This window comes from Eucyclogobius newberryi, unplaced genomic scaffold (genome assembly GCF_026437365.1).
Source record: "Eucyclogobius newberryi isolate DKJ021-1_F unplaced genomic scaffold, fEucNew1.0.hap1 SCAF_7, whole genome shotgun sequence".
NCBI lineage: Eukaryota > Metazoa > Chordata > Actinopteri > Gobiiformes > Gobiidae > Eucyclogobius > Eucyclogobius newberryi.
In genome coordinates this window covers 13,483,625-13,627,803 of record NW_027316389.1, presented here as the reverse complement: position 1 = coordinate 13,627,803, position 144,179 = coordinate 13,483,625, and the positions used below count along the sequence as shown (strand labels likewise).

Genomic DNA, 144,179 nt, shown 5'->3' with positions numbered 1-144,179 from the left:
TTTCAATCAACCATACAGTTTCAAAATGTTGACTAATTGGTCGGCATCTAACTATGCCCTGATATAAAAATATCTTTAACTGTCAAATTCCAAGAGAAACAAGAATAACATTACATTTTACTATCAATTCCGTAATCAAAGGCACACACAAAATTCTGCACAATATTTATCAGTTTGTGTTATGGAAGATGTGTTACAGAAGCATGGTAATCAAACCCACATTCTCTACTTTGTCCAGTAAAAATAGATTTTTGAACGTTAAGCAGTGTTACAGTAGACCTGCACAGAGGGTCATCGAGGAATACTGCGTCCTAAAGCCAAAGGCTACTTCATCTAGGTAGTTAGAAGAGGAACAGGAGACTAGTGTCTACTGTTGCACTAATGTACACCATAGCACTAGATCACTCACAGCAGCTGAGCCAAACACAATTAAATCCAACTTGAACCAACACTGTCGCATGACAATTTCCAGTTAGACAGTGCAGTACTGGACACCTTGTGTATACAGACGCCAGAGATTAATAATGGCCTCTGCGAGAGTGATTCACAAAAACAACAAAGACTTGAGATTGAAGTCAACAAAGCGCTAAGTCTTGTTAAACAAGTCTTTTTGTTGGCAGCAGTGTGCGAGTGTGTGAGCCCAGCGTCTGCTGGACACGTTTCCGCAGTCAGAGAAAGTGCGGCCTCAATGCATTCATACTTTTGGTGGAATATACACATATGAGATGGGAGCAGCAGCCAGTGTCTATGCTCCGGTCCAACCTTCATGTTGGCGTGACTGCTGAGCGATTTGGGAGAAGAGCAATAAGATAAGATAAGCCTTTATTTGTCAAACAATGGGGACATTCCACTGTTGCAACACAAAGTAGGTACAGAAGTAAATAATAAAAGACAGATAACTTATAGAAAACACTCTTATAGAAAAGCGCTTTTAAAAAATCCTCTTATACTCTTGATAAAAAGTAAAGAATAATAATAACAATAGTAACACTCTTATTTACAGCTGTTATATGGACAGAGAATATTGCACCAAGATGATTGACATTATGTTAAAGTATTGCACATGAATATGATAGTGTTGCACATACTTATGTCAGTATTGCACATGGGTATGACAATATTGCACATGATTATGAAAATGAGTGACACACAATAGTCTCCTCACTGGTCATATAATTACATGTCTCACGTTCTAATGTAAATGACTTGTTGAACTAGTGTTTTGAATGTTCTGGACGCCATTGCCTCAATTTTTAAAAAATAAGCAGAAGGCGCCATTGAGAAATGATGATTCGTCAGGGCATAGAAAAGGGAGTGCCGCCGGGCTGAACAGGAAATCAAAGCTCCAGGTTCAAACAGAGATTTACAGAGATAAGTTGTACATGTACAACCTCATTTCATGTAGAACTAGGGAAATATATTTTTCTGAAATAATTGGAAGCTACAGTAACAACTCGTGTGTCCGGTTTGCCACAGTAAACAGATTAACAAACCCTCCAGATCAGCTGCCGTTAGAACTCATTTCCACATCCAAGTGTAATGAGTTTGCATTATTCTTTAATGACAAAATTCAAGGCATTGAAAATGCTATAAATCCCACAATGCAAATAATAACCCTAAAACCACCTAGACACTTAGAGCTAACTCATTTTGCACCTGTAACTGACAAAACTGTCCAGGAGATCACCAGTCTGAGTTCATCTACATGCTGCCTCGATGTGTCACCAACCAGATTTCTAAAATCTGTGCTGAACAGTTTGTTAGGACCGCTCACTTACATAGTTAACGTGTCACTTCAATTTGGAATCTTCGGTCAAACTATGCCCTGATATTAAAAATATCTTGAACTGCCAAATGCCAAGAGAAACAGGAAAAACATTACATTTTACTATCAATTCCGTAATCAAAGGCACACACAAAATTCTGCACAATATTTATCAGTTTATGTGTTATGGAATAAAGCATGGTAATCAAACCCACATTCTCTACTTTGTCCAGTAAAAATAGTTTTTTGAATGTTAAGCAGTGCTACAGTAGACCTGCACAGAGGGTCATCGAGGAATACTGTGTCCTAAAGACAAAGCCCTGTTGATCATGGGATCCTCTTACAGAGACTAGAGGACTAGGTGGGTGTCACTGGCACTCCCCTAAACTGGTTAAAGTCCTATCTGGAAGACAGGAAGTACTTTGTTGAAATTGGTAACTATGTCTCAGTCCACATGCCCCTGACCTGTGGGGTGTCCCAAGGGTCAGTCCTGGGTCCCCTTCTGTTCAACCTCTACATGCTGCCGTTAGGTCAGTTGATAAGCAGGAAAAAAGTGTCCTATCACAATTATGCAGACGACACTCAGATCTATGTTTCACTGTCGGCAGGTGAATATGGACCAGTGGATTCACTCTGTCACTGCATCCAACAGATCAGTTTGTGGATGCAAAACAACTTTCTCCAGCTGAACTCAGACAAGACTGAAAGCATCGTCTTTGGCCACAGAAACAAAGAGAAGGTGTCAGCAGTCACCTCCAGAGTCTCGCTCTAAAACCTACAAACCAAGTTAGAACCCTGGGGGTAATAATGGACTCAGACTTGAACTTTAACAGCCACATCAAATCAATAACATCAGCAACTTTATACCATGTAAAAAACATTGCCAAATTCAAAAATATAATGTCTAAACCAGATTTAGAGAGACTTATCCATGCGTTTGTCTCCAGTAGATTAGACTACTGTAACGGCCTGCTCACTGGTCTCTCCAAACGAGCTGTAAAACAGCTGCAGTACATCCAGAACGCTGCTGCTCGGGTCCTGACTAGAACCAGGAAGTATGAGCACATTAGTCCTGTTCTCAGGTCTCTGCTCTGGCTCCTGTGGCTCAGAGAATAGACTTTAAAGCAGCTCTGCTTGTGTACAAGTCTCTCCATGGCCTAGCACCAAAGTACATCTCAGACATGTTAGTGCCATATGAACCATCTCGGACTCTGAGGACCTCAGGGACCGGCCTCCTGCTGGTGCCAGAGTCAGGCCTAAACATGGACCGGCCTCCTGCTGGTGCCAGAGTCAGGACTAAGCATGGACCAGCCTCCTGCTGGTGCCAGAGTCAGGACTAAACATGGACCGGCCTCCTGCTGGTGCCAGAGTCAGGACTAAACATGGACCGGCCTCCTGCTGGTGCCAGAGTCAGGACTAAACATGGACCGGCCTCCTGCTGGTGCCAGAGTCAGGCCTAAACATGGACCGGCCTCCTGCTGGTGCCAGAGTCAGGACTAAACATGGACCAGCCTCCTGCTGGTGCCAGAGTCAGGACTAAACATGGACCGGCCTCCTGCTGGTGCCAGAGTCAGGACTAAACATGGACCGGCCTCCTGCTGGTGCCAGAGTCAGGACTAAACATGGACCGGCCTCCTGCTGGTGCCAGAGTCAGGACTAAACATGGACCGGCCTCCTGCTGGTGCCAGAGTCAGGACTAAACATGGACCGGCCTCCTGCTGGTGCCAGAGTCAGGACTAAACATGGACCGGCCTCCTGCTGGTGCCAGAGTCAGGACTAAACATGGACCGGCCTCCTGCTGGTGCCAGAGTCAGGACTAAACATGGACCGGCCTCCTGCTGGTGCCAGAGTCAGGACTAAACATGGACCGGCCTCCTGCTGGTGCCAGAGTCAGGACTAAACATGGACCGGCCTCCTGCTGGTGCCAGAGTCAGGACTAAACATGGGGTATCTGCGTTTCAGTTTTATGCAGCTAAAATCTGTCTTCCTGAAGATGTGAGACAGGCTTTTATTTTGACAATGTCCAAATCCAAGCTAAAAACTGTTTTGTTTAGCTGTGCATATGACTGAAATGATTTTCTTTGCACCCTTCTCCTTCATGTCTTAAACCGTTTTGTAATTTCTGTAATTTCTTTGTGATTTTAATGCATTTTTTTCCTGTTGTGAGAAGCACTTTGAATTGTCTAGTGTATGAAATGTGCTCTATAAATAAACTTGCCTCGCCTTGCCTTTACATACAAATTTCTTCACAGAGCAGTGAGGTTTAAGAGTTTGTCCATGGATTTGGAATAGATTGGTTCATAAAACTAAAAAAACGCCCAAAACAGTGACAGTGATTTCCAGAAAAAACAAGGGGAGCCAAATGCCTAGTAGGAACACTGTAACAAGAGTCCACTCTGATTAATGTTTCTGCAATGTGGTCATACCTGCTTCCAAATGGCCGATCTCATCAGCTCTCAGAAGCTAAGCAGGACAGGACCTGGTTAGTATTTAGATGGGAGACCACTAGAACACCAGGTGCCACAGTGGGGTTGCTATAGGAAATGTCATTGTGTCCATAGTCAAGACACTTCACTCACATTGCCTAGTAAAGAGTGCCTTGTAGGTGGAAAAGCGCTATATAAATGCACTGTAAAAATAATATTTTGACACTATAATTTCAGTTATATTGAAAGTAAAACACATACCTTAAAGTCAGACAAATATTACGCATTATTTATATTGTTATTACTGTATTGTGATTATTGAACATTCTCTTGAGTACCTTTAGTTTGGAATTTCATGTTTTAGGACAAAAAAAACTTTTATAACAAACAAAATTACATCTGGAACACGAAACACACAAAAGGTGTATTTCTCCCAGCAGCTCATATTAAGTACATTATAAGTGTCCCTAGGTTAAAATTTCCGAGCTTAAATCATTGAATACTCTGGATTCATCAGTTATAGACAAATTTACAATGGTCATGCAGCATATTATTGGAAATGTTATGTTTCATGTTAATATCATAGGTGTTTAATATATTTAATTACCGCAAATAATATGGAACCTTTTTATATTTTTAAATGAGCCAAAACCAAAATCAAATTGATATTGTGACCCATGATAAAACTATCGTTGCATCCCTATTGTGCACCCCTTTTACTCTAAATAGAAAATTATAGGACCTAGTGGCGAAACCGTGTTCACAAACCATGGCTATAATACACATTTACATGAATGGGATTACAAGAAAGCATGGTCTACATTTTGTGGATCTTTCAAGCTATGGAGTATTTCTCATCATAGTAATATCATATTCAGAACAAGGAAGTCTTTTTTTAGGATTAGGATACATTTTCAACAGTAACATGCAAATACAAGTGTTACACCAGACATCAATCCGGCCTGCAGCCCCACAGGGAAAACTGGAAAGAGGGAAGTGAAAAGGGAGACGATGGAGCAAGATGTGGAAAGACACACAAAAGGATCTCTGTATTCTACCTGATTGACCTTTGCTTGGGATATGTAACCAACTGAGCATGCAGTCGCTGCTCAAAAACAGCATCTGGAAAAAACTTGGAGAGCATTTGTGTAATCATTTCCTCCAAAGAAAGTGGGGAAAAACAACATGCTTGTGAAATGAATACAGGGATATAGCAGCTCAGGGTATCCTTTTATTATTAATTCAAGTATGAAATATGAAAGCCATTGTTGTCCTGCTGGATGTGTTAAAATGTCTTTCATGAAAGGTGCTGCTGCGTGTGGCTTTTCCAACCTGGGCCTGAATAGAACATTAAGGCTCAGTCAAAAACCCGACTCGTCCTCTACGGGACATTACTGCATAGGGACTGACATAAGTTTGGGAACACACTCCGGATAAACTGCAATCATAAATCTTTTAAAAAAAAAAACGAATGCTTCAAATGAATTATTCCCCACCCATTTATAATTCATGTATGCAGTGATAATTATTAGTTTCTCCCCATTACTAGAGCTGAGACCCAACAAAATACAAAAACATTTTACTCCCAAAAAATGCACAAACTATGCATTCTTGTCCTTTTTTTTGGTCAGTCCAGAAACATTTAAAAATATAACCCATAAGGTGAGTGTCCATAAATGTCCCATCTTGTGGCCAAATCCTTTTAACTGACAATGCATTATATAATAGCATCTCATTTTCTAGCTATGAGAAAATAAATTCGCTTTAGTTATTTTCTATGACTGAGAAGACCTATACCCTTATTGCCAAACTGGATCAATCACTTCTTATTGATTGATCGAGTAATTTTAGAAACCATTTCATTAATCGTTGGATTAGGAAGACTCGATATTCCCCTTATTCCGGAGGTTTGCCTGAGCGCCACCATCCAACATAATCCTTCTTCTGGTTGTATTAGTTAACATAGGGCTGCTGACCTCGAAGGAAAATAAGTTCTACATGAACTAAAATCTGTTGGGGCCAATCCATGGGGCAATATGAGGCAAAAGTGGGCGGGGTGGAATACCATGCCAAAAGACATTTTATAAAAAAAGACAGCAGCAGTGTACAGTACAGACAATTGCTTGACAATGTTTGACTAATTAACTCATTTCTGATTAGTAGACAAATAAAATTCACTGTTAGTTGTAGCTATACAGCAGGTCAAAACATCTGCATTAAATACATCTTACCTGCCCTTCACTACACTTTTAAAATATGATATTTTTTTTTTGTTAAGACATCACAGGAAACCATCCTATTGTACTATTTAGTCAGTTATTTTACATGGCTTGCTAAAGTAGTGCCTGTCAGCATTTCATGTGTCCTTTCCAAAATAGCCTCCACAAGCTCTAGTCATCTGAACAGGTGCAAGCACTTTGGTGATCTGTTTCTCTGCTCACACACATACTCACACACCAAGGTGTCTTGGGATGCATTTTTCTTTTTGGTTCATTTAAGTTCACACTGTCTAATTGCAAATGAACCAGGAAACCTTGTAAACTGGAGTCAGGTGGATTCACAAATAGCTTGGTTGCCCTTTTTTGCAATCTAAAATCTGACTATATGACTATCTGACAGTTAGTGAGGGAGGGTAAATTACAGAAGGGCCATCAGATTCCACAGCCTAATGTCCTGTAATGGCATAATATTCAACATTTAAAGATAATGTTTTTTTTCCATATACATTTGTTGATTTTTAACAAGAAGATCAGAGCAAGAGTCAGCACACTTGCCCATCTACTACAGCTGCTTATTGATAGACTTTTACACTTACTGACTGACTGTACTGACATAAATACACACTGGGATCTTAAAAAGATACAGTACATCTAAATTACTGCTCAAGTGTATCCTTTAACAATGTTTTTAAACAAAATACTTTCTGGACTGCAGTTTATGTCAAACTGTAGTCTCACAATTCACATTCAATTCACATTTAGAACATTTCCCCCAAAATGGCATGAAGGCAACAGAGATATAGCTAAATGAGTGTAAACAGCTTGTGCAGCAGGCACTTGGGTGGGCCACACATCCACTCTCACTTTATCTCATTGACACACAATACTCTGCCCAGTTGTGGCTCCATGCAGACTCACTGGTACAAGCCATTCCAGGAACAAGGCAGAGGGTCAGAGATAAAGGAGGCAGAGGTTAAAGGGCTTCTCCGGTCTGTAAGAGATCAGTGAGGTAAGAAAACATTTATTAACCAACATCAATAATTCCCATTCGATAAAATATACATACTTAGTAGAGCTATAGAGAGAAGAGATTTTCTGTGTAAAGCAAAGATAAGTGGCAGTGAGGGGAGACCACTAACCAGCAGCATCCTGCTGTGGGTTTGGTTCAGGGTCACGACCCAGGCCCTCCCTCCAATTACAATGACATCTTCTCCAGAGCCAAGAAAAAGCCACACTGAGTTTGGCTATGAGTGATGTACATTTGTGAGCATGACATGTAAATCAATGGTTCTCATGGTTGAGGCAGAAAGGTTTTAAAATAAGACGGCAGTTACTTTAATGTCGATTCTTGTAAGCATAAACGCACATACAAGTGTACATGGTTTATTTGTTTGGAGAATAACAAGCAAGAAAGCATTTTTCAACACCATCTTAGAAAATGGATACATAATTCACATTCATTTTTGAGCCGACATAAAAAGATTTCCATTTCTTCTACAGCTATACTTTCAATCAATTACAACTAAGCTTTTTAGCTGGACAAAGAGGTATAGAATATGGAAGGTGGGCAAGCAAGTCATCAGATATCAATAAAAAGATTGTGGTCCATTGCAGGGAGAACCGTGTGAAACCCAAGAGTGGACATTTATCTGCCCAGAGACAAACAGAGGAGAGCATGGTCTCTTCATGTCTAGGCATGTCTGCTGTCAGCCTGCTGTGGACACACTCGCCCATGGTAACAGAGACCCCAAGAACAGGTCACTGCATCGAAATACACACAGCGGCAGGCATGACCACTTGGAGTAAGACAAGAAAAACAGAGGGAGTTTTGGATCAATCTTATAGATATGTCAATGTCATTGTCCCAGTATACCATTATGGGTTAGTAACAGGGATGTCCCAAATTGCCAATACTGATTTGATACAAAACTTCTTGATTTATTAGGCTATTGTTAAAATATGAACATACCTTTAGGCCTAACCTGTGCATTTATAAATAGTTGAGTATGTTGAATTGAAGTTGAATTTAGAAATTCATTTATAAAAGGGTTACTTAACTTTTATACGCTATAATAATATTATAGCAATGCAATATCTGACACACGCAATATTATTGCAGAGGAATGGAAAGGCTTTACCCTATTATTAGAGGCCCATTAAAAAACAATAGGCCCATAGCATGTCACAGTCAGAACCTCTCTGCGTCTAGTTTTGTTTCAATTGTATCTGTTTATTTCAAACCTGCACATATAGTTCACATAACAAAACATTACAGACACAGATGCATTGTTCAAAAAGGCTCAACCGAGGTAACACAAACCCTTTGTCTGTTTTTAGATTATGTAGAGCCTCCATAGTCAGTGTTTAAGCCGCTGTAGGAGTTAGCGGGAGCATTAGCACCAACAGTGTTGGAAGGACATGATGAGCGCAATCCCTAAATACAGTTGACACGTCTAATTTTGGATTATTACAAAGTAATTAGGAAGTCAAAGAGCATTTCCCCCCCTCCAGAATCTTGATCCAAGGTTTTTAAACGTAAAATTATTTTCCATAAAAAAATCCCAGGACATTTGTCTACTTCCTGGATTTAAATCCCTATCAACATCCTTCATTACCATTGGGTTTGTGACTTTGTTGAAATACTTCTAGGATGTTCTTTAGCAAAGGTCACCATATCACAAATACTACTACGGTCTGTTGGACCAGACCCACGCTGTATCTTAAGGCAGTTCACACCTAAATGTCACATTTTGAGGGGCCAGTTTCATAGATAAACAGCTGTTCCCCATCATTCCCCCACCCCCACAATGTACCCCATTTCTCATGTAAACAAGTCCACATATACACCCCTCCCCCTTCATTTTCACCATGCACCTATCACCGCCCCCAGTCCTACACCCCATCGTCCAGGCTACAAACACGCCTGCTTTGGGACTCCAGGACCAAACAGCCGACGTGACTGCCTGTTCTACATAAACATCCATCCAGTCATTGCCTCCGCAACCCCCCTTGGCTGCGAGGAATGCTGGGACCAGCTGGTGGGGAAAATAAAAATGAAGAAGCATACCAAAACAGGAAATGCATCAGCAGGGGCCTATCAGAAGGCTTTATCAGGCCAATGGCAGCCCTGCAAAGAACCTGGGTGGCGCTGAGTGCTGATTGGCTGATCAAAGTGGCAGCTGTGTCATTAAAGGTCAAGAGGTCATGGGTAATCAAGAAAGAAAGGTTACGAGGCTGTGCTCACTCAGTTGTGTGTGTGAGAGAGCGAGACAGAGCAAGTGGATGGTGCGGTCTGGGGTCTGTGTGTTTGTTTCGCCATCTAAATAAGGGCAACCTGGAGGAAACAGAAGGGAAGTAGAAGGAAATAGATGCTGCTCAGACAGATAAACTAAAAACAGCTACATTACTCAGGATTTGGATGAGAAGTCTTCTACAATTTATCCATTTTAAGTTATCAAAACAAGCGCATGGCATTCACAAGATAAATTGGCTTAGGTAGTCAGAACTAAAGCCATTCAAGAAAGAAAAAAAAAAGGTTTGCGTGTGAGATTCCAAACGGAATGGTTAAAACCGGCTCTGTTCTCTATAATTCATGTTTGCTCTCCCCTGAGCTCTTATGAAACCTACACACACGTTTTACTTGGCAGTAGATTTTCCAAATCGGGAGACACATAGGAAGATGGAGGGCTTGATTGCGAGGAAAGGCTTGTCCTTTTATTAGGCTCACCACCAGCATACATGTAAACATGCATGTACACATGTCTATCTACTTCTGCAGATGTTATCCAGATATTTATATGTAATGCTTGCGGACAAAAATGTGTGGCCTATTAAAACTCCTGTTGTCTTCAATTATAAATACATATAATCTTTAATAGAAATTGTTTTTTTTATTAATCACCCATGGAGTTTAAACTCCTTTATCTAATTTATCTGACTAAATTACATTTTAATTCAGTGTCATTCTGTATTGCCATGTACACATATTAAATTAGGGTAATCTAAATTATAGTTAGAATAATACTTCCAGTATTCAGTTGCCTATTCTATGTTTTTATGAAATGAATAAGAGACAGTGAGTGCAGAGAGAAGAAAAAAGGCAGATGTTAAAAATGTTAATTGGTGTGATAAGCAAGGGTGAGGCAAAACCGGGAAGGGAAGGAAGCTGAGCTGCAGACAGACAGAAAGACTAGACTCTGTTTGTTTGACAGTTCAAAAAGGAAAAGGGGGGTAAAAAGTTGATCCGAGTGTCATTCCCACACAGAAGTGTGGCCTACATAGAGCTGTCTTGGAACCCCAAGTACCTGGGTTAGCTAGTGTGTCATAAGCGAAATAAACCCTGATGGGGCATCCTGTCTGGTACCATTGTGGACTCCCAGTGACTTACACAGACCTATGAGGTCTATTGTTAGGCAACACAGAGTCAGACACACACACAGGGGCGGCAGGAGAAGACGGGAGTTGTATGGCAAAATGTTGCCATCTAGTGTCCGAAAAGCACGTTATGATGCAATTTTTGGCAGAGTTCACTGCAGCAGTTTGCTGTAACAAACTACTACTTTACAATGTGGAATGTCCTTTTTTATGGTAAAGAGGCCATAAAACATATACCTTATGGAATAATTTATTATCTATTATAATTCAAGCTGTCTAGTTCTGGACCTCTGCTTGAGGAATCACTGGGGATTCGGGTTCTTTGTGCAAGCTTGTCTTGTATGTCTCTTTCATACACCTAATTTTCAGTTAGGAGATCCCCATCAACAGTGCAGGGGGAAAAAAGGAAACTAGAAGACTTGCAGCTAACAGTTACAGCAGCTGGTCCAGCCCAATCTTTTGTTTTCCTTTGTGGTTGTTTTTGGTTTGAGAAGTTGCCCCCCTGTGTTCTAACTCATGCACCTGCATTCTGCCGTGCTATCAAACAAAGGGCCAAAAGGTGTTGAACAGATAAAGAGTGGAATATCAATGTGGTAGCAACTGCATGTCTTGTATGTCAATTCAGGATCTTCCTAAACCACTCATATTAACTAAATCTTAACCTTGTATGCCCATCTAAAGTGTTTGAAAGTTATGAAAGCAAGCACTTGAGCAGCAGCATTATTGTATTTGTAAACTTGCATGACACATCACATTGTGACATCACCAAGGACCATCTGTGTGTCTGCTTTGCCTCCTGCTGCAAACATTTGACTTAGTCGCCTTATGCATGTTGCACTCACTGAAGAAAGTCAGCTTTGTCTACACATAAACGTCATTGTGCATGGAGAGATTATCCTGATCTTGTCACACCCGACACATCGATTTAACAGAAACAAGTATGCACTTTCAGTTAGAAAGTTAAAAGATGTTCTTGCTGATGTGGTCTGGTTGTTTGTCTATGGATGATTACATTAGTTGTCTACAAAATGTCAGATACCAGTTTAAAGTTTACACAACAAATGATTCAACAGCCTACAAGTGCCTGGATGTGCCTAGCACTGCCCAACACGTACTCCAAACTTACACACGATCCCGTCTGACTCAATCTCAAAATAAATGTTTGAAATTCTTAAGTCATTAATGTAAATGTGAAATGGAAATCACTCCAACCAAAAGCAGGACAAGCATTTTTTACAGTACAGTAATTGCTCAATGTTCAAAAAGAAGATAGACAAGGCACTGAACTGTGCTTGTACGATGCAGCAGCATGGATCATTGAGAAATGCTGAGAGCAGTCCAATCTCCCATTCATATATTCAGAGCAGCACCCTCTGGGAGCTTTCAGCATGCACTCGGAGCACTCAGCCTGTGAAGTGCTGCAGCTGGCACCAACCAGTACAGCTCCTGTACACCAACTGCTGCTCCACAAAGAGAATAACTCCTTCTCAGACCAAACCTCACCACAGCCTTTTCAATTACACGCAAAGAGTACCTTATCGTAAATGTTTGACTGACAATAATGATGCTGCACAATAACTATAATTTCAAAGTGCTTTCTCTTTTGTGAAAGCACTACCATGGATTTGCAGAGGTTTTAGAAGTAAGTGATGGTTAAATGGAAATGGGACATGGTGCTCTTCAGCAGTGAAATGGTAGTAATAGTGATTTGAAACAGCAAGCACGGTAAAGCAGTCCGACTCCAAGACCACAGTCACTGAAACAGTGGCAAACACAAAATAACTCTGATAAAGTCAAGAATTTCATTTTGGACCAGTCTTTGTCAGCCCACCGGCAGCACCACTAGGCCGACTCTGGCCCTCCCCTTGATGACTGTTCTGGCATAACTCCACCATGCCCTTAGTCACCTCCCCTTCTCACCCCTGCTAGCCCCTCACACACTTTCCCACACAAATTTGACACATGCAGACGCTATCTCTTCCCCCTGGAACCTGGGTCCCCCTAAGCCCGGGAAAAATGGCCGTCACGGAAGCTCGCAAACGGGAGGCCTCCCATTAACCACAAACCAAGAGAAAGGAATGAACGGGGGGAGAGGGCGCATAAGCACATGTATTACTGTGGCAATATTAGCTTATGCAGGGAAGAGTGTGTGCATGTGTGTGTATGTGTGTGCGTGTGTGTGTTGGGGTGGGGGGGCAGCGTGAGCATCAGCCCACAGAACACTCTCTCACATGTGGAGTCAATTAGGAACAATCTTGTTTTCTACCCACCGCTGCAAAAGAAAAGATCGTTTCCTTTGGCTGTGTGGACGATAGGGTATATTTGTTTCTGCTCGAGGGAAGACTGAGACATGAACGCACACTGACCTATCCAGTATCCGGAAATATACATTTTCTAGTTGTATGAATAGTACAGGTTTATAAACGTCATTGTAACATTTCTGAAAATGCAGCAATAGCCAACAAATTCTACTTAGGCTATAACATTATTAAGAGATGTAATTTACTGTTATTTTGTGTGTGCATGCATGCATGTGCATGAGTGTGTGTGTGTGTGTGTGTCTTCTTTATTTAATATTTCAGCTCACTGTAAAATAAGCAAGTCCTATAAGAAAAATATGATGTACTGGTAATGTAAATATAAGAGCCTGACACAAGAGGAAAGTGTCCCGTCTTCCTTGTGTCACAATCAACACAAACTCTGCACTTATTGGACACGCATTAGAAAGATTATTGGCTGCCTCATTTAGTGCCAATATCACTTTAGTTATTATTTCCTTTTGGGAATTTTTTGGCCAATCACATTTATTAGAGGGGACTCTGTGGCGTGAAATTATAAAATAATATATATATATATATATATAAAATATATATATATATATATATATATATATATATATATATATATAAATAAATAAATGGCATCCATCTCTTGATATGGCTAGCCGCACAGACAGTGTGTACACCTCTAAACAGAGAAGTTAAAATAGCCTGCTGTTGTAAATTGTTGTATTAATAATTTAATTTATGATAGTTATTAACAGGTTAGGACAATACTCTGAACTCTCCATAAAAAGCACTGTCAGCACAAAGGCTGCAACAGAGTGGTGCTGCTTTGCTACTATCAATGGCATCATTGTGCCGTGCCATTATAACAAAGCACTTGTGAACAAACACAAGGGTTTTCAAGATGAAACATGTTAACGTTAGAAGCATTCTGTTGAACAGAACTTATTTTTACTGCTAATGAGTCCTACATAGAGTTGTGGCACCAAGCCACAACTTTTTTACCTGACACTTAGAAGGAATTACAAACAGGAGAACCCAAAATGTATTTTTTTTTGTGCTCCTGTTGAGTCATAAAAAAGACAATGAACAAGATAGGAGAATATTCATGATATATTGATGCTAGCTCTGGTTAGCAACTTACCTTCAAAGTTACATGAAGATAATGTAAATCTTATAGCCCTTTTCCATCTTGTTCTGTGGTGTAGAAACTAAACAGACGCACAATCCGTTGCACAGTATTGATGATTACTTCATGTAGTCAAAATAAATAGTGAAAAATGTCCAAACATTTCTTTGCAAACTCTGAACTCCCTCAACCGGAAGTGTCAACGATCCTTACACCGAACGCGGAAGTGATGCGTGCATAGAGCCCATAGCCTGATTGTCATTCTCATGTCTCTGCTTTTGAAATGGCTTTAACACCACCTGAACAGGGGATTAAACAGGTGTTTTTAGCAGTGTATCACCAGCAAAATAAGAGAGACAATGCACGGCTGAGCAAAGAAAGAAGAGGTAACTGGTTTGAGCAAGTTGGCAGTCTCAATCTCACTCTCTAAAGTTTACAGCGAGTGTTTGTTCTGTCTGTGGACCAGATGCTTGAAGGTTGTTCTCTGCACAAAGAGCTTGGTTTTACAGACGTGATGCAACAAAATGGGTCTGAATAGTGGAGCTTGGTCCAGTTTGTGTGCACTCATTTCACCCTCCAATGAGCAGTGAGCTGAGGAGAAGGGATGTCACAATATCAAATTTTAGTGTTACGATTATTGTGAGAAAAACATCACGATTTAACAATTATTCATGATTATTGAGACTGTGACAAAACAACTGTGAATTTTTTCATTTTCCTTCATTCTAATTGTCTAACACATTACTGTTCCCCAAGTTTGTGACCAGCTTTACAAAATTGAACTCTCTAAAATCGTGACAAACAGTAACACCAAGTTCTTAAAAATGTATGTCTATTTGTGGGCTATATATTGAACAAAAAATACTTGAATTTGCTTCTAAAATTGACACGATTATTATTTTTTGGTTCTTATGATTATATTGTGACCTGAACAATCAAGATTATTGATTAACCTAAGAATCGTGGCATCCCTACTCAGGAGTTCGTGGTGAGCAGGGAAAATAGACCCTACTGTGGTTCAAAGCTTTAAACCAAACTCATGCTGTGGATGTGCAAAGCCGAGCTCACATTGCTGCGTCCAAATTCGCACCAGACGCTCAAGTTTTAGGCCTGTACAAACTCTAAAAAAATAAACTAACCAACAGACGCGTGTCCGAGGCGTCTAGCGCACATGCGCAGTGGAGGAGTTGCTGTGTTTCCCGGTGTTGCTGTCCTCTTGGTGCAATGGCAGAACAGGTGGATGAAAGTGGCTTTGGTGTATTTACTTTGCAAAGTCCAAGAGCTGCTTCTTGAGGATTTCTTGTTATTGTTGCAGGGTTTGTTTTTGGCCTTCTTCTTGGTAGCACAGAGCGTAAATCTGATTGGCTGCAAAAGTTCAGGTTTGTTCAACTTTTTTGCGTCGGCCGCTCTGGCGGACGTCCAAAGCATCAGACGGTCAAACGCCCCCAACGCTACACAAAACGCAGGATTTGCGCCACAAAAAAAACACAAAAACGCTGGATGCCCAAGACGCGCGTCCACATAGACTTTAAATGTAAACTGGACGCTTGAACGGGTCTGAACGGGCCTTTAGGGAACAGAAGACCAAAAACCATAATAGGCCTGTATTGCAATGCATACAATAGCCTAAACGCTTATTAGTGGCTGAGATAAGCATTCATAACTCTTGACTCAAGTGACTAATTTTAATTCTAAGTAAGTTTAAATAGCATTTTTATAAAATATTTTAAATTGATAAAATGTTAATAAGAACAATAATAATAATGATATTATATTAATATAAATAAGAGCAACAATAATAACATAATAAAACAACTATATTATTGTTTAAAATAATAGCTTATTATTATTATTATTATTATTATTATTATTTTAATATGCCAACTACCATTAGTAATTACCATATTTTTACATATGGTCGCATCCCTGGGGAGGTGTTTCGGGCATGTCCCACCAGTAAGGGCACGCTGCAGGGACTACGTTTCTCGGCTGGCCTGGGAACGCCTCGGGATCCCCCCGGAGACTGAGAATCCCTGCTTAGATTGCTGCGCCCGCGACCCGGCCCCGGAAAAGCGGAAGAAGATGGATGGATATTTTTATATATGATAAATCACACCCTCCTGAAATCTTTGAGCATAAATTGCCATTCACCATCCTCTTCTAGACCAAACTCTGTCCCAGTTTCCCCAGTGATTGGAGCGCATATCCTAAAGATGATATTGTGCCAATTTAACCGGACTAAACCAAGACCAGGTCCAGGACAACAATAACTGCATGAGTGCAGCACAGCACCACACCTAAACACCCAGCTGGACCATTTTTACGTAGACTGGGACAAGGATTTTGGGTGAGAGTGATAGGAGTTGTATGGTGATGTGGTGGGTATTTATTTATCCAGTTTCTCAAATAGATGTTCCTTTATAAGCTGAGCACACGAGTCTGCACGGTCCAGTGCAGCGTCCAATGCTGGAGGTGTCCGACAAAGAGCTTTAAGCGTGCTGAGCAGTTAACGTGAGTGGGAGAAAAAATGACCACTTAAAATTGAACTATTCTATAACTTATAATGTGTGTTATTTATTCCCATGAAGATTATGATTTTCTCGTCCATATGGGGATAGTAACACAACCCCAGTGTACTAGTTTTTAAGTTTATTAGTTTTGATTCTGGCCATTCGCAGAATGCACACCACGCCCTCAATTTGCTTTACTCTACCTCATATTTTGGCATAATCACACCTCTTGTTTAGCGTTACACGCCCTGCGCCGTCACAAATTACGCAGACGCAATATGTGACAAAATTAGCTCCGCAACACCCAAGTTAATGCTTAATGTTCGGAGCTCATTTATCGCAGTGGGTTTATAAATGAGAACAGGACAGGTCACTTACCAGCTGAACATAGGCTACTTTGTAGTCTGGCTGCTTGACTCTCTGGTTCAGGTGATTCCTCTTCTTATTGGAGCCTAGAAAGAGAAGACACCATAAGGTAAATAATTTGTTTATAAAAATGAATTAGGTTTAATTTAGTTCACAAATTAAATTTCAATTGATTTTTTTTTTTTTTATGCCCAAATTCCCAAAAGCAGTTGCCTGGAAGGGCGACAGTCAAAAACGGATTAAACAATGTTCATATGAAATTAGCAAATTTCCCAACATCCCCCCCCGTCCTTAGACTCTACTCCTTTATCAAGGGAAAACTACAAAACCCTTTGGAGGAAAGTAGAAACCTCAGGGAGAACTACAGTAAAGGATCCTACTCCCCATGGACAGACTGCAGATTTGCCTCTCAGGAGGAGAGGGCGTGGCTCATCTAGCAAGACACTTCATCCAGGCAGATCCGTTCGGATGACATGATACAGTCATAAGCCACATAGGCATAATTTTATGATTATTGATGATAATTTGAATAACTTTGGACTGTGCAAAACTACTTACAAGACACAACACAAAACATTTTTTAACCATGCATTTAATTTTGTTTACCAATTAGTCTATAATTACATTTTATTAATATTCAAAGTCATTTTATGCTTATATATAGTGTTACAATAGGCTACTGCAATTGTAACCAGGCCTTCGTTTAAAAAAAAAAAAAGGAGCATGGCTCAGTATTAGCTAGTGTTATCTAGCGACCACAAAATTGTTCAGGGGGTCCTTAACCTCAGGTATCTAACTATTAGGCAACATTACACCAACATTTTATCATCAGTGACAGAGTATAAACAATGTATCAGTTTCTTGATTCTAAAATATTTCAACAAGATCCTGGTGGTCGAGTCAACAGGCCCTGAGAGAAACTGCCATTGCCATGGAAACCGTTTATGACATGAAAAACAAGGGAAACATTCCGCTGTAATGAGTCATTTGTGTGCGGGTGCACTGGTGTGTATGAAGATATAGTCTGAGTATTATAGTGTGTATGTGGTACGCTTAGCCAGTAATCACCCGCCAGACAGCCCACTGCCCAGGGAAAGCCCTGAGCAGGGTTGTAAAATGCACCTCTACACCCCTTTGGCAAAATGGAGGCCCCGGTGTGGGTGGGAGCTAGAGTGTATGTGTGTTTGTAATTATTAAGGAATTGCTTGATTCCTAGAAAAATAAGTGAGAACTGAAACTATTAAACTATACTTACGATACAAAAAATAATATACAAACAAGTAATATTTCACCATTGTATCAAGCTGTAGACTTTTATTAGTACAGGAGTAGCTTTTAACATTTGCAAACACAGGCACAATTTCTCTCACTTTGAGATTGTGGTTTGGCAGCTAGCTATCACATTACGAATCCCTGGCCAGAGAGGTAACTATGGCAACACCTTCCAAAATACCCGTGCCGCCCATGGATGGAAGAAAGGGTCGTTTGCTCCCCTTGCAGCTCTGTGCTCGCGTCTTTACACTGCAAGTTAAGTGGAACTTCTGACGCAGACAAGGATACCTTCTCTGACGTACGCCAGGATAACCAGGGGCCCCAGGCTAATCTTTCTTTTCTGCCCTTGTACACAATCCTTTGCTTTCATGTCAAGGGGCTTGTTCCTTAAACCTGGTTTTATACAAACATAACCCTAATACCGGTAAACAGTATAATGGGTCTACTGTAGGTTAGGCCAAGAGAGACGCCTTCTCTTCCCTCTGTACTAGAGCTATGAGGGGATCCTCGTGGGCCCTAGGCACAGCCAAATGCATCACCAACCTCTGCTTATTGACAGCCACATGTCATCATTATTTTGTTGCCTTTTTGTCCCGTACTTTTTGGATTTTAAGCCGCTACTTTTTTCCACTAAAACAGTGCGGTTAAATTTATAGATTTTTAGATTTGACAAAAAAATCTATAAATTGCGCCACAAGCTTTTGACACACTGTAGAAGAAGATGTCAGTGGACAGTGGTCATTGTATTTTAATCTTCAAATCTGTGTGTTTTATCAGACTCATATTCACAGAGAAATTAGTCTATTATGAGGAAGTGAATATAGATGTGGCGAAACACAATGACACACGTGGAGCGCGGAGTGCGATATACGTCTGCAGTTTAAAACCTGCCATATTAAAATTAAACTTTCTTGGCCAGACCTGACCCCTGCATCCCATGGACCATACTTTTGTGTAAATATCTCATGTTACAAAGTAAAACTCACTCAGGAGCAGATGAACCAGATGTGAAGACACGGGTAAATCAGCACAAGGACAGAGGGGACAGTAGGAACAGCTGTGATGTGTTTTCTGTTTGTTAGGCTTCAAAATGCTGTTTGTTTTATTACAATCCAACACATATTCACTTAGAAATTAGTCTAATTAGACCTGCGACACAGCGGATTGCGACGCAGCGAGACCCCCCGGTTCAAAAGACTATTGGCGTGTGTAATATCTCATGTTACAACTTATTGACAGGTGTGTACAATTTCTTGTTTCTTTGTCAATTTCGTTGCAGCGGCTTTTTTTCAGGAGCGCTGTAAAGCCCGAAAAATAAGGTAATAGACAGGCAAAGAGCCCTCAAAAGTCTACAAAAAATAGTCTCCTCTTATTATAAATAACCAACATAATAATTAAGTCAATGACTTAAGAGCAAACTCCCACCATTTTAGTTGCATATGGATCCAAAATTGGTTCACTATGACTTAAAAATACTTTTAGTAGCAGTTTTACCTTCCACAGAAACTATTGACACATATTAATCTTAGGCCAAATAAAATAAATAGTGTGTTTCCGGTAACATTGACAAAAAAATTCAGGTAGCTAGGTCGGATTATTTAAAATATATATATATATATATATATATATATATATATATATATATATATATATATATATATATATATATATATATATATATATATATATATATATATATATATATATATATATATATATATATATATATATATATATATATATATATATATATATATATATATATATATATATATATATATATTTTTTTTTTTTTTTTTTTTTTTTTTTTTTTTTTTTAAATCCTTGCAAAAGGTTTTGCAGACAGTTTTCTTTTCTACATCTATACTAGTCCAACCACAGGAAAAGAGCCATTAGCAGACAACAACAAAGCGGGCAATGCTCTGTTTTTGTCTGCGCGGCGCGGACCCGCTGTTGCCCCGTGCACGTGTTCGACGAGCTGTAGATCCACTCGTCCCAAAAAGTTTTCCAAAGCACCATTGCTTGTAAGTGCCCAGCTGTACTTTGGAGTCTCGTTGACCAAATGGATCACCTGCTAATAGGCATTTCCAGCAGTAGTTGGAACTTTGAAAGTGGCGAACGAACCCGTGACAGGCGCCAGTGTCGGCGTTGCACTATTTTTCTTACCGTCACTACGTGATGTGAGCACTTTTCGACCGTCACGCAAAATATCTTCACCACTGCTACCCCGGCGTGCCTGTCGCCACAGCCAAGGCAGCTAGTGGGTCGGCACTAGATCATACACTCCTAACTGATTCTGACTTCCGTGAGTTAGGAGTGTATGATCTAATGCCGCCCCAGCCGGTCTGCACGCTGAACAATTTGACATTCTCGAAACGTACGGCCAGTAAATATGCGTTTTGAAATTCAGGTCAATCGGGTTCCCGGAAACACACAATTTTCTTTTTTTGGCCTTACAGAGAATAGTTACAGAAACAGCCTTTTGTTTTGTGTTCATGGTACTGAGATATTGAAATGTGGGCTGCAAAAGGAGAAAAAGGAAGATGAATTGATCAGCCAGCTGCTCCCGGCTATGTAATTTGCAGTTGGCAACTTTGCTTTTTAATTGACAGGGTCTATAAGCCAATCTTGTATCTCTCTGGTTCTGTGTATGGAAGGAAGCTTATTAGGAGAAGTTACACTTTATGCACCATCAGCACTTCTCCAGTATCAATATGAGCCTCTGTCATTGCTCGATATTGTACGGAAGCGTAGAGATGTCAGTGGTATTTAAATAAAATCGTCGTATCACATTTTTTAATTATAGTATCAGGTTAAAACATGATATTGGCAAAAAAAGAAAAAGTGAACCAGGAAGATTTTATTCAAACACCATTAGCAGTTCATGGCCATAAAATGGTACCCTCACTGATTTGGCATGTTTTTTCTACACAATGCACAGTGTAGAGCTGAGTGAACTCTAACTCAGATGTAGGGATGTCACGATGTTGAATATTAGAGTAACAATTATTGTGAAGGGAAATTTCACAAATAATCACTATTATTGGCAAAATAAAGGAAATGTTGATAAAGTATTTTTTATGTTCAAGCTAAAAATCCCTGTGAGACAAACATATGTTTTAATAATTATCAACTTGCCTCTCATTTAATACAGCAGATTATTTTGAAAATAAATATAACGGCTCAAACGCCATCAGCAGTGCAGTCCCTCACTCTGCCCCGTGTAAACGCACAAAGCAACAGCATACTCACGCTGACTGTAGCTTGCACAGTTGACTCGCACTAGTGTGGCCGGTCCACACTAGTGCGGCCCGTTACACACGGAGGTCCACAATAGACCTCCGTGTGTAACGGGCCGATTGTTCAGAGCATTAATCCAGTCTTGTTGACATGCTGGGCTCTGTCCAATACATGCAGCGCGCCCGTGACTTGCATTGCGCCAGGACCACATTTTTTTCCGCATTTTAACGTAGGTTCCAACAACCCCACAAATAACCTATTGTAGGCATAAATATTCACAGTAATTGAACAAATTAAAAACGGTTAATCTTGACATCCCTACTTGGATGTAAAACGGCTAACATTAATAGTCATCGAAAAATCTATAACTTTTGTTCAAATTAAACCCAAAACAATCACATTTAATGCCCTATTGAGCAATTACAGCTTCATTGGCCCAGGTGGGAAATCATGACAGGATGCCATTATAACACGTGTCAGTCTCCAACTCCAGACCCAAAAGACCAATACACCATTGTTGTGTGGATACTCACCAAACTGAATCCTGGTACGAACTACGCCCACAGGAACATTATAGATCTTCTCCAGGTAATTCTTCACATCATATTTGGTCATCCTGTTAAAAAGACAGGGGGAATAAGGTGATTTCCAAGGGTCCTAAAAATGTGTGATATTCTTTTTTGACATATCGCTGAGCCCTACACTAACATCATTCAGACCAGCATAGAATGATTAAGTTCACTTTCAAGCATTATAAAATATATTGCCTACTCTAACAGAAAGGAACGTTCCATAAATGTAAACCCATATTTAGCTTTTATTCTCTGAACCATGAAGGCATAAAGGCGAAATGTGAGTGTTCATCCAATTAGTCTACATGTATCGATCCTGTCCAATGAAACCCTACACAGGAAGTGAAGCTAACAGCAGCTGAGGCTAGCTCACAGGGCAGCAGTGGGAGCACATTGCTCCAACCAGAGGAAGAAAGGCTTTTAACTGCTAATCAATCTAGACAATTGGATTAGTCTGGTACAGAGCATTTCCCGAATGCGTCTGACAGAGTGCTTTATAGCGACGCTGGGGACTGGCATGATGCCTTGGATATGGCTGGATCTATCACCCATAAAACTTTTGATAAATAGGACAGATGTATTGTTTCCTTAATTTTTGCTAAATCTACCCAAAAATGTGTCGGCTGTGGACAAAAGATCTGATTGAGAAACTCATATCTGGGAAAATATGGATGCTTTGTATTTGTAAATGATGCTCTATATAAACAATAGCTTTCACAATTGAAAAGGCAAAACTGGACTTCCGGGTATGGCGCAGACCGACTAGTCACACTGCTACGCCCCGCTGCTGATATTTGCCTTTAAAATCTCCTTTTCACCCACAAACCCAGAAGCAAGACGCTGAAAGAGATGAGTAAGGAATGAACTGAAAAAGTTAGTATATTGTGTTGTATTGTATTTTATGTGTTGCAACTGAACAAGGCTAGGAGTTGTTGTGAATACCCCAACGTGTCTTTTAGCGGTATCAGAGTGTGTTTCTTTACGTGTTGCAAATGGACAAGTCTGGGAGTTGTAAATACGCTCATTAACGTTTGAACAATGTTAAGCTGAATGAGTTGAAAGTGTTTAATACAGCTCAACTGACTGACTTCTGTTTTGTTTTGCTTAATGCGCTTTATAGTCCGGTGCGCTTTATATATTAACAATTATCCAAAATAGACCATTTATTGACAGTGCGCTTTATAATCTAGTGCACCTTTTATGCGAAACATACGCTATTCCTTTAAATCAGGGACTACAAATGGAAATTAGTTACTTTGCTAGTCTGGCAGTGTTCTCGCTGAGGGCTTTTGGCATGGCGGCCCACCATGCTGGCGCGGGCACCTGCCATGCCCAAAAGATGCCGCCATGCAGCTGCGGGCCCCCGCCATGCTGAAAAGATACCGCCAGGTATTAAGATTGCCGTGCGCGCGCCGCGGGCATTTTAGGGTGCTGCTGCGCGCACTCACCCGTGCGTTCGGGTGCCGCGGGCGGCGCGGTGCTGTTCGCTCACACCGCCTGCTGCGCGGTGCTGTTCACTCACACCGCCTGCTGCGCGGTGCTGTTCACTCACACCGCCTGCTGCGCTCGGCCGTGCGGGCACCATGGCGCTCGCACGGTACCCAAAAGTATGGAAAGCCAATATGATCACACTCCGGCACTTAGGAGTGCCGCTTGGCGTAAATTACGGCGCTCGTTTACGGCGCACGGCGTAACGTCAGACAGCGCTAAAAGCGCTGCTTTATTTTGTAGCTGGAGGTAAAACATGCCAAGAAGAATGTCAAGTGCTAAAAAGATAAGAGGAGAACCTCACAGGGAATTGTTAAGAAAATGCTCTTTACCAAACAAAGGGATTACAAAAGTGGATCGAAACATTCTAAATTATTAGCCTGGAAACTTAAAAAACAAAAAAAAGCAGAAAGAGCAATTTTCAAAATACAAGACTAGCAGAATAATCAAACAAAACCAAATTCAATCACCATTTGAACCATTCAGTAAAAAAAAAAAAAAAAAAAAAAATCTAAAATCCCAGGAGAGAAAGAAGATGAATACTTTTTTGGACACCATAAATTTGCCTGTTATGACAGAAGAACAATAAAAAAATTGGAGCTGAAATAACAGTTGGAAAGAGATTCAAGAGAGTCATGGTTCACCTAAGAGTGGTATATAGCTGTAAAAGAAACACTTAACGCTCTGCTTTGGGCACTTAAAAAACTCAGATCCCTCCTAGTTGGAAAGAAGCCATCATATCTCCAATACCTAAAGAAGTGAAGGACCGACTCGATTGTGCCTCATATAGACCTATTTCTATTCTAAATGTGGACTATCCACGTCAATTATGTCCAAAAAAAATGGAACAAATACTCTTTAATTTAATCAATGATCAGACAGGATTTATTAACAGGCCACGAACACAAGACAACATAAGACGATCTTAGCAAAGAGCTGAGTGAAGACATTTCCACACCCAATGTGACGCCTTTTCTTAGAAAAACTGGTCCAATGTCTATATACAACTTTACCTCGTCTGAAAATTACATTATCTCCGCTCAAATCAAAGCGTTGTTGTGTGACCCAGAATATGAAGCTCAATGGAAAAATATTGAGAGTAATGTCGTCCTGGGGGTTCTTGTACAGGCCTTACTGGCAGATGAAAAACAGTTGAGTCATTTGGAGGAACAGAGGAAAATCCTTGGGTAAAATCTGTGCTTACAACTTGGACAGAACTAATCAAAACATGCAACCTAAAACCAAGATGTTAAAATCTTAAACTGGTTGGCTTATGATAAATGTTTTGCATCTAACAGCACCAATTTGAGATTTATCTGAGGGTCATTTTATTTTGACAGACAAAGTATGGGGAAATATATGTACTTCCCAGTTGAAAACCACAAAGGTTTGGACAGAATCCAGTTGGAAAAGTGTATCAAATTTTTTCATAACACCGCGTCAAAGTGCTCATTATTCATAGGGAAATTTCAACTGCTGGAGAAACTGTCACAGCCTGGAGGCTAACCATTACCATGCTTTTTGGGACAGTCCTGTTGCTCGGAAATATTGAACTGAGATCAGAAATAATCACATTCTGACTTGATTTAAAAATTGTTTATATTTTCTTTTCTTCCTCATTGGATGTCTACTGGTTTTGATTTTTGTCTACTGTTCTCTCATTGTTCATGTTGCCGTTTCATTGTGTTCTTTTGTATGTGTTTGTTTTCTCCTATATATATTCTTAAAACTGATATCAACTTAGGCCAGTAGTTTTGGACCTTTAACAACAGCCACAGCAGAAGTTCCTCATTTGTCTTTAATTCACGATTTGAGTAGAACACGCAGTGTGGATGGAGTATTACGACCTGTATATAGTCATAGAAATGAGGGTTATCAAAGTATTGGCGGTGTACACACCCATTTGTATCTTTTCAAAGGGGTTTCAGAAACAAGAGGAAGCATTTTCACCGATTTGGCAGAACTTCCAGCTCTGCTCTGGGTTCCAGCGCTCAACCAAACACAATGCATGTCATCAGGGTGTTTGAGATCAAGGCAAGCAAAGAAGAATAATTGCAGAGTGAGCAGAGTTTCCTAGAAAGCAGAGGCAGGGATGAGACCTCACGAGTAAGAGGGGCAGCGGTCATTTCCCTGAATCATTAGCACAGGAAACACTAAGCCTGATAAATGAGGGAAACATTTCTGAAGCTCTACAGCCGTTTTCCGTTGTAATTACAGTTAGCGTAATCCCCCAAATATCATACATCTACACTGCAGAGACAGTTGCAGCTTGCACTTCATGTAAATCGACATAGTAATTTTGTCAGAATATGGTTATGGCTAAACAGTACATTTGGGTGAAAATACACTTCGACACCCCCTCCTGCCATGGAATGTGAAACCAGTCTGAACACAGGCCCTGAGCAGAAACAGAAGAGAAAATGGAGAAAAGGGTGTACATAAACAAGGCGTTGATCTAAAGTTAGCCACAGGGTGTGGTGTTTTCAATAGTGATGGAGGCAACATCTGATCATCATCCCAAGTATAAACTGCTATAGGACAAGCTAACATTTCACTGTGCAGCAAGAGTGAAAATGTGTCTCTGCAAACAGATGGAGTTTAGCGGGATCGTTCCTCAGCAACTGGTGTATAATTATACGCAAATGCATATGCTACCAAGTTTCCTGGAACTAAGACGATGAAAGAACTCCAGACATAAAACCTAGAAGGCATCAAATGACGTAAGGGATAAATTAGATTCAATTATGTTGTGTTGTTGCTGAGCAGGTTTAAAACGGCAATGGCAGCTCTGCGAGTGATCCTGGAATCATACATTTCTTTTCTTCCCTAAAAGGAGTTTCAAGAACTTTCATGCCAGTTTTACAAAAGTTTGAGTTCCCATTTTTTTCAATTTGCCGATATGACTATGGGGGATTCAAAGTTTTGGAAAGAAATCCAATCTTATGACCAACAAACGTACAAATCTTGTCATTATTTACAACGATCGCTGCACAGATTTCCAATTATATAATCAAATGTGGATAGGCAGAAAACAGAAAATATCTTAGTCACATGGGTTGTAAATCAAAAGGTCACAATATTATACAATATAGATTATGTTGCACGCAGCTTTCTAGAGGCTTTTTGTTGGGGTACAGAGAGTTTACATTGAGCTGCATATTAGTAACACAGAGATTTTAGTCATTTTAATCTGCCTGTTGAGTTTTGTCCACATGAGTCACATTTCAAATATGGTGAGTGTATCACACAAAGTGAGTGCCAGCAAGAGTCACTGCTAATTAGTAATCATTACAACCACATTAGATAAACATACTGGGCGTTGTTGCTACTGTTGCGTTCTTGCACCAAGATGAGCATTGGATGAATCAATGGAGAAGTTGTTTAGCAGCTTATCAACACTGTCAGGTTTGTTCTGTACATATTATGTAAAAGGATTAATGGCACTTTTTAACTTAGAAGGATAATTAATTTTGTAAGAAATAATCTAGAACCACACCACAGAGGACTAAGTTCTAAACTATCTTAATTGTAAATGTTGTTAAATTACAGAAGGCCATTTTTAAAACTGAATTTTTGAGATTTTAAATTTAAATTTGGGCTGGAATTATTAATCAGAATAATTAATCAATGTTAATCTACTATTAAATGATAATTAGCCATTTTAATAAATTTATCTGGACTGGAACATGTCAAAAGACTACAAATAAATATTATGTATTATTTGCATTGTATTCTACTGTATTGTATTGCCTTTACAAATACTTTTGAGTACCTTAGGTTTGGCATCTCATGTTTTAGAACGAAAAAAAAGTTTATAATGAACAAAATTACATTTCGATCTCTGCCTTTTCCCCGGCACTACGTGAGATTTTGCACCATCTACTGGCTGCAGAGTGGAATACACATAGTTAAACATCTGAAATATCCTGCAGGATACAGTCCTCAATTTGGAGCGCCCAAGACTGGCCCACCACAGTCTCAACAGAAACAGTTCCAGCCCGTAACCTGGGCTTCCAGGGCGGACAGCAGTCTCCTTAGTCAGCAATAATTACAGCGCATGTTCAGGCTGGCTTCTCACTTCCGCGTCTCAGCACGCAGTTGTACCGATTGTGATTAGACGAGAGAAAATAACAAACTTTCAGCCTTTAAAATTCACTGTTAAGTTAAGTAAGTAATCATTAAGTAATCAAGTTAATGTTTTTTTAATACAATTTAAAACGAATAGAGAACATACATTTTAATAATCAGCTGCCTATAAACTTTTTCTTTTACATTACTAAACATATTGGAAGTTATATCAGCAATCGGAACCTCCAACCTCCTTATACATCGGCCTCGTATCTGCCCCCCCATATCTGCCGGGCCCTCGTTTTGGATGAGGGAACAATGTTAGAACATGGTTAAAAGCTCAAAAAAGTCTATATTACATAAAATGTCCTAAAAAAGTATCCATACACTTTACACTTTTTAAATCCGGGGCGTTCGAGCACAGACTCGTTCGACAGAGAAAAGTTGGACAAAGCTGAATTTTGCTGCAGCCAACGCGCAGCAGCAACAAATCCGAGATTATGCTCCAGTGACCTACCTACGACCCAGAAGAAGGACCAAAACAAACGCACCAATAAAAAATAATCCAGATATTCACTGAACTCTGCTCACCTCTGAAGTATCTGCGGGACCCAGACAAGCCCCCGAGCCAATCGCCTCAATTTATGGACTTTGTAAAGTAAATACAAACCTTCAACCTGTCATAGGACCAGGAGAACAGCAACACCGGGGAACACAACAACTCCTCCACCTCGCATGTGCGCTGGTAGCCTTGGACATCCAGAGCGAATTTAGACGCTGCAGTCTGAATCGCTTTAGCTTCAATTTAAAACATTTTATTAAAATCAATCAAAAGCAATCCCAACAACTAATGAATTAATCAAAATAAATAGTTGTTAGTTCCTGCCCTAGTCCTTAAAATGGATAGACAACTAAAAGCCAGCAACTCATTGAAGTAGTCTTCAATAATTGTATGTTGTATGTTTGCTTACTATTGAATTTCTACAATCAATTGCACATTCAGAGCTTTTTTATTCACGTCACCTTTATAAGTATGTCATAGGGCAAAGTGTTCCAAAAAGGCGACGGGCACCCACGCACACGCCCAACATCAAAGTAAGCTGCGTCAAAAGCGGCTTAGCGGTGAGAATGAAACAAGAGAGCCATTTTCTGCTGCACATGAAAGCCAAAAGAAAACCACTCCTCATTGTCCAGCCTGCGCCATTGTCAGGTTCAGGCCTGAATGTGCGCACTCACCAGCCTTAGCCCTGCCCATCTGTGGACACAATACCAACACTAGAGTTGCTCAGCGCCAAGTTATCAAGATCATAATAGCTGGCATTGTTTAGGGCTAAAGCCTCTGAGGAACCCAAGCCTTAAAGAAGAGACAGTTGAGAAGTTGATTGTACGAGAGCAGCGTGTGAATCATGACTGTGTTTGTTTTTGCTCAGGCAATAACCGAAAAAAATCAAAAGGCAGATCATTTCAAGTCAATGTCTTATTACAGAAACAAGAGACTGTTACTTGATAAGCTCCTAAAATGTCTCCTGAAGGCGATGAGCTTGAAACATTACCTTGTTTTGAGATCTGTTTTCGTTTTGAAAAGAAATGTAGTTTCTGACTAAGGCAAACATATTCTGCAGCGAGTTAGTTGTCACAAAAGGAGCAAGGAGCAATAAAACCACTGTGTCACTATTAATGAGCAGTATTTAATTCTAGGTCTGAAACAAGTTGATTCATTGCAACTAATCATTTATTGAGATAACTGTCAACTAATTCAGAAATGTAGTTAACTAGACAATACATAGACTTCAAAAACATGCCATGGGCTGAGGTTTTATGACTCAACTGTATCGTTTTTTGAATAAAAACCTATTTTGTCTGTAAACATACTCCACCAGGATGTCCTCAAGCTGCATCACCTCAGCGTCAAATGGGAGAAATTATGGAAAAATATTCACAGGCATTTCACGTTCTAAACAACTAATCGATTAATCAACAAGTAAAATAACCCTTAATTTAATTCACATTGAAGTAGTATAGTGCAGGAAGGTAACTCCATTGTTTTGCCATTGGAGTTTTCTTTCCATTGCTAATCTTGTAAATTAATTATATTTAGATACAGTCTCCAGGGCCACAAAGACAAAACATATGTTAAGTAAATGGCTCCAAATTATTTGAGGCATTGGCACCTCTTTTTTACATAACCTTCATCTCTCAATGTAGAGTTATACATTACTATAGAGATTGATTTCAGTTAGGTATGAGAAGAAAGGAGAACTTTCCTTCGTGCATCAAAGGAAAGCCATTATTATCAGTGCTTTGAATTAAATAATGAATTAAATAAGTGAATTGTTATTTCCTGGCCATTTAGCCAAAGACCTTATGCCCCCAACACCTAGAAATCGGATGGCGTTCCTAGAAGAACTATAAGCCTTGCACAAAATGTCTCATAACAATATGAAAACAACCAAATAAATTCCCTCCTCTCACAGGTAGAAAAAGAATTACAAAAGAATACAACCCAGGTGCCTAAAACAACAAGTGCCAGAAGAGGATTGGTCTCTTGGAATCACTGCAAAGGAAAAGCACAATAAACAGTAAAGCCTTGGGTGGGAGGAGGTGAAAAAAAAGAGGATCAAAAAGCAGATAAGTGATACAAGAAAACAAGACCGAGCGTGACAGATGAGCTATGATAACTCTCCGCAAGGTGTTTGAGACAAAAGGTCACTATTTGTTATTACATGCATGTGCACAATACTTGTTCTCACTAGAAACAGTTTACCCACACACTTGACACCGCCTACAAAACAGAACCTCAACTCCACTGGTGTAGTGAGCTCATCTAAAGTGGGAGTCAGATACTACTTGTCTGCGTGCACACACACACACACACACACACACACACACACACACACACACACACACACACACACACACACACACACACACACACACACACACACACACACACACACACACACACACACACACACACACACACACACACACACACACACACACACACACACACACACACACACACACACACACACACACACACACACACACACACACACACACACACACACACACACACACACACACACACACACACACACACACACACACACACACACACACACACACACACACACACACACACACACACACACACACACACACACACACACACACACACACACACACCTTAAAGTTTAGTTCTAGGACTTTCTATATAATATCATTCTTCTCTTTCAGACCTAATATCACTAATGTGAATCATTTCTTTTGCAGTGTTTATGCTGCTTCTAGGGTAGGTCGTCATTGTAAATGAGGTGGCGTTTTCAATTGATCTACCTGGTAAAATATTGAATAAATAAAATGAAAATCAATTGATCAATGTTCATCACTGGTACTGTAAGACTGTAAGGTTAAGTATGTGTTTCAGTGATTTCTGTCCACATAAAAACTTTATAAAATGTATTCCTTAGCCTTGAAAATACTAAATAACCGCTCCTAAAAAGTATTAATGTACAGCCAGCTGTGTTTTAAGCAGAGTTCATCGCTTTGACCTCACCAGCCTCCTGCCTCCTCATGTCAGCTTTTCACCAAGCAAAGCCAATAAAATCAAGACAACCATCAATATCCTGCATTCTCACAAGTTGCACTATAGCTCGGAGCAGGCATGCCATCTTGTGGCCAAATGCAAGAACTGCACCCAAATGCAAACGGGAGGGGTGTAGTGAATGAAATATAGATTTAAATTTGTCTAATGTATATACCGTATTGTTCACATGGCTCAAATTGAAAGGTGCCATGTTTTCTGATAGGGGGTCCACCATCTTCGTTGTTTCCATGGAGACATTATTAGTTTGCCTGGAATGTTCCACAGTATGCCATTAAACGTATCTTGCATTTCATTAATATTTCACTAATTCAATTAAATGTATTTTTGTAACGCCCAAAATCACAACTGCAGTTCCTTCAAGGGGCAACAGTGAAAAACAGATTAAACAATGTTCATAGGGACTTGGTCATGTCCCAGTATCCCAAATGTCTCAAGACCCCCCTTCTCGACCAGGAAAAACTACCAAACCTCTTTGGGAAAAAATAGAAACCTGAAGGAGTTCCGCAGTGAAGGAGAGATCCGACTCCCTCAGACAGACGCGAGACAAGACAGTGGAGCTGGACCCACTCAGGAGGAGAACCAGTTCTTCGAGGCAGATGCAGAACCGTTCATATGGACTAGAGACCGTTTCTCCAGGTAGACCGTTGAATACCGCAGTAGCGTTTTATTGCTCACAAATTTCCTGGGGGTGTGTCTCTCCACAGATCGGACCTGTAACTTGCCTTAGTGGCATCACTTGGTTCTCTACATCGAGATAAATAGGTGCAATTCTGGCCAATGAATAATAAGGAGACGGTGAAACCTCCACCAAAATGCCATCTATTAAAATTAACATATAATTAATATAGTTGTGTAATTTGTGAAAAGAAAATATACATTTATATTCAGCCATTGCATTTTATAATAAATCTGTGCAGTCATGTCCTGTTTCATGTATGATCGTGTGTTATTGTTGCTTGTGGGTGGAATTGGCTCCCATGCTTAGCAAGGGCAAGCATCTACAATAACAAAGCCTACAATCTTCCTGCAATCTGTAGTATGGTAAATACTTGTTACTTTAACATTGATTGGAATTGAATCATTTCCATTACATTATCTTAACTAAGTGTGTCATACTAGTTATAGTTATATTCAGATGAATTCTGGCTAGCCATCTGGTCTGGCTTCGGCAGTTAGCAGCATTAGGCTTGTTAGCTGAAATCTCTCTGTCTGGATTGTTGGCTGGAGCAGAAGCTGAAGCCGAGGCAGGGAGAAACAGTCTGGAATCAACCTGAACGCTCCAAGAGCCAGAGTACAGATCATGCAGCTTCAGAGCGAAAGGACAAATGAAGCCTGCGTAAATTCAGCCTGGAAGACTTAACTCCACCCATCTACGTCAAGGCCACCATGGAAGGACCCCTCTCCCCAGCACCATCATCGCACTCAAGCGGGCGCCCGCCTGTCCGTCTGTGAGAGTCAGATTCCTCACTTCACCATGGACTCTCCCAGGTTTCTGCGCTTATCCCAAAGAGGTTATGCAGTTTTTCCCGGCCAAGAAGGAGGGTGAAAGGTCAGGGGGCGTCTGTACCATGGCCCTCGCACCCGCTCCTCATCCCCAATCAACGCTCTCAAGTTACTCCTCCCCGCTCCCAATCAGCGCCCAGGCGGTCGCATTTAAGCCAGGCTGATGGCTCGGCCGCTCAAACCGTACTGCGACCCACCACCTCCCCAGCTCCTCTACCTTCTCTTCACATCTACCACCACCAGTCTCCAGGCTCCGGGGGGAGACATCTAATACAAATAGATCATGGAGTGCCCATGATTGCAACGTCTTCCGCCGGGGTCTCAGCACCAAATAACTCACGAATAAAGCCTGCTAAACAGTCCATTCTCGTGGTCTCTTTGTCTCTCCAGGGTGAAATCTCACTTTCCTTGTATGGCACTGAATAAAACAGGATAAAACGTTGTGAATGCTCCTGTGTCCCTCACACACCATGTACTACGCACATCACCAGAGCAAAACACAATGAGCTCACAATAAAGTTTTAGTTTAACTGTAGTGAAAATGACTTTTAGCACACCAAGAGTATGTATTACTTATTCTGTCTTGTACAACAGCCTAGGCCTTTTCCGTCTCATTTGGACCATCTGTGATAATATAATATAAGAAAAAGGAAGAAGTGGAACGGTGCAGAACAGCAGGACATTACGTTTCTGATCAAAACAGATCTATCAGGTGTCTTCTCATGTGTTACACACAATACACACACACAGCACTGCACTTTCCATCATACTTTGTAATGCACTACACTACCTTGCAGGCACCTTAAGTTGTTTTGATCTCGCCCTGATTTCCCGGTTGTAACGCTTTAACCAATCAGATTAAAAAATGTGGCATAACATTACACCTTTTTCCAACTGCTTTTGGTAAAAAACTGTCCAGATTGATATGGTGTAGATCTTAATTCAGAGTTATACACAGATCAATCTGGAGTGAGTCACGTCAATTCAGTTCAGCAGCTGACGTTTAATTACAATAAGGATAACATTTTGCTACGGGTTTACTGGGATTATATTACTATTATTGTCAATTAATAATAAAGATTAATGATCTTTAATAAATAGAAGGAACACTTACTCCATTGGGACACGTAATTGGACAGTATCAGAAGGCTGCTCTTTTCCAGGTCTCACAAGTTTCAAAAACCAGTTGGGTCTGAAGATCCTCAGCTGTGGGTTGCCCAGCTGATAGAGTGGGTACCTGAGGACAGACAGAGACAACTGTGATAATACAGTAAAGCAAGTCCATATCATCATCTTCATTTATGATCATGCACAGAGATGGTTAAAGTTAAAGCGCAAATGACAGGCTTTCATTAAAGTCTGGGGTAAACTAGACAAGATTTTTGTAAAAACGAAATTAAAGTATATATATTAAAATTATGTTGACTTAATAAGTATTCTACACACCTGGCAATAAAACTATAGTACAGTGTGAGGACTGCATCCTTTTCAGAAATCAGAACCAGATTTTTTCTTATTCATCACCAAGGGGAAATTTTTGTCAGCGACAAGCAAACCAACCAGGAGAAGAAATTAAGTAATTTGCAATATGAATATTATTTTTCGTATAAAAGCTGCCATACAAATATGTGCGTAAATGTAGTTTCGAGTAAATAACTGGGTATTACAACTCGTCCATCCTGCAAACACTAACAGCCTTGTACTGCTGTGATGTTGACATTCAGAGATACACAAAGCCAATATCGCTCACTGTAAATTGAAGACGTTTTACTTACAGTAATCTGTTAACTGGCATATTTGGAGTAGTTTGATACTTGTTTTACACCATCAATCTTGTTTTGGGTGATTTCAAGGTGGTTGTTGTTGTCAAACGCAGCATGTGAACGAATGTACTTCTGGGTCGTCGTCGTCGTCGTCGTCTTCTTCTTCTTCTTCTTCTTCTTCTTGTACGTGTTCGGCAGGCTGGACCCCTGTACTGCTGCTCTATACAGGTTATTTATGGTACTGCAGTTAGGGATCAGCTCAAATCTTTAGATGCAGTTACCGACCCGTGAAACAGTCCAAAAAACGTGTTTCTATAATAATAAAGATATTCTAGAACTAATAGTCACTGCGTAATACACTCAATGGGGACATGTACAAAGACCACTTCATGTCAGGTTCAAAGCCAGTGGCCCAGACCTGCTGTGCCTCTTCTCCAGCTGGTGTCCTTACCCTTACGAGTATAAGAGTTGTTTCTAAGTTATTTTTTTCTATTATACTTATGTGCCTAGTCTGTGTTGCAACAATGGAATTTCCTCATTGTGGGACAAATAAAGGTTATCTTACAGAAAAGAGAGGATGACATTACTATTCTATTCAAAAGAGAGTTAAGGGCCTTTAAACTATTTTTAAATAGAAAAATTCTATTATATTATTATATAATATTATATATATATATATATTATTATTATGTATTATATGTTCTTTTGAAAAGAATAGTAATGTCTCCCTCTCTTTTCTGTATCCCACTCTCTTCCATTGACCATTGTTCTGAGAGACTACACTATAGAACTCAGAGAACTCTATTGTTGTCATTAGTTACACTGACAAAATCTTGTTTTAGGGCATATTTGGAACTTGTGTCAGCAGCCTCGTTGCCAGGCACCCCAACATCAGCTGGAATCTTACATCCATAGCTGGAATAGGCCTGTTCTTGAGATAGCACAGTGCCCTTCTTTTTAATTTTTCACATTTATTTTGTGTGTCCATGTTGTTGTCCCAATCAGCGCCCAGGCGGTCGCAATAAGCCCTTATCTTGTTACCCGAATACTTTTGTTAAGTAGCAAAACAAATTAATCTTTTGTTCAATATTTTGTCCCTTACATTTAATGGTTGAGTTTCAGAGACACGACTTAGAACTTCAGCAGATTGTGACGTAAATGCTTTTCGTAAAGGTCCACAGAAGGAAGGACCTACAGCAGAGGGAGCTGTCCTCACACCAAGCCGCTCTTTGGCCCATGGATCTGTTTGGCCCTAGAACACATGTGCGCGTGGACCTAAGGTAATAAAGTGGACATGAGGTTCAAACCATTGACTAAACCTATCTGGCAGTTCATTCATTCATTTTCATTCCTTTTATTTATGTATACAGGGAACCCCCAATGAGAAATGAGAAATTCTCTAGGTTGCCGGGAAAGGTATCAGAGAAGTGGATATCAATATAAACTTTCTAGATAGCTTTTTAATTATTGTGATTATTTTTTTTATTTTTTTTATTTTTTTACTATAAACAGATAATCACAAGAAAATAGTAAAAATGCCAACCCTCTCATGGGCAAAGTCAATGCAGATGAAATATTAAATTAGCATTATAAAAGATGTCTTACATTTGTTCTATCTTTTTACTGCTTATTACAAAAAGTAGTTCGAGTTTTTTTACTACAAGAACAACATTGTGTTTCCTTAACAAAATACAATATAGCCAAACCCTTCTTTCCAAATAAATATGGCCAACAAATATATTTTGACATTTTTTTACCCAGTGCAATTTTCATGTTTATTTGTTTTACAAAGACTACACAAAATGCAATAATGCAATAATATTTACGGGAAAGACAGGTGATTTGTTTTCCCCCCCCCAAAAAAACTACAGCACATGAGGGGCTTATTCCCATTCATACATAATAAATTGCATATTTTTTTTGCTACAGCAACGTTCCTAATTTCTTATAATTCTGAAACCAAAAGATAGACCAATTTTACTGTTCAAACTGTCAAAGAAAATGGTTGAATGTTGTTGTTGACAGATAACTGCAGTCTACTTGTAGGACGTCCCACCAAGAGCAGACACTTGAGCCCACGTGGAAACTTTCCCCTTTGATTCTTCTGCAGCCTGAAATCACTGTTTTTTATTACGTTTCTTAAATATATTTAAAAAGAACCACAGAAAAACATTATTTATTTTATATTTAAACAAGGCCAATGCACATTAAAAAATATGTATTCGTGTCTATTGGATAGTGGCTAGGAGTTTCTGGACAAGGTGTAAAAGGCCAGCTATTCTAAACAATAACCATTCAATTTTACTATGTTGGTATGGCAGATATAATAGGTTGTACATGAGGCGTGTTTGGTTAAAAATGTTAAAGTTAAAATTGTATTGATCCTTTAAAAAAACATTTTTTTCCTAGAAGTTTTTTTTTTTTTTACGTTTACCGTGCTCTTCAATCAAAGCTATGGCAGAGCTTGACAACATAAAACATTAGGCTTGCCTCTAATTAGATCCTTGCCCTCTTGCTTTCAACGCCAAACGAGTCTGCAGAGGTAGTGGCCAATACAGGTCAGATTCCGCTGTTGTTTTACATCCTCTCCGAGGGACTATGGATGCCACGCTGCAGTCCTTTGTCTATTAATAGACACAAGGGATGGTGATTGGGGCAATGATGATCGCGTGTAAAATTGGGCCCTCCCCCCTGGATGTCCCGTCAATGTCACAAGTGTGAACCATGACCCAGGAACTTGACTGCCACAAGGCTCATGTCGAGTTTTGTGGCTTGATTTACACATAAAATACCATCATGTACACGTTACTTTACATTATTGTGTTCAATGCAACCCTGATATGTGAACTGCTCTGTTGTAGATGTAAACTAGTTGCAGCACAGTGTAAATGACATATTGAAGTCATGCCAAAATCATTTAGTTGTTCCAAAGACTAAGCAATTACAGGACATTTGGAAACCATGTGCACTCTCAGTAAGGCCATTAGCTCGAAGTCTCTCACAGGTTCCCACAGCCTTATCCAGTTTCTCTGTCCCTGCCAGCTATGCCGTGGTCCGGTGGGGGCTGACATGCATAAACAGGGACAGGAGCAACTGATCTTCAAGGTATGCCAGCCGACACTCCTGGGATATCTGGTGTACAGCACTGCGGAAGACCTTAACCTACAATCATAACAATGTTAGAGTCTCAGTCTTCTCTCATCCTTATGCCTTTTATACATGTATGCCACATGTCTGCGGACTAAAGATATTGAAAGGCAGTGGTATTCAAAACCAGTCAACCCCATATTATCCCAATACATTTACTGCAATATAGGATGTTCTCACTTAAAGCACCGCAGATGCTGATATAGTAAAATGGTAACCCTTGAATTTCACATAAACACCATTCCTGTCTAAGGGCCCCCTAATCTCTTTAGATCCATACGGCAATGGTGCACCTGTGGCCAGTGATAAAATAAAATAATGCTTCGTACGTCCACTTAACCCCATTTGAACACTATGTCTATTGCCTAAATATATTGGTTATTATATTAATGAGAAAAAAGTTCTACCAATTCAAATTAAATTCATATTTGTTAAAGATATTACTAAGAAATGATTTGTTAGAATAGTAAAAACGAGCCTACAGCATTTGTTTGAAAATGAAAAAGAAAAAGATGAATAAAGTCACACACAGTTGCCTATTCTTAAATTCGGGTGAGCTGTTGGGGCAGATGGGCACCTTCATGACACACCGCGTAAATAACAATCGGACATCTATAGAATAATGCAAGGGTTTGAATGAAGAAATGAAATGAACGCGTGCTAACGCTGACGCCGCTGCCCATCAGAGGATGTGCGCACTGTCTTTACGCACGCAGTGCGCTTGGAGAGCTTTCGACTACGCACCGTTTGGATCGCTGTCACTGGTTTGTGGGGTGCCTCTTAGCCCATTGAGGCTTCTACTTTGGACTAACTTAAACACGCCTAATTCCCCTCTTATTTTCCCCACTCTACCTTTCCCTGTGAAGAAACGGCTCGGCGTTACGTCAGAAAGTGCAGGGCAAGCAAGACGCTCTCATAGGAGCTATTTGCAGGCTTTACTGCCAAACCCGGCTTTGGGGCTGCTCACTGCTCTCTGCAGCCAATGCAATATACAAGCCCAATTCATTTCAAACTGCAGCAGTATGTGGTAAGTCACTTATTTATTCATACTCTGTGATTTGACGGCTGAAGCTTTTGGTTATTTCTCACAGCCTTTTTCACATGACAGGTCACTGGCACTATTGCGCAAAAAAACCCAAAAGTTTAAGCGGTATAAAGATAAAGTGTAGGCTGTTTTACCCTACATAGCCTCACAATGAAAAACATCATGGCATGATGATGATGAAGCAACACATGTCTACAGATTTTTTTTAGTGTTTTGTGATTCTTTGCTGATCTCAAAGTCAACATGCCCCACGCTCGAAATAGGAACCCCAGCCCCATCCCAGAGGTAACATGGGACACGGGATTGAAAGAGATGAACGAGACTTGGAAAGGAGCGATTGCCTGCCTTGGGGTGGCCGTCTTCTTTGTGATGACCATAGGGATCATATATTGGCAAGTGGTGGACCTGCCCAACAAGAACTGGATTCTCCGGGGGACTTTTAGCGGACTCATCTGGGAGCGGAGGACCCACTCACTGGTCATTCAAACGCTGACCGAGGACACCACATATGTAGAGATTGACGTGGCCAACGTTGAGAATCCGGATGTAGAGGTTCCGTTCGTGAGGAATCTTTGCTGGCTCAATAAGACAGAGTTCTGCTACACATGGGACTCTGTGGCCGAGGTGAAGATCTCACTGGAAGTCGACGAGGAGACTGAGAGCGAGTGCTACAGCATGAGCTGGACGCCGGTGCACTGCCATGTGCAGTTAAAGGTAAGAATGAAATTGGTCTTTTACTGATGAAAAGCCCATTAAGATTCAAGAGGAAGCAAGACGCAGCATGCACTGAACATTTCCACACAAAAGCGTGCGCCCTGATTAGTTTTCAATGAACATAGAACAATAGGCCTATAGTGTCGAAGTTATATTTACTCTAGTCTAGTTGTTTTATGCTTGAGATGTGCAACAGGCTTCTTGTGGCTGTTGAACACTTTTCAGGATTGTTTTCCATGGATTATGGTTCTATTCAGCACAGTACGTAATGTTCTTTCCCCAGGCCTATTACCAAAGTTATTGAGGTGTTTGGAGGTTAATCTGTGCCTACTGGAACATTCCTTAATTGCCCTAACACCTTGTCACGCGTTGCTCACATCTATGCAGAGGTGCAGAAAATATTTAAACTTTGCCTCCTTTATCAAGCTCTTACCAACCTTCTGTTGCCAAATGGGTTGAATGATTATTGTCCGTAATAAACTGTGCACATAGTGCACAGTAACCTTGTATTTCATAATTAAATTGTAGAATGCAGTATTGTGTGCATGTAAGATTTTATGTTTGGGTGAAATAGACCAATTAACCTTTAAACAAATGCATCCTCGTTTTAATTGTACCATATTATAAGATTGTTTTAATGTATATAAATAGCTTTTGTTTTTGTTTTTTAATAGAAACACAAAAGGATTAATAGGAATAATGTAACTAGTCAGGCATAGTTGTCCTATTTGGTCCAAAGCCTCACAAATGTGTCAATTTTCTAATTTAGTTTGAATGTCAAACTAAATTAGTCAGTCCAGTCCTTAATTGTCCGCTGGGTTTGTGTCACCCAGTTCTTAGTGATAGCCTTTTTAATTTCAGCCAGAACAATGTTCCAAGGTATCCATCCATTGTATCCATGGCTGGAACTTTGAGGCCCACACACATAGTTCTGAAATCAGGATGGTCACGTAAAGGCAGCCTGTAGCACTATGTTGATCTCAGTTCAATATTTCTGAGCAACAGGACAGTCCTACAAAATATAATAATGGTGAGCCTCCTGGCAACCACAGTTTCTTCACCACGTAGCATTTCCTTGTGAATAATGCAGCATATTGACAACGTGATACATTTTTCCAACAAAATTCCCTCCAATGTGATTTTGTGGTTCTCCATTGAAATGTACATATATAGTATACACATATAGACTTTCCCACACCTTGTTCGTCAATAGAATTATATAGATGTTTTTATGAGTAAAATTCCTACTGTAACTGTTTTAAACGATTGGTGTGATTTGCATAGGACTGCTTCTCCATGGCCAATATATCGTGGTACGGTGGAGCCACTGTGAAGGGGAAGACGTGGCCCATCAATGACCAGAATGCAACAATGCAGCCTTTTATTGTGAGTGATTTGAGGAACAATCCATCTGGCTTTGGATCTGTCCTTGAACGCTACTTTCTGGGATCATCAGGTATGATAATATGCGGGAAATAATGCTTTTGTGTGACCAAAATATATGTGACTGGTGATACCAGTGTTGTAGTTTTTTTTATATATATATATATATATATATATATATATATATATATATATATATATATACAAAGTATTGCAAGTATCACAATGAATGAACTTTGTATTAAAATGTTTGAAAACTTCTCACTCAGTATCGATATGTTAGAGTGCAACAAGCCAACTGTTTTTCCGCTATGGATGCAGGTTGGGAGAGCACCATGACAGGAGAAATCTGACCCTATGGGAGCTACACTGTGGCGTAAATGCTGGGGTGTGAGGGAAGCCCTGTGGACACTGGTGTTTTCTTATCCTCTTATCCCCGATCCCTCCCGAGCCTGTTTGTCTGTAATTTAGAGTACAAAAAATTGCCTCTAAAGTGTTAACTTTACCAAACCATGGCTCCACAAATAGCGTGCAATCCAGTCTGTGTTATGCCGGTTTATTAATATGGAGATTAGAGTACAAAGGAAAGCCAGCCACCTTTAGCATCTTAAATTAGCTCTTAGCACTGGATAATTGCCTTTTGTTTCTATTAAAAAGTGCTGGTTAGTTGTGGGCGTCAGGGTCAGTAATATCTCATGCAGTTATGTGTGGAGGGATTTTATGCTGTGGATGGGTCGCCACAGGATCTGAATAGTAAATGTGAGTGATTGGGAAACAGATCCTAACTGGTCTGTCTGTGGTTCTGTGTGGGAATTAGTACTCCACTGATGAGGAGACATTGGCCTTGGTAAGGTGTTAATAATAATAAACATTTATAGTGATATTGATAGTATTTCACTGCTCTGTATTTTGATGGATTAGTCACCATACATGGCGTGTATAGGCAGAGCTCACAGTTCTAGTCCAGTCCATCTTCTGTTCAGCAGTGCTGTGCTCACATGTTCACATATTGTCATGTGTATACTATAGGTGCACACTGCACACTGAGGAACTTATGTAGCACTGGTCAGCTGCAGTTTATAGTCACATGACTTAAATTTAATTCCACCATGTATCACTAATTATCAGGAGCCTGTAATGTTTATGTTTAGCTTTGCACTGAAAAATACATTATGGGATGTCGCCCCCAGAGGCCAACAGTTTGAACGTTGCCAAGTAACCATTTACAGCCACATATTGTGCATAGCAGACTGATGCTCAGCAATGGTGACAATGTTGATTGGAGCCTAAATGATATTTACCATGATCTGTTTGTTTCACGTTTACAGTCCCTGCCTTTACTTCTGGGAGAGCGGATTAAACATTAAATGTATTTATGTAGTTGAGTTTGTGATGGGGTTTATCCCTAAATTATGTTTTAAATGGCTTACTTGAATGGCTAAGTTTTATTTTTTTATCTATTATAATTTTCATATTTAGTACAAAGAAATTAGATAGATTTGGATTTATTTTGGAGTGTGCCCAAGGAAAGGAAATAGTGTTTACTTATCATTAAGTACCAGTTCATTGTTGATAGAATGTTTGTGACTCCCTCCTGTCCCCTTCCCGATAGACAACAACAGCAGCAACAACAACAACAACCACAACAACGTACAATATACAAATCAAGCACAAATGAAGGAGTATAAATAAGGCTGTCGTGACCTGTGCTGTGACATTTGAGTGTAAAGCCAACTGCTGGAACTTGTCAGTGCTCCAGCTGTCTTCATCCATACAGAAATCAGGTACTAAGAACAGATAGAGTATATGACAGAGTATCACCAAGGCAAGTAAAGCTGTAGTAAGTTCAACACATGTTTTATTTGTCGACTGATTGTTTTATTTGGATTATAAGGATTTATGAATTAGCTGGAGTCTTGGCAGTGACTGTTTTTAGTCAGGTCTTTAGTTAACTAACATATCTACAATTTCTTTCCCCAGTTATTTTTCTCTAATTTGACTGCATATTTGATTACAATACATGGTTTGCTCAAGTCATCATGACAGCGCAGTGGAGCTTGATAACCAGTAAAGACAATCTCTTATTTAAATCTGTTTATCATTCCCTAACAATAGATTATTTAAATTTACCTTGACATTTAGGGCAGAATAACATTTAAAAAAACACCTCTGTGGCATCAAAAAACATATATACTCTGAGTAATGAAAATAAAAAAAGAAAGTACATTCTCTTTTGTTTGCAATTATTTTATTCCTGGTTGGTTTAAGACAACATACAAAGTGACAAACAAATTATGAATACACTTAATTGAATGTATAAGCATAATAAGTATTATTATTGTTGTAAGTCTCGGATCATGTTAAATTCAACAAAGTTCTTCAAGGGTATTCAAGGTAGTTCTTCAGTATTGCAAACCGTGTATTATTCAAGTACTAGTACCTTGCCCTGGTGACAACAAATAACTCAATTGCACAGAATCCTGTCACAATAGCTATGCTCTTTTACTGAACATGAAAAAGCACGGACCAGGGAAAGACAAGCTCCACTCGTCTTTACAAATAAGGACACATGGAGCTTTGTTTGTTTTTACAACCGGCTACAGTCATAAGTTATACTATTATCAATATTACCGTACATTAATTCTGTTGGACTACAATGAACTCGTGCAGTAAAACATATTTCACATTGCTCACTGTTATTATTTTCATTTGAAGTTCCACTCATGCAGACTCATTCTTTCCATTTAAGAAAAAAATTATGTTTTATTGCCCGTTTGTTTTTGAATTCTTAAAGAGAAGCGGCCAAGCACACCAGAACGATCACGATAAGAAGTTATATCGTGGCCATACATGAGATGGAACAGATAATAAGCTTATCTGTTTTAATAGGTTGTAACAATATTTAAATTTCACGGTCATTATTTTATGATATGCAAAATTGTGAGGAGGCTAAAATGCTACTTATTCTCTGTTTAATTAAAGGTACACTTTTCTGGTGGAGGGTTGTATCCATAGAGATGTTTTTTCTACCTGGATTTTCCACTGTGTGCTAATAATTATCATGTTATCATTAGCCACAGTCGAATGTGTGATTGTCATGGTACTTTTGAGCAAGAAAAACAATTAAAAAATGCCATACTGTCTAGAGCCGCAGCTAACATTTATTTTAATAGTTTACTGGACAGCAATTATTTTTTCTTTATTTAAAAATGACAAAAATGACGAAAAATCTATATATTCTTCTTTCATGTGGTTTTCAACGTAACCTGTTTTCCTGGTAGTCTGTTTAGGGTCCAGATAACAATGAACAATTATTACGTTATATTATTATAGTAAACGATTGTTTTAGTACTCGATTAGTCATGATTTCTCCAATTGTTTGTTGTAGCCCCAATACTGTGGATCCTTTGAGAAGAAAAGCATCTCCTTTGAGAGAGGCGAGTGAACCTTTAAGTAACAAAAGCCTGATTAATACAATAATCCAAACGTCATTGTCCTGGCAGTGAAATATATAAATAATATGTTCGCACACTATGGTACCTGAAAATAGTAGATGGAAGTTCAGAAAAGGGATGGCAATGTTGACAAAAATGAATAACATAATAACGATGTCTATAAACTTGTTTATAAAACTGTAAACTAGTTCAGGTTCAATTATCAGACTAAAGTGAAATGTTTGTAAAATGAATCACAAAAGTTCAGAAATATTATCTTACCGTATTTTCCGTAAGTCGCACCTTTTTTTTACAATTTTGGCCGGGGTGCGACTTATACATATATTTATACTTATAAACTTGTACTTATACTCCGGAGCTACTTATAAGTGATATTATTTGTTATTTTCACACTTGCAACAGCATTTCATACTCCAGTGTATTCTCTATTTTGCATTTTTTGGCTGGTGCGACTTACTTGCAAAAATACGGTACAGTATATGTTTTTTTGAAAGTTTACAACATAACTTTTAATTTTTAATCAGCATTTTTGTAGCATTTTTTACTATAAACAATGCACTTGATATTCGGATTTCTTCAAAACAACATTCCCGATATTATCTGAATTGAAATAAATTGCCCACCTCTAGTTCAGAGTATTAGAGGTTAAAAAGTCCAAACCCTCACACACCCAATTACTAATGACAGAAGTGTTCTTTTTTATTCAGTTTTTGCAAGATAATGGGTCTTCTGCTCTGTGTACAGGTCAAACAGGCCAAAACATAGGCTTACTCAACAGGTCAGTGCAAGGTCTTCAAGCAGCTGCCGCATCCTCTCAACAAGCGAGAGGTGAAACCTTTGGAGTATGACTCACTTAGCCAAGAGGAGCTTTGTAAAGAGCGTGTTGTCATCTTCCGTATGAAGTTGCTACTGTACAAAAACCATCGCATATGCCATTTTCCACACTCCATTTCCCTCTTTCTCCTCCTCGCACTGGAAACAACAGTAAAAAGCGTTATGGATTCTTAAATTGCCAGGAAAAATACATGACGTGCTCTGTGACGGGACACTTGTAAAGCTCATTCAGAACAAACCGAGCTGCATTGGAAACATTAAAATTGATTTATGGTTCGAATTAAGCAGTGAGAGTTAGCGTTTCATTTCTGGGGATTGGAAATTTACAACTGTGTCAGACCCCGGTTTTGCGGCCATCAATATTTTTGAGGTTGGGCATAGGAAGTAAGTTTCCATTGTTAAGGAAATACACTCGCACAGCACAGCGCTCAGACTGAATGGTGCGTTTTAAAGGCCAATGCGTTCACTGGCGTCTTAAATGAAGCCACCTCCGTAGCCCCTCGGAAGGGACATGGGGTCACCGCCGCTTCCCCCCTGGAACACAGAGGAAGTGCAGATACTTTATACTGCCATAAGTCTGTCACTGTTTTCCTCCCGAGCCAGTACTTCCAATGAACCAAATTGCGGTCATTGGTTACGTACATTTCTGGCGTGATTTGCCTGGCTGTTATCAATCAGATTGGACCAATAAACGTCACAGAAGGTGAGAGCGGCTGTACGGTTCAGCCAGGCGTTGAACTCTTCATTTGGGAGCCGAGTGGAAAATATTCTGGAGAAGCTTGAAGTGCTTAAGGAATTGTTCTAAAAATAGGGTCCCCTTTAGTTTCCCCTTAAACTCCAGATACCCCAGATTGGCTTTGCATAGTCTCCAACCTGTTTGACTACATGGAAACCCATTTTCTTTCTTGCTTTTTGGTTTTATTCTTGCTAAACGACATACGGTTGATTTGATGCTGCATTTAAAGTTATTGTTGTAGATTTGCACGAGAACAACAGCAGATCTGCTTTATCGTTTAAATCAGATCAGGAACTTGACAGAATGCTATTTTGATATGTTTTTATAAGTGTTAGTCAGCTTGTTGGTTTGTAATTAATTGCAATCATTGTAGGTAAAACAGAAACTTTGGTATTTTATAAGAATTGACAAACATTTTTTGATTATTTTTTGGAAAAGAGTTGATTTTGGTTTTAATATTTTAGAACTAGAAGTACATTTTTCATTACAGCATTGCGAGCTGTTGTAAAACTCTGCCACAATTGATTTTTGTTGTTTATATTTGTTTGATATTTTTGTATGTGTTAAAAGTGCATTGTGTAACTTTTCTGGTGGAGCGTGAACACCACCGCAATGTGTTTCTTTCAGTCTTAAGACCCACTTTTGATCTCAGGCGTTTGATTAACACGTTGTGTGGTCCAATTGTATTTTTATTTAACAGGATTAAATAGAACGTTATTTTGTATTGTATGTATTGTGTAACAGTTTTTGAAATGTGCTTTATAAGTAAAGTGGATCTTATTGTATCAGTAGAGAGGTCATTACTTTGCCTGGAATGTTCCACAGTGTAGCATTAAAGTATCATTACGTGTTTTTTATTGCTCAAAAACACCTAAAAAAAACAGGCATTCTTACTGTGAGCGGGGACGCCTCTCCAGAGATCTCACCTGTAACTCCGCTTTTCTCCATATAGATACGTTTAATACCATACTGTGGAACATTCCAGGCAACTCAATAACATCCCCATGAAGATAAACAGGTGGGGCACTCCCCACAAGAAGAGTTACCCAGTGCACCTTTAATATATTTTATAGTGTTGTGCACTGGTTTTGACACAGGGATAGTCATGCTTCCTTGAGTCCTGCAGCGTCACTGACCATAAAGATTAAATATATGAGTGCAGAGCTACACTTTCCGACGCGTGTGCACTTTGACTGTTTGCAGCCAGCTGCACGTCATTCTCCGAGACTCTCCGGTGTCTGGTATACTCAACCCTATTTCCACGCTCTGCATTTCACCCCCACCATCCCCTTAAAATATACCATTTGCTTCTTTTTGCTCTCCTTACATTGCCACAGTGTGAACCAAATCACAGAGCTACTATGAGGCCCTTGCTTTTATATGAACAATCCCTATAATGCTTTTACTTTGAGTGTGAAGCCTAAGAAGAGTAATGAAGGATCCTTAAATAACACCACTTTGTTTTCTAATGCATTTGCTGTCATATATCTACACATTATTCTTAAAACATGTAAACGTTCCTATTATGACACACTCATATAAATTATTTTGATTGGTTTTGGGAAGAGAAGCATTACATTTTTATTTTTTTATTTGAGAAATCAGCACATGAATGGTTGAGTATGTTGGCTGATTGTATCTCCATGCTCAACATATACAGGTCCTGTCCTTGTGAATGCATCTCTGAGTTTAGTGGTGAGTGGTGACCCAATACCTAGCGTGAGGAAGCTGACGTGTTACCAGTATCTCTTTGACATTATCCATTGCGAATTCTCAAGCAGCAAGGACTTTCACTAAGCTTTAAGCAGTATTTAAAGGAAACGATTAAACTGATTATAAAAGGGTGCATGGGTGTCCTGTCCGCTCCTGGTTCTGCCTTGTACAAGCTCATTGAAACCAGAGTGGGTGAAGACCAAAGTGTGCCAAGATCTCAGAGTCTAAGACAGGTCTACCAGCCCTGAGAAAAAAGTCTGTTCTGTTCATTGATTAGATCCAAATCCCAGATTGTATAAAACTTGAGCAACACTCTGTGGTCAGAGTCTGGTGTTGTGGTCACCTGAGAGGAAAGTGTACAGTAAGAGGGAGGTGGGGTTTGGGTGGCCTAGAAGTGACCGGGACAGAGTTTAAGAGTAACTCAAGCCGGACAAGCATTTCTTCACAGGGCATCTGTGAACACAATTCACTGCTTCTAATAATCTTATAGTTTCACAAATGAGAGGTGATGTGAACAGTATTGTAAACTATATAAGAGAAGAGAAGAGTTGAATAAAGCAATCCTGTTGGATGTTCAGAGTACCATAGGGATATGTCCTGGTATAAACTCTTCCAACTTGATGCAGCTGTATCTGATGGCAAACACATCTCAGGCAGAGCACTATTAGCTGACACAGCCTTCAGTGCACACTCATGTCTCAGTATCTCTATGTCATACCAGTGGAATCTGGCTCCTTTACTGTACATGACCAGTCCAAGGCCTACATGTCTCTGTTTGACGCTGTTTTGTTCAACATAATATTGAGTGTTTTCATTGTGTTCGTGGCACAGGTGTTGCCTTGTTGGTGTCTCCTGAGATTCCCATACAGCTGGGCCTGGACAGTGGGGAACAGATCTGCCTGCAGTCCATGCCAAGTATGGAGCGTCTGCCTCTCCAGTACACCGTGTGTGTGGGCCACAACGTGAAGGCAGCTCATCTTGAGGCAATGCAACAACTGTCCCTTCACAGCAGGGAGCTGCCCAACATGAAAACCATGCGGTCAGTTTCATTAGAAAGAGCAATACAAAGCAAAAGTTAACAACACTGGGACTCATTCTGTTTTATGCAAATTTAGTCTCACCTCCAACCACTGAGATACATGGAAGGAAATTTATAGTACAATTTAATACAGGAAATTAAATCAAACTGTCTTCTCTCATTTCAATATGTGAGGGTAATTAAATATTTGTGCAACCCCCACCGTTGCACGATGGCAGAGCGATTAGCGTTCTTGCCTCCCAAAATGGGATCGTGGGTTTGATTCCTGGGCCAGACAAACATCACATGATCTCTCATGTCCTCCATGTGTTACCCGCGTGTCCGGCGTCAAAGACGTGCATTGACAAAACAGACAAAATTGTTAACTCTAAATTGGCCCTAGTGAGTGAATGGTTGTCTGTCTCTGTGTTAACCCTGCAACAAGCTGTGCACCCCACCTAAGGCCCAAAGCCACTGGGAAAGACTCCAGTCAAACAAAATGAACAAATCTATTGTTTTCATTTATCTATTGTGTATCTTGATCGATCAAACTTTATTTATAGAGCCCCTTACAACACTTAAGGAGACCAAAGTTATTTTCAATCAATATAAAATCAAAACAATATAAATAGCATAAAACCATACAACAATACATTCTACAATAAAACATACTGAACTAAAAAAAGTGTTGCTGCAACGCTGAGTGTTAAAAGTCTGTTGTCTCTAGGCTGCCATTTTGGAAGCTGCTGACTACTGTAGACTCAGGGCCGAAGGTGGAGAGGGAGCTAAGGATCTTCTCCAACCGTCTGAAGAGGCACCAGCTGGGGGAGGGCGTCATCAGCCTCAATGAACATTCCACCACCCTCCTCTATGATATGGTGAGCACCACAGACTCGGACTCATCAGGTCAATCGGCCAACAAATAAAGAAAAACAAACTCACAATTAAATAGGTTTGAGTCAATTGTGATAACAGCATAACATCTGTCGAGGCTAGGACAAGGACAATGGTGGTCACACTATCACTTTTTTAACAGAGGGCTCTAAACCAAGCGTTCCAAGTCATGTCTTGTGAAGTTAACATAGACTGTAATATTCAACGGCAAAATCAGAATAAAGCTGGGTTATTTTTCCCTTAATGAGATCACTAAAATCACTAAAAGCTCTGACTTTCCATTTTACTGTAGTTATGATAATCATTATAATAACATTATTAATCAAATGGGTTTCATTGATGTTTTGAAGTATTGGATCATGTGTTCTGATAATTATGTGAAAATTGCATGTGGATTTACAATGACATAACCAGCTTATCTGTACATTTCCCCACCAGTGCCTGACCTCCAGAGGTCAGACCTTGTGTTCTTAAGAGGTCTTGTTCCTCTGTTGTGGAATCTGAAATCTCATTTGGACTCCACTGTGAGGATTATTATATTTTGACAAAAGGTTCTAACAGGGTTCTTTCTGCAGCTTGTGCCACAGAAGGTGTGTTGTATTAGACCTGATGTAGCGTATACATTTTAATTGTATTATATATGTAAAATTGTATTCTGTGTATTTGCAGGACCATGACTACCTCAACAGCAGGAGAAGGGGGATGTCTAAGCGACTGACCAGGGACTTCCCACTTGTCAAGCTTCTTAACATTTCCATCACCCTGTCCCCTTTCCTGGGCGTGGACTCCACGCAATTCCACACTTCCCTCATCGATGGTACTGAAACTTACTGGCTCAGCGTACCCTCAAATCGTCAAGGACAAATGGTGAGTTGGCAGTGCACAATAATTGCTGATGAACTTTGCATTTCAGCATGCTGGTACATATTGTACCTGTACAATTCATGTTGATGTAATGAAAGAAAAAATAATACAGATACAGCTTTTCCTCTAGTGAACATTTTCCACTTCAAGTTCATGTGTTAGCCTCTAGTTTCACCGGTGCAGAAGGGCAGCATATGCACACGCTGTAGACCTATAAACCTTTTTACTCAGGTTCACCTCAGCAATGACATGAGAGAGCTCTAAAAACATAAAAGGCTTGAGAACTCTGAAAGTAAATCTTAAGTCTACTGAGATGGGAAACTGGTTAAGTTGCTTAGTAGGTCTAATATTTGGATTAGAAGGGAACGTCACTCCTGTAATATTTTTGTTCTTCAGGTCCCCATATTAAGTCAGTGGCAAGGGAAGTTCTGTGTTAAGCTGAACCTCACTAACCCAGCAGCCGTCAGCTGGTTCCTGGACAGAGTGGGCTCTCTTCAGGCTCTTCTGGGGATGGAGTACATCCTGCTGGAAGGGGCCGAGGAGAGCACGTTGGAGGAGCAGGCCCTGCAGCCAGAGTCTCTTTCTGGTGACGGATACATCAGCCTGCTGGCTGACCTGGCATCTAGAATAGAAAACACCATTGTGACAGCAGGAACACAGTAAGCTGGAATAACATCATTGCTTATTTTAATGGTAAACCATTTATTTCAGTGTACTTTGGGCTGTCTGATGTCTGATAGGTCGAGCCACAAGCCTCTGTTTGTCAGGATGACCCCGCTGCAGTCAGACTGGAGCGCTATGGGGCTGAAGGGCATCATTCCCTCCTTACTGCACCACACTCTAATGGGATACAACTTCCTCATTCCTGATGCAGTAGGTAATACTACAGCCAATTAAGATTAATCAGTTGAAAAAATCACAAAAATAATATTTTAGATTTACAAGTCTGTTCACAGTATATTCAGAGTTGGAACATAACAACTTACTTTACTTTGCATTGAATATGATATATATTGATCACTTTTATTGACAGTGCAACATGTTGTGTGTGTTTTTGTGTGAGCAGGCGGCACTTTGTCTGAAGACCTGGTCACAGATGAAGAGTTGTTCATCCGATGGCTGGAAATCGTAGCCTTTCTCCCAGTGATCAGCTTCCACACCCCGCCGTGGGTCTGCGGGGAGGACCGGGTACACCTCAGCACACAACACCATGCACACATTAGCAGGGAGACAGGTAGTCCAAGTTTATTGACGCAGAAGCCTGTCCACAGCTCTGCAGGTGAGTGATAAAACCTCTCTCCACGTCACTGAGCTGTTTGCACAGAGATATGGGGTCGGCTTAGCTCCCCTCTGTCCAGGCTCAGAGAGCACTTTCCCCCCAGCAGGAACAGGCAGTAGAAAAACATCTCCCAAAGGCTACAGTAACATATGTTGACACATCAGTTGTTGTGATATAGGTTTGTCTAAAACATGAGAGTTCTATACCTCCTGTGCCTCCTCTCTCCCTCCTAACATCACCAGGGGGTTAAGAATCCATCTGTTCTGAATTACAGTCCTTCATGTAGATTTAAGACTCAATCTCATTCCAACTAATGCACAGAGAGCCACTTTGGCAAGAAGAATAATGAATTTGAGGACAAGTCTTGGAAAAATAGTGGCAATTAAGATTTCCGTGAGTAATTGATAATTGACAGAGGGGAGATCAAATACATTTTTTTCCCAGTGGCTTGTAGGTGGAGCAAAAACATTGGAAATGTTACTTGACAAAGACAAATGTTTTGTGGTTCGGGTCTAGAGCACCTTTATTTCCACAGTGTGTGAGACCGGACAATGAAATCACTGCACTGGAGTCTAATAGCAATAAAACCGCAAACCCACATCCAGGCCTGGATTCTCAATTATACAGGATCAACTCAAAACCAGACTTCAAGCTCATTCCTACAAAAAGTCCTTCATCCGAAGTCATGAAAAACTATTTTTTAAATAAATGTGGTCAAGTTGTTTTCGTCATGGAACACTGCAGAGAATGTGACCCTTATAGGAATGCTATTGAGTCAGTTTGGTCAGAGACAGACAGGAGAGCGTAAACGAGATAATGTTTAAAACTACTTAATGTACGTACTTCGCTCTGGACATGACACGAATGTCTTTTGCAGAGATTTTTCTTTTTGACAATTCCTTAGCTTGAGTTGCAGGACTTGGGTTATTATAGCAATTCCAAACTACTTGAGGCACTAATTATGTTCATTTATGGCTGGAGTTGTACCTGTTACTATCTTTTGTTTTCATTATACGGTGATAGTTAAAGTTAGTTTTGCTTTACATGTTTTCTCTCCCAGATCTTGAACATAACTCGTCGCTACATAGCTCGACACCAGAAGACTGTTGTCCCCCTCATAGAGAAGTACGCAGAAGAGTGGCAGCTGACGGGACATCCTATTTTCCGCCCAATGTGGTGGCTGAGCCCCAGCGATCCCTTGACATTCACCATTGATGATCAGTTCCTTATTGGTGATGAGGTGACTTCAGGACTTTGTGTTCAGGCATTTCTTCCTGCTACATCTGATATGTCCTGTACCTCAGCAGTAACACGATGTGCTGCTAATTGGCCAGAATGTCCTAATAGATGTGTGTGTGTTTGCAGGTCCTGGTAGCACCAGTGGTGGAGAGAGGCGCAGTGCACAGGGATATTTACTTACCTGATGGGGGCTTCCAGTGGCAGGACAGCCTGACGGCTCAGGTGTTCGATGGTGGGACGTTCCTACAGGATTACTCCGTGGCCTTGGAGGAAGTGGCCATTTTCTTAAGAAGAAGCTGAGTCTAATGGCTTGATATGCTGTACTGTATACAAATCCTTTTTGAATACTTGTGCTGTTCTCGGTCTGCACTTTTCCACTTAGGACCCAGTCTCAAGACTGAGACATGTAGAAACTAATTTTTTATACTTGCACTTTATAAATTCAAATAAGTTGTATTTTTTAAAAGACATTTTAATCAATTTTACCTCTGGCTGATTTTGTTTCCCAGTATTTTTTTTGCTTCTTTTGTAAGTCTGATGCATTTCTACAGACATATTTTTTTATGCTGCTGGCTCACTTGACAACAAGCCCCGTGCTTAAAATCTGAATCTTTGAACAAGACCAAATGAAGATGGACAAACAACGGCTAAATCGCTTAAAAGAAAATGAGCTCAAAGACAAATCTATACATAACACATGCCTCACCATATACCAGGCTTTTACTTGAACTTACCAGGCGATTATGGCTGATGATTTTGAATGTACCTCAAGTAACTGTTTCTTACTACTTACAGAGTCTAGCCATGACAATCTTACACCCCATAGCACTTATTCATATGTATAGAGTATAAACTTTATTTTTTAGTACTGTAGGGCCAAAATTGAAGCCCCTGACTAACAATGTAAATCCTGTGCATATTATACAGACTAGACCTAATATCAATGTATTAACCTGCTGTGGTACGGGCTGTGGTACGGGCTATAGTACGGGCTGTGGTACGGGCTGTGGTACGGGCTGTAGTACGGGCAGTGATATGGGCTGTGGTACGGGCTGTGGTACGGGCTGTGGTACGGGCTGTAGTACGGGCAGTGATATGGGCTGTGGTACGGGCTGTGGTACGGGCTGTAGTACGGGCAGTGATATGGGCTGTGGTACAGGCTGTGGTACGGGCTATAGTACGGGCAGTGATATGGGCTGTGGTACGGGCTGTGGTACGGGCTATAGTACGGGCAGTGATATGGGCTGTGGTACGGGCTGTGGTACGGGCTGTGGTACGGGCTATAGTACGGGCAGTGATATGGGCTGTGGTACGGGCTGTGGTACGGGCTGTGGTACGGGCTATAGTACGGGCTGTGGTACGGGCTATAGTACGGGCAGTGATATGGGCTGTGGTACGGGCTGTGGTACGGGCTGTGGTACGGGCTATAGTACGGGCTGTGGTACGGGCTGTAGTACGGGCAGTGATATGGGCTGTGGTACGGGCTGTGGTACGGGCTATAGTACGGGCTGTGGTACGGGCTGTAGTACGGGCAGTGATATGGGCTGTGGTACGGGCTGTGGTACGGGCTATAGTACGGGCTGTGGTACGGGCTATAGTACGGGCTGTGGTACGGGCTATAGTACGGGCAGTGATATGGGCTGTGGTACGGGCTGTGGTACGGGCTGTGGTACGGGCTATAGTACGGGCTGTGGTACGGGCTATAGTACGGGCAGTGATATGGGCTGTGGTACGGGCTGTGGTACGGGCTGTGGTACGGGCTATAGTACGGGCTGTGGTACGGGCTATAGTACGGGCAGTGATATGGGCTGTGGTACGGGCTGTGGTACGGGCTGTGGTACGGGCTATAGTACGGGCTGTGGTACGGGCTATAGTACGGGCAGTGATATGGGCTGTGGTACGGGCTGTGGTACGGGCTGTGGTACGGGCTATAGTACGGGCTGTGGTACGGGCTATAGTACGGGCAGTGATATGGGCTGTGGTACGGGCTGTGGTACGGGCTGTGGTACGGGCTATAGTACGGGCTGTGGTACGGGCTATAGTACGGGCAGTGATATGGGCTGTGGTACGGGCTGTGGTACGGGCTGTGGTACGGGCTATAGTACGGGCTGTGGTACGGGCTATAGTACGGGCAGTGATATGGGCTGTGCTACGGGCTGTGGTACGGGCTGTGGTAAGGGCTGTGGTAAGGGCTGTGGTACTGTTACGGGCCTTGGTACGGCTATAGTTGCTTACTTAGTATTAAGTGCAAATGTACTTATATAGCTGTAAAATTGTACATCATTTCTATTTTAAAACCTTTATGTACGAAAGTCAGCCCAGACTATAGCCAGAACAAAATACAGTGCAACTAGCAACTAACTTTTCATATTTTCTCTTTTAATTTAATTTAACTAACAAAGGTTTATAATATTGAAAGGAATAAATTCAAAATCATCAAGCTTTTGGATAGGACAATCTTAACCAGCACCAATAACACATAAGTATGATGCTCTTTCACCCAGCCAACATGAAGTTTACTGTGTCTTTTCACTCTCAGGTTGATGACACAAATCACTAAATGTCTTAGCATGACACCGTACAAATTGTGAACACCAACGTCTTAATCTGTCTTAGAATATACAATGTTGAATGTACATTGGAAAAACTGTGATTTTGTTTTGCTGTGGTATGTTCAGCAGAAAAAGGCTTTGTTTTATTATTCCTTGAGAAAACCCAGCTCCATATGCCTTAACGTCCCACTTCTGGACAGAGGAAGTGTCGGAATTATTGCAGTGTTAGCAATGTACTACATATTACAATGACTGTGCCATTACAAGTGTTTTTCTCTTCTGTAAATCAGAAATTAGAACAACTAAGATTCAATAAAGTTTACATTTTCTTACTTCATTTTTTAAGTAGATCTTTTGATTGTTCATGACTGGGAAAGTAAGTTGTTTACTAACTGGTATAGCCATAAACTCTGGGTATGAGCAGACAACTAATTAACTTGCTTGTAACTTAATACAAACAAGTGGTTATGTTTGTTTTCCTCTTGTTGTTTTATACCAGGGAGAAAGTTGTGGTTGTAGCACTTAGAACTGGACATGTTTCAGACGACTGTGAATGGGTCTGGTCTGGCTTTAAGTCTATTTTGTCATCTCATATGATCAAGTGTTGAACGGTTCATATGTGAGCCTGCTGACAACTATCTTCTACCTAACTCCACTTAAACCTAATAAAGTTATTTTTAACCTGGGTAAGCATGTCATGGGAGACATTCCCAGGGGAATCGCATTCACTCGTGTGCTTATACCTACGTTGCTTCCTTTATGGTCACCACTTGCTTGGCTCAGCTCCATCTTGGGGCCCCCGAACTCTGCTCCTGTAGCGCTCTTAGACAGGTGCAGCTGGCCACAGACATGCACAGCCCGTCCAAGCCAAGACTACTCTCCGTTTACACCACATGTCTTAATCACTTTTTGTATTGCACTTTCTCTTTTTTACCCAAAATCAGAAACAATTTACAAGGCATATTCTTACATTAGTTTGCAAGGTGTTCAAGTTACAGGACGGGACTGTTGCTTGGATCATACTGCTTGTGATTAAGCGTGTAAGAATAAATCCTAATGTGACCTTGACACTAAACCACATGTGTGCAGTGAGTGCAAACATGCGTTCATTGTTAGACCTTTTTAAGGTCTTTTGAGAATACATTTGTGAGGTCCACTTCCTGCACAATAAACCAAATCTTTCCAGAAAATGTGTGGGCTCAGTATTCCACCCTTAAACAAACATTTATTAGCTGGACACAGAAATCCCAGTTTTCTTTTCCAAATTCCCTTGATCAACATCCATTCCAATTAAACGGAGAAAAAGCTTTACATAAGTTGTAGAGTAGAGCTGGGAAAACAAATTGTCCTACCAAGAGCTCAAATCAAGAATGGCGCGACGTAGACGTAAAAAGAACAATGCTATTCCAAATGGGACTTCTTAGTGTTTTGTGAGTAAGAGGCACATTAATTATACTGATGACAAGTAGAGGTCGCAGATATCGCCCAAAGTCTACTTTTAGAAAGTGCAAGTCAAGGTTTTAAGTTTCAGTGTCTGCTCTTCTTGAGTGAATGGATTTTGCAGCTTGCCAATAAGGTGCACAATTCAAAGTCTTGTTGTCCAAAAGTCTGAAGAAGTTTTATAGTTATTAACATAGACTATAGCCCTCTCCATGAAGCTCAATTTTGTTTTGTTGTTATCAAGTTGCCTCCGTCCTATTTCAATAACCCAATAAACACATGCTGCTTACTCCTCTTCAAAATGTGTCACCCAACGCTTAATTACACTTAAATACATTTTGTAAACGGCTCATTTGATTTACTCAGAACGGAGCTGGCTTTGTGGTGTCACTCAAGTCTGAGCACCTGGCACTGCAGCGAGCCTTTACTTAATTCAATAAACACCAGGCTAAAGAAGGAAGCATCATTTTTACACTTTGAGTGAGTCGAGTTCAGGACGCAGAAATTGCCAGTTCAACAGACAAACCAGTCAAAAGTCTGATAACAAAGTTTGGCATATATAATATAGATGAATATAATATAAAAAATATATAAATAAAACACGTACGGCTGTGTACAGCTGTTTTGACATTCACTTTATTGAGTTTTGGTTTTATCAGCCGCTTGTTCTTTTTAAATATCTGTCAAATTAAAGGCAAACATACAGCGTCATCCGCAAAACCATGCAGCAGTGTAAACATCAGTTCTACCAAAGATAAAAAGTAATCTAAACTACAATGTAGGCCCTACTGTCCAAAAACAAAAACCTTTCCTCCAGAAATGAGAAATGCATTTTTAACCACATTCAAAGGATAAAAATGCAGTTATCAAACAGTTGGAAACGGATATGAAACATGAAAAAATAATAACCATAAATACACATAAAAGAAATTCATTCCTAAACGGTCCCTCTGTGGATTCAACAGAAAATGTTACAGTACTGTAAAGTAGAGAAACATTGTTGAGTTTGTGTACTAGGATTTCACACCAATAGCAAACATATTTAGTTGATAAAGAAATGACACTTCAATGTGACCCAGTGTCGAAATTGGTGGGAACAAAACAAATCATTTTGGAGTGCACACATACATTTTGTATTCCTATAACAAAAATTGGAAATGTCAGTTGAGTATGAAATATTTTAATCCAAGTCTTCAACGGGCTCTGTGCACAGCAGCAGTTGGCTCAGCGAATGCAAACTTCTATTAATATGTAATATATAAAATAAACTAGTTACATGTTATATCTGTTTAGTCTATTTGTTACTTTAATGTGTATTATTTTTAAACGTTTGTATGTCTCAACAGTAGAATTTGCGTTAACACTGAGACACAAACACGTTCCTCACTGTTCATTGCCTGATCTTATAGTATTCATGCACGTTTCACTGACATGTTGATGAGCGAAAACCCCAGAGATTTAATTAGACGGTAAATAGTGACGCTAATACCAGGCGCTGTTGTGCACGGAGCCCTTTTTATTTATTCTTAGAATCACAATTATGATTAAGGTGCACTATGTAATTTTTCTGGTGAGGAGGGTCCACTATTTGCTTGACACCATAAAAATCAATTACTTTGCCTGGAACGTTAATGCCATGCTGTGGAGCATTCCCTGCAAAGCAACCACGCCGAGGAGGCAGCGTACCATCTACAAGAACAGTTACATAGCGCACATTCGATTAAATACAACTTTAAAATAAGCAACAATCTTACAATTCTCGACTGAGCACCTAGCAAAAAGGCCAAGTCACTTTAACCTGAGAATGACAAGACAAGACGACACAACCTCCCTTTGTCACTAAATCAGCAAATTAGCGGTCAACATATTAGCAGCTAAAAGAAACCGTGGACTCACATGCAATTTCACGTCAAACTTTTGTGTTTAATTGACTAAATGAGCAATTTAAATATGTTCCACTTTAAGCATCAGATTTTTGTTTCATACAATTTTAGTATTACTCAGTTTTGATCACCTGGCTATTATCTATTGGCGTTTACACATGATCATGGACTATTAAAACGCTTTCTCAGCCTAAAAAGATAAAAGAAAAAGTGACCAAACGGACCTGCACTTGAAACCTCCAGTTTCAGATTTTACAGCAGCAAATGTTCGGATTCCTCCCTTTCGGCCCTTGATACATTAGTGGGTCATGAAGGCACCGGAGCTTACAGTTTTGGAAAAAAGACAACACATGGATCTGTCCACTGCCTGTTACATACTCGCGAGTCTGATCATCTCATCTATTTACAAATACACCCAAATGATGTGTGTAATAGCAAACAATCTCCAAATGTCATCATTTCTCTTGCAACAATTAACTTAAAATATTCCCAAATTTTGAACCTGTACAAACATATTTATAACATTGTCTCTTCATTAGACATGTGGAAAGGGCTTTCACTTCTCCTTCTTGTCGAGCTGAAACAGATCCAAAATGTCCATCATGGCTTGTTTAATGTGGCCCCCAAAGCGGTGCGAGTCCTAGAAAAAGACATGTTTCATTCAATTTCAGTTCAATGGTAAAGGAGTAGATTTGTACAGTACTGTGAACTTACGGTTTCAGGGCTTGAATGTTTGCTAGAGATGTGGAAGTTGATGAGATTCTCACCAAGAATGATGTAGGAAACACCATATCCATCATCTGCAACCTAAACACAAACAAGCAAATTATAGTTCAATAAGTATCATTTTTCAAGGGCTATTATAACAATTAAATCTATTGACTCACCGGTCCAAATCCTCCTCCTGAGGTGACATACTCTGGGTGTTTGATAAGATCAAACAGCTCCACCTGCTGGAGAGGAGTCTGACTGGTGGACAACCTCCACGGCTCAGAAAGCACCTGAGGAACAGAAACAATATAGAATTTAAACAAATACATCAAATACATGATGTACATGATGGTAAAAGCATGGAATGTCTTTGTTGCATCAAATTTCAAGCAGCTTGATGCAAATGTTCCTACCTCTCTGAGGAAAGCAGATTCCTCTCCCAAGTATTTGGAGACCACATAGAGACAAAATAGGTGACGATCAATGCCGTCTCCTGTCATTGCCAAACGGTACATGTTTTGGTGCTTCTCTGCTGCCACTTTGAGCAACTTCAAACGCTCCTCTCTCTGAAATATGCAGACATGCACATTCATCGTTTTTGTCTAATGGAGCAAATTCAAAGTGAAGAGTTTTTTTGACTTACAGTTTCATCTCTGATCATGGATCGGACAAAGGCACATGTCTCCAACGTGCACGAGCGCACAGTTTCTGTCCTTCCATCACGGAACAGGCGAGTCATAGAGGCTTCATAAGTCAGGCAGAACTTACCCTTGTCCTGTAGAAGGATAAGTATCCACACATAATCTGTGCCGTTCAAATCTCATCCGCAGTAAATCCATTTTAGTAATTTTTTTCTGCGCTCTGCTGGAGACGTTTTTGTCTCACTCAAATCACTTAGTAATACCGACTACAGAAGAATACGGTGAGAAAATGTGTGTATCTACATACTGTGTAGTGACAGGTAAATCATGACTCATGACTCAAGAGGATAACGGCTGTACTCACTCTGTAATGCGCCAGTTGCAGGGCGATCTGTATGAAGGCATCAGGACTGGTGCGGCACTTCTTAATTAGGTATTTTCCAAAGGTGCTGAAGGGGATGATGTGACAGTCCACGTCCTTCGCCAAATTCTTAGCTACGATCAAAGAGCTCTCGATGACTTCCTCACACTAGAGGGAGTCAGAGAGTTATAGATTAGATCTAGGCAAACTAATCAAATCAAATCAAATCAATTTATTTTTGTAAGGCCCAAAATCACAACAACAGTTGCCTCTGAGGGCCACAGGGAGAAATTAATCAACAATGTCTGTGGTGGTGATGAAGTCAGATAATGTCTGTGGTGGCGAGGGACGATGTCCCAGGGTCCTCTGTCCTTAGACTCTCCTTCTCGGCCAGGAAAAACTACAAAAAAACCTCTTTGGGAAAAAAGCGTAGAAACCTGGAGGAGTTCCAGTGAAGGAGAGATCTGACTCTCACAGACGGACAGACGGACACGAGGAGACTGGAGCTGGACCCACTCTTCAGGCAGAAGAGGGACTGACTGAGGCGAACTGGACCCACTCTTAAGGCAGAAGAGGGTCCGACTGAGGCGAACTGGACCCACTCTTCAGGCAGATGAGGGACCGACTGAGGCGAACTGGACCCACTCTTCAGGCAGATGAGGGACCGTCTGAGGCGAGCTGGACCCACTCTTCAGGTAATTAGGCCCGAGCCCCAGCAGGGCGGAGGGCCTATTGCTCCCGCAACGCTGCCGAAGGCTGCCGAAGGCAGCGTTGCAACGCTGCCGAACGCTGCCGAAGGCAGCGTTGCAACTGTCTGACCAAACATGCGGGCGCAGCCCGCATGTTTGGTACCCCGTCGCCCCTGGCAAGTACAGTGAACTAGCCCATGCCGAAGGCATGGATCATGCATACTTACTCCTGCTATGACAGAAATAGTCAACAATTAGTGAATGGGCGTAGCCCGCATGTTTGGTACCCCCGTCGCCCCTGGCAAGTACAGTGAACTAGCCCATGCCGAAGGCATGGATCATGCATACTTACTCCTGCTATGACAGAAATAGTCAACATTTAGTGAATGGGCGTAGCCCATTCACTAATTGTTGACAACAGCAGCGCGAAGCGCTGCATTCCTCCAAAAACCCTCCTGGCATCGTCCCGTACGCGAGAATCCATGCCGCAGGCATGGGCCATGCTTGTATCTGCTCAAATCAATGGAAGTCTATGGGGAGAGGGCGGGGCATCCCGACGGAATAGGGACTGACGAGCGCGTAAGCGCTCGTAATGATGATTCCACCCCATGGCGGCATCGGGAAGGCTTAGAGCTTTGAAACGATGTATAATTTGTTGTTATAGTGAAAACGGCTATATTGTTTTTGCTAAAAATATTATTAGGCCCGAGCGCCACAAGCTGGCGAGAGGCCTATCAATCTTGTAAGGCCGTGCGAAGCACGGCTGCAAAAGTGCGCACGTAGTGCGCACGAAATCGAGCGCGAAGCGCTCGCCCACTTCCAAACACTCACTAACGCACTCCTTCACTCATGCACGCCCCGTGCATACTAATTAGTAGTAGGAAAATGGAACATTACCGTTGTAAACGGGCGAAGCCCGTGCAAAAGTGCGCACTAAACGAGCACTTTACATTGAGATGACGACCGCGAAGCGGTCGTCATCCCCATATAAAGCACTCATTTGCGCTAAGTACCTCACGAATACGTTCCCCATCTCTTGCATGTTCCGTGCATATAAGCATGTAATGCAAAAAATGAACATTATTACTGTATAGAGGGCCAAAAACACAAAGTGGGCGGAGCCAACTCAAAATTAACGAAAGTACCCGTCAGTGACGAGGGACCCACACCATGAGGTAGGAAGGCGCGAGCGCTTTCCGAAAATGTATAGTTTATGATATTTGGAAAATGGGAAACATTGTTTTCGCATCGGAATATTTAGGCCCGAGCCCCAGCAGGGCGGAGGGCCTATTGCTCCCGCAACGCTGCCGAAGGCAGCGTTGCAACTGTCTGACCAAACATGCGGGCGCAGCCCGCATGTTTGGTGCCCCGTCGCCCCTGGCAAGTACAGTGAACTAGCCCATGCCGAAGGCATGGATCATGCATACTTACTCCTGCGATGACAGAAATAGTCAACAATTTGTGAATGGGCGTAGCCCATTCACAAATTGTTGACAACAGCAGCGCGAAGCGCTGCATTCCTCCAAAAACCCTCCTGGCATCGTCCTGTACGCGAGAATCCATGCCGCAGGCATGGGCCATGCTTGTATCTGCTCAAATCAATGGAAGTCTATGGGGAGTGGGCGGGGCATCCCGACGGAATGGGGAGTGACGAGCGCGTAAGCGCTCGTAATGATGATTCCACCCCATGGCGGCATGGGGAAGGCTTAGAGCTTTCAAACGATGTATAATTTGTTGTTATAGTGGAAACGGCTATATTGTTTTTGCTAAAAATATTATTAGGCCCGAGCCCCAGCAGGGGGAGGGCCTATTGCTCCCGCAACGCTGCCGAAGGCAGCGTTGCAACTGTCTGACCAAACATGCGGGCGCAGCCCGCATGTTTGGTACCCCGTCGCCCCTGGCAAGTACAGTGAACTAGCCCATGCCGAAGGCATGGATCATGCATACTTACTCCTGCTATGACAGAAATAGTCAACAATTAGTGAATGGGCGTAGCCCATTCACTAATTGTTGACAACAGCAGCGCGAAGCGCTGCATTCCTCCAAAAACCCTCCTGGCATCGTCCCGTATGCGAGAATCCATGCCGCAGGCATGGGCCATGCTTGTATCTGCTCAAATCAATGGAAGTCTATGGGGAGTGGGCGGGGCATCCCGACGGAATAGGGAGTGACGAGCGCGTAAGCGCTCGTAATGATAATTCCACCCCATGGCGGCATCGGGAAGGCTTAGAGCTTTCAAACGATGTATCATTTGTTGTTATAGTAAAAACGGCTATATTGTTTTTGCTAAAAATATTATTATTATTATTATTTTTCTTGTTCTTCTTCAGCGCTTTGATCTCTAATTTGACCCCCTGAACATGCTCAAAAACTCACCAAACTTTGCCCAAAATTCAGAATCGGTGAAAAATGTTATTTTTTCTGGGCCATTTTTTTTTTCGTTAAAAAATGGCGCGACAGCGCCACCGACAAAAGTCAAAATACATTGCGCCTATGGGAGACGCCCCGAGGTCAACTTTGGCGTAAAGCTACGAAATTCGGGACACGCATTCCTCTCGTGAGGATAAACAAAAAAAAACATTGTGGCCACGCCCCCAAACTTACCCTATGGCCGCCATCTTCCTTTGAAAATGAAAACAAGCTGAGTTAGCCATTTTGTTTACGTCAAACTTTGACGAACTCCTCCTAGGGCGTTTTGCCCACCGACTTCAAAATCGGCGTACGTCCTCTGGACAAGTGGGGCATCTAAAGTTATTCAATTTTTTGAGATACCTTTTACGGTCTGTGTGCGGCGCAGCCGCAAAGTTGGACAACTTATTTTGGAATATTGCAGGTCTAAAAATTGCTCCCATTTGATCAAAACCAGTCCGATTAGGACCAAATTTGAATCAGTTGTTAAACTTTCTAGTTTGGACCAGTTTAGGCTGACAAAATTGAAATGGCAGTGATAGCGCCCCCTACAGAGTGACCTTTAAATTAACATTGAAGGTCAAAAATTAGTTTTACCAAAATTGTCTAAACTTTACCCAAAATTCTATTTTGCCGTCCCGATCACAAAAGCCAATCACAAAAATGCCTAAATTTTTACGCCGTAGTCGTAGCGATGACAGAAACCTCCCATGTTATCCCTATGGGAAAACCACAAAATCTCTCAAATTACCACATTTTTATGTTTTACACTTTAACGAAGTCCTCCTAGTGCGTTTTGCCCACCAACCTCAAAATCGGTGTACGTCCTCTAGACAAGTGGTGTATCTAAAGTTATCCAAATTTTAAGGATAACTTTTACGGTCTTTGTGCGACGGAGCCGCAAACGTTTCCCAGAATTCTGACTATTTGGCCTTCAGAGTGGCCTATAAACAATAGAGTTTTTCCAAATGACATGATATTTTGAACAAAATTCTAATTTGCCATCCTGATCATAAAAGTATGAGAGCCAAAGTCATATTTTGTACGGCGTAACCGTAGCGTTGACAGAAACATCCCATGTTATCCTTATGGGAAAATCGTAGAATCGCTCAAATCACCACATTTTTACGCTTCACACTTTAATGAACTCCTCCTAGGGCGATTGTCCGATCAAGTTCATATTTGGAGAATATCATCTACACAAGCGGGGCATCAAAACTTACCCATATTTTGATTCTAAGTGCTACGGTCTCTGTGTGGCGGACCCGCAAATATATGTCAGAAATGGGAAAACAGCGAAATCTCTAAAATCACCACATTTTTACGCTTCACACTTTAACGAACTCCTCCAAGGGCGATTGCCCGATCAAGCTCATATTTGGGGAAAATCATCTACACAAACGGGGCATCAAAAGTTATCCATATTTTGATTTTAAGTGGTACGGTCTCTGTGCCGTGGAGCTGCAAATATACTGTCACAAATGGGAAAAACGCCAAATCCTTGAAATGTTCACATTTACGCTTCACACTTTAACAAACTCCTCCGTGGGCAATAGCTCGATCAAGCTTTACTTTGGGAAAAATCATCTACACAAGCGGGGCATCAAAAGGTATCCATATTTTTATTCCAAGTGCTACGGTCTCTGTGCGGCGGCGCAGCAAATTTGACTGACACTTGTGTTCATTTGCACTGGATTGGCCATGTCCAATGTGTCGCCGTCTGTCAAGTTCTTTTTTTATTCAAGACACAATAAGGGCGCCATCTTTATCAAGTCAAAAGCGCAGAGTCGGAAGGCCGGCGGCCCGCGAGGGCCGTTGGATGCCGCTTGCGGCTTTAATTATTTTTATTTTTCTTGTTCTTCTGCTTTTTGATCTCTAATTTGACCCCCTGAACATGCTCAAAAACTCACCAAACTTTGCCCAAAATTCAGAATCGGCGAAAAATTTGATTTTTTCTGGGCCATTTTTTTTTTCGTTAAAAAATGGCGCGACAGCGCCACCGACAAAAGTCAAAATACATTGCGCCTATGGGAGACGCCCCGAGGTCAACTTTGGCGTAAAGCTACGAAATTCGGGACACGCATTCCTCTCGTGAGGACGAACAAAAAAAATCATTGTGGCCACGCCCCCAGACTTACCCTATGGCCGCCATCTTCCTTTGAAAATGAAAACACGCTGTGTTAGCCATTTTGTTCACGTCAAACTTTGACGAACTCCTCCTAGGGCGTTTTGCCCACCGACTTCAAAATCGGCGTACGTCCTCTGGACAAGTGGGGCATCTAAAGTTATTCAATTTTTTGAGATACCTTTAACGGTCTGTGTGCGGCGCAGCCGCAAAGTTGGACAACTTATTTTGGAATATTGCAGATCTAAAAATTGCTCCCATTTGATCAAAACCAGTCCGATTAGGACCAAATTTGAATCAGTTGTTAAACTTTCTAGTTTGGACCAGTTTAGGCTGACAAAATTGAAATGGCCGCGATAGCGCCCCCTACAGAGTGACCTTTAAATTAACATTGAAGGTCAAAAATTTGTATTACCAAAATTGTCTAAACTTTACCCAAAATTCTATTTTGCCGTCCCGATCACAAAAGCCAATCACAAAAATGCCTAAATTTTTACGGCGTAGTCGTAGCGATGACAGAAACCTCCCATGTTATCCCTATGGGAAAACCGCAAAATCTCTCAAATTACCACATTTTTATGTTTTACACTTCAACGAACTCCTCCTAGTGCGTTTTGCCCACCAACCTCAAAATCGGTGTACGTCCTCTAGACAAGTGGTGCATCTAAAGTTATCCAAATTTTAAGGATAACTTTTACGGTCTCTGTGCGACGGAGCCGCAAACGTTTCCCAGAATTCTGACTATTTGGCCTTCAGAGTGGCCTATAAACAATAGAGTTTTTCCAAATGACATGACATTTTGCACTAAATTCTAATTTGCCATCCTGATCATACAAGTATGAGAGCCAAAGTCATATTTTGTACGGCGTAACCGTAGCGTTGACAGAAACATCCCATGTTATCCTTATGGGAAAATCGTAGAATCGCTCAAATCACCACATTTTTACACTTCACACTTTAACAAACTCCTCCTAGGGCGATTGTCCGATCAAGCTCATATTTGGAGAAAATCATCTACACAAGCGAGCCATCAAAACGTATCCATATTTTGATTCTAAGTGCTACGGTCTCTGTGTGGCGGACCCGCAAATATATGTCAGAAATGGGAAAACAGCGAAATCTCCAAAATGACCACATTTTCACGCTTCACACTTTCACCAACTCCTCCTAGGCCGATTGCCCGATCAAGCTCATATTTGGGGAAATCATCTACACAAATGGGGCATCAAAAGTTATCCATATTTTGATTTTAAGTGCTACGGTCTCTGTGCCGTGGAGCTGCAAATATACTGTCACAAATGGGAAAAACGCCAAATCCTTGAAATGTTCACATTTATGCTTCACACTTTAATGAACTCCTCTGTGGGCAATAGCTCGATCAAGCTCATATTTGGGAAAAATAATCTACACAAGCGGAGCATCAAAAGTTATCCATATTTTTATTCCAAGTGTCACGGTCTCTGTGCGCTGGAGCTGCACATTTGACCGACATTTGTGTTCATTTGCACTGGTTAAGCACAGCATTGTACATGTCCAATGTGTCGCTGTCTTAGTTCTTAGACAATTGCGTTAGCGCCATCTCTGTAAAATGCAGAGAGCAGAGTCGGAAGGCCGGCGGCCCGCGAGGGCCGTTGGATGCCGCTTGCGGCTTTAATATTCTTTCTTCTTCTTCTTCTTCTTCTCCTCCTCGGGACCAACCCCCCTATTTTTCACCCAGTGAACATTGACGAAAAGTCACAAAAATTTGCACACCTCTAAAAATCGTGCCTCTCTACATTCTGGCTATTTCCCTTTTCTAAAATAAAAAAAATTGGCGCGTCAGCGCCCCCAAATGTACCAAAAATGCATTGAGAGATGGGAAATGACCCAAAAAAAATCTGATCGTAGAATCATGAAATTTGGCGCAGAGGTAGATGGTGACAAGAGAAGTAAAAAATATTATTACGGCAACGCCGTCCGCCCAACCAAATGTCGGCCATATTGCTTCAAAAATGGCTAAACATGACTTCGGAGTTTTTCCAAACGTCGTACTTTTACGAACTCCTCCCAGGGCGTTGGCCCTAAAAAGCTGAAATTTGGTGAAAATGCTACTGAGGAGTGGGACATCAAAAGTTATCCAAATTACATTGATACCTGTCACGGTCTCTGTGCGGCAAAGCCGCAAACTGTAGCAAGAATTTCAGAAATCTCCCAAATTTAACATTTCTGCCGTTTGCGCAGATAAAGTCCGAATTGCGTCAAATTAGAATCAGTTGTTAAACTCTTTGCCCTAAACCTACTTGAAGTGAAATAAATTAATTTGGAGCCACAGCGCCCCCTACAGATTTTATATGGAGGTTAAATATTTAGTTTTGCGAAATTATATGAAATTTGACACACAACTCAATTTTGGCATCCCCATCAGAAAAGTCAATGAGACCCATGTCATAATTGTTATGGCTTTGCCGTAACGATGACCGAAACCTTCCATGTTATTCCAATGGGGAAATCGCCAGAACATGTTTACACTTTAGACTTTCACAAACTCCTCTTAGGGCGTTAGACATATTAACCTGAAAATTGGTGAGACTCATCTTCAGGGGTCGACCATCAAAAGTTATCCACATTTTTATTCAAAGAGTCACGGTGTCTGTGCGGCAAAGCCGCACATTTTGCCAAGAATTCAAAATAAAATAGCTTTTTGATGGTAAAACAAAGGGGAGAAGATGTGACAGCGTCACAGATTCAGCAGTAGGCGTAATAAAAGGACAATTGGGGCGCGTCAGCGCCCCCTCCTCTTGCGGCGTGGCGGCGGCGTAGCGAGGGCCGATCATTGCCGCTTGCGGCTATATTTAGGCCCGAGCGCCACAAGCTGGCGAGAGGCCTATTAATCTCGTAAGGCCGTGCGAAGCACGGCTGCGAAAGTGCGCACGTAGTGCGCACGAAATCGAGCGCGAAGCGCTCGCCCACTTCCAAACACTCACTAACGCACTCCTCCACTCATGCACGCCTCGTGCATACTAATTAGTTGTAGGAAAATGGAACATTACCGTTGTAAACGGGCGAAGCCCGTGCAAAAGTTCGCACTAAACGAGCACTTTACATTGGGATGACGACCGCGAAGCGGTCGTCATCCCCATATAAAGCACTCATTTGCGCTAAGTAGCTCACGAATACGTTCCCCATCTCTTGCATGTTCCGTGCATATAAGCATGTAATGCAAAAATTGAACATTATTACTGTATAGAGGGCCAAAAACACAAAGTGGGCGGAGCCCACTCAAAATTATCGAAAGTACCCGTCAGTGACCAGGGACCCACACCATGAGGTAGGAAAGCGCGAGCGCTTTCCGAAAATGTATAGTTTATGATATTTGAAAAATGGGAAACATTGTTTTCGCATCGGAATATTATTCTTTCTTTCTTTCTTTCTTTCTTTCTTCTTCTTCTCGGGACCAACCCCCCTATTTTTCACCCAGTGAACATTGACGAAAAGTCACAAAAATTTGCACACCTCTAAAAATCGTGCCTCTCTACATTCTGGCTATTTTCCTTTTCTAAAATAAAAAAATTGGCGCGTCAGCGCCACCAAATGTACCAAAAATGCATTGAGAGATGGGAAATGACCCAAAAAAAATCTGATCGTAGAATCATGAAATTTGGCGCAGAGGTAGATGGTGACAAGAGAAGTAAAAAATATTATTACGGCAACGCCGTCCCCCGAACCAAATGTCGGCCATATTGCTTCAAAAATGGCTAAACATGACTTCGGAGTCTTTCCAAACGTCGTACTTTTGCGAACTCCTCCCAGGGCGTTGGCCCTAAAAAGCTGAAATTTGGTGAAAATGCTACTGAGGAGTGGGACATCAAAAGTTATCCAAATTACATTGATACCTCTCACGGTCTCTGTGCGGCGAAGCCGCAAACTGTAACTAAAATTTCAGAAATCTCCCATATTTAAAATTTCTGCCGTTTGCGCAGATAAAGTCCGAATTGCGTCAAATTAGAATCAGTTGTTAAACTCTTTGCCCTAAACCTACTTGAAGTGAAATAAATTCATTTGGCGCCACAGCGCCCCCTACAGATTTTATATGGAGGTTAAATGTTTAGTTTTGCGAAATTATATGAAATTTGACACACAACTCAATTTTAGCATCCCCATCAAAAAAGTCAATGAGACCCATGTCATAATTGTTATGGCGTTGCCGTAACGATGACCGAAACCTCCCATGTTATTCCAATGGGGCCAGAACATGTTTACACTTTAGACTTTCACAAACTCCTCCCAGGGCGTCAGCCCTATTAACCTGAAATTTGGTGAGACTCATCTTCAGGACCATCAAAAGTTATCCACATTTTCATTCAAAGAGTCACGGTGTCTGTGCGGCAAAGCCGCACATTTTGCCAAGAATTCAAAATAAAATTGCTTTTTGATGGTAAAACAAAGGGGAGAACATGTGACAGCGTCACAGATTCAGCAGTAGGCGTGATAAAAGGACAATTGGGGCGCGTTAGCGCCCCCTCCTCTTGCGGCGTGGCGGCGGTGTGGCGGCGGCGTGGCGAGGGCCGATCATTGCCGCTTGCGGCTATATTTATTATTATTTTTCTTGTTCTTCTTCAGCGCTTTGATCTCTAATTTGACCCCCTGAACATGCTCAAAAACTCAAACTTTGCCCAAAATTCAGAATCGGCGAAAAATTTTGTTTTTTCTGGGCCATTTTTTTTTTCGTCAAAAAATGGCGCGACAGCGCCACCGACAAAAGTCAAAATACATTGCGCCTATGGGAGACGCCCCGAGGTCAACTTTGTCGTAAAGCTACGAAATTCGGGACACGCATTCCTCTCGTGAGGACAAAAAAAAAAAAATCATTGTGACCACACCCCCAGACTTACCCTATGGCCGCCATCTTCCTTAGAAAATGAAAACACGCTGTGTTAGCCATTTTGTTCACGTCAAACTTTGACGAACTCCTCCTAGGGCGTTTTGCCCACCAACTTCAAAATTGGCGTACGTCCTCTGGACAAGTGGGGCATCTAAAGTTATCCAATTTTTGGAGATACCTTTTACGGTCTGTGTGCGGCGCAGCCGCAAAGTTGGACAACTTGTTTTGGAATATTGCAGGTCTAAAAATTGCTCCCATTTGATCAAAACCAGTCCGATTATGACAAAATTTGAATCAGTTGTTCAACTTTCTAGTTTGGACCAGTTTATGATGACAAAATTTAAATGGGCGCGATAGCGCCCCCTACAGAGTGACCTTTAAATTAACATTGAAGGTCAAAAATTAGTTTTACCAAAATATTCTAAACTTTACCCAAAATTCTATTTTGGCGTCCCGATCAAAAAAGCCAATCAGACAAATGCCTTAATTTTTACGGCGTAGTCGTAGCGATGACATAAACTTCCCATGTTATCCCTATGGGAATACCGCTAAATCTCTCGAATATCAACATTTTTCTGTTTCACACTTTAACGAACTCCTCCTAGTGCGTTTTGCCCACCAACCTCAAAATCGGTGTACGTCCTCTAGACAAGTGGGGCATCTAAAGTTATCCACATTTTAAGGATAGCTTTTACGGTCTCTGTGCGACGGAGCCGCAAACGTTTCCCAGAATTCGGACTATTTGGCCTTCAGAGTGGCCTATAAGCAATAGAGTTTTTCCAAATGACATGATATTTTGAACAAAATTCTAATTTGCCATCCTGATCATGAAAGTATGAGAGCCAAAGTCATATTTTGTACGGCGTAACCGTAGCGATGACAGAAACATCCCATGTTATCCTTATGGGAAAATCGTAGAATCGCTCAAATCACCACATTTTTACGCTTCACACTTTAACGAACTCCTCCTAGGGCGATTGTCCGATCAAGTTCATATTTGGAGAATATCATCTACACAAGCGGGGCATCAAAACGTATCCATATTTTGATTCTAAGTGCTACGGTCTCTGTGTGGCGGACCCGCAAATATATGTCAGAAATGGGAAAACAGCGAAACCTCTAAAATGACCACATTTTTACGCTTCACACTTTAACGAACTCCTCCCAGGGCGATTGCCCGATCAAGCTCATATTTGGGGAAAATCATCTACACAAACGGGGCATCAAAAGTTATCCATATTTTGATTTTAAGTGGTACGGTCTCTGTGCCGTGGAGCTGCAAATATACTGTCACAAATGGGAAAAACGCCAAATCCTTGAAATGTTCACATTTACGCTTCACACTTTAACAAACTCCTCCTAGTGCGTTTGGCCCACCGATCTCAAAATCGGTGTACCTCCTCTAGACAAGTGGGGCATCAAAAGTTATTCAAATTTTATGGATAACATTTACGGTCTCTGTGCAGCTGAGCCGCAAACTTTTCGCAGAATTTGGACTATTTGGCCTTCAGAGTGGCCTATAAACAAGAGTTTTTCCAAATGACATGACATTTTGCACACAATTCTCATTTGCCATCCCCAAAATAAAAGTATGGGAGCCAAAGTCATATTTGGTAAAGCGTAGCCGTAGCGATGACAGAAACATCCCATGTTATCCCTATGGGGAAACCGCAAAATCTCTAAAATGACCACATTTTTACACTTCACACTTTAACAAACTCCTCCTAGGGCGATTATCCGATCAAGTTCATATTTGGGGAGAATCATCTACACAAGCGGGGCATCAAAAGTTATCCATATTTTTATTCCAAGAGTCATGGTCTCTGTGCGCTGGAGCTGCACATTTGACCGATATTTGTCTTCATTTGCACTGGTTAAGCACAGCATTGTACATGTCCAATGTGTCACTGTCTTAGTTCTTAGACAATTGCGTTAGCGCCATCTCTGTAAAATGCAGAGAGCAGAGTCGGAAGGCCGGCGGCCCGCGAGGGCCGTTGGATGCCGCTTGCGGCTTTAATTGATATTGTAATTGGCTCAAACTAGCCAATTACAACTTCACAATTTTTTGCACCATTTTCTTTATAATTTTTTAATTTATAAGAAGTTCATCATCTAAAAATGGGGTTTGATCTGCTAGAGAAAAAACAGACTGCATTTGAAAGGTTAACAGAGCATGTAAGGGCAGTTTTACCTCTGAGGGAATGTCCCACTGCAATCGCTGTGGACCTGGCATGTTTTGATGAGGCTCTCCATTGCAGTGACCGTCTTTAGTATATCCTAAAGTGAGGGGATCCATGGAAAGTACATGCTGGAATGAAAAGATTTAACATTACGCTAAGTTTCTTAAAGGTGCGAATATTTCACCAAGGTGTTGCTGGTTAACAAACTGACAATAAGAACTGAGCAGTATGCAATAAAAAGAAGAAAAAAGCCATGTGTCACTTACCTCCCAGAGGTGGCCAATAATCGGAGCATCAGCCCAAGAATGTTCTGCATTCAATCCCATGGTGCCATTTTTGAAGACAATTAAGTTGAAGGATTTATCAAACCACCTAAACAATACAGGTTTTTTTATATTCATTTTTTTTTTTTAGACTTATTGCCAATGCCAATATGCATATTCTCCTGCATCCTACCGGTCATAGCACTTTCCATGAAGCAGGCATTTGGCGTAGCTGTCCAAAGATTTCACCTGATTATTTGGATCATATCTTTGCTCAGTGTCATCAAGAGTTACGAAGAAGGCGGCCTTCTCTATCAAGTCCAACGACTGCTTGTTCTTCCCACGGCAAAAGTAGCTCTCACGAGCTTTTGCCCATGGCGTCCTGTGGGGGACACCAAAGTTTGGATTACTTTTAAGCCCCTTAAAATATTTACCGGTACATCTTTTGACCTTTATTTAACCAGGAAAATCCCACTGAGATGTTGACTCTCTTGTGTAGCCTATTGCACATGTTTTAGTGGTAGAGGAAACCAGAGCAGACACAGGGAGAACATGCAAACTCCACACAGAAAAGCCCCTTCTTAGTGATTAGCTAAGAAGTCTGTTCTTGGTGGAAGTAGCTCTAACAGAGTTTCATAGGTCTGCAGCACAATATCTGAGTATTTAGTGAAAATTCAAATTCCCACCACAGCAGATTTTTAAAATGGGGGAAAATTGCAACAGAAGTACCACCAAATCTGTAGGGCTGGCTGACAATATGTATCCTGATACAATGTGTATCCAAATACATTGATATAAATGTTCTTATTGCATTGGAATTTCATATCCACAATTGCCTTAATATCAGAAGCTTTAAGCGATAATCAGTACGGTAAGTTTATAACTCAACAATTTATACTGAATGTATGTTGTAGTATTGCATCTCTTATCGACAATCACATTGCCAAGAAGTCAGTGACGATATATATTACCGGTACTATATCTATATTTGGAGTACAGCACAAATCATTTCTCTAGTGCTCCACTGGGCGGCATAAAGGCAGTTTATGGGTCCCATTTCCCAGAAGGGCCTTTCTGTGAGGAGTTTGCATTTTCTCGAGTACTTCCATAGAAAATAAACATGTTTATTATCAAAACGTTGATCCATTCACCAGAGGCGGAGCCAGACATTCTAAACATTCGGGGCTTAGCCCAAAAAGAAAGGGAGGGGTTCATTCTGGCCAATAAGGGTTAACCCAGGTTTATGATGTGGTTTAACCATCCAAAGGCCAAGACAGCCTTTTTGCCTTCTGAGAGAGCTCCTCCCTCCAAAAAACGTTGAACAGAACAGCAGAGGTGACATTTAGTTATTCAAGAAATTGTACATCTTGGTGTTCTTTAAAACAATCAGTGACAAATCAAATATGAAAAACATGTCCCTGACAGGACTCGAACTCATAACACTACTGTCCACATACTGATGCTCTGCTGTCTAGGCTAGTCAGCCTTGAAAAGAGAAGTCAGTCTTACCTTTAGCAGAAACCTTCCTCAGTGAGCCGTTTGTCCTATAGTTTCTCTGCTTTAGCTTTGTAGATGAATAAAACCTGAGCCACTGCTACACCGACAACCACAATGAATTCATGGTTTGAACGATCATGTGCTGTTGTTGTCTATTCTACGTTAGATAAACTTTGTTTTTCAGTCTCTTTTTTCCAGTCAATCTGCTCTTATTTATGTCCTTCACTTTTTGCAAAACCTCAGTTAGATGATAGAAAAGGCCAAATTGGTCAGATTGCGTGACGTGCTGTAAACGCCGCGCACTTTCTACGCTCCCGCCCACTTTCTACATGCTGCCAATCATGCATCAGTTCAACAAAAATAACCAATGAAACGGGTAAAGAGAATTGAAGCCACTGTTGGATGGTCCCCTGCGTCCCAACCCAACGCTCTACCTGTTGCACTAATAGCCACTTAGTGACGTCATGATGCATTTTTAAAAGATTAAAAGATCCGGGGCTCAAGCCCCAAAGCCAGGGCCTGGCTCCGCCCATGCCATTCACCGTGTCCTTTCTAGAATTGGATGTCTGTAACATTAAGTAATTAGGAATTGGGTTCTACCTGTCACCCGCAGTGAGAGCAGCGAGTTTCTCCTCTCCCGGCGATGGTTCAGATGTGTCAGCTAAGATTCTCTCCATCTGCTGCTCAATCTCCCTTGGCAAAAGCAAGCGTCCATCATAAAACATCGACACCTTGTAGAAGCGGCCCTTGTGGTACACGACAATGTGTTTGCTGTCGTTCACATGTGCTAAGGTGTCTGAGAGAGAAGTGACAACAGTAAAGGGAAAAGGCACTTCAGTTTTCACACTGCTTTGTATTTACAATAATGTGCACTTTTACTGAGGTAAAATCAAAATGATCACAAGAAGCAGGTTGAACGGTAACTACAGAAAGGTGGATGAAAGGGAACATCAAATGGGACTTGGACAATGGGCTGAAATACCATAAGAGGCCATGTTTGTTTGAACAATGTAAAGCATTTCATTATATTCAAAATGATCATCTCATGTAGGGTCATTTTTGGATCTATCATTTGTTCAAACAAGCAGTGCCTTTGGTATGAGAAAGACAAAGATGACCTAGTCTAGGAACAAACCCAAGAACAGCAGCTTCGTATCCAGGTAATCCACAGCCGATAATGTTTAATTGTTTAAAAAAATTTGGGATTTGGACAAATGAGAGTAAAATACTGATTGTACTTTTGCCGTATCAAACTAGTTTTACAATGTATACGTTATGTTACCTATTACAATGAATACCTACACAGTAGAAAATACTAGCTACCTGCTAAAGGTTATTTTGTATCGCCAACGTATTATTTTTAAAAAGGTCTGTTTTTTTTAAGACGGGCAAACAGTAGGACAAAGGTCCCATGGAGAAGTAGAGTAAAAGTAGTGCGGCGAAGGTGGCATCTAAAGACTCTACCTGTGTCTACACCTGGGACACGACTGGTGTTGAACATACGCTCGTATTGGGATGAACACATGGGGATAGTGTGTAGGAGCATGAGCTGAAAGGCAAAAGGGGAGAGTCAAATACAGAGATGATACTCTAATTCACTAAAATCCCCAGAACAGCAGACACAAGGAGTATGGATGCGACGGAGGGAACGATGAAGATTGATTTGAGAAGTAGTCCTAAGGATCGGGAGGGACCTCAAAAGGCTGCAAGGGAGGCAACATGAGCAACAGAAATCAGTGTCTTCAAACTCAAGGTTTTCAGCAACACCTTTGTGTTAACTGTATGAAAAAACAATTGCAGTTTTACAGAAAAAAACAGCTGACTTAATACTGGGTCTTTAATTAAAACAAAGATGGGATGTTCTTTGGTATTGAGTTTGAAGTCAGTGTTTCTGGCTGTCAGGCTGTTGCCATGGGTGATGAGGGTTAACATGGGAGGTTTGAGGGCATGATGATCATGGGCCCTCCACTTACCGGTCTCAACACCAGGGGTACGAGTGGTATTAAACATCCGCTCCCACTGAGCCGAACACAGTGGAACCTTGTCTGTCAGCAAGTATATCTAACGCAGCATCCAACACAGCAAAGGTACAAAACAGTGAGACAGAAAACCAACACGCGAGTGTGGCACAAAGCAAGCTCATGCAATGCACTAGTTTCTAGTGCACACTTCTAGTGTTTGAAAAAAGCTTCATGCCAGAAGTTACTGCACAGTACTTGTGCACTTGAGAATCATGCAAGTCAAAATGGCAGCAGGAAAGGGGGGCATCAAAGTTGACTAACAATCCATAATATACATTTGTGATTCTATCTCAAATAAGCGATGTTTCTGTCCAACGTAACAACAAAATGTGAAGAAAATGTATAGAACTCTTCAACATGTAAGTGACACACATAAAATACAACTGCAGTCTTAACCCAGTGTTTGTCCAAGATAACAGATAGTTGATACAATGTGATCAGTAATAAATGACGAGATTAAAGATTTACCCAACCAAGGTGGCTGATTAGGTTTACAGCCAAAAGCTATTTACTTACTGGTTTGACTTGGGCTCTGTCCAGTTTTCTTCTATAGAGCATAATCGCATGAATAGCATTACCAGCTCTTGCAGCCTGGATTGATGTTGGGAAGACATAAAGAAAATCCTGGGGGAAAAAAAGCCACACAAAGACTTTATTCAGAGAGAAGAACGTCATTATCCCAAGTATGGGAATATTTTATGGTTTAGTGCGGCAGATGTAATAATTGTATTAAGTTTCATTGTTGCAAACATAATTTTCTCATGTTGAAAGTTATATAAAAAAGGGAAATCTACAAAATCTACAGAAGATTACCATGGCATAATAGTTACTGTTGACCATGATGGGACTGCGGCCTCGCAGGTAAATGTACTCCTCCCACCAATCACTGACCTGTGCACAAGAGCAGCAATATCATGTTCAGAGACAGGGTGAGCATTAATGCCAGCCAAGTGAGAAAACAGAGTTACTCACATAATTTGATGCCCACCAGGATTTGAGCTTGAGATACCACTGCAATCTGGGCCCCAGTTTCTTCTCAAAGTCTTTGGCCAATCCACTCATCCTTTCAAACTGTTCGTCCTCCATCAGTGGACGGACAGATTCCAGGTACTGTGTGCATAATGAACAAGAGCAATAAGTGTTATAACATGAAATATGTGTGAAATAAGAAAAAGGTAACAGTGGAAAATTACCCTTCTACAGGTGTCCTTGACAGAGGGAACTGGCAGTCTTGGCAGGGAGTTCTGGAAACTGTAAAGCATTGGCTTCCGGCCAGAGAAAATCTTCACTAATAACTACACAACCAACAAGATAAAGTCAAATGAAAGAAAGAATGGTTAATACCAAATGTTACCAAAAATAAGTGAAAAGCAGAACAACAACTCTCACCATCCACAGGCGTGTAGAGTAGGACACAGAGCCATGCCTCTGGGACATCCAGCCATGCCATGACAGCAGGCCCTTAAGGACGTTCCTCATGACCATGATTATAGAGACCCACAGCCCTGTGCCCACCAGAACACCTCCGACAATCTTTTGGCTGTCTGAAGACATGTACTTACTGGACAAACAACACCAGAGATTAACTACCAAATTGATGACAAACTAAAACATTTGTTTTATGTAGAAAGGCATTGATATGCAGTACTAACTTTATAGGTAAGTATTCACCCAGTTTTGTAAGTATTCCACGAGAGGGATCCAGTTGACAATATTTATTATAGGACATGTAGGATACAACAACGACCATAAATCCACCAGGACTTCCTGGGTACACACCTGTCATCACCCCATTCTGTGTAAAACAACAACATATTTATGTTCTGTATGCCAAAAAAAGTGTACGACGTGGGGGACTTTTGTTTGTTTGTTTGACATGCATTAACTTACCTTGAAGCGAATGAAGCGCTTTTTCCAGGAGTGAATGCCTGACAGATAGATCTGACGGAGCGCCTCGTGGGATAATTGCAGGTCAATGCCATCAGGACCAACAGTGAACTGAAAGGCCACGGCCTGGTGGGCTTCTGCCATGGTGGATGTAGCAACCGAGGCTCACTAGTGCAATAAAAAATATGAATCTGGTAAATAACAGGACTTTATTATATAATTATACATTTTAGCCTCACGGTCCAAAAACATTACTTCCTCAAACCAACAAAGAACTAAGTTACATTTAACAAAAATGTTTTGTATCTGTAATTGGACCCAACCTACGATGCTCTGACAACAGACACTGCATTCTGTTCTTGGGAGTGAATGGACAGGTGTACCCAGCGATATCTCTAATTACTTCTATTACAACAATGCCCAAGATCCTAGCACTTCACCTGGATTATTTCATGCCTTAGTGCTGTTAATAGTGATAGTTACTAAAAACACAAGTGTTTTGTGTTGCAGGCTGTTGGTCGTGTCTTATTCAACCATTTTTCACCCCCAAAATGATCTGAACTCATCTTCCATCTTTTCTGTTAGTATTTTGACACTTATGAAAGAGGCAGAGGGATGAAAGAGGCAGAGAGACCACGACTCAGCTCATCTAGAGTTTGAGTTGGTCCCAGTCAGTCCCTTCCCCCAGCTCCTTTCCAGCATCACATGATCCACCCTCTGCTGCAGAAACTAGGGGAAAGGTCGCAGCGCAGCACCGCAGCTTAGAAACGGAATTAAAACAAGACATTGTTCGGCTCAAACAATAGAATCAATCTTGTATGTTTTAATATATACACAGAGCAATTATAAACGGTTAAAATAATAACACAGTTTAGCGAGTAAAACATGACACATATGGTTTTAACTCATCAACAACTATATCCTCATTCACGATTCTGGCTGTAAATCCACTAATATCGACCTTAGATAGCTCCAGAGAAGCCATGGGTTAAACAAATACTACACATGTAAACTACACGAGTGTCATATCTAATATTATGTACATTGGACTGTTGTTGGCGTCATATGTCCTGCCCACGTGGTCCCTGTGAAACGGGGTCATCGGAGTACAAACGAGATCAAAGCATTTTTTTAATTCACTAAAATATCAGCGTTTATAACCCCTTGTAAAAAAAAGTAGTAAATATAAATATACTTTTATAGTACTCATAAAAGGGACACCGAAACACCGGTGCTGACCTTCACTTGCAGGTGAATTCCCACTAAACACATTTATTGTTTTCGAGGTTTGCTCTTATATTATGCCACAATCAAACACAATCGACACTGAGAAAACAGTGCATCCATTAATTATGGCTGCATACTTAATGCATTATCATAACACAGTAGCCGGGTTGTCAATGAACGACCTTTACTTGGACTTTTGCCTACATTCGTGTTGTGGACATTACCAAAGGGACGAAACGGAGCAATGGTCGGCCAGCTCTTACTTTATACGCACTGCACTGTACAATGTCATAATACAGTAAATAATACAGCAAGTACACGTAAGTACACGTTGTATTGAACACGTCTATGAGGAAACTCGAATATGTGGACATGCATTTTCACTTTCACATACATGTTGCCGTTTCATTTAAGACCAATGAAAGCGCGCATCCAAACGAAGGTCAGTGAACGTCTCAAGGTGTTTACGATGCCACCGTGAACGCACCACCAGACACAGGGAAAAGGGAAATGATAGCCTTGTTTCAGCGATGGGCCACTTTAAAACCCTTCTGCAGCCATGTTTGTGTCTTCATTTGCCCACCGTCTGCGCTACATACACATCAAAGCATGTGATAGTGACAGTATGATCTACTCACCGACCCTTTCTGCCGTTAAAACACGCTTTCGGTTCAGACACGACGACACCAGCGCAGACTGTCGGCTTCTTCCGCTGGACACATGAATGGAGGTGCACAGGAGTGTACACATGCAGGCCCCGCCCCCTTCACGTGCACGTGACACAGCGTCCCACGCGTCACCGTCAAACAGCGCCCTCTACAGGACATAAACAGAGGAGACTGGTTAGGGCAGTGAAATAATTGCTAATAATGGCTTAATTATGATTACACAGACCATGAATGACCAATAAAGGAGTCTAGAACAGAATATTGAAACGCAAATGCACATTGATTCTTGTATGACCTCTAATTTTAGATAAGATACGATATTCCTTTATTGTCCACACATGGGGAAATTTCATTGTTGCAAAGCAGGTAGATACAGAGGAAAAGGACAGATAACTTATAGGAAGTTTAAAAAACACTCTTAATAGAAGAACTTATAACTCTTATAAACAAAAACTCCTACAGACAAAATAATAATGGTAAAATAAACACTCTATTTTCATCAGTTATATGCACATGAATGTGACGGTATTGCACATGGTTAAGTCAGTATTGCACGTGTTCAGGGCTAGCAGTATTTGTTATAAAGTCTGACAGCAGCAGAAGGAAAGACCTGTGAAACCTCTCCTTCACACAGCGAGGGTGGATCAGTCTCTCACTCTCACTATTTGTCTTACCATTTAGAATTCCTTGTGCCATGGTGCGCTATGTAACTTTTCTGTTGGAAGTTCTTCCATCTGCTTGTGAGTGGACTTTACCCTCCCTGCTCAGACAAGACTCCATCTGCTGCAGATGGATCACTGACTTCCTGACACTCAGACCAGCAGCACAGGAGCTCCACAAGGCTGAGCGATTTCCCCTCTGCTCTTCTCCCTGCACACTGGAGCAACCTGGAGCTCAACACACAGAAGACAGTGGAGATGATCGTGGACTTCACGAAAGTCACAGCCCCCCAGTACCCCCTCGCCCCCAGAGCCATCGCCTCATCAAGAAGGCCTGGTAGAGGGTGTACTTCCAGCTGCAGTTGAGGAAAGACAAGCTGCACCTCACCTCCCTCCTCAGCTCCTCCTCAGCTCCTCCTCACCTCCTCCTCAGCTGGGGCCACTGCCAAGGACTGCAGCATTGTTTGCTTTGCAGAAACAGAACGGGATGAGCAGGTCGAGACACAGCTGATCCTTCTCACCTTGGACTATTTGAGCCACTCTCCACATATATGTGCGTGTAATTAATATTCATTCTAATTTTATTTCACACCTTATTTTTTTGCAAGCCTTAATCTGATCAGTTAGTGTTTTGCTACGTTATATATCGCCGAAGAAAATTCCCAGTTTGTGATTCAGTTGACTCTGGTCAGTGAGACATTTTGACCACTAGATGAAGCCATTACAATTAGAATTAAGAACGCAGTGCGTAAAATGCTATGAAAATAATCTTGCCAAAAGTAAACGTACGTGACACATAACAAGTTTAAGAGTAAGAGTTAAGTTTAATCAACCATCTTGATTTGTAAGCGTTTAAATGTTAGCCAAACTAACCATTCAATCACAAAAAACACAAACAAATAAGCAAACATTAACGTAACATAAACATAAGAGACTCGTATTATGTCAGTTACCTATGCGGGGAAAGGAATAGGTGCCAAAGAAAGATAAATAAACTAAACAAACTAAACGTTGGCACAGTCTCTCAGTGCGTGTGCGCGGTGCGCCCCCTGCTGGCCGCGCGCGTCACCGGAGCGCGCGGCGGGGGTTCAGAGAGACGCGGTGCAGAAGAGGACAGAGGCGCGCGCGCGTGGGGGCTGTGCACAGACGCGTCCCGGGATCTCGCTGCGTTTGGCCCCCGTTTGATTTCATTGAAGAGAGTCGGTGGCATGGTGACACAACACCGCGGGGCGCACGGTCTTCCACACGACAGGCGCGGCGGAGGAGAACACAAATAGCGGATGTTTAAATACTTCTGGTACTGAGCAGCGGCAGCAGCGGCGGCGGCACCGGGAGGGAAGTCGCCCCCCGCACGGTGAGCGAGCAGCGGCAGCAGCGACTCGGGTGTCGGCTTTTACCTGAAGTTTTGGGTCGATATATGTATATATGTATAATTGCTCTAATATCTTGTCGCTCAGTCTCCTTTTCCCAGCTTGTTCCTTTCATCTCTTCTTTTCACCAATTTAATGTAGGCGTGCATGTGTTGGGTTGCATCAAATAGGTGTAAGTGTTTGTTTTATACTTTATTAAAGGGTAAACGTTGCGATTGTGTACGTACATTCTGTGCGGTTGTAAAGGAGGAAGCACCTTTCTGTCTGGGACTTTTGGCTTTTGCGTCCCTCACTCAGGGGGTTTCACGCATTACGATTGTGTGTCAATAGGTTTTTGTGAAAATACTGTTGTTCAATTGCATGAAGAACACATTCAAATAGACATCTAAGCAAAATTGCTGAAGATAAGTACCGTTAGGTGAGTCTAAATAGCCTAAATGATATTTCCTTGGGCGGTTTGGGTTGGTTTGTATTAGAAACTGTTGTTTATTCAACCATACTTGCTGAATAATGACAACGTTTCTTTTTAAACTTTCCAAACTATGGCACAGGGACTAAATGCGGCAATTATTGTTGGACCTTAGGCTTCCTGCTAAATTGGCCCAAACCAAAAGTATTACTTCACTAAAAATGCTGCCATCATAAGCTAAATAACACGCATTTTAATGTGTTAGAGCCCTAATGATATCCCAAGACTTATTAAATGTGTGGTGGATCATCAAAACTACATCTAATGCAAAATCTGTAATTATTCACTTCATTTTCATTGGCCCTCCGGTCGGTACATGTTGGTAAAATGTTTATTCTATATTTCCCCATTTTGAATTCATTTTAGATTGATGACTGATTAAAGGGAAATCACCCACGGTAACCATCGATGTGTTTTGTACATGACATAATGTTTCATGGAGCTACTTTTACTTCTACTTTACAAGATAAATTCCCCAGTTCTCAGAAGTAGGACAGTGACTGGTTTGTGTTGGCGCGTCAGGGTCCTCTCTGGAAGGTTAACCGGGCGGTGCACTGGTTCTGTGGTGGGAGTGGGGGAGGTTAGAGGTCTGAGCGCTCGTCCCAGATGTCTGCTACGTCACTGGCTCTTTCATTTGGCCGTATATATTGTGTAAAATAATACTTGAACTATTGTATGTGTCAGTAGTTGTTTCAGTCCCCTTGTTTATGTGAGATTCAATGTTACTAGTTTAGAGTCCTATGATTATCTATCTGTGCTATTTGTATTCAGAACTCATTCATGGAGGACTTATGTTGTTTGCAGGTCTTTTTTGAATAAAATAATTTGATTTGAATTACCATTACATTTTCACTTTATGCTTTATGTAAGAAAGCGGGGTTCTTTGTGCTCTCTTGTTATAATATTATTTCAGTGGGCCCACAATAGCCTTTTTGTCTTCCTGAATGGTGGCTTTATGATAAACGTCAAAGGCCTGATGCCGGGTGTCACCACATAGTGAGTCTGACTCAGGAACTCATGGTTGCTGCTTCTGTATATTGTTTTTATATATATTTAAGTGCTGAATGAGCAGCAGCTTTGCCATTAATTCAGACTTGAACTGATAACATCTCGATCCATCCTCACAATCATATCTACAGTAAAATGTTAAGTTTTCCACTCCGACCTGTCTTGCTATGTGCCACCACAGCAATATTAGATACTTTTACAGACTTTTAACCTAAGTCCATATTAAACTATACTTGTGTAGTCTCTTTTGTTGGGCTCCTCTCATAGTGTCAAAGGAGGTCAGGTCATTGTTATAATAATGTGTCACTTGGTCGGAAAACTGCAGCACCATGCGCTCAGGGAAGCGAGCCATAATAGGGCCTTAATGTTTGTGTGGTAGCTATATTGGGCCTTCTTGATGGAATTTCCCTCTCGTTTACTGCCCCTACTTGTGTATGTGGAGATACTGATAATATGATAACAATAATACGGATTTGATAATGCTAAACATTGTGATCGAGGCCATGTACCGAACAAGACTGGCATCATATATCGGGTGCAATCTAGTATAATCAGGATGTGGGTTTTAGAGGGATCTTGTACTGTTCACAATACAAAAAAAGAATATACATACAGCTTTTGACTTTGATTGGGCAAAAGTCCTCAAAATGTCAACTAAAATCCATGAATGAGACGATTTACTGGTCACATAATGTTTAAACGTTTTATATACCGGTATACAATAATGTTCCCATACTTGCTTGACAAATAAATAACAGTTACAGTACATATGTGGGTTAGTTTTGTGATTGGTTGCATTCACACATATAAGATGATAGGGCTGTAGTCAACTGAAGAAATTCTTGGTCGACTAAGAGGAGCTGTTGTGTGGCACTGGCGAAAGCTCTCTAACCTATTAAGTAACGTATTTATTCAAACTGGCTTTTAGCACTCTGTAATGCAGTGACACTTTATTTTGTACAGTTTGTTTTTGCTTAATTTTGTTTTTTATTGCCTTGATATTTATTGTGAAGCACTTTGGTCACTGTGAGTGTGACCAGAGCTTGATGGATATATGATTTGACCATGTATCTGTACCTGAAGTGCACTGACAAGGCCATGAGATTACAGAAGAACATGCAATTACAAATATTCACACAGAAAACTTCATAGAAAAGTGTATTTTTTATCAGTAAAAAGCCAGATTAAACTCAAAATGATCTCCCAAATCTCAATATATTTGAAATTTGAGATCCCTTCTGCTGTTGTAGATAGAAATCTTTTAAAATATCCCAGATTTATTAGTCGACCACGACAACTAAAGGTCTACAGCCCTATAGAACATGACCAAACCACGTCTACATCCGTGTGTGTGAACTTCCTCCAAGTCTCTGCTCTGGTATTTGTTAGTATTTGGTTTCTATTGACAGATATTTCAAGTCTAAATACTGTATGGGAATCGGAGAATGCTTGTTTGAGTGGATAAATACAGACTTTTAGCTCAAAACCTCATAGACACAGGTTAGTGAATCATTTAACTTTCCCGTCTTGTTTTCCCCTGACAGTGCCTCCAGTGTTAAAATGCCACCATTGCCAGGAAGAGAAGGTCTTTATGAGAATGTGGCGCTCGTCTGTGGTCATGCGGTCAGGAGTGCTGTTCCCGTGACTTTCTGTTCCTCTTCATTCCATCGTACAGCACTAAAACATGGTGCCACTCTGGGAAACACATGGCACGGACAGAGGCTCAGTCAGTCACATGCAGGGCGAGGTTATGCAGCGCCCCCTTCCTTTTACCACTCCACCTTGTTATTTCCTCTCCCAAGTTGGGGGAAAGGTCAAGTTGTTTTTGAAGATTGTACTAGGGTTGTCTCTTGTTAACCATACAAAGGGAGACGCTTGATACTGATTTCAAGACCACAAAGATCATTTAACAGCCTTGTTTGTTTGTTCGAATCAAAGCAGGTTTGATTTGTATCACAAAATGGTGGTATTCTTGAGTATTACCATGTCTTACTGGTCAGGTATAGATCTGTCCCGTATCAAAGTCACAACGCGTAAATCTTTTTGGGAATGTCCTGTACATCGATGTATTTATTTTTCAGTATTGATTCTTCATACACTAGTTTTACAACATTGACTGAAATTTGAGTTGCTTTTTCTGGACAGCCCTAGATGATACTAGGGCTGCAACTATGACTATTTTAGTATACGTCTGGTTGGCAATAGATTTTTTTGATTTATTGACCTAAAAAAAAATTGTCTTTTGTTTGAAATTCATTATCAACCAAATAAAATTAATAAAATATAGACTAAAAGGATAAAAGGAATATAGTGACTGAAGACGTCTAGATGGAGAATACTTCCAAACAAATTTTTTTTTGTTGCCATTTTGATTGAATAATTTTACCGTCTTTGTTAAAGTATTTTGGCATCAGATAACAATTATCAAAATACGATTAAGTCAAATAGTCGATTCATCGTCACAGCCCTATTCAATGGAATTTCTCCATGGGAAAAATAAAGTTTCAGTTTTGATGCCAGTTCTGATTTTAAAAAATAGATGAATTGACGACCCTAGTTCACACTTGCACATACTACGTAAACTGGGACTGAACAGGGAACTGGACCTGGATTTGATCACGACCAAACCAGGAATGTGGAACGCACCCTCAGACGACGTGAAGGACAAAGGACATACAGCCGTAGATGGGACCATATTCCACTGGAGGATCATTTTCTCATTCCCAGTGATTAACTTTGGAAAAATTCTAAGTTCGGCAGACAATACGGAGTGGGACAGAAACCCCCTCAGGGACACACTGCTATTCTCAGCCGTGTGCTTTCCCTGAGTCTCTGTTCTGGATGATTTGCCCTTGGGTCTGACAGTCTCTTTGTGATTGCTATTTCTATACATAAACATCACAAAAGCCAGAGACAGGAAGACTGCCCAGTTAAAACAATTACAATGTCTTGCAAATACAAACCCTGCGACAAGTTGGCCACTGTCCAGGGTGTACCCCGCCTAAGGCCCGAAGTCACTGGGATAGGCTCCAGTCACCCGCGACCCCGAAAGGGAACAAGCGGTAGAAAATGGATGGATGGAACAGAATAATAATTATGTACTTACCAGTTGTAGTGTTTTTCTATTTTTTTGAATGATTATTTGTAACCATGTTGTATCTTCTAGGTTCTTTTAGCATTTTACGTTTTAATTTACAAAAAATGCCTTCCCTTCAGTATGGCAATGATGGTTTGGCCTTCTTTGTGGAGCTGCTGGAGCAGATGGGTTGGTGCCCTGCTCTTTTTGGTACAAAGACAATGAGGAAACACTGGGATTTGTCTTTATAGTCTGATTATTTCGAGCTCTTCTAATGAGCTCTGCACTCTTTCAGAGAACAGACCCATCCGACTGCTCACGAACATGTTTCATGTTTTACACACATTCTCTGTAATTAGCATATTGAGATGACCAGGGTATTATTACAGCTTATTTTTACACTTACCATAGTTCTAAGGTGTTGCTGTGTAAACATTTATTTTTGGAATCACTTCTTTATTGCACGCTATTTATGACGTCTTTGGTGTTTTTTTTGTGGGTGGTAAAGCTCATGGTTTCACGTGGACCTCTGATTATAGTTTATAGTTTTGCTGTGCTAACATAAAGCCAGATGTGCGACAGGTGAGGCCCGGCTGACAGAGGTGCCCAAGCTGCGGTGTTCCATGTTCCATGACGCCCTGGTCTGACTGTAAGGCACCGTGGGCGACCAAAACTCTGCTGCACATCTGCGGCTTTTATCAACAAACGTATGCAATGAGCGTGTAGTTGTAGGTATTAAATCTCTGTTTCCCCGGACTGCACCTTTAACACTCACTATAGCACTTTATTCCCACGCGCATGCATTACACACAGTAGCCCCTCCACGCATCTCAGCCCACTGTCTCTCACACGCACTCAGACTTTCCAAGATCTCACATGCACAACTGTCACTGTCACAGGCGTGTCAAATCTGTTTGTCAATTGCATGGACTGTGTGGTGTAATCCAGCTTGATAAATCTGTTACAACTCCTGACGCTAGTTAAACAACAACCTGTTTCCTGTAATATTTAGGAGAAATAGTGACAAACGGATTGGCCCCATGTTCTGTAGAAACAAACACTGAACGCTTTCATCAGGCAGTTGTGATTCTGAATCCACTGCAAGCTGTTTGTGGTTACAACTCTGCAGTGAAGGCGTATGAACATCCTACATTTAGAGTTGTGTGTCATAACAGGAAATTATGTCACGGGGCTCAAAAGCTTAGCAGCAGCACAAAGTTGGCTAAAGTTGAATTCCGACTGTAGTCTAACGACATTGATTCTCAATTATTTGTTTTTTTTCCCATATATGGTATGTCCTCACTTCTGAACGTGTTGTTGAAGGTGGAAACTGGATTCCTTTTCTTCCTGATCCAAACACAATGCTATTGGCTTTGTTGAGACTCAAAGCAGGAAATGTTCCACTGGATGGTATCCACTAACGATGTGGACACTGGGTAGTTAACACCTCCATATCCATCAAAGGAACACGGTCATACACAAAGAAACTAGGGCTTTTAATCATAATTTAAATCACAATTATTTGCTCAGGGATAGAGCGATGCATCAGCACTATAATAGTTTTATGTGATTTTTGTAATGGTTAGGTGTATAAATAGAGTTTTTCTTTTTTTTAATACACTTTATTAGATTAAAAAAAAAAAAAAATTCAAATTTCAATTTTGTGTCCCAAAAGCTTTTTGTTGACAGATTAGGTGTATCATAAAAGAGGGCTTCCAGAAATATACCACAAAATCAGGTCACCCTTGAAAAAGAGGCCTCGGATCTCAATGGGTTTTATCTGGTAAAATATAGGTCATAAATCATCCTCTTATTATCTAAGAATCGACTAACCCTTTAGTTTAGACCACAACAAACATAAAATGCATGAAATTCGTATTATCATTAGTTTGTCAATTCACATTTCAGTCTTGTTAACACTTCTGGACATGTTTTAAATGTGATCAAACCTATATTGCAAATTTAATTGCAATCACAATGCTTGATATAAAAATTACTATTGGATAGTTTTTTGTTCAGTTCAGCCCAAGCGTGGAACGGGGAGTCAGAAGGTCAAAACATTCAGCAAATGTGCGCCTTACACCTCTGCTGTGTGGTACAGCACGGGCAGAAATGTGGAAAAATAATATAACGACAAGATGTAGTGAAAATAGCAAATACAGTGCAGCTGGTTTCTGTTGAACATACAGTGTGTCTCCTTAAGATTCTTGGCAATAGTATGTGTGTTTGTGGAACAGGTGCCATGTCAACTGTCGGAGCTGTACATTCTGGGGCCTCTCTGACGGAGTCTTTTAGAAAACACATTTCAAAAGAGCAATTTTTACTATCATTGTGTTTTGATGCAGTGACCAAAATATGTGTATCGCTGTTTCATATGATTCAATCTAGAGACTAAAATCACTAGCTTTTTATGTATTTCTCACTGAGCAGTTGCTGACGTAGGAGACAAGTGGTGAGGCCGGTATGCTGAAACCACTGTTGCGATCCCGTCAACTGCAGAACAGCTGAGCCAGGCTGTTTTACATCAGGACAGGATCAGGACAGGCGTGGCTGCAGGCTGCGCTAAAGGGGCAGGCGGGGGTCAGGGAGCGAGACGGTGCATTCATCTGTGTATACAAGCTCTGTAGAAATGTGTGGGTGGGTGGCAGTATACTATGTTATTGTGATATTAAAATGAGTCAAGGGTTTGTTTTGTTGTTTGATTGAACATGAATTTGGGTATCATTAATTTAAGGTTTTTTCCAAAGAACTATACATTGTTTTGTAAGAAAAGTTAACAGCTTTTTTTTTTCTTCCAGATTTGGACATGAAGAAAGACATAGATGTTCTGATAACTGAGGAACGAGCTGAAATCATCAATAAATATGATAAGGTATATTGTGTTAGTATGCAAGCAAAATGTTAGTTTTTGTCCAGTTTTGATGCGTGTGTATGTTCCAGGGCAGACAAGAGGGCGTCGATATTGACCCATGGGAGGATGCAGACTACAGCATCTATAAGGTCACAGACCGATTTGGATTCTTACAGTAAGTTTTCTAACTTTCAAGCTACATACATTACTACTCAGTACATTGTTCCTCTTTGTGCACTTGTGTTCTCTTAACGTCTTATGTAGATAATTATTTTTCACTTATTTTCCAGTGAGAAGGAACTCCCAACTCCAAGTGCACTTGAGGAGAAGGTAAACCTTTTCTTTATATACTTCCAGTATAAATGACTTGATAATAATAAACTATTTCAAATGTCTTACAGCAAAAGCAACAAGAAATTGAACGAGTGGAGAAATGGCTGAAGATGGTAAAGAACTGGGACAAGTACAAAAATAGTGAAAAGGTGCGTGACATTGGTCAACTGTGCACGAGCCGCTAAACACAAGCTAAACACAAGCTAAACACACGTCTCTCTCTTGTCTTCCAGTTGGTAAAAAGAGTATACAAAGGCGTCCCTCTCCAGCTCAGAGGCCAAGCCTGGGCTCAGCTTTTGGATTTGGAGAAATTAAAACAAGATAATATGGGAAAGTATGAGGTGAAGGACCAACTCTAGTTATAAACCTTTTTTTTTTCCTTCATGATTATTATTTATTTTCATGCTTTTTTTTTCTCCATTTACAGAAAATGAAAATACAGGCTCGTAACTTCTCCACAGAGATCAAGCAGATTGATCTGGATGTCAATAGAACCTTCAGGAACCACATTATGTTCATGGACCGCTTTGGAGTCAAGTATGTATTTGGAGTCAAGTATTCACACATCTAAATTGTGTTAATACTGTACCTTTAGTGTCTCTTTAATAAGTTATTTGTGGTTTAGTATTTATTGAACTCCAAGACGAATGGTTCAAAGAAAGAAAGAAACAAACAAACATCACTTAGCCCAGACATTCACGTACCTCCAAAACAATTGCCATTAGGCTCTGCTGTTTTGGAGTCCTTTGTCGTTGTTCACGTTCATAATTGCCCTGGCACAGTCCCCGTTTGGATGTGACCTCAGGTTTGAAGTCATGCCGCACACAGGCACTCGCATCACTAAAGCGGTGGTTTCCTCTGAGTTTTATTAGTCTTCCTGTCAGTGCACAAAACCCCACAGGAAATGACATTTATACAGAAATGCTCACCAACAGTAAGTGCACAAACGTGATGTGCGACTGTCCATGTACAGCTATAGTATCGCAGATGTAAAGCAATAAATGTGCTTCTCTACGCAAAAAGCGAGCTCTGTTCACATGCATTTGTCACTTCCTTGTCAAACCGAAGGCTCCATTATGTGACAAAGTGTTCCTCACTCAAATACATGAACTGTTGACCCTATGACACCTTTTTTATTCAAGTTTAGGTTTTTTGTTTGTTTGATGAACTCATATCCTGTACATTACATTAATCCTCTTAAAATCCAAATGATTTGTTTTGAGTCAACCTTATATCATTAAATAGGCTCAACAACATAGTGTTCTTTCTCTTTGTCATTTACTTCCTGTTCATTTCAAAGTGCACAGACCAAAGCGGTGCTCCATCCTCTCACTGCCCACTCCTTCCCCTCCGAGTCAACAGCTGTCCTCCGCACACATTCATTGACAGTTATTTAAAGCATTTTTCCTGCCTCTGTGTCCATATTTCTTGTGTCTCTGGCGGGGAAAAGCAGCAGGGGGCACATCCTTTCTCGGCGGCACATTATTCGCTAATGCGCTTCCCTTCTTCCCTTTTGTATGCATAAACATTAGCTTCCCCACTATCACTGTCTCAACGTTTTGGGCAAACAAACCACACAGAGATAAAATGTTGAATTGGGTCCATTTTTAGGAAAACTACAGCCTAGTGTTAGACCAGTAGCTTCAACACGCAGTATAAAGACCATACTGGACATCAGGAAATGTAGTGTTTGATGCAGAATTAGAGCTCCCTATTATTTACAACATTTTGCTTTAATGTAAAGTTTAAGAAACATTGGGATTAGCAACACTATATATAATGCAAGTTCTCCATCTTCTGTTTTGCTCCTCAATTTGAAGTAAGGAAATCAGTACCGTATATCCAATTACAATAATAATTTCACTATATGCAGCAATAGTAAATCCTTTATTCGCGTGTGGCCTGGGATGTAATGTTTTTATCTTATATATTTATGCTCTGAAAAGCACGTTTTAAATGAAGACGCTTGTTTTCTGTTTGTTTTCCAGGCAGCAGGCCTTGTTTCACGTCCTCGCAGCCTACTCTGTCTACAACACGGTACGTTTGTTATTGAGACAGTGTGCGTACTAAAGTGTGTTTGTTATATAATATGGAGGAGTTTGGAGCATGTACAGTGTTGGGTGGCTAAACACTGAAGAATAGACCAAGCACTCAGAAACCCATCTGTTTAGGATGTTATTTATTCATGAGAAATGGCTCGACTTAAATGTGCCATAAAGGGTCTAATGCAGTGGTTCTCAAATTGTGGTACGTGGACAACTTTCAGCCTCAAGAAGACATTGTGCTTTTTCTCTGGTACTTAATGTTAAACTATAACCTACCTAGAACAGATTTTTTTTTTTTTTTTAGTATGCGTCCTTGTTCAATTACATGCATTTATGATTGAAATATAAGGCAAGACAAGTTTATTTGTAGAGCACATTTCATACACAGGGCAATTCAAAGTGCTTCACACAGCAGGAAAAAATGCATTAAAATCACAAAGAAATTACAGAAACAGAAATACAATAAAATTAACTAAATAAAAAAATTGATTAAAAAAAAATCAAAAAAACATGACATTTTTAAACACTACATTTACTTATTTATTTTGGATCCCCATTATTTTTTTTTTTTACCGCAGCAATAACTATTCTACCCAGGATCCATATAAAACAACACTGTCACATTCAAATGTACATTAGACGTTCAGGGCATTTAACATGTAATTGTTGAAAATATGTATGATCCACTGTCTGAAATGTTAGAATAATCATAAGTAAGTACAGAGCTGTGGGCGGAGATAGTGGGAAGGTGAAAACGAATCAATTGAAATACAACAAAAGCACAAAAAGTGGATTTGAACACTTTTTTTTAACATATTTGCCACAATAATTCTTCTAAATATTAAATACATCGGATTGCCATTTATTTTTCTCTGGTGGTACTTTGTGTTAAAAATGCGAGAGCCACTGGATGCAATAGTTAAGATAAGATATGCCTTTATTGTCCACACATGGGAAAATTCTGGTGTTGCAACGCAGGTAGATACAGGGGAAAGGACAGATCACTTATAGGAAGTTTAAAAAACACTCATATCTTAATAGGGAATGGAAAGAAGAAAATACAAACAAAAATAAAGATAAAATAAAATAATAATAATAAAAATAGCTGGCATAAGACAAATAATACTAATAATAATGGTAAAGTAAACACGCTTATTTACATCAGTTGTATGCACATGAATGACATTAATTGCGTGTGAGTACGACAGTAATTGCACATGAATATGACGGTATTGCACATGGTTGAGTCAGTATTGCACATGTTCAGGGCTAGCAATAGTTCTGTTCAGTCCACATCTGTAGTACGATCTAAAACACAGACAAAACAACCTGACAAAACAGAAAAAACCCATGCCTTTCCTTTCCAAACGTTAACAACGCTACTAAAGGGAACACTTTGCACTCGGCTTGACCACCATGCTCTCATTCTAAGTCATATCATGTGCAGAGAACGCTGACTCCGCTTTCCAAATACAAGCGTGTTGTTTTTATGGACTTTATGGTGGGACATTTCCTGTATGGTGGAAGTGTCGGAGCCAAAGGAAGGGGGCATGTGCAACTCCAGTTTTTCCTTTTCCCCCCCTCCCGTCTCTCACGTCACTCAAAAGAAAGTGGGTCAGTGGAGGAGAGTGCCAGAGCAGAGAGTAACGGGAAAGGAGGACAAGAAAAGAAGAGTGTCCATTTGCCTATGTAATGGCAGCGCGACTGTCTAGACTGTGTAGGTTAACCTCGATGCAACCTTTTAGAATTCTCCATTCCCTTGAAAGGAAAGTGTACCAACTTGAACCATGCAATAATGAAGCTTTAAGTAGCCAACATGTGTCTGCATTTGTAAATACCGTTAAATACCGTTGCTGCAAAGAGTGACTAAACCATTGGATCGTAGTTGTAATGGATGCTGTAAATATTTGAACAACCTCTGCTGAAACTGTTTATATGCCGTATAATTTGTGTTGAGGAGCTCAACACAAATGGCTTAGTTTACCAATGTTTCAGGCATTCGCTTTCCTCGCCACAGCAGACATTCAGGTGCACCAGTATGTCCCCCCATCTCAGGCCACTCGCGTGTCAGATATGAATAATTTCTCTCATGGCCGAGCGCGGTTGGATTCTGAACAGTCTCGCTTTCCTGCTTGTTCCCCAAGGAGGTGAGCTATTGCCAAGGCATGAGTCAGATTGCGGCCATCTTGCTCATGTACCTGAACGAGGAGGATGCGTTCTGGGCTCTGTCTCAGCTCCTCACCGATGGAAAACACGGCATGCACGGTGAGTAAGGATGTAAAGGGAAGAAGCTTGAACTGAATCCTGAATGCTTTTTCAATTTGGCTCAATTTACTGTTTGTGGGAAGGAACTAGTTAGTGTTAAAACAACACAGTAACACTAATGAAGACACTACTATTTGTCAAAACTAGATTCAACAAAAATCTCATTATATAGGATCTATTTGGGGACTTAGTAAAAGACCACATAATGTTACAAGAGAAACTACTATTCTTTTTAAAATTGTATTCTGTTGTAGGAAAATGAGAATCTGTATCGAGTAGAAATACTTTTCCTATTGTTGTCACAATACTAAAATGTTAAACTATTCTGATAACGTAAGACAATAAATGTACTTTGCTGTTATAGCATTGTCACAATTAGTAACATTCATATTATTCTCCATATTTAGATTCTGTGATTAGTGTAGTAAAACTTCTGAATAGTCTTGCACGACAAATACAGGCAACAAAATTAGAATATCAATTATTATGTATATGGGTTAATAACGAAAACTATTTTAAATGCAAAAAGAGATGATTGAAAGCAAAAGGAATAGAAATGTACTGTCCATTCATGTTTTGTACTATACTTCTACCACAACCAAGGCACGTTTTAGCACTTTTTTGACATATGCCATAATATCGTCTGAATATTATCATTGGGATAGTCAAAAATAGGAATTACACAATATCTTTTGTTGATATTGCCTTCCCCTACATACAATATATTAGGCCTGGTTTCTTTTTTTCTTTCTTTAGATAAATATTTGTAAAACCTGCATACCAGGTGCTCTTTTGTGCTGAGCTAAGAGAAACTAGACAGGTTTTTTTCTGGGGAAATACCATCTCTAATTTATTAATGTTGTGACTCCACCTAGGATTCTTCATTCACGGATTTCCTAAGCTCCATCGCTTCCAAGCTCACCATGAACTTATCCTGTCCAAAATACTGCCTAAGCTAAAGAAGCACCTGGTGAGTTGCAATGCTACTGTGAAAAATGGTAGACACAAGGTCCGCAGCTGCCCAGGCTGAAATATAAGGTGCTGGATCAGTTATTATCTGATTAATGTACAGCGCTGCGCATGCTTAGATTCCTATCGCTAAGAAGCAAGGAGCTCACGAGTCAAACTGGGACGAGATCATGAGGAGTGACTTCCCTTTGGGACCCGTTTCTCATTTATTTCTGACCCGCAGGATAAAGAGCAGATGACAACTGGGATTTACACCACCAAATGGTTTCTGCAGTGCTTCATTGACAGAGTGAGTATTTAGATTGCACCCAGCTGTTTACAGTGCTCCACATCTGCACTGTTCATTTCTGGGATGCCTCTGTGTTTTTGGTTTGCTTGTCTTACATAACAGAGCCCTTTTACCCTCACTCTGCGACTGTGGGACATCTACATATTGGAGGGAGATAAGGTGTTAACTGCCATGGCTTATACAGCTCTAAAGTTGCACAAAAGTGAGTAGACTGCTGGCTGCATTATTATTATTATTATTATTATTGTTATTTTCCTGAGTCACCAAAGCTGGTTCATGCCCCGATGCATCAGATTTTGCTGTTGCTATAGTGCAAGATGTTTCTGCATGGATTACATGGCACGCCGCCTCGCAGTTGGCTGCCTGCTAACTGGATCGCTTACATAATGAAAGTGGTTCTGTTGCCGTGTAGATGAATCAAAGCTGACTTTCCATTGGACACTTTCACAACCGAAAGCTCATCTTATTGGTTGAATTGACCTCCTCGAGAAGTCTTTGATTGCCATTTTGTGTTAAGTTGACTAAGCAAAATGTGTAATGTAGTTAGTCCTGAAAACAACGGTCCACATTGATTTGAAAGGTTCACCCCCCTGAGGTTATGTGACCTCTGACCTCATAGATTAACCCGTCACCTGTCTCTCAAATAACATGTGTATATTGTTTGCCGAGCAGAGCGTCTACAGAAGCTTCCGTTGGAGGACCTGAGGGAGTTCCTTCAAGAAGAACTGTCTGTTTCCTTCTTTTTACCGGACGATGTGGTGATTGAACAGTTACAAGCGGCGATGTCTGAGCTGCGGAGTAAAAAGTTGGACAAACCTCCTCCAGGTGCTGTTTTCTACCAAATGATTGTGTATGTAGACTTATAGTATAGTGGGGCATAAAACCATGAGTGATTTACTCTTTTGTAAGCTTTTGTAACACATATTTACTGTGTTACAAATATGTAACACATATTTGTGATAGATATTTGTAAAGGAATATAAAGGAAAATAAATATTCCTTTATTTTCCCCATGTGTGGACAATAAAGGAATATCTTATCTATTGAATATAGTATAGCTTGAGGTGGGGAATATATTGAAATTTAGATGACATCAGATGTATTTGTAAAATTAATTAATTAAAATGCTACAAATAGAATTGATGAAAAATAAAAATGTGTTGTAAACTTCCAAATAAGCGTCTAAAGGTTATATTTCTGCACTTTTTTGTGATTCATTTATGTCTGATAATTAAACCTCAACTAATACACTTAAAAACATCTTTTAACACATTTCTGTTGGAGTGACATAATATAATTTGAATATAGTTGGCGGGATAATCATTTTTGTCATCATTGCCCACCAATACATTTTAAATATATTTAAATTGTACACTACATCTCTTATTCACATGTGAGTGTGTGCTTTTAGTTTCTCAATCTTCCGCAGTCATTTTTTGTCTGACGCATTCCTATTCTGCATTTCCTTATTTAGCAAAGTCAGAGGAGCTGCCAAGAAAACCACTGGGTCAAGAGAGACCAGTCCCTAACCATCCAGACTCTCCACTCGAGGTCAAGATCAGTCTGCAAGAGCACAGCCAGCCCAGTACAAAAGCCCAACAAATTGACAGCATTTCTTTACATCCAACCTCGCCTCCTGCAGAAGCCAATGACGGCAGAAGCATCACTCCGTCTTTGGCTTCTGCAGACGCTGTGGTCGTGCACACTGAGGGTTCGGACCACCCTCCTATAAAGCCCTGCAGAGCTCCTCCCTTGCCTCCCAAACAAAGCAAAGCATCACACAATGAAGCAAAAGTTGGAACCTCACAATCAGAGGACGACATCCGGGTCGATGCGCAACAGAGCAGCCCATCTGGACAGGAAGAATCGGTAGAGTGGCCTCCTCCTTACGAGCCTCCATCTTTGGACAGCATCCAGACCCAAGCGGACGTCGTAGACCTCCCAGAACTCCCAGAACTACCACCTCCACCCTTTTGTTTCCCAGAAGAGACGGAACCTCAAATGCCAGCTTTGTGTTCTTCACCACACAGTGAAACAAGGTCTAAAATCAGCCCCAAACCAATCACATCCCTTGACATCCTACAGAAAAAACCCTCCCCAACTCGTGTCTTCACAACTTCCTCTGCATCATCTTCTCCCAGGCCTCCACCAAAGCCGACCAAGTTTCCGGTTTCCCTCTACGTTCCTGTTCATGCAGGAGACAGACGGCCTTCTAACACTTCTCAGTATGACAATCTTTCTGAAGGAGATGATGATGACCGCTACATAGACAGACTGTTGGCTACTACTCCAGAGGAATCACCCAGGACTCTTAATACCTTTAACAAAGATTATGACCCCATCCAATATCCTGTTCCTCCACAGCCAATGTTCATCCCACCTTCCCCAAGCCCCCTCTCGTTTCGTTCTTTGTCCATGTCTCAGGAGCCACTGTATGAGAGCGATGAACGTTGGGCAGAAGATCCAATGATCATCGCCCCTCCTCCGTCACCGTTTGCTGACAGATTGGTTCCTTTTCAGTGCGGTGGACATAGCTGTTCGGACATTTACAGAGCCCCCTCACCAAATTATTCCAAAGCTTTCTCCAGGGGCCCCAGAGACCATTCTGCCTTCCCCGCACCCCTCCTCTACACTGGGTCCCCCCCAAGACAGGCTAGGGCTACAGGACAGGCCTCTGTTGGGGTGCCACTGGTCAGATCCAATCCGGACATTTGCCGGATGCCTCCAGGTGGTCAGCAACTGCCCAAATCTGTAACATTTGGATAATACCTTTTCGACAAAGACTGAATCGCTGCCATTTGAAAGGTTCATGGCCAGTATTTTTCTAAAAAAAGAAAACTTATGTGTGCATGTGTATGAGAAACCTTTAAGTACTGTGTAAATATAGTAGTTTGTAATACCTGCTACATGTTTCAAGGGCTTCGAATCAAAAGGATAAGGTAGCATTTCACTTAACATTAAGCAAAAAAACCAAAAACAAGCAAGATTTACAGTTCAAACTGACCTATCCAAAATAGATTTGAATATACATTATATACATACTATACATTATGTATACATTATATACATAATATATACATAATATACATTTTCACCTCTAAATTATGACAACACACTTGAACAGAAATTGTTTACAGATTCATAATATGTAAAATCTTGTAAATTAAGAATCATTTTTAGCACCAACTTTTGAAGCCATCTTAAGCTTTACAGATCAATGCTCGTTTTTCCTTTTTGCACTGATTGCATAGGATTTTGTTGTTACTATTATTGTCTGTAGTTCAAACTTGCAATCTCTGTTACAGATTGTTAATAATACATAAGACCTGTTTTCATTGAGGTTTAGTTAAAATATCTCCAATAATCTAGTCATAGCACATAACACCCAGTCACAGAATAACACCCACTTGCACTAGTGTCTTAATCCAATCATAGTACACTGCGAGGTCCAACAGAAGGGCTTTTAAGCCTATCATTCTAATAGTGATATAATAACTGTGAGCTGGCTCACTCATCCTCAGTCAACAGTACTTACTGTATGTTTGTATATTTACCTGAATGCAAATAACAATTTAAATAGATTAAACCAAAGCATGTGAGCAAGATTTAAACAGGAGGACGAAGTGCAATACAATGACATTTTGAAGGTTCAGTTGACTATTATTTTGACATTGTTAATTGACTTTTAGATAATTCTGCTCCTTTTTTGGTCCCAAAAACACTGGAATTGTAGTTTAAGTAATAGCATCCTCTTGTGGTCAAGTTAATTCTAACCTTTCAAAAACAAAAGCCATCATGTCTAAGTATAAGTCATATTTATCTTGTTTTGAGGACCTAAACGGAACACAGGCACTGTTGGTGAACAATTATTTTGTGTATACAATATTTATTTCAGTTAATTATTTGTCTTAAAATGCATCCAGGTGTTTTTGGTCCTTGGTCCTTTTTTGGTTCAACCTGTTATTTTTGAATTACAGTAGTGTTATTATTGTGTCATTGGTTCAATTGATAAATTTTATTCTAAACATTTTGTTGTGGATTTGTGTTCTGAAGTATTTGCTCAGATGCTATATATTTGCAACCACCACCTCCTGTATGTGACGTTTATAAAGAAAGAGTTTGAACTTCTCTCTGCAATTTTACTTCGACAGTTCATGTTTTATTATTTTATTGCATCACCACAATTTTATACTATTGCATATTTCCATTAAATTAAGGCATTTATCATATACATTCAGAAAAATAGAGAAGCGTCTTGTATAAAGAACATTGTAAATAATAAATAAGAATATGTAATAGTACCAAAGGCCAACATTCTGAATCCTTCTGAGATAAACTATACAAAATGTGATGTTAGTATTATTGCTTTGGAACTAGACATAAGAATAAAGCTACTTTGTTTAGTTTGCTTTGGCCATACAATAAATCGATGCAGCATAATATAGCTCACTCAGCTAAAAAAAATATGGCTATTCCGATACGCTTAAAGTGCAAGCCACAAAGGACGACCTTTTGCTTCATTTCAAATAGCTCAGTTGTACAGTATGTAAACCTTACCATTGTGCCATGATAATGGAATAGCTACTGCCAGGACTGAGAATTGATCTTTTTCTGATCATAACTGAAGTTGCCCCATGAGGTTTGTAAGGGAGGAAACGCTGTCCTTCAATTTCAAGTCCTCTTCTTCTCCCAGTGACACTCCAGCAAGACGTGTTGATCCATTTGCACCCAAAACACAAGGCAAACTCAGGAAGACTTCTGAAGCAATGCCGCCCCAGCCCTGAAGAGAAGACATACATCATACATGAAGCATATCGGGTATCAATATTTTTAGAGCGGAAATAATGAAACTTTTTGAGATCTACCAGGGCCAGTGTGGACACAGAGTGGGGCTTCATCAGATCCGTCAAAATGCTGTTTGTGATATCGGCAATGGACAGCCCCACAGACCACGAGCGCTGACCTTTACTCTTCATCATTTCAAAGCCTCTATAATTCCAATGTAAAATAAGTACATTAATTATGCTTATAGACCCTTGATATGTCAGAATGTTCATAATTGTGTAATAGAGGCGAATGGAGGCAAAAATAAATCAATTCCAATGATTTACTGCTAAATGCTAATGGATTGGAACAATGGAACAAAAACATGCAAGAATTTTGAATTTCCAAGGTAGAAATGTCAAAGTTTGCTTATCTATTACAATGATGAAAAAAAACAATAAAAGTTTGTTAAAAAAAAGTATAGTTTGTGTAATATATCTGTACATAATATATCTGGTCAACATTTTGTATTTGACCAGTAAACTTACCGTTAAACAAACCTTTGCCTTCATAATAAAAAATAGAATCTCCTACTAAATAAACAAATTGCACAATATGACAACCCCCCTTAATTTTTTTCACATGTGGCAATATTCTGAGGCTAATATTTCCGTTTCCGTTTCCCCATTGGAATCACATGATGTTCCTTTTGCCTCCAGTAGCCTCCATACCAGATATACAATTCTGTGTTTTGTGGATACTGTATATTAGTGAAAATGATCCCACTTTACCTGTCTAACAAAGGCTTGGTGGCACTGGATGCAGGTGCAATTTCAGGCCTGATGCTGGAGTTCAGGCTGGTATTACTCATCACAGGAACTGTAAAAAGTTATTCCACAAAAGATGTTTGACAGTTGTAGCAAAAACAACCAAAAACAAACAAACTGGAAGATATACCTTTGTTGTCTGAAAGCTCTCCTATGACCCATGCTTGTTTGTGAGTGTTGAGGTTGATATGTAAAATACGGCTGAGTCTCTCGGAGTCCAAGTTGCACCCGGCGCCAATCACTCGCGTTGGGGGAAAGCCACTTTGCCTCCAAACAACATGAGTCATTATATCCACTGAGGAACAAGACATTATGGATGTCAGTGGTAATTACACCCTTAGAAAAGATCTGATCATTATCTGATTACAGGGGTTATCAGATTAGTGAAATATAATGTAGAAATAGTTACATCTACAACAGTAATATGATTGTTTTGGCCAAGAACAATTACGGTATGCCAAAAAAAAAGGCAAATAATTGTGGCAAAGACAAAAATTGCAAGAGAAATATTAACAAAAGTTGTGTAATTTCTATTTTTGACTATTCCAATCATAATATTCAGATGAAATTATGGCATATGTAAAAAAAAAAGTGCTAAAACGTGCCTTGGTTGTGGTTGGAAGTAGAGCACAAAACAAGAATGGACCCGTGTTTGGAACATTTCACAAAACATTTCTATTCCTTTTGCTTTCAATCATCTCTTTTTGCAGCCCATTTAAAGATTTACACATGTCACCATCACTTTTATCATCAGGTTTATTTTGTGCATGTAAACCAACACCAGATCATACATCACATTATTGGGTTGTATGATATTCTAGTTTAGTTTTTTTTTCAGGCCATATATAAGAACCCACTGACCTGGCTGAGAAGCAACGACAATAACAGCATTGGGGCTCAGACGTGCCAGGTTTGGTATGATTCCTCTGCACATGTCAACATTGGTCTGCACCACCTTTACATAAGACTGGTCGCTGCTCCAGGCGTTTGCGGTCACCACCAAAACTCTGGAGCCAGCGGATGACGACAAATCTGAGAAGAGACAAAATGACGCTCACCTCCAGCACACTGCGGAACTACTGCGTCATGACGGCAGAACAATGTGGGATAAACGATCTCTTTTGTGAACGCTGACAACACATTCCTCAGCTGAGCACATGCGCTATGACTAAACAATCCACCATATTATAATGTCACATGTTCTGTCATACCTTTGGACACTTCCACATTTGGGACGCTGAAGATTTCAAGGTCCGTACTTCCCCCTTTGGTCGAACTTTCCGTACAATCAATGAAGACAAGTTTACCTACTTTACACTACAAACAGGGATCTCAAATGTGAATGTGTCACCAAATTAAATGTTTGTTTATTCAAGTCACTGAGTAAAAAGCTATTTACCTTTGCTACAATGCTCAGTAGTGATGCCATCCCCAAATCGCCTCCTCCAATAACTGTAACTTTATTATTGTGCTGATCGTGATTTCTGACGCTACCTAAAATCAAATGGTTTTGTTAAAACAGCTGGCTTCATTGACAAGACTTAACAATGTAAAACTTCCATATAATACCGTCATTGATTTGGAAATTTGAGACCATAGCCAGAAGCTCGTGCGGCTCTTTGTTGCTCTTAGAAGACAATGGCGGATCCTCTTCAAACTTAACAATCATTTCATTTAAGAGAAAAACTACTGAGGATTTGGGCTGTTGAAAAGCATAATTAGTTTGAACAAAGTGCTGACAGAATTGTGGTTCCATTGTAAAGAAGAAGAACATACATAATCCCAGTTGTGCAGTCCAGGCAGATGAATACGTCCTTTGGCATCCACATGTTTTCCTTCTCGAATAATCATATTAGATGTGGGTCTCAAGAAGCATATGGGAGGAGTGAAAGGGAAGGAATCTAATAGCCACAGCTGAACTGGGAAGTTGTACGAGCGCCCTTTAAAATAAGTCGTCGTCAGTATTTATGAGAGTGCACAAACATTACCGGTACACAAACCGTTCACTCTACCTTCATACTTGACAGGGACATTTCCGATCAGTTTCAGGAGATCTCTTTGGCTGCTGTCACTAAATGCTGACAGTTGTTTAAGAGAGAGTTAAGCACCACTTTATAATAACCACACTTCCACAAGCCTTGACAAAGCATGAACGCAGACTTAATGAACATTTGTTAAGTATGATTTAGGCTTGGTAACTATTGAATTAAGGTTGGTAACTATTGAATTAAGGAGTTGGAGTTAGGAGTTAAGGTATCAAGAAGTTAGTCTGACTCATTCCTAAACTATTTGTTCCATTATGAGTGAACTTAAGTCTTAGTTCGTGCTTTATTAAGGCTGTTAAAAGTGTAGTTATGATCAATTCTAATATGCAGAGCTGATATATAAATAAATGAAATATCAACAAATCTTACTGTAAGTGTCAGGAGAGGGTTTTATCTCTGGGTAGATACGGTGGATTTTCTGTAATTCTTCAATGGCAACATCATGGAATTTGTACTGATATTGCAGAAAATAGTTGACAAATGAATACACTTATATGTTCAAAGATTCAATTGCTGGTTTGCTTCGTTTAAAATGAGGGCACAAGGATGGTTTATCAATCACTTTTAATTATAGAAACCATTTAACTACATCATACAACATAAATATGGGTGTCACTCAGAAGCAACTGAACAAGTTATGCCAGTTGTATACATAACATATACAATAGAATAGCTTATTTTTCTACCTGAAATTTGCTGTGTGTCTGTTACTAACCTTGGAAAGAATTCGTTTTATTTTCTCCGAGCTGAGATCCATCTATTTGGGAGCCAGAAAAACGGATTGGAATATGTTTTAGAGTAGTTCCTTTGGTTTCAGCCTGACTAAACTAACTTCCGCAAAACACCAGCAGCAAGGACAAGACCACGCCCACTCTGAAGTACCCAAGTACGGCAAGCGTGAAGGGAAAAAGGAACACAAACTGAATCTCCTAAATATTTAGGCGTGGTCCTCCATAAAGAACTACCAACAAGCTTGAGGAAAAAAAATATCTTATCTCCACTATTAAGAAATGTCTTGAAAACTCAACTCTTATCTCATGCTTAAATCTAAGTCAAAGGATTGAAACTACAAATTATGTTTTGCACAGATTTCTTATTTGTGTGAAACTTTGTGTCACTCTTTCACAAAACATGTCAATATAATTCATTGAGGTTTGAGGTGGTGACGTGACAAAAATGGAAAAGTTCCATGTGTATGAACAGTATTGCAAGGCACTGTAATGATCAGATTTCTCGTGGACTGAAACGCTCAAAAATCTGATGATTGATGATTCAAATGATCTTTTACTGGGCTTGTAAATGTACCCAATGAAAAAAAAAGATTTACAAATAACTCAAATATCTCAGCTTTTTTCACAAAACTTATCAAAACACACAAACTGAAATATAATAACGTGCCAAACGTCTCATTGGGTGAAGACTTTTTATACAAAGTAATTTGTCTTTTTTTGTAAACTGACAGAACACACAAAATGAAAATAAATTAATAATCGCTTATATCTTGTTTAAATATTGTAATTATCTTGTAATGTTTGCATAATTAAAATGTATTGATAATAATTGAAAAATATGCAACAACGTCGTGTCAAAAATAGGTCGTCATTGCAGCAGACATTTGATGCCATGATCTAAAAATCACTTTTATATTAATCTGTACATCAGCGTGCAGCATAATTGACATTTGCACAACAGTCGGGAAGAAAAATAAATATGAGAACTGCCCTCGCCATATTTCTGCAAATACATTAGATGTTTGTTATGCCAAAATATTTGTCCAATGTGCCGACGTCCACACACTGTTGGTAGAGAAGCTTAAGACATAGTTCATGAAAACGAGGAAAGACCAGTGTCTGGGGTCATTATCTTCTTTGTTTTTTGGCATTTTTCATTTTCATTTTAATTTCCTCCTCTTCCTTTTTCTCCTCCTCGAGATCTTCCTGCACAGCCATCTTCAAGCTTATGTGGATAGAACAAGAACAAGGTAAATGTCAAAGAAATACATTTAAAGTAACTTAAGTAATCAGGCAGGGTATCACCTTCTGGCTTCCTCTTTTTGCATGTCTTTCCAACTGCTTTCCATAAACCGTAGAGCATAATCACTTTCATCTTTATATCTAAAAAGGAGATGATGAAGATTGAGAGAGAAATGGTGAAAACACAATGACAAGAATTCTAAGTATATTTCAATACTTACTTGTTTCGATCGTAGCCAAAAATTTGTTTAATGTGTCTGGAAATTTCGTCTTGTTCATCATCCCCGTCGTCAATAAAATCATCCATTTCAGAATCGTACTCGTCCTCGTCCTCCTCGTATTTCCTCTTGTATGCAGACGTAATAGGTGGCAGCGTTGGACCTGGAGGAACGGAACAGCAGCAAATAACCAGGGGTGGAAGTAACTAATTACAAATACTCACATTACTGAATTTGAGCAGATTTTTTGAGACGATTTTTAAACATGTACTTGAGTATAAATGTAGTCGTATAATTGTTAGTAGTACTTAGCTTATTTGTTTGTTCCTGTTTGAGCCCAGTCAGGCTTTTAGATAGGATTTGAAAACACCCCGTCCAAATTGGTACAGGGGCCGACTAGGCGAAATACGAGTAACTTCGGTATTCTCCGGATTCATAAAAAGTACTTAAAAAAGACGGCCGTCTATCTAAAAGCCTGAGCCCAGTTTATTCACGATCTTAACTTATCTAGCGTTTCCACCTGCCCTTCTTAGCTCAACTCGACCCAACCCCAATAAACGGATGTTTGTGTGTATTGATTTGTTGTAGACAGTTTCCATGGATACATTAGTTTGGTCCTGTTCTAGTCCTGTCCAGCCCATTAAGTTCTGGGTTTAATGGGTTGTTTGTGCAAGAGTGAACATGGTATTATGACAAGTCATTTTGCACAAGGCAAGTATTTTACCTGGAGGTCTCTGCTGCTGCGCCATTCCGGGCCTCTGCTGCTGCTGCGCCATTCCGGGCCTCTGCTGCTGCTGCGCCATTCCGGGCCTCTGCTGCTGCTGCGCCATTCCGGGCCTCTGCTGCTGCTGCGCCATTCCGGGCCTCTGCTGCTGCGCCATTCCGGGCCTCTGCTGCTGCGCCATTCCGGGCCTCTGCTGCTGCGCCATTCCGGGCCTCTGCTGCTGCGCCATTCCGGGCCTCTGCTGCTGCGCCATTCCGGGCCTCTGCGCCATTCCGGGCCTCTGCTGCTGCGCCATTCCGGGTCTCGATGGAGCACCTTTAGACCCCATCACATTCTTGGATGAAATGGTTTCAGATACAACAGTGCACTTGGGTGCCCCAGGTCCTCCACCAACACTGCCAGTCGCTCGCCCAGGATTTGGTCCCCCATAACTGGGTCGGTTTTGCCCAACAGTCGGTGTTCTGACCGCACTGGGACCAGGCCTAACGCCAGATTTAATTTGAGGTAGGCCTTGTGGATGATCTGGTTTTCTAGAGCTGCTTGACCCTGGTTTTGGTGTAACATTTGATTTTACAATGGCATTCATTCCTGGCCTTTGTGGTTCTCTTTTCTGTGGCAGATTTTTTTGGCTTGTTAAAGTTGAACTGGAAGGCCGATTGCCAGAAGAGCCCCCAGATTTTCCTTTAAGCAACAAGTCATCTTTTTTGGCAGGATGGTCATTTGAGACAGTTGATTTGTGGCTAGATGAAGATGGTTTGGTCCCCATTTGTTTAGTGGAAATTTGAGAATGTGTAGGCTTTGATGGCATTTTACTGTTAGTGGAACTAGATGAACCTGGTATGACTCTGTCTTTTACTTTATGTGACGAGTTGAGTTTATCTCTGTCATTAACACTTGATTTTGAAGAAGAGTTTGTTTTATTATTTTTTTCTTGCCTTTGCAAATGCTTGTCTGTACTGCCAGACATTATTTGCTTCTGTATTTTATTATGTTTTTCATGGGTTTTAGAGGAACTTGAGCTAGATGTAGACGTCCCCTCTTTTACAGACCTCTCTCCCTTCACATATATTTTTTTAGCTTTGCGTTCAAGTTCTATTTCCTTTTTTTCATCTGCTGTGCGTAGCCTTTCTTCCTTTATTACAATCTTGGGTTTCAACTCAATGGGTTCAAACTGTTTTTTTTCTGCAAGCTTAAGTAATTCTGCAAAGTTTAATGGAGAAGATTTAGGTGCCGCACTTTTTTTCACTGAGGACTTAAAACTGCTATTAGTCAAAGTGTTTTTTTGTGGCTCCTGCTCTTCTTCAGAGTCACTTTGCTCATATTCATAATTGTCTTCATCATCCTCGGGGTCAATTGCACCATTTCTAAATGTATCTGAAGATCTCATTTCTTCCATTTCTTGCTTCGATCTTCTTTTTTTAGGGAGGTCCACAATCGGGATACCATTGTAACCTTTGAAATTGTCCTTAGTTCTGGAAGCCATAGCTCGGGCTTTGCGGTCCGATTTCAACTCAACCCTTTTGGCCAGGAGTTCTTCTTTCTGTTTCTTCATTTCTATAACTGAGGGACATACAATGAAATAATCATTAGGGTTTGCCATACAATTTAATCCTTAATACCAAATTAACTATAAAGTGCTCTTACCTTTCAGTTTATCATCTATTTTTTGCTTCTTCAGGAGGGCTTGTATAGCAGCAGCGCTGACACCCTTAGACTTGGGGTCTTTCTTTGGTGGCCCAGTTTGTAAACTGTATCTTTTCTGGTAATTGAAAGATATTTGAGAGATAAAAAAATGCAATAATATTGAATACGCTTCATGGAGAAAACATTTAAATGAGACGTTTTGTTGTGACATTTGATTGTAAGAAACACATGTGCAGCCTAAGTCCAAATTTAGCTTGTAGGCTTTGGGATTGTTAGCACTTAGCAGCAGTTTACGTTCACAATTCAAAAGATGTGATCTATAGGCAATTTACAACATCAATATTGAAGTTTATCTTACCTGTACATTACTGCCGCCCCGGTTTTGAGTAGCAATAGATAAAACATTGTCAAAGTCCATCATTTTGGCTGCCGATGTCATCCCCGCCTGGCAGGTTGCTACAAAGTTCCAGTGTGTTTGCTTTAGTAACAGTTTAATAAAGGATCGGCCCTCAAACAAAATCTTAAAACTGCCACGTCTGTCCTCTTTTTGGAAATCCCAAAATGACGGAAACCGCCGTTAAATGATAGTTGCTCTACAACTGTGTGCGTTTACAGGGTTAGCATTGTTAGCCACTGTCACTAAGCCATCAAGAAAGAGTGGAGAGGACGACGACACCGCAAAAGATGGAAGTAATAGCCATTAAACTAGCCATCAAAGTATGTTCTTTAAGAGAAAAAAGGTCAAGAAAGACAACTCAATCGGCAACAGCGACAATTAGGGGGAAAATAGTGATCCAAGAAGCTACAGAGGAAGTGAGGGGGATGATTGAACTGCACTTCCGCCTTAGCAAAGAAATAATAATAATGGAAATGAAAAATGTTTTATATAATGGTATAAAACAAACGAAAACGAATGGCACATAGCATAGAACATAATTGCTCAAAATATTTCATGTATATGTATTTTGTACTTTCTACGTGACCCTTGAGAAAGCTCACCACGTGGTGTCGCTGTTTTCTTGAATCAGACTGACAGTTTCACTAGAAGTTTCCACGTTCCTGATTTTGATTAAATTACTGCGTTAGCGCTGTAGTGACTTATATTTGATACGTTTAATATTTTAACATAATTATGAATGCAATACGTACCCTGTAAATGCAACCTTCAACATTCATCAATATTCCAATTATTTTTAAATTAGTTAAAATTTGATTTATTTAGATTAAGAATTTAACTGTATTCACCCTCCACAACATCTTCAACACTCTGCATTGTCCATCATGTTTCCTTTACACATTGCCAGAATGAGAAAGGGGTTTGTTGCCATTGTCAGTGAACATAATTCACAAACTAGCTTGCTTTGGAATGCAGGTGAAACATAGATATTAAGATAACCTTTATTTGCCCCACAATGGGGAAATTCCACTATTGCAACACAGATTAGGCACGTATAATAATAAAAACAGATAACTTAAACTTTTAAACTTATAATCTTAATAGTAATAACACTCTTATTTACAACTGTTATATGGACAGAAATATTGCACCAGGATGATTGACATTGTGTCACAGTATTGCACATGAGTATAACAGTATTGCACATGATTATGAAAGCTGTATGACACGTGTTCAGGGCTAACAATGTTCGTTGTAGAGTCTGACAGCAGCAGAAGGAAAGACCTGGTATGTGAAAAGTCTCCTTCACAGTTTGTCACTGAAGCTGCTCAGACAGAGTGTCCTGCAGGGGGCGACACTCATGAGCACAGCCCAGGACGGAGCTGCACTTCTTGATAACTTTGTCCAGTTTCTACCTCTCCTCTGTGATGCTGCTAATCCAGCAAACCACACCGTACAGGAGGGCTCGTAGAAGGTCCTCACTCCAAAGACCAGAGTCTCCTCAGGAGGTGGTGTTATGAGTCCAGTCCAGTTTGTGGTTCAGATGAACACCCAGGTACTTCTATGGGTCCACTCTCTCAATGTCCCTTCCCTGGATGTTCACTGGTGAGGGGGCCACCCTGTCCTTGGTCTTCCCCGCGTTGATTACGGGGTGGTTCTGCTGACACCAGTCTACAAAGAACAATGTATGATAATAATATTAATAACAATAATAATAATAATGATGATGATAATAATACAAATAATAAAAGCAAACTGTATGAAATATGGAATGCATACAATTTTAGAATTGCTAATACAATTAAATCAAATAGACTTGGGCTGAATATGCAAACAATTTACAGATAGTGCAAAAAAAAGAAACAATGACGCAACGAATGGTCATTGGTTTGAGTGTAGTCTTCTGCATCCTTCCAAATAAATGCAGTATTTTAGCATAGTTATAAATGCAATACTTTGAGAACAATTTCATCTGTTTTATCTATTCTGGATTTTAAATAACCACACAATTTACTGGCGTTATTCTTCAATATTCTTTCATATGTAAATAAAGGCCATCTGCTTTAAAACGTAAACACAATCTGACTCCTCCTATCGGGGCGTCTCTGCTGTTTGGTTCTGCCCATTCCCCACAATCCTCCGCTCTGATTGGTCAACACTAAGAGCATTGACCACGTTCCAGACAGTTGGCACCGCCCACTTGACGTTTTCCCGCCCACTAACGAGAAGACAAAAACAATCCGCATCTCCTGTGCGGCACTATTATCCAGACACGGGCACACTTTAGCGTAACACCGTCCTTTTCTCGGCCTTCTTGGCACTCAAAGACAATGGTTTCCCCGGTCACCGTGGTAAGTCACGCTTTTATCCACGGCAAATAGCCTAAAACGAGCTTATTCTGCTAAAAGAACGCTAATAACTTGACTTCTGCTCCGCGTTGTTAGCAAAGCGCGTTGTCGTGTATTCTTATAACTTACTTATTTTTGACATCACAACGTTGATACCGTCACTTGATTTAAAACATGTCAGCCCAAAATGCAGTGATCCTTCCAGCAGGAGCACACACACACAGAGAAGGCAGGAAGTTTCACGGCCCCGTCCTATTGTTATGCAACGACTCAACTCATTCGTTTAAATCACATTGTCCGCACCAGTTTCTACACATTTCCAAAAGCAGTGCCAAACAGGTAAAGTATGAAGCCAAGTCATGTGACGGGCTTTTTTGTCTGTTTTTTTCCTGCACAAAAACCCCCTGCAGCAGCAGCACCGCCGCATGCGCCAACGGGACATCTGCCTTTTTTACTGCCTGTTTTCACCTTTGTGTGTTTGCATAGAAAGTAGCACTACCGTTTCTACAATAGCTCTGGGGGAAAACAGAGTTGTGCCAAACACGACAGCTGGTGGATTCATTAAAGAGAGCGCTGCACGACATCTTCTTTCTTTTTTGACAGAGCTGCCATTCCATTTTATGATCAAAGAACGCGTCTTGCATTGGGGATGTTCTGCTGTGCTGGAAGTGGTTTTAATGTCTTCATAGTCGCAATTTCCTGCTCATTCACACGCAAAGACGACACAATTACAACTGTTGTCTTGTTGTTGCTAAGATGTGTTGTTACTACAGTGTTTCCCACGATTCGAGGTGATCACAGTCAATTCAACGTGACTGAATCTTGATTTTTATGAACATTTTGTTTTCATTCCTAGTTTTATGACAGTACCTGTGTTTATAGCATCTTCACTGTCCCACTTGTCCCAACTTAAGTATTCTTCTGGATACAGAGCAATAACATCATGCCAGACCAGTTTATGTTACAGTTTGTGTCTGCCAAATGCAAAGCTTATTTATATTGTCATTTATATGTGAGGAGTAGTAAAGTATTGAGGGGTGGACAGAAATAGTGAGAGGAAAGAATGTATAATGTAACATAACACATAACACATTAGGAAGTCTTATCCCTTTAATTATCACTCTTCCCAATGAAAGACAGATGGCCTCTTTACATATGATTGAATTTTTTTTGTTCACATTTCTACTTAAATTAGACAATGTTTGAACAACATTTAAGTTCAATGTCCAGAGAGTTCCATTGTTTGTTTGTTTTTTGAGGATTATTTTTGCCCCCTTTATTTGGCTTTATTCGACAGGACAGTGCAGCGTGAAATAGGAAGCAGCATAGAGTGTAGAGCCGGATTTATATGTTCTATCTACTCGACCGCGAAATGACAACAGATGTATGGGTTAGGGTTAGAATGTAGGGAATGTAGGAATGTAGTTCCGGTTCCAGTTTTATTTCCTTCTGTTAATCTTACAATTTACTGTAAAAAGAATCAAACCAAAATGTAAAAAACAATGCTTTATTTTGTGCATAGTTAATGATGTTTGTAATACAATCAAATCTTTCCATTTTATTATTCCTTTATTCAGAAACAGTCCTAATGTGTCCTCTTTTGGAGCAGCCCTGTGTAGTACTCTTAACACTCATAACTAAGGAATTACTGATATCCCAGACGTCAAGGCAATAATATTATTGGCGCTGTAGCTGATAAAATATTCTGATTCTCAGTACATAAACTATAGTAAATAATAGTTTTAGTATTATAGTTTACTAACTTTCTTTTTTTTTGTGTAACCAGAAAATAGTCAAGAGTAAAGCATGTTTGAATCATCCGCTCATGCATGTCAACCTTGTTTTAGTTGTGCCTGAAAGCTAATTCTAATTCTGAACATCGTTAAACTTGTTATATCATTGACTACTTTATTCATTAACAGCAAATGTTCAGTCCCTCAGCTATCTAATCAGCATTAACTTGATGGAGCGTGAAAAGGTCGAGTGGTCCTTCATAACTAATGTCCTTCACTTTGTCCCATCAGACACACTGCTGCCTCAGTCTGTACAAGTACACAAAAGAGAAATGAGCCTTCCTCCTGATGTGAGAACGTAGGCCTGAATTGTTACTTCCTGTAAACATGATGTAACTTAATGGAAACAACACACTTTAGATAAATGAATAGAGCAGACTAATTGAACCCTGTGGCGTCTTTAGTTTTCCAGTCGACTGTGAATCGTGGTATAAAATATTTTAGTTATCATATTAGTTTTTCCTCAGACAGAAACATATTTTTACAAACCAGGTAAAAATATTCAAGTAATATCATGATATTAACATATAAAAAATGACAAAAGTATTCCAAATTATAACACAAAATCTTACACACAAAATACGTTTAGCTACACAGATACACAGTAGCTACAGTTACTATTATGGTTGTTATGGGTTGTTTGCGTTTAGGGTCATATTTAGACGATGCCACTGTCATGTGATGGGCTCTTTTTGGAGCCGTTGTGCAATAGCCCCCACCCCCCCACCCCCCGTCCAAGATCATAAGCCATATGACCTATGGTAACCCCCCCATTTCCTTTTTTTTTTCTCACCTCTTAACTTTCCATTGCCCTCATTTGCTTGTGCCCTCTTAAATCCAGCTGTCACCCAAGCCTGGACTCCTCACCCCTCCTCACCCAAGCCTGGACTCCTCACCCCTCCTCACCCATGCCTGGACTCCTCACCCCTCCTCACCCATGCCTGGACTCCTCACCCCTCCTCACCCATGCCTGGACTCCTCACCCCTCCTCCTCACCCATGCCTGGACTCCTCACCCCTCCTCACCCATGCCTCGACTCCTCACCCCTCCTCACCCATGCCTCGACTCCTCACCTCTCCTCCCTCCTATAGACAGTGCAATTTCACTTCTGCCTTTACTGCATTCCTTTTGCTGTACTCTGTCACTCTTTCACATTCAGTGCCTCCAGCTTCACATTTCCCGTCACAGAATGTGTTTTTTCCAAAGCAGGATGAAGACAAATTAACCCTCATTTAGGACATACCCTTCATTCTAGCTGTTAAAATCCCTACTTGCATTTCAACCTACAGGCTTCTTAACCCCAGTGAACCCCCTCTGGCCATAACCCCCTTCCAACAGTTTAATTCTTCTCCCTGACTGATCCTCATGGGATTTCTGCTCCAAGTATCCAGATTCTGAGAAATGCATGCGGGTGGTCACTTTTGAAGTGTTGAACAAATATCATTCTCTGTTGCATTTTACTTACCCCTACTGTGATCATATATTTGTGCAGGAAGAGATATGGATAGTTCCTCAGTTGTCTGAGGGTAAAGTTTACTAAAAGTCACACAAAGGTGCTTAGACAAGCTCTTTCATTTCTCTTCCCACATACCAAATCACGCATTGCTGACTTTGCCATGCAAATTAGTGTTCACAAAGAACAGTTTCAAGAGGCTAATTTTTGCTGCTTCATGGTCAGAGTTATAAGAAAGGGGTTTTGTAATTCCGTGGCGTGCCTTTGATGTCCATCTGAAAGCCTCTTTTATCTCAGCAGACAAAGCCATAGTATCATATTTATGGTGAGTCATTTATTAACCTGCTCAATAGACACAATGTTTGGATGTGTTCTGTGTTTTCCAGGTCAAGAGCGAAGGCCCGAAGCTGGTGCCGTTCTTCAAAGCGACCTGTGTCTACTTTGTTCTTTGGCTGCCCACCTCCAGTCCCTCTTGGTTTAGTGCGCTGATCAAATGCTTGCCCATCTTCTGCCTCTGGGTGTTCCTGCTGGCCCATGGCTTCAGCTACTTGGGCGAACACTCCAGCGCCCGGAAGATATTGGCCGGGCTCATATTTTCAGCACTGGGGGACGCTTTTCTCATCTGGCAGGAGCAGGGATACTTTGTCCATGGTGAGACCCAACAAAGCAGTTGCATTATCATATAAAAGAATTTGGTCATGGAAATTGCTCACAGTACAACAAATATCCATGTCCAATACCCATATCCAAATTGTTGAAGAACATTAATGAACATTAATTGACTATATGAAATGAAGCAAAATGTGTCATTTGTATTTGACCAAGTGAGGCTTTTTTATTAACACGTTTTAAGTCTGGAAACCAGGAACCATTCAGAACCTCCCAGAAGCCACTTTGCCTCCAGCATCCCCGGAAAAGCCTTTTTAGATAGTTAATGTGTTCTTCTTTTGTTTGACGCACCAATTTACCCTTCTACTTGTTGTAGGCAATACTGAATTTTGAAAATGATTAAGTTATATATTATATGATGAAGTTTTAATGCATTCAAAGTCTTAGAATAGGTACTTAATTACGTAAGTAAATCAACCATGGTACAAGGTGCTTGTGCGGCAGCACAATCTTAAATACTCCTTAAACATATATTTACCATTTCACAGGTCTTCTGATGTTTGCCATCACCCACATCCTTTACTCCTCGGCCTTTGGCATGAAGCCCACTAACGTGCGTGCAGGCCTGGTCATCTCTCTTGCATCTGCCCTGTTCTACGGCCTGTTGTACCCTTTCCTCTCTGGCCCTTTCACTTACCTGGTAGCCGTCTACATTGCCCTGATTGCCTTCATGGGATGGAGGGCGATCGCTGGCGTGCAGTTAACCAACGACGTGTGGACCTGGACTAAGATGTCGGCCTGCTTCGGTGCCGTGCTCTTCATAGTTTCTGACATCACCATTGCCGTCAACAAGTTCTGCTTCCCCGTGCCTCATTCCCGGGCTATCATCATGGCCACCTACTACGCCGCCCAAATGCTCATTGCGCTGTCCGCCGTGGAGTGCCAGGACGCGGTGGTGGCGCGGAAAAGATTGTGAATGGCGACCTCGGCCAGTGGGACAGGAGCAACTACAGCACACAGTATGGCCCCGAGTGATGAGAATAGACACATTGCACTGCCAGGTTCACACCCCTTCACCTTCATCTCAGTGTGCCGCTCTCAATCCAAAGTTGTTACCGTGACAACCGCTCTGCTCAGGCCCCCATGTGGCCTTTATCCTCCTGCACCGGTATGGTAGTTTGCACCTGTCTTACACCTACGAGGACAAGGTAGTATTATCGTTCCTGCTGTCAGATCCAATCACAGATCTTAGAAAGCCCAGTCACCGTAGACACCGATAGAGAGGTGATAGCAACCGGATTGTTATGTTGTAATTTAATTTGCACATGCCACGGGGGACAAGAGCAGTGTGCGTGTGCAAGCTTTTAAATGTGTTGGATGTTTTTACCTCGTATTTCCATCAAATCGCGTGGTCCAATAACTTAAATTCATCGTATGATCATTTATTATTACAAAAGCCTTCCTAAGAGAATGATGTTTCCCCCTGATTGTAGGGTGCTATTTTTTTAAGCAGGTAATATAAGGTCCGTTTTGTTTCAATTAGAACAACTTAAGTACTTTATTTATTTACTTTGTTCTAACAGTCAACCTACTTAGTCTTTAATAAGAGGCCTCTGGAGGCCTGAAGGATGCAAAGGCCTGTGGGAACGACTGTTTCATGATTGCTTTCAATACTATTTATTGAATAGAATGATATTGTTGTGTGCAGTTACCAAACGGGAGGCGGAACATGTTTTTTTTATTATGTCTTTAATTACACCGCAAGTTAACACTTTTAAGCTCTTTAAAATGTGTTTTGTTACATTGATGAAGATGGAGGCCTTGTGGTTTAGTTGGTAAAGCCGATAAGTTCTTCTGCCAAGGCTCACTTTAGACATTGATTGTTGTGAAAACTTCCAAGCAAAGGCCATGTTATGAGAGAGTGTTCCACAGAGCGATGAGTTCCACGCATGATGATAATTTAGAATGTGAATATTTCAACCCATACTTCCATTGAATATTCGTTGTTCATCTTTTTATTCTTTAGATTCTTTAACTTAGCCTTTCCCTGACTGAAATCACATTTAGAAACAAGTGTCTTTTTCAGCTCTCATAACAAATACTGTGTAAATCATTCACAAACAAGTGTGTGAGTTGTTCTAGTTTGTGAAACAGCAAACAGCAGACTCACTACCTAATGGATTCTCACACTTCCATAAACATAAACTTACTGTAACCGTACAACCTTATCCTAGTCTAAACTTTGTATTATATCTACAAACTAGTACTGATAGAGTATTTGCACATGGAAAATGCTCTCTTAGAAGTGTACATCATTTCATAAGAGAAAATAGGTCAGGTAAAACCACTATAAAATGTGGGTAGATTCTATTGTATTCATATTATGAACCTTTCTCCAAAAGATTGAATGGAAAAGAAAGCGACCCCTTTAATGGGTTATGCATATGCACAAAAAGGAGCACATGCTGAATTGTGTTTTTCTGATATGACACCTTATGCCAGATCTGCCGGCAGACCCCGGTGTTGACACTAATAAAAGCTTCAACAACCAAAACAAAGGTGGTCATGGAAAGACACTCAGGCCGGTCTCCTGTCTCACTGATAGTTCGCTCACATTTCCTCTGACCTGTCAACATGCTGGTCAGCGCAATCATTCTGCTTTGTCAGTCACCAGTCCGTCGCTGTGGCTGCTGTTTAAAAGAAAAAGTCCCTCCAGCTCGGCACCAAAGTTGGACAAAGCTTACAGAATTTTAATTTGACCCAGATTATTTAGATTTTGTGTGAACATTGAAGGTGCAGAGCAGTGAGCTGACAGGCAGCCTCTCCCCGCCGAGGATCGCTTCCAAATGTGTCCAAAGGTTGTTGTAGATTCAAAAACACAACCAGCCAAAACACTCACTTTCATTTTAAAACATGCCTCGAGGAAAACGTCAAAGTAACGTTAGTGCCACACCTTGCTTTCAATCATTTTTAATAACCTTTGCAGTGTTTGAAGCGATGCAATGACCAAAAGCAATATAAATTCTAACAGCATCTTAGATAAGGATGTCACGATTATTCGGTTAATTGAAAATTGTGATAATTCAGGTCACAATATAATTGTAACCTGTAAATCATAATCGTGGCAATTTTAGAAGCTAAATTACTACCCTCCCCCCACATTCAACTTATTTTGTCTTTCAGAAAGTTTGATTTAAAAAATCTGTTCACAAATTTGAAGAATAGTAACATGTTAGACCAAGAAAATTAAATCTCACTGTCTTAAAGGAATAGTAGAGGATTTTTGGCACGCAATCTGAGTCTTATTTCCTCGTGGCGTGGACAGCCGAGTAGTTCTCCCACATGTCAATCATTCCTTGCGCGCTACTGCACACCTGCAGCTTCGTTCTGGCTCGTTCCCAGGATAGCAGCACGTTTCCCTGGCTGCGCAAGCGTGGTTGATATGCCGGTGTGTGTTTAGCGAGTTCCTTCTATGTACAGTACAAAAATGACGACAGAGAATGAATGTGTTAGAGCTCAGAAGATACGAAAATCTGCGGAGACGAGAGATGCGATCAGTCGTGCTAATAAACAAACACACATTAAAAAAAAAGGAACGCATTTTTAAAAAAAGGAACTAACAGTCGCTTAAGTTCTCAAAAATCCGGCGAAAAATCCTCTATTATTCCTTTAATAATCATGAATAATCGTTAAATTGTGATTTCTCGCAATAATCGTTACAATAAGATTTGATATCGCGACATCCCTAATCTCAGTACGAACTCACATTCAGCTATAATTCTACATTCAATTTCCTTGGAGTGGCCTCACGACTTTGCTGCAGATCAATCACTCTTTTGTGTCGGGGCCCCTCTCGAAGGTAACTCGGCCTGTCCACTTATTTGTGCGTTACCGTAGCTGGTTTTTACGTGAGGCGGTGAAATAGGACCCAAGAACCGGTCCCTCTCCCGCCTCGGCCCCTCCACAGACGTCAAGCGGGCGGACGCATCACTTTACCTCAGCTCGTCAGCGACTCTGTTGTTTAAAGCTTTATGTGTGCGGACAAAAGCAGACTGGGAGCGCTGTTGACAGTCATCTAGAAAGCGTTACCAGTTTAAAGTGCCCATGACAGGTTTCACGACTCATCAAACTAAAATGCAGTTAAGATATATATATATATATATATATATATATATATATATATATATATATATAATTTGAATTTGGCAAAAAATTATTAAAAATGTTAGCCCAGAATAGCTCATTTCTTTAGGTTTATAATTTCACTTCCTGTTTGTAATCGATGACATCACACTAGGGAATTACCCAACAAACACGGGGCAAAAACTCAACTAATGTCACTTTTTATTTTTTATTTGACAAATGAAAATATATGAGTGTGACTTTACTTTGTTGAATCAATATTTAGGGAGTCAAAAAAGTTGTTTCTTTTGTTAAAATTCTGCATAAACTTTGACAGGAATGAGTGCCTCTAGTGTGATGTCACTTCCTGTAATTTTCTACAAACTTTTCAACAAACTTTCCTCCACAAATACCTACTCGATTGGTGTGACGCTATAATTTATACGTACAACAGGTATAAATACACCAAATAAAGTCAAAATTAGATCATCGTTATAAACCTTTCATACGCACTTTAAATTCTAGTTGACGTCACTATTCCGATGTATATTTACCGCACTTTTATTTAAAATGTAGTTTGTGTGACCGTACAATTCAAACCATTGCTGGTAATCTGTTGTACGCACAGCAGAGACAGTCCTTCAAACGCGGCTTAAGAGGAAGTATGTCAAATAAAGTCATGATCCTTTGTAAGACGAAACCGAACCTTCTGTGTTGTGCGCTTACCAGCTCTTTACTCTTCAGGGTCATTCTATGTCTGTATTGCATCCATTCAAGTATATGCTGATTTCCTTTCACTTCAATCCGTTTTGCACCGAGAATACGGTTTCACTGAATCACGAACAAGTCATTTTATAGGCATTACCGAATGTTTAAGTGTATTCATTTTATAGTGTTATACTGAGAGACGCAGTAGCCCCCAGTTGTTTTCGACACGTTTTGTTAAAAGAAAACGGTGATATATTTGTACTTATTGACACTTTAGCCTTTCATTTTAGATTTTTACTGTGTGATTATTTCTTTAGTAGAAATAGATAGTTTAATTGCTGTAGTGAAACTGCTATGAATGTGAATATCTATTGGAGAAATAAATGCAAATGCAACTGCAATGCAACCCTACCAGTTTGTGCTATTCATTTTTTATGGATCGCAAAATGAAGAAACAAAACAAATATAGCCGTGTTTTTAAAAGCAAATCCACACAACGATACAGTAATTAATAATTAATATAATGTAGAGTATGGTAAGTAAAATGAAAACGGGGTTACCTGTTTTGCAAATTAACTTGTATGACGTGGAATTGAAAGCTTTCAGGGGATGTTTGCTGCTCTTTTCTACTTCCAAACAAATGCACATTACTTCGTTCCTGTTGGGTCACAGCCAGTTCTCTTCTAAAGCCTCTCATTCATTTGCAGCCAAAAGACCAGCAATCAAAGGACTCTTGTCTTCTAACCCTGGCGAGACGTACTTTGTGCTGACATAATGGAAAGTGCTTGTGTGATTGATTGAATCTGATTGTAAAACAAGCTTTTATAAACTCTTTTGTTATTGTTGTCTGAAAAAGATTAAATTACCCCCTGTGACAAATTAATTGCGACAAATTGGGAGTTTTTATTTATTTATAGGAGATCTTCTACTGAAAGTGTTTTTCAGACTTCCTATAAGTGATCTGTCCTTTTTCCTCTGTATCTACCTGCGTTGCACCAATGAAATTTCCCCATGTGGGACAATAAAGGAATATCTTATCTTATCTTATCTTAAATTATCTTAACCTTCTGTTAAAAGTCCAAACATTCACTCCAATGTCTTTTCACTTTTTGTCATTAACAAGCAAAGAATGAGTGTGAGGTAAGTAAGACATTGAATTAATCAAAATATTTTAATTTGGCAAGATAACTCTGAAAGCACACAAGCCCTAGTTCAGTTCATCAAAATGAATCAATGCTATGAGAAAGAACCATATTCATTAAATTGTGTAATTATGCAAATTTGCAAGGCGTTTTGCAAGGAGACTTGAAATACAATTAAGAGAAATCGACTTGAGTGATGAAAGGACATTACTGTCTTGTTACCATAAGTAACCTGAGAGGAATTACGTGTTAAGACATATTCAGTCTATGTAAATGTATTCATGAAACGGAGAGTTTAATCGGGGTAAAGCCACAAGATAATTTCCATGATTCTTTTTTCTAAATGTAGTCCCAGTGACCGTAAAAGATATGAATGCAGCTGCTGATGCAGTAGTTGATCTGATAGACGACCCTCTTAAACTCTGGCCCCATTTTAAGTTCAAATGCATTAAAACATTAAATCTGCTCTAATTCTTTCAGAATGTACAATGAGATGTGGAGTGTTTAATTCAGTGATGCATTCAAGCACAACAGCCTCAATAGAGACTAGAAAATGTGGTTGTAACTGTTTTAAAGGCGTAAGAAACCTGCTAAAACCTACATCACCAGGTCTATTTTTACATCTAAACTATGACTACTCCAGGTCTTAACTAGGTTGATCTAAACAGCAGTAGTTCTGACTAAGAACTAAAGATTAACACCAAAAATTTAAGAAAATTTGTATAAAATAGACTCTCAATTTGGCTGACACTAGAACTGCAGAAAAATATGACGTATCACCTAAAGAGAGAACATTAACCTTTTGTAAATTAGTTTGAGAAGCCAATATGATGCCCGGAAGGTTAACTGGGCTTACATTATTAGTGGTAAATTACAACTTTCCTCAAACCACCTCTGAAGCTCTGAAATAATGAGATGTGCCTGTGTTTTTGTTGTGTGTTTTGCACTCACTCAACTTCCAAAAGGTAACTGGGTACTGGAAAACAGGATAAACTTGTATGAGACAAATCAATTAAAGTAGTCTCTGTGGATGGTTAAACTGAAAACAAAAACCTACTATGCCTGCCATCTAGTGTTCACTCACAAAACTACACAGCTAATATAAGGAGTTAAAATACTAGGAGCAATGAAGACTTTGGATTCATCCCAGAGCATTGAATTTAGAGGATTAGCTTCTCTTTGTTGGTGGGATTGTTGAAGCTTTCCAAAAGGCTGTCATCTTTATCTAAAATTGAAAGCAGAAATGTACAAACAAATATAGACAATTTCCTGTTTATATTCTCAAACACTGTATTGTCTTGACTTTTCCCTTTTCGTTGAACACCTACCAAAGATAACCAGATTGCAGGAGCACCTGGCCTCTCCCAGGGGATTCTCCAGCACGAGTGTGTATTGTTCCTCATCTTTGGCCCCACAGGTCGGGATGACCAGGGTGCACACTCCATTGGTTGTGCTCTGCCAAAAGAGATTTTGGTTTCTCCTTTGAACCAACCAGCCTGCACACAGTCAACACACATCATAATCATTGTCCATGGAGAGGTGCATTATCTATAGCCAAAAAATAATAATAGTAATGATAACTAAACTTCATTCATTCAAGTGTTTTAAGAATATGTTGTGTGTGTTTACCTGTGGAGTTGGCAGGCCCTGATAGGCACAGCTCATTGTGCAGTCATTTCCTCTGCGCACAGCGTGGTCCTTCAGTGGGAGCAGGAAGCTGGGCTTCACCTGGCGTGACCGGGCAGTGTACTGCTTTAAATTCAGCCCATGGATACTCTCTAAAAACAGTCACATTATCTCCAGTTACGCAGGTGTTAGTGCTATTATCTATTCAATATATCAGGACAAATATTCATTGTAAAAGCAGCATGATTGATTTGACAAACTGAGTTAAAACATACTTATTAATATGGGCAAAATAAAACGGTCAACACTGTCTCTTTGTAATGGAAATGTGTCATTGTGTTGTTTATAGCAAATGTTTTATAGATATAACTTTGCACAAAGAGGGACTGAAATAACCTCATCACTTTGTGCATGTCTGAGCCCTTTATAAATGATCAGTTATTATTATCGATCCTGTATCATCTGTGCTTTTACAGATGGATGTGTGTGTCTGTTTTTAGAGCAACCTTGCACTTTAAATTGCCCAACGGTGAAGTTATTTGATTTATTTATTTGACGTAAACCTGCCTAAATTAGACCATATATACAGCACAACATAAAACTAGAACACTGTGAGTTTTCTACAAAGTTTGATGGGGACATTTTTATACCACATACTGTACCTTTCTCTTTTGGGATGAAATAAGGCTCTGTTGAATCCAACAGGTCACTGTCTCCAATGAAGTTCTGAGCCAGGACCCTGAAGTAGTACTTTCTCCCAGGCAACAGCCCAGTGACGGTGTACTTTTTACTGAACACTCACTCTGCCACAGTGAACCAGGACGTGGTGCTGGTGTCCCTCTTCAGGATGACATAATGAGCCCCCTCTTCGTCATCAGCCAGGTCGGGGGTGTGGTCCCACTGGAGGGTCACCGTGCCCGGGACCTCTTCCACCAGATGCAGGTTCTTTGGGGGCCGAGGGAAGTCTAAGCAAGAGGAGATTAAAGTCACAGACAAAACAAAAGGTTGTGTTCATGTTTCAACGTCTCAGAATCCCCATTAAAGCAGCGGTTCTCAAGTACACTCTAAAACACACTCTGAGTACCAGCTAAACTGAGTAATGGTGATTCTTTTTCAGGTATGAATCTGTTTACCTGTCAACGATTACTATGAAATATATTTAGTTTTAAAGATCTTTATGTCCTATAAAAATGTTCCCAAAGATGTCATTTTGACGACAAAAACATGATATATCGAAATGCCATTCAATTTACCCTTCAATCTAGATGAGAAATCATAAGTTTAGGAAACACTGGCTTTAAAAGTCAGAATTTTTATGGTAGAATTAGCTATTTAACTGTCGGATTGCAGGTAGTTTTGTCCCGATTTATGGTCAAAATCTCTGTAATTTTAAGGTCTATCCACATGAATCAAAAACGGGCACAGAGTTTAATGTCTACTCTGTCAGCACAGATAAACTCAGGTGAAATTATGATTCAGAGAGTGGCACCATTATTCAACCCCAAAGTCTGGATTGTTGCCTATTGAAAAGACTCATAAGAAACCAATCTCCAACAAATATAGATAACATTAGTGTATCGTAAGTTTATATAGTTCTTGCATAAACAGTGAATCTCCCATAGTGTTCTATCTGAAACTATTTCATGATCAAATCGAAGAATCTAGACAAGAATATATCATTTTTGCAGTAGCACCTTGACCCTGACATAGCGAGCTTCTCCGAATTCGTTCTTGAGGAGGACGCGGTACACACCAGAGTCAGAGCGGACAGATGAAGAGACGAGCTGGGAGTGGTTGTTCCCCTTGATGATGGCCTCTCGTCCGGTTGTCCTGACCCCGTCCTTAAACCAAGTTACTAAAGGGGAGGAGAAGCCTGCAAAGAAAAAGATAGTGTGGCTGACAAGATGAGAGCTTTAATACTTTACTCATTGCTGTATTATACTCAGCTTCTAAAACTTGTCTTGTCTTTTTATTTTATCTTATGCCAGTTTAATTTTATATTACTGGTATACTACTATTAACATTATTGCAGTAATAATGATTTTAAGCAAGTGTAAAATAATATAATTAGTTTATCTTTTGAATAACATCTGTATTGTTTATAACATACATAATCCAGGTATATGATAAAACAGAGTTGGATGTGAAGCAAGTTCTTACAAAAAAGCTGTTCCAGCTCTAACTATCACTTGGTTTCTCAGCTTCCCGTCCAGATCAAATCTGGGAGACACTGACAAAAACAAATACATAATAATATGTTAAAATGAAGAACTACATACTTAAAAGGTATACTATGTAACTTTTCTGGTAGAGGGTCAGCTACCTGTGTGGCATTGCTTTGGTGTTTTGTGGTTGGTCACTCTGGTTCTCTATTATTGACCAATGACTCTTTCATTGGTTGATTTTCTAACTTTAGTAAAATCAACAATTTTGTTCAGCCCTGTGAGGCAACTGCTGTCATGATTCTGGGATTTACAAAATATTTTAACGGTAACTATAATTTGAATTAAAGCCGCGGTAGCGGCGATGATGGCTCTCCCCTTCCCGCGCGACCGCCTTCGACCGTTTTCTACTGCGTTTTGCGACATACCAAACGACGCTCGGTAATTCACCGTTGATGATTGCGTAGTTAAGATAAGATAAGATAAGATATTCCTTTATTGTCCCACATGGGGAAATTTTCATTGATGCAACGCAGGTAGATACAGAGGTAGATACAGAAGAAAAGAACAGATCACTTATAGGAAGTCCGAAAAACACTTTCAGTAGAAGATCTCCTATAAATAAATAAAAACTCCCATAGACAAATAAATAAATAAATAAATACCATTGCATTGTAGTTTGCGACTCAAATAATAGTAGTTTGTCCTGACAAATTGCAAGATTGTGCTGAACGCAGACCTGAGCAGGGAGAAAGAGAGAGCCTCGGTGACCCGGGACTTTTCATTGATGAACTTTTCAGGGACTTTTCATTGATTAATCAAAAAATCATTGATGGGGGTCAAAAATACCCGAATTGTGGCAGAAAGAATAAAGTCTAAAGAATAAAGTCTAAAGAATAAAGCCAAAATAATAAAGTCTAAAGAATAAAGTCAAAAGAATAAAGTCTAAAGAGTAATTTTAATTTTCCAAAAATTGCAATTTTGTTTAAAATTCACGATGACCACACCTGAAAGCGTATCAGCTTCAAATGTATAACATTACATTGCTCGTGGGTTTTGTGTCGTGTGGCCAAATTTTAAGTGTTTTCAATGAAAACTGTAGGAGGAGATGCCAAAAGTACGACAAGGTGCACTTTAGTCAGCGCCGCGTTTCATCCAATATGGCCGACTTCCTGTATGACTTAGGGCGGGGTCATAATATAATTTTTCACATGTCCTCACTTGAACTATTTTTTGTAGTTAGTGTCATATTTTTACGATTTTTTTTTTATTGTAGGTGACGCTAGTGAGTCATTTTGCGTCATAATTTTTTTTTTAAACACCAACAAAACATTTTTTTTTTAGTTTTAGTTAGCGTTCAGGGGGTCTGGCTGGAAAAATTATAAACGGAAAATTTTTTAAGGCAATTTTTTTTCTGCTAAAAAAGACGCATAGTTTTAGCGATAAAAACGGTTACGGATGTAACTACGGTTCTATGAATCAATTTAAAAAATATATATTTAAATATAAATTTGAAATGTTCGGCGGCCCAGATTAAAACGGTTGGCGGGCCAGATTTGGCCCGCGGGCCAGAGTTTGACACCTATGAGCTAGCCACTACATTTGCATATCATTGCGTTCAAGTAAAAAATCTCCACAAACGCTACATCCAAATCCCCCCCCCCCCCAAAAAAAAAAATGTTTAAGAACCGAAGATTTTTTTTAAATTTTCCATATATTGCGATTTTGTTTAAAATTCATGATGACCATACCATAAAACGTATCAGCTTCAGATTTAAAACACTACATTGCTCATAGGTTTTGTGTCTTGTGGTCAACTTTGAAGTGTTTTCTAAAAAAACTGTCGGAGAAAAGGCCAAAAGTATGAAAGGCGCACTTTTGGCAGTGCCGTGTTTGATCCAATATGGCCGACTTCCTGTTTGACTTAGGGCGGGGTCATAATATTATTTTGTACATTTCCTCACATAGTATTTTTTGGACTGAGCGTCATATTTTTACGGCCACTTTTTTTGGCGTCGGGCACCCATTGGCCCCATGTTAATAGATTTTTGAGGTGGCGCTACTGAGCCGTCTTTCAATATTTTTTCACAAAACCTTCACTCAAAATGAGATCTCTCGGAGTTCTAATTTTTGATACCACTCACGAGCATATCCATCTTTGTTTACTACTCGATTTTTGCATTTTTCCAGCCCCATGATACAATATTAACAAGTCCCTCGCCGGGACGATACTCGTCCTTCGACTCGGGCCTAGTAATAATAATAATAATAAGAAACCAGGCAAGAACAAAGACTCGTCGCATTTCATTCCATGGACTGGCTCGAGCCAATTAAACCACTGGTAATCTTTGTCCATAGAGACGAGCAGGTAATGCCACCAGGCAAAGCTACAGGTCAGATCTGTGGAGAGGCCAGCCAAAAGCAGCAACAACAGTAACAATGTATGTTTCTAAAGGTATTTTTGAGCAATAACACACCTGTAATTCAATATAATTCAAGGATAGAAGTCTAATGCCATACTCTGGAACATTCCAGGGAAAGCAAGCAATAACCTCTCCATAGAGACAAGCACCAGAAAAGTAACACTATGCACCTTTAACTAATTAACCAAAACAGCTATAAAAAGCAAAAATGAGTAACAATACTGTTATTACCAGGTGGAGGCATCGCTAAAACCCCTTTTGACATCTCAACAGATTCCCCAAGTCCTCCTTCATTGACAGCGCGGATACGGAAATAGTACTTCATCCTCTCTTGAAGTCCTGCCACGGTAAAGCTAGTACCAGCCACAGGTACTTTTGTGACTTTTTTCCAGTCTTTCGAAGTTTCCGGTCAGACTTCCAGAATGTAGCCCGAAGGCTCATCTCCGGTCTCGGGAGCGCTCCGCCTCAGGGAAATAGAGGAGTAGGTAGAATCAGAAACAAACAAGAGCTCCTAAAATGACAAAGATGTATATCTGGTTACATTATATATGAGCAATAAACGCAGAGAGAGGGAACAGTATGTCTCACGTGTGGGGTCTTGGACAGAATTGGAGATTGTGCTGGGACTGCCGGCACCTGCTCGGTTTACACTGGTGACTCGGAACTCATACTTTGCTCCCTCCACCAGGCCGTCCACAGTGACTTTTGAGCCTGGATGCAATAACACAGAGTTAATAACACATGTTGACAGCAAAATCTCGCCAGAATAAATATGCAAGTGTTCTAAGTGTTTCTTAAATCAAAATGACGACCTGTGATGAGCTCTTTGTTGAGCTGCAGCCACATGTTGCTGCCTGTCTTCCTCCTCTCCAGGACGTAGCCCAAAACAGCTGCTCCACCATCGTCGCCCGGAGGAGTCCAGCTCACTGTCATCGTTTCCTTTGTCACGTTGGACACTTGTGGCTGGGAGACCACACCCGGGGGCTCTGTTTTCAGGAGAAATTGTGTTGCAATAGTGAAGTTGAGCCAAATGACCAAAAAATTTATCATGTTTGTTTTCCTCGTTTGGATTGACCTCATTTTTTTTTGGTTAAATGTATTATGTCTATATTTAAAAAAAGATAAAACAATACAAACTATTAATGACTGCCATTTAAATTCGTTATTGTCTGAACTCTGCACCAAATCCCACACTTTTACAAGACCCCTCGATTTAAAATACCAAAACCGATTATTGACAATTAGAAATGGCTCAATTGTGATTAAAAATGAGTTAAGAGAGTAATTTCACAACCCTACACATTAGGTCTTTTATTAAAATGTTTATTAAGATATGTCGATGTGATATCAGAATGATTATTGCGCTTAATGAGGTAGAAACAGTCACAACAACCACGACTCTTTCTTCAACTTCTGCTACACCTGTTACTTTGGCACTATACTAATCCTAACATCTAGTTACTATTACTTATGCCACCAACAATACTTCTATAGTTTGTACCACAAGAAGATACTTTTACAATTACTACTGTATGACTGCTTACTCTACTGCCCACTTTTCAATTGAGGCCTTTTTGATAGATTGTACTTCTCTCTGTTTGTCTCTAGAGTTTGTAATGACTGTAAGAAGTATATTTACTATTTACTTTATTGAAAAGAAATAAAACTTTGCATTGGATTTACCTATAGGTTCTCCGGCTCTGACGTCTTCCGTCTCCAGCGGCTCACTCAGTCCTTCTTCATTCACAGCCCTGATGCGATACTGATAGGCCTCGCCCTCCGCCACTTTATCATCAGTAAAGATGGTGGTGCTGCTGTTCACCTCGCCCACTCCGTCCCATGATTTCTTACCTGCCGGGCGGCGCTCAACAAGGAAGTTAGTCACCGGTTTGCCCCCATTATCTCGAGGTGCCTTCCACTTAATGCATTTTCTAGACATGGAACTCGACTTTTCCTTGTGGAGGCTTGGGGCAGTCTAAAGGAAGAAAAAATAAGTTAAAATAAAAACAAGAAAACTGTCTTGTTGTTTACAGACTTAGTATGTAAAATCAGTTTTTAACCTCATCCTTGGCTTACTCAAAAGCTGCATTTTGATTCATGCATGTTTAAGCTGTCCAGCCACTGAGGAGTCTGAGTGAAATCTGTTTTCTTTATCACTTACTCCCACCCACGGCTCTGTATTCACTTAATTTGTGGAAAATGTTTTAACTCCAAGCCAGTGCGCCAATATCGCAAGATGCGCAAGATCATATTTTTTGTGTCTTACTAAATACCAGGAAAAAAGTATATGTCTTCTTTACAACGTACCAATCACCCTCAGGTGTAGGTTGGCCACAGCAGTGCCACAGTCGCTCTTTAGGCATAACATCAATGCCCCGCTGTCCTCTCTCACACATCTAATAAAGCAATCACAACATGAACAACCATGAATGACGGAATAGGTTAAAAGATCAAGCATAGTCATAACCACCTGGTGAGAACAAGACTTGAGCCATCAGACGATCTCTCTATCTTTGTCCTTTCATCCTCCATGACCTCTGCTCCATCTTTGTACCAAGTGACCTTAGGAAGAGGTTTGCCTTTGAAAGGGATTTTAATGGCAGCCGTCAGGCTGGGCCCCGACATGTCCAGCACAGAGGAGTCAATTTCAGGAGGATCTGTGAGAGATGAATGAAAGGATATTTTTAGCTCAAATACACACACACACACACACACGCATACACACGCACATGCACACACATGCACATACACACACACATGCACGCACACGCACACACACACACACCACACACACACGCACGCGCGCGCGCACACACACTCACACACCAAACACACACACACACACACACACACACACACTGGACTCATTGCACTGTCCACTTCTATTGCACTACTCAACTTTATATTTTGTTAAGAATGTACATGTACATAACATGCCGTCTCTGTATAAAGTGTTCAATGTCTGTCGTTTGTGTTGCACCGAACCACCAGGACAAGTTCCTATATGATTTCATTTGACTATTATTCTATTCTTTGGAAATACCATTATGCATTATGTAATGTTTTGTTTGTCTGATTTGAGTAATTATTTGGGCCACGACTTTTAACTCTACACGTTAATCTCACTTCTCGTTCATATTATGGCTTCTCCAGCTCCGCCCATGCGGCCCTGATTCCTGTCCCCATAAACTGATGAATACCTGTCAACACATCGTCACTTACTGTACCTGCAATGCCGAGCAGAGCCTCACTCTCAGCTCCTTTGGCTTCAAATGTGTACTTTCCTTCATCATCAGTCACACTAGAGAAAAGCAACTTGTGGACCGTCCCCTGCTTGACCACCTGCACACCACTTTGCTCGGAAATCTGAAACAATTGTCACGATAATACGTAAATACACTTTTGTCCCATACTATCCAAAGTTGCCAAGTTTATTTATGATATATTTGCAGCGTCTAGAAAAAGACTGTAATGGCAAAAATAAGGCAAGGAAGCGAGTTACTTTGTCTCATTGCTCCCTGTGGCCCTCAGAGGCAACTGTTGTTGTGTTTTTGGGCCTTACAAAAATAAATTGATTTGATTTGATTTGATTCATTGTTAAGGTGATTTAATCAGGCGTTTCTCTCTCTGGTACATTACATGCTCAGTTCTGCCTCTCGTCCCAGGTCCTCCTTATTTATACACATTAATCACATTAGACCCAACACACACGGAAAGTTCCCGATCATTGGTCTCTCAGGTACAAAGGGACAAAGGAGCAAAAGGAGAGGAGGACAGTATATAATATTTGCATTAATTCAATTCACATGTCTTGCTGGCTTTGTCCTAGTGTGAAACAAAACGGGGAACTTCCTAGTCACTCCAGGAGGTCAATTTCCAGGTAAGGAGGAGTTGTGTCAGGCTGTTGACTGTGTGTTAGAACGAAAATTAAAAAGCAAAGGGCCAGATTATATTTTTCCACAACAAGACTATACATGAATTCTTAGGTTTTTGGTCTTTATAGCACAATGTTTACCAAAAAACATACAACAATTCTAACTAAATACCTTCAATACCTTGTCTTCAATACCTCTTTTCCATCCTTCAGCCATATTCCATCTACTTTCTCATCATCTAGAACCACACACAGCTCTGCAGAAGAACCTGTCGGACACTGAGCATCCGACATGCCGCTCTTCACTGATGCGAAACGTTCTGGAGGTGTAGAAGACAAAAGTTAGTCTTGAAATTGTTTTTTAAAAAGCCTAAAATGTATTTCCAGTTTTACCATTGACCGTCAGAATGGCAGTGGAGATGTACTCGTGCGTGTCATTGTCCTGGCTGCACATGATGGTGTGTTCTCCAGCGTCTGTCAGCTCGCAGTCCTCGATAACGGCCTCTGCTCGTTTGCCCTGATGCACAAAAACGTAGCGGCGACTGGCGGTGATGTCGCTGCCGTCCTTCAGCCAGCGGATGTGGACGTCTTTGGAGGTCAGCTCACACTCCAGACGAGCCTTTCCCTTTTCCTGCACATGGATGTTCTTTAAGGAGCTGCTGAACTTGATGGGGATTCCTTAAAGATAGAATGATTAAAATGGGTTTAGATCATTTATTTAATACATATTTTAAAGTTTACAGGTTATTAATAATGGAAATAATGCTTGTTTTACACATTGATGAACTATGCACCTCAAAAGTAAAATCTGTTTTTAATTAAAATTGTGATCATTGAAGAAATGGGATTAACTCTGGGATAGTGGCGGATGCTTTTAATGAAGGCAAGCAATATTTTTTGGGGGGTTCTTATAAACAATAAAGAAAATGTAATATATTAATAATTATAACCCTCTCTCTATTAAGATATGAGAGGACCTGTTTACAGGAGTTTTGTTCATAAGAGTTCTTCTATGAGTGTTTTTCTAAACTTCCTATAAGTTATCTGTCCTTTCCCCCTGTATCTACCTGTGTTGTAACACCAAAATTTCCCCATGTGTGGACAATAAAGGCATATCTTAATTATAATATTTACTAAATATAAAGCCTATGATATATACATTATGTGGGAGTTATAAAGGGAACATTGTTTGTTTCCTCTCTAGACCTTGTAGGATTGAACAATATCAGAGTTTTCATTCCTCCAATTTCAGTAATATTGTGTTATGCTATATTTGAATGTGTGCAACGGTGGCTCGTCCATCAACAAAGGTTTAAAGCCTGACCAATGTAGTTATCATTGTGTCTGTGGTGCACTGAAGAGGCTTGTCATGCTTCAAAATTGCAGTGTAAGACATTGTTATTTTAAAATATATTATTAAAGTGTGACTATTTTCCTCATGACATTAAAAGCTTTCTTCACCCATAAAACTGCACTCATGAATAACTCTAATTAGCACAATCTCAATTACTGCCTCTATTGCGCTAACACCAGAAGCCAGCCCAGTGCCCTTGTGCAGATATTTACATGGCCCAGCCTGCACCTTGGGCTTGTTAGTGAATTAGCTTTTTGTGTGGTGGGATTTAGTTGGATTACTTTCAACTTGCTGCACAAGAAAGGGACTTTATAATGATGGCCAGAGATCCTTTTAACAATGGGGTTAGATTAAATAGTTGCAGCAATGACGCAATAGATTGTTTTCTGTCAGGAGGGTTTGAAACAGTAGCTACTGTTTTAAAGGCAGATGGAGAAAAAAAACTACAAAACTGCAAAGCCTTCTGGGAAGAACACAACACAATAAAGCAGTTTGTTTGCAATGATATACAGTACGTTGGATGAATAATGGCATCGTGGCGGTGAGGTTCCCGATGCTGACGGTGTAGTCTCCGGTATCGCTGACTTTCACATCCTTAATCTTCAGCGTGTAGGTCAAACCATCTTCAGAGAGTGACACATCAAACTTCTCATCTCGCTTCAGTTCTTTATCTTTGACCTGCAAAAGAAGAACAAGTACGTCTGGGGAAACCATCTCTCTTCTGAATTCCAGCACTGTAACTTGCACAGTATAAAAATAGTGATATGTTATTCTCTATATCGTTTCTTTCTCCACAGTTTTGGATTTCTTCTGTACGTGAAATACAAACCTTCCAAATCAGCGGCGCGTCCGTCTTCTTGGAGAGGCATATCTCAAATACTGCCATCTGCCTTTCAGTCACTTTCTTGGTCTTGAAGTCAGATACAAATTTCAGAGGCTCATCTAAAGAAAAGATAAGACAATGTTAAATGACCAATACATGGGACGATCCCTACAGTTACAACATGAAGAGACAAATGTGGAAAGACAAATCCTGTGGTTGTGGAAAAGATGTCAGTGTGTTTGAGACGGGTCAAATCATTGGCATCAAGCAAATCTACTACAGATCTGAACCCCAGTGAGAATCTTTGGGATGAGCTGTAGTCAAAGCTAGAGGCTGTCCAACAAAACACAAGAGCGTATGCCCCTTTATTTCTGTTTTTTTTTGACAGGCAGTGTATAATATAAATAATATATTATGACTTCCTATAATAGAATAACAATAATAATGCATGTGATTTATGCAGCACTTCTTTAATGCCCACAAACGATTTGTTTTGATGCATTATTCATTCACTGGGATAGTAAGGCTGCCAAGGTTCGAACAGGGATCAAACAGGGACTTTTTGGTGGGCCAAAGTTTAAACAAATCAGCCACTGTCACCCAGAAATAATGAAGCACTAAACTCTCTACTCCGGCAGATACTTATTGTTGTACAGAAAACTACTAAAACTTAAAATAGCGTGACACAACAACAAGTTCCCTTTTCATCCTGCAGTTTTACCTATTACATGAAGTTTGGCAGTCAGCCTCTTGTCTCCAACCTGCAGAGCGTATGTGCCCATGTCGCTGAGGCTGACGCTAGAGATGCAAAGCATGTGCTTGGTTCCCATCTGCTCGACTTCATACTTCCCAAAAGAATACTGAGTCCGCAGCAGCTCTGGGCCCTAGATATAAAATAAAGTGGAAAGATGAGAAGACTTGACCTTCCACACACTACGAGGTGAAACACATCTCACCAGGAACCACTGCATTCTGACGTTTGGATCTCTCAGCTCCAGGATTGTGTCAAAGACGATGTTGGTCCCGGCTGTAGCTGTGAGGTCTTCCAGGGGCCTCAGTATATGCACCATCTAAACAGCAAATACACTTGTCATTTATTTATTTACATCAGCAAATGTATATCCTACCTGTGTTGCTATGTGACAGTGCTATGTGTTGCCAGTCCTCTATTGTGTAATATTAAAGGTGCTGTATGTAACTTTATGATTGAGGGTCGGCCACCCCCATGGAGATGTTATTGATTTGCTTGAATACTCAATAGTATGGGATAAAACTATCAATATATTCAATTGCAGATGTTTTTGTATTGAAAAATTCTGAAATCATACGTTCCTTTAGTGGGTAAACAGATCTGACCTGTGACTTGGCCTGGTAGCATCACATGCTTGTTTTCATGGAGATATATTTCTTGTTTGCCAGAGTGTACATCATTTAAGGCAATGCAATGATATCTTTATGGAGGCAACACGTGAAGTTACCAGAGAAGTTACATAGTGCACCTTTAAGTTTATCACTTTTCTTCTGCTCTATTTTAGAGCACTCTGCTATACTTCAACTTGTTTTTCTCTTCTGATTCTGTGTTATACGAACAAGCTCTGTGAGGCATGCCTACCTCCACCTCCACTTTCTTCTCCATCTCCGAGTTTCTTCAGGATTCCTCTGAAGTCAGTGAAGCCGTGCTTTGCACAGATCTTCTCGTACTCTTTCTTGTCAGCTCCTGACAGAATCTTCAGCATCGCCTCCTCTGTAAGTGGCTTCTTCTCTTCTCTCTTCTCCACAGAGCTGCAAAAGGTCAGAGTTCACGGAGGGGATGAAACAACTGTGCAGACATATGTTTATTTATTCAAACCTATTTACAGGAGCATTATTAGTAGTAATAAGAATCAAAGCCATATATATAGTTTCTGGAGAAATTGAAATAATAAATATTAATGACTAGAGCTGGAATTGTACGGTACAAATGTTCCTACCGTTTCTTCAGCATCTTTTTCAAGTCTAAGGCAGGATCAGAAAATACCAGTCATAATACTTGGTAGACAAATGCGAAAATATCAGAGTGTGTTTCACAATCAGTGAGACAGAGCAGATGGCTTCACCGTGAACATTGGAGGCTACGCATCTGTAAACATCTCCATCTTCCAAGGTGAGGTGTTTTACCTGGTAAAACGAAATACATACATTCCATCTTCATCAAGTAGTGTAGATATATCTTTAACATATGCAGTACCCATAACAAACAGAGCGGGGCAGTCTCAATCTGGCAAGTCTCCAGTAAACATTTAGCAACACAAACTAACAGTCATTCCTCACAGAGAAGCAGATGGTAAGAGAAGATTCATATGTCAGTACCCACAAGTTAATTGCTTTATAATAGCTATTTAAGCTTCTCTTAGGCGCCACTGGTGGTACAGAGAAAGCTTTAAATCTCGGCTACTGCTGGTTATAAATGAAAGCATCTTCTTCTCATTCCCATCTGATGTATGAGATGCTGTCTATTCTAGATAAAAATGTAAATATAAAATAGTCGTGCAGCTTGTGTAGCTTGGATGTGCATTGAATAGTGACACATCCATGCTTTATGGGAGAATTGAAAATGTTTTTTCTTGTTATGGTAAATATTGAACTGTGCATAACTGAATAAACAAATCCACCGCAACATATTTTAATTATTATAACTTCTATACAAAACTCTTTTATGAGTGGTGTTCAAAATACTTCAAAATTATAGTTTTTCAAAAGTTTCAAAAGCACAACCCAACCATTAAAAGTAAGTGAATTCCACTGTTTTCTGTGAAAATTACTGTTTTGTGAAAGGTGCCATCAACAAACTAACTATTACTTTATTATTTTCCAATGTCTGGCTAAGCGCTGTGATAACTTGCTTTGCCACCTTGAGTATATGCTGATTGTTGAAGTCTTCAGAAAAGCTTATGGTCTCGTCAGACAGCTGGCTCCCGCTGGCTCAGGTTTTCCTGTCACCTTTGCTCTGAATATGGCATTTTCACCTGTGAAGCAGAAGCAAACATTCACACAGGCCCTCGCATTGTTAATCTCCTGATAAAACATTATTCCACATTTCACTGCCTTTAGAATAATATCTGATTAAGAAAACCTCCTCAAAAAACACCACAATGCAATAGTATGCAATGGTATTACAGAGTGGATAGCTATATAATGTAATTTTATGTAAGCTACACGTATAATAGCAATACTAATGATCCAGCAACGCTGTGATGTGCATAAGATGATGGCAGCCTCTACATAAAGATACTAATGTAACAGAGGTGAAGATATCTAAAGCTTTAGGGCTTCGGCTTGAGCTCAAAGCCTTTGAAGTGACATCGGTTATGAGTAAAGAGCATGTTTGTTTCAAAAAGGTAACATCACATTTCCTTCAAGAAGAATACAACCTTAGTGCACCGACCGGGGACTCCGTTGTTCTACTGGGGGACTTCAACGCCCACGTGGGCAATGTGGTGATCGGGAAGAACGGCTTCCCCGATCTGAACCCGAGCGGTGTTCAGTTATTGGACTTCTGTGCTAGCCACGGATTGTCCATAACGAACACCATGTTCAAGCACAAGGGTGTCCATCAGTGCACATGGCACCAGGACACCCTAGGCCGGAGGTCAATGATCGACTTTGTTGTCGTGTCATCAGACCTCCGGCCGCGTGTCTTGGACACTCGGGTGAAGAGAGGGGCAGAGTTGTCAACTGATGGTGAGTTGGATCCGCTGGCGGAGGAGGAAGCCGGACAGACTTGGCAGACCCAAGCGCATTGTGAGGGTCTGTTGGGAACGTCTAGTGGAGCCCTCTGTCAGTAGGGTATTCAACTCGCACCTCCGGGAGAGCTTCTCCCATGTCCCGGGGGAGGCTGGGGACATTGAGTCCGAGTGGACCATGTTCTCCGCCTCCATTGTTGATGCGGCTGCTCGGAGCTGTGGTCGCAAGGTCTCCGGTGCCTGTCGTGGCGGCAACCCCCGAACCCGGTGGTGGACACCGGAAGTAAGGGATGCCGTCAGACTGAAGAAGGAGGCCTATCAGGCCACTCTGGCTTGTAGGTCTCCGGAGGTCATCGACGGGTATCGGCAGGCCAGGCGAGCCGCGGCTCGTGCTGTCGCAGAGGCAAAAACCCGGACCTGGGAGGAGTTCGGGGAGGCACCAAAGAAATTCTGGCAAACCGTCCGGCGCCTCAGGAGGGGGAAGCAGTGTCTCACCAACACCGTTTACGGTGCGGGTGGAGGCCTGCTGACCTCGACTGGGGATGTCGTCGGACGGTGGAAGGAATACTTTGAGGATCTCCTTAATCCCTCAGTCACGTCTTCCGAAGAGGAAGTAGAGACCGGGGACTCGGAGGCTGGCTCATCCATCACCCAAGCTGAAGTCACTGAGGTTGTTCGCAAACTCCTCGGTGGCAGGGCTCCGGGGGTGGATGAGATCCGCCCTGAGTACCTAAAGTATCTGGATGTTGTAGGACTGTCTTGGTTGACACGTCTCTGCAACATCGCGTGGCGTTCGGGGATCGTGCCTCTGGACTGGCAGACCGGGGTGGTGGTCCCTCTGTTCAAGAAGGGGGACCGGAGGGTGTGTTCCAACTACAGAGGGATCACACTCCTCAGCCTCCCAGGTAAGGTCTATTCCAAGGTACTGGAGAGGAGAATCCGACCGATTGTCGAACCTCGGATTCAGGAGGAGCAGAGTGGTTTTCGTCCCGGTCGTGGAACACTGGACCAGCTCTATACCCTCCATCGGGTGCTCGAGGGTTCATGGGAGTTTGCCCAACCAGTCCACATGTGCTTTGTGGATCTGGAGAAGGCTTTCGACCGTGTCCCTCGGGGTGTCCTTTGGGGGGTGCTTCGGGAGTACGGGGTCCGGGGCCCTTTGCTCAGGGCTGTCTGGTCCCTGTATGACCGGAGCAGGAGCTGTGTTCGCATTGCCGGAGTAAGTCAGACCTGTTCCCAGTGCATGTTGGACTCCGCCAGGGCTGCCCTTTGTCACCGGTTCTGTTCATAATTTTTATGGACAGAATTTCTAGGCGCAGTCAGGGGTCGGAGGGTGTCCGGTTTGGGGACCACAGGATCTCATCTAAGCTGTTTGCAGACGATGTTGTCCTGATGGCTCCATCAAACCCGGACCTGCAACATGCACTGGGACGGTTTGCAGCCGAGTGTGAAGCGGCTGGGATGAGAATCAGCACCTCCAAATCCAAGGCCATGGTTCTCGACCGGAAAAAGGTGGCTTGCCCTCTTCAGGTGGCTGGGGAGTCCTTGCCCCAAGTGGAGGAGTTCAAGTATCTCGGGGTCTTGTTCACGAGTGAGGGAAGGATGGAGCGTGAGATCGACAGGCGGATCGGTGCAGTGGCTGCAGTGATGCAGTCGCTGCATCGGACTGTTGTGGTGAAGAGGGAGCTGAGCCGAAAGGCAAAGCTCTCTATTTACCGGTCGGTCTACGTTCCTACCCTTACCTATGGTCATGAGCTTTGGGTAGTGACCGAAAGAACAAGATCGCGGATACAAGCGGTCGAAATGAGTTTCCTCCGCCGTGTGGCTGGGCGCTCCCTTAAAGATAAGGTGAGGAGCTCGGCCACACGGGGGGAGCTCAGAGTAGAGCCACTGCTCCTCCACGTCGAGAGGAGCCAGCTGAGGTGGCTCGGGCATCTGTTCCGGATGCCTCCTGGGCGCCTCCCTCGGGAGGTGTTTCAGGCATGTCCCACCGGGAAGAGGCCCCGGGGAAGACCCAGGACACGCTGGAGAGACTATGTCTCTCGGCTGGCCTGGGAACGCCTCGGGATCCCCCCGGAGGAGTTAGAGGAAGTGTCTGGGGAGAAGGAAGTCTGGGAGTCCCTGCTCAGACTGCTGCCCCCGCGACCCGGCCCCGGATAAAGCGGCAGAAGATGGATGGATGGATGGAAGAATACAACCTTTTCACCCAATTTCAACAAGAGAAATAAACTACAAAGCACTCAAAAGAAAAGTCATGTATTGGTGAGATAAAAGGATGTGTTCACCTCACCCTCTTGTGCAGTTACGGGCCGCAGTTTCTCCAAATAATCTGGGACAGACTCTCCCTTGGGGACGTGGGGGGACTTCTGAACCTGGCTGAAAGACTCCACCACACACCACAGAGTGCTCTGAGGGAGGAAGGACACTTACACATACTCTAAGTAATATCAATTATTAATGCAGTCTAATGAAATGTCAAAGATAAACCAATAAGAACATTTTACCATAAGGAAATGTTTTATATATATAGTTTTAAATTTGCTTCGTTTTTTGTCAACTTAATTTATGTAATTATATTATGTAAACTGTCCAACCAAGCTCGTTTTCTGTCCCAAAATTGTGCTTTTTTTTTCCTCATAAAACTTCTATCATACATTTTTTTTGGTAAAAAATAATTTGAACACATTACATTTGGTTCATCCCCCCAGAAAATGCAGCATACCATCCATGCTCTTCATCAATCCTAGTGAGACTGTCCCGAGTTTGCAGGAAGCCACGGAAAAGGAGGAGCCGAAAGTTGAAAAATTTGACATGGTTTGTGTTTGGATTTGACTCAGTGGACCCGTGGGCTCGGTCATTTGGCCCAGATTGTCTCTGGTGCTCAGGGAGGGCTCGGCCGCCATGGTGATGATACAAGGGTATTGCTGGGATCTGGTCAGCTGTTGAGACAGACAACAAGGGACGTGACCGAGAAAACAGTGAAGGCAAAATGTGTGGCATGTTATAAAGTGAAAGACGAGGCCATACTATGTTTTTCATATCTAATCATACACTGTAAATACATGTACCATTGTGAATATCTTTCTTGTATTTGAGTCCAGTGTCCGTAAGCATGCGTTAAAATACTTTCTTTTTCTATCTCATCCCGTTGTGGAGTATGGCTACAATTATTATTCAGATACTCAGCGATTTACTTAAAAAAATGCCAGTGCACACACCTGTAATGTGATTTAATGCAAATGGAAAAACATACTTTTTGTGTGTTTGAGTGCTGTATTATTTTTAAAAACACATTCACAAATAAAGCACTTACTTGTACAGAGTGGCTGAAGCTCCAGAGGCAATGATGGACTTCTCTTATTGTGTATTGTCCCAGAGACTCTTTCCCTCACAGCAAAGCTCAGTCTAGTGGTCACTCTTTCCTGGATTCTTTCTGGTACACGAGACAAGACTGGGGATGCTCTCTAAACATCTGCTGCATCTTCTCTTGGATAAGTAAGGCTAACTAATCTACGCAGTCCTGTTCTGGGATAGTACATTAAAATGCTAATGTCTCCCACACCAGTACGAGTCCACTCATTGAGGAATACAAGAAGGCCTATTTTAAACATTAGTAAAGGCTCTAAGGACACTTCAGCAGCCTCAGTAAAGCCCACTTGACTACAAGCCAAGGGTCAGGGGGAGTAACAAAACCACATCAAGGGTTCTAAATGTGGCAGTAGGCCCTCATAACCCCTGACAGCCTATGGCCTGTGACCCGGGCCTTTAAAAGGAGGCTTCCTCACCTGCGCTGGCCCTTCTCGCCTCTGACGTCACCTGCCACCTGGGAGCAGTGCAAGCGGCACGAGGACCGGAGCATTCGTTCTGATCGCCCCAAAAACACCCCAAAGTTTAGGCTTAAAGCCAGCGATCACACCAGCGTGTTAACCAGGCTGGTTTGCGCATCGTGCGCTCACCAAACCCTGCTCAAACCTTGTATGACTCGTGCCGCACGCTCCCCAGGTTTAACGCCCCGGTAAGCTGTCTCGCTTCCATAGATTTATATTGTACTCAAAACTCGCTCTAATTTAGCACTGTTTGTAGTGCGTGACGTCACGTGCAGGCTTTGTGCGCCGGGATTCCTCCCAGCCGCGGCGCGCATAGTGCACAGATTCGAGCACCGGTATGTATCTCTTTTCCTCTCTCCCTCGCTTGTTGCGCACGGTTCTGGACATCCATCTGAGAGTTAATTTCCCAAACTATTGGACATTATAGGATTGGTAACCCCGCGGGTCTCTCCTCCGACCCCGAACCCATAACTTCCCTCCACGTGCCCTTGGTGGGTTTGGGCACGTTCGCACCGGCCCCTTTCTACATTGACAGACTGTAACATCAACGTTTGGAGTTTGAGTGTCGGCTCTGGCCCCCAGCTGGACTGTGGGACTGTACCGGGTCCCAGGCCTGCTGCTAAGGACCAGCGCCACCTCCTGGTAGGGTAATCGGGCTAAGTGCCTGCAGGGACAATCTGGGCTGCTGTTTTATTTTACTTTTTGTTATTTCGGTGAATTGTTTAAATGTGTCTACTGTTTTAGAGGTGTGAATGTGTGAATGAGAGTAGTAGTTTTATTATTAAAAATACAAATGTTTTTATTCTATCTTTAGATTGAATAAATTGTGAACTGTTTTCTTATATCTGAGTCTCCTGGTCCACTCAAAGAATTTGCGCTTGCCTTACTTGTGTATGTGTCCCTGGCACCAATCCAGGGTGGCGTTGTTAGAAACTAATACAGTCAATAATTATTCATTTAACCCATAAATTGGAATTCATGTGGAAGACATCCACCTAAACATCATATCCCTATCGTAGCCACGACATACATATTCTTCCTACATACTATTTTGGTCACGACAGTCAGTCAGTAGATGACAGCGTTTACAAAATGAGAAGTTAATAATGAATTAGTAGTTATTATTCAGTCATGTCACATTTCATCACAGGCTCTCATGATAGCGCCCGTTGTAAAGTGTGGATCTTCACTTCTCGTTCCGTTCATTCTCTGTGGGAATTAGCAGAGTCTTGCTCAAATAAATAAAAATAAAAACATTCTCACAGCACAGAGCGAGTTATAGATGAATAATCACTGGCAGCATGTGAAGGCTTTCACGTACTTTTTCGCCTTGACTATAGAAAAGTGTTATGTAATTTGACCATTTACCATTTCATGTAAATATGTCACCGGAGGAAACCTAAGTGTTTTTGTCTCAAAGCAAAAGGATATACATTAACTTTAACATAAAACAGACACTTCATAAAAGTACATTGAATGAACATGTTTGTTCAGTTTCTGGTTCTTATTTTAAAACCAGTGATTGCATTTATTGTATTTTAGTATTAGCTTTGAGACCAAACTCGCGCTCCGCTTTCTGTTAATTAATGATTGATTTATTTGAGCGAGACTAGGGCAATTCTAAACCCCATAAGCATGGATGGAGCAGGAAGTGGAGCTCCAGTTTTAGGGCAACGGAACTAACTAGCGATTTCATGATTCATGTGCCAACTGTAATCACTAAAATGCATGAGTTAATGTCTCTTACATACATATGTCAACATGTTTAAAAAACAAAAACACAATAAGACAAGTTAACAAGATCTGATGCTGTTACTGCATATAATCATGAAAGAATATGCCTATAGTTGTACATTATTATTATATTGTATAATACACCATCATATACTTATTGGCTACAAAGTCAATGATAAGTTAAGTTGTCCTCTACTATTTGGATATTATAAGACAAGCAAGTAGAAGCAAAAAGCTGAATTTAATAAAATAAACTTCAGTATTTGGTCTATCATTTTTGTTCTAATAAACCAAAACAATATTGTGAATGATTTCTAAAACTAAAAATAAACTTTTTTTCTTGTATGTTCTTTAGAAGTAGCAATGGATATTTTCTAACCCGGTCTGTTTTGGAGAGAAATGTCCCACTAATTCCTCTATAATCCTTTGTGCAACACCTCTGCTACACTTGTGGTCAAAGAATGGTCATATGACACAGACAAATAAAACCATATACATTCAAACGGTTATGTAACTTTTCAGTTCAAAGCTATAAACCATAGTTCTCTCACAGCCATGGTGACCAATTTAGATTTTGTCCACCAACCATCCTTCCCCCTCTATCCTCCTGCGTCTTCCTTTAACCTCTTACCCTTTCCCGTTTTACTCCTCTGTAAACGTTGAAGACTGTTATTTCCCCAGAAGGAGATAGAATTGGGTGCAGTGGAGCTGAGAGAAATGCCAGTCCACAACTGTTCAGGGTGAGGCTGAGGCACAGAGGGCAGACAGAGATGATCCAGCGGGATGCAGGAGGCAAAAAACCCTTAATCTTGGTGACATTTCCGATCACAACTGTCATAAAGCCCCTGTGCCACTGTGGGTGGGGAAAGTGAGGTTGGTCAGTGCAGAATGATGCTTTAGAAAGAAAGGGCGATACAAGCTGAAGACGGACTGAAAGGCTAACAGACTAGTATAAGTAGATGTTGACGATTAGTTAAAATATAAATGTTGATCAACCAGGGGCTCGGGGACCACTGGGGGGTGTGCGAGAACATGCCAGGGGGTACTTGGAATTATTTCGAAACATACTACTCTATGTTAGATTCAAATAGAGTAGTATTTGAATCTAACATGTTCTTTGCAGTACATTTACATCGTTAATGTTTCTGTTGGATGATTTGGTATGAATATCCTTACAAACAAGACAACAGAATGGGTACAATATACTAGTTATTATTGGCTCGAGTCATGGAATGGAATGAAATGGAATGCGAGAAGCCATTGTTCTCCCTTGGTTTCTCCCTCTTTTTGTGGTTTTCTGCCACAACTCTTGCATTTTTGACCCCCTGAACGTTGATGAAAGTCACACCATGGGGTCATAGGTCACATGGGGACATAGACGCGATCGGCTCGGCCCAAAATCGAATAAAATGTAGGTTGTGAGAACGCCCGTCGCAACAGAGCCGACTAGTTCAAAAAAGAAAAAACATGAAACGCTTAATGTTTGGCCAAGGCACATGACACTTGGGACAGTGATAGAGCTACCTTTGACCTCTGACCTTTGAGGAGTAAAACGCACCTGGCAGCATCGCTCTATGATAAACAGGAAGTCAGCCATGTTGAATCAAAGCGATTTTTTTTTTTTTTTTTTCAAAATCGTACTTGTCCTGGGTTTTTCGTCCGATCGAGCTTAAAACAACACTTTTTGCATCTAAAGACATTGAAATTTAATACAAATTTAAAAAAAAAAAAGATATTCTCCGCGTAACACGCCCTAAAAAAATTATGAATTTCCTGTTTTTTCAAGGACAAGTCACGCCTAATGGAATTGATCTACGGAGCTCATATTTCACTCACAATCACTAATGCGTTTTTATGTTCTGATTGGAAATAATAAATACCGTGTAACAAATACTTTATAGCGCCCCCTACCGTGTGAAAAACTCAACATTGTCTGATTTGTTTGAAACTCATGGATTATATTCTCCTCGAGACGCCATGAAAAAAATGCAATACAGATATTGTGTATTTTTCACTATTGGCCAGCAGGGGCGCAATGAATGCCTTCACTTCCTCTTCCTCTTTTATTTTGATGGGACATTTCCTCTCGTGCTGCGGTCTTAGCAGAATAAAGTCTAAAGAATAAAGTCAGGGCGATCGAGATCAAAACAGTCACGCGGGAAGGTGGTCGCGTGAGAAGGCGTTCACGCGGGTGGCGAGAGCCACCA

The 144,179-nt window shown here is 40.7% G+C and overlaps 8 protein-coding genes and 1 long non-coding RNA gene across 12 annotated transcripts in view; 3 read left to right on the top strand and 6 right to left on the bottom strand.

Annotated features, from left to right (window-relative positions):
• mrpl23 (mitochondrial ribosomal protein L23) overlaps window positions 1-34,745 on the bottom strand; it is a 37,315-nt gene extending 2,570 nt beyond the window's left edge. The window contains exons 1-4 of the mRNA XM_072435344.1: window positions 34,603-34,745; window positions 33,942-34,064; window positions 22,120-22,202; window positions 17,087-17,160 (exon numbers count right to left, since the gene is read on the bottom strand). Coding sequence (XP_072291445.1) covers window positions 17,087-17,160; window positions 22,120-22,202; window positions 33,942-34,064; window positions 34,603-34,622 — 300 coding nt within the window. The 5' untranslated portion in view covers window positions 34,623-34,745. The remainder of the gene's footprint in view (window positions 1-17,086; window positions 17,161-22,119; window positions 22,203-33,941; window positions 34,065-34,602) is intronic.
• Window positions 34,746-38,477: 3,732 nt separating this feature from the next.
• Window positions 38,478-53,500, top strand: LOC140349203 (SITS-binding protein). 2 transcript variants are annotated; one of them, XM_072435458.1, is made up of 11 exons: window positions 38,478-38,764; window positions 38,846-39,496; window positions 40,781-40,952; window positions 48,449-48,656; window positions 49,363-49,513; window positions 50,199-50,396; window positions 50,790-51,052; window positions 51,134-51,270; window positions 51,460-51,581; window positions 52,733-52,912; window positions 53,038-53,500. In XM_072435458.1, exons 2-11 carry the CDS (start codon window positions 39,026-39,028, stop codon window positions 53,209-53,211), a joined length of 2,076 nt encoding a protein of 691 aa, XP_072291559.1. In that variant the 5' UTR covers window positions 38,478-38,764; window positions 38,846-39,025; the 3' UTR covers window positions 53,212-53,500. The 2 variants fall into 2 exon arrangements, with proteins under 2 accessions (XP_072291559.1, XP_072291558.1); XM_072435457.1 differs by having other exon boundaries at window positions 38,478-39,496.
• A 4,017-nt stretch (window positions 53,501-57,517) lies between these two features.
• cpt1ab (carnitine palmitoyltransferase 1Ab (liver)) lies at window positions 57,518-80,388 on the bottom strand. 3 transcript variants are annotated; one of them, XM_072434387.1, is made up of 19 exons: window positions 80,297-80,388; window positions 78,435-78,599; window positions 78,197-78,339; window positions 77,934-78,105; window positions 77,738-77,839; window positions 77,517-77,654; window positions 77,358-77,435; window positions 77,061-77,168; window positions 76,497-76,584; window positions 75,124-75,319; window positions 73,220-73,408; window positions 73,030-73,135; window positions 72,775-72,891; window positions 60,503-60,667; window positions 60,141-60,272; window positions 59,911-60,063; window positions 59,674-59,787; window positions 59,501-59,593; window positions 57,518-59,426 (listed from the first exon to the last, which is right to left on the bottom strand). In XM_072434387.1, the coding sequence occupies exons 2-19, from the start codon at window positions 78,573-78,575 to the stop codon at window positions 59,343-59,345; spliced, it is 2,319 nt and encodes a 772-aa protein (XP_072290488.1). In that variant the 5' UTR covers window positions 78,576-78,599; window positions 80,297-80,388; the 3' UTR covers window positions 57,518-59,342. The 3 variants fall into 3 exon arrangements, with proteins under 3 accessions (XP_072290488.1, XP_072290490.1, XP_072290489.1); XM_072434389.1 differs by lacking the exon at window positions 76,497-76,584 and adding an exon at window positions 75,988-76,072; XM_072434388.1 differs by having other exon boundaries at window positions 80,301-80,321.
• A 1,932-nt stretch (window positions 80,389-82,320) lies between these two features.
• Window positions 82,321-98,651, top strand: LOC140348653 (uncharacterized). The gene is made up of 14 exons (XM_072434651.1): window positions 82,321-82,339; window positions 89,707-89,780; window positions 89,849-89,934; window positions 90,050-90,089; window positions 90,161-90,241; window positions 90,326-90,433; window positions 90,520-90,629; window positions 92,081-92,129; window positions 94,282-94,402; window positions 95,278-95,372; window positions 95,595-95,660; window positions 95,763-95,862; window positions 96,333-96,485; window positions 97,135-98,651. The coding sequence occupies exons 2-14, from the start codon at window positions 89,715-89,717 to the stop codon at window positions 98,424-98,426; spliced, it is 2,367 nt and encodes a 788-aa protein (XP_072290752.1). The 5' UTR covers window positions 82,321-82,339; window positions 89,707-89,714; the 3' UTR covers window positions 98,427-98,651.
• A 1,160-nt stretch (window positions 98,652-99,811) lies between these two features.
• Window positions 99,812-104,168, bottom strand: uevld (UEV and lactate/malate dehyrogenase domains). The gene is made up of 12 exons (XM_072434650.1): window positions 104,012-104,168; window positions 103,666-103,750; window positions 103,264-103,329; window positions 103,028-103,191; window positions 102,821-102,953; window positions 102,651-102,745; window positions 102,463-102,568; window positions 102,113-102,283; window positions 101,382-101,546; window positions 101,216-101,303; window positions 100,526-100,649; window positions 99,812-100,440 (listed from the first exon to the last, which is right to left on the bottom strand). Exons 1-12 carry the CDS (start codon window positions 104,051-104,053, stop codon window positions 100,276-100,278), a joined length of 1,404 nt encoding a protein of 467 aa, XP_072290751.1. The 5' UTR covers window positions 104,054-104,168; the 3' UTR covers window positions 99,812-100,275.
• A 520-nt stretch (window positions 104,169-104,688) lies between these two features.
• On the bottom strand, window positions 104,689-108,681 carry spty2d1 (SPT2 chromatin protein domain containing 1). Its single transcript, XM_072435632.1, has 7 exons — window positions 108,214-108,681; window positions 107,856-107,970; window positions 106,212-107,771; window positions 105,858-105,883; window positions 105,491-105,693; window positions 105,333-105,410; window positions 104,689-105,252 (listed from the first exon to the last, which is right to left on the bottom strand). Exons 1-7 carry the CDS (start codon window positions 108,292-108,294, stop codon window positions 105,156-105,158), a joined length of 2,160 nt encoding a protein of 719 aa, XP_072291733.1. The 5' UTR covers window positions 108,295-108,681; the 3' UTR covers window positions 104,689-105,155.
• Window positions 108,682-110,455: 1,774 nt separating this feature from the next.
• On the top strand, window positions 110,456-119,680 carry tmem86a (transmembrane protein 86A). The gene is made up of 3 exons (XM_072435019.1): window positions 110,456-110,603; window positions 114,233-114,497; window positions 115,004-119,680. The coding sequence occupies exons 1-3, from the start codon at window positions 110,583-110,585 to the stop codon at window positions 115,429-115,431; spliced, it is 714 nt and encodes a 237-aa protein (XP_072291120.1). The 5' UTR covers window positions 110,456-110,582; the 3' UTR covers window positions 115,432-119,680.
• Window positions 119,681-122,851: 3,171 nt separating this feature from the next.
• On the bottom strand, window positions 122,852-134,690 carry LOC140349336 (immunoglobulin superfamily member 22-like). Its single transcript, XM_072435631.1, is given in 19 exon segments — window positions 122,852-123,018; window positions 123,138-123,186; window positions 123,748-123,926; window positions 126,870-127,349; window positions 127,451-127,624; window positions 128,322-128,578; window positions 128,580-128,613; window positions 128,946-129,034; window positions 129,109-129,295; window positions 129,866-130,004; window positions 130,708-130,832; window positions 130,906-131,190; window positions 132,382-132,544; window positions 132,696-132,808; window positions 133,411-133,573; window positions 133,646-133,759; window positions 134,302-134,329; window positions 134,331-134,471; window positions 134,660-134,690. Coding segments are annotated over 19 exon segments (2,901 nt in total). The 5' UTR covers window positions 134,674-134,690.
• A 4,458-nt stretch (window positions 134,691-139,148) lies between these two features.
• Window positions 139,149-139,930, bottom strand: LOC140348957 (uncharacterized). Its single transcript, XR_011924514.1, has 2 exons — window positions 139,725-139,930; window positions 139,149-139,350 (listed from the first exon to the last, which is right to left on the bottom strand). It is a non-coding gene; the product is annotated as an uncharacterized lncRNA (long non-coding RNA).
• Window positions 139,931-144,179: the final 4,249 nt, after the last annotated feature.

Coding starts and splice junctions, on each gene's coding strand:
- tmem86a (XM_072435019.1), top strand. CDS start 110,583: ATGGTTTCCCCGGTCACCGTG. Junction 110,604..114,232: donor TGGTTTCCCCGGTCACCGTG/GTAAGTCACGCT, acceptor TGTGTTTTCCAG/GTCAAGAGCGAAGGCCCGAA. Junction 114,498..115,003: donor GCAGGGATACTTTGTCCATG/GTGAGACCCAAC, acceptor ACCATTTCACAG/GTCTTCTGATGTTTGCCATC.
- LOC140349203 (XM_072435458.1), top strand. CDS start 39,026: ATGCCCCACGCTCGAAATAGGAACCCCAGCCCCATCCCAGAGGTAACA. Junction 51,271..51,459: donor CCTCATTCCTGATGCAGTAG/GTAATACTACAG, acceptor TTGTGTGAGCAG/GCGGCACTTTGTCTGAAGAC. Junction 51,582..52,732: donor GGGTCTGCGGGGAGGACCGG/GTACACCTCAGC, acceptor TTTCTCTCCCAG/ATCTTGAACATAACTCGTCG.
- spty2d1 (XM_072435632.1), bottom strand. CDS start 108,294: ATGACATCGGCAGCCAAAATGATGGACTTTGACAATGTTTTATCTATT. Junction 107,971..108,213: donor GGGGCGGCAGTAATGTACAG/GTAAGATAAACT, acceptor TTCAATTACCAG/AAAAGATACAGTTTACAAAC. Junction 105,253..105,332: donor CAAAAAGAGGAAGCCAGAAG/GTGATACCCTGC, acceptor TATCCACATAAG/CTTGAAGATGGCTGTGCAGG.
- cpt1ab (XM_072434387.1), bottom strand. CDS start 78,575: ATGGCAGAAGCCCACCAGGCCGTGGCCTTTCAGTTCACTGTTGGTCCT. Junction 78,106..78,196: donor GGTGAATACTTACCTATAAA/GTTAGTACTGCA, acceptor TTGTTTGTCCAG/TAAGTACATGTCTTCAGACA. Junction 76,585..77,060: donor ACAGAGCCCAAGTCAAACCA/GTAAGTAAATAG, acceptor ATGCTGCGTTAG/ATATACTTGCTGACAGACAA.
- LOC140348653 (XM_072434651.1), top strand. CDS start 89,715: ATGAAGAAAGACATAGATGTTCTGATAACTGAGGAACGAGCTGAAATC. Junction 89,935..90,049: donor GACCGATTTGGATTCTTACA/GTAAGTTTTCTA, acceptor CTTATTTTCCAG/TGAGAAGGAACTCCCAACTC. Junction 90,242..90,325: donor AGTACAAAAATAGTGAAAAG/GTGCGTGACATT, acceptor CTTGTCTTCCAG/TTGGTAAAAAGAGTATACAA.
- uevld (XM_072434650.1), bottom strand. CDS start 104,053: ATGGATCTCAGCTCGGAGAAAATAAAACGAATTCTTTCCAAG. Junction 102,284..102,462: donor AAATGTGGAAGTGTCCAAAG/GTATGACAGAAC, acceptor GTCTCTTCTCAG/ATTTGTCGTCATCCGCTGGC. Junction 100,441..100,525: donor CTGTGTCCACACTGGCCCTG/GTAGATCTCAAA, acceptor TCTTCTCTTCAG/GGCTGGGGCGGCATTGCTTC.